Source organism: Neofelis nebulosa, chromosome X (assembly GCF_028018385.1).
Source record: "Neofelis nebulosa isolate mNeoNeb1 chromosome X, mNeoNeb1.pri, whole genome shotgun sequence".
Lineage (NCBI taxonomy): Eukaryota > Metazoa > Chordata > Mammalia > Carnivora > Felidae > Neofelis > Neofelis nebulosa.
Genome location: NC_080800.1, coordinates 98,271,525 through 98,412,058, shown reverse-complemented (window position 1 = coordinate 98,412,058; position 140,534 = coordinate 98,271,525). Strand labels below are relative to the sequence as shown.

The 140,534-nt window shown below is 45.0% G+C and overlaps 6 protein-coding genes and 1 non-coding gene across 11 annotated transcripts; 5 read left to right on the top strand and 2 right to left on the bottom strand.

The window, feature by feature from the left end:
• Positions 1-21,812: 21,812 nt before the first annotated feature.
• Positions 21,813-46,493, top strand: NKAP (NFKB activating protein). Its single transcript, XM_058713849.1, has 9 exons — positions 21,813-22,371; positions 25,159-25,239; positions 36,591-36,661; positions 36,840-36,983; positions 39,082-39,145; positions 40,948-41,057; positions 41,368-41,443; positions 42,559-42,708; positions 46,144-46,493. The coding sequence occupies exons 1-9, from the start codon at positions 21,974-21,976 to the stop codon at positions 46,316-46,318; spliced, it is 1,269 nt and encodes a 422-aa protein (XP_058569832.1). The 5' UTR covers positions 21,813-21,973; the 3' UTR covers positions 46,319-46,493.
• Positions 46,494-49,388: 2,895 nt separating this feature from the next.
• Positions 49,389-68,801, bottom strand: AKAP14 (A-kinase anchoring protein 14). Of its 3 annotated transcripts, XM_058712427.1 has the most exons (6): positions 68,728-68,801; positions 65,988-66,154; positions 65,805-65,896; positions 52,750-52,929; positions 50,237-50,289; positions 49,389-49,602 (listed from the first exon to the last, which is right to left on the bottom strand). In XM_058712427.1, exons 1-6 carry the CDS (start codon positions 68,733-68,735, stop codon positions 49,518-49,520), a joined length of 585 nt encoding a protein of 194 aa, XP_058568410.1. In that variant the 5' UTR covers positions 68,736-68,801; the 3' UTR covers positions 49,389-49,517. The 3 variants fall into 3 exon arrangements, with proteins under 3 accessions (XP_058568410.1, XP_058568409.1, XP_058568411.1); XM_058712426.1 differs by lacking the exon at positions 68,728-68,801 and having other exon boundaries at positions 65,988-66,452; XM_058712428.1 differs by lacking the exons at positions 52,750-52,929; positions 68,728-68,801 and having other exon boundaries at positions 65,988-66,452.
• Positions 68,802-79,784: 10,983 nt separating this feature from the next.
• NDUFA1 (NADH:ubiquinone oxidoreductase subunit A1) lies at positions 79,785-83,932 on the bottom strand. The gene is made up of 3 exons (XM_058712969.1): positions 83,727-83,932; positions 82,664-82,753; positions 79,785-79,919 (listed from the first exon to the last, which is right to left on the bottom strand). The coding sequence occupies exons 1-3, from the start codon at positions 83,826-83,828 to the stop codon at positions 79,899-79,901; spliced, it is 213 nt and encodes a 70-aa protein (XP_058568952.1). The 5' UTR covers positions 83,829-83,932; the 3' UTR covers positions 79,785-79,898.
• Positions 83,933-84,008: 76 nt separating this feature from the next.
• RNF113A (ring finger protein 113A) lies at positions 84,009-85,228 on the top strand. Its single transcript, XM_058712968.1, has one exon. It carries the CDS (start codon positions 84,142-84,144, stop codon positions 85,171-85,173), a length of 1,032 nt encoding a protein of 343 aa, XP_058568951.1. The 5' UTR covers positions 84,009-84,141; the 3' UTR covers positions 85,174-85,228.
• A 10,362-nt stretch (positions 85,229-95,590) lies between these two features.
• On the top strand, positions 95,591-111,477 carry UPF3B (UPF3B regulator of nonsense mediated mRNA decay). 3 transcript variants are annotated; one of them, XM_058712451.1, is made up of 11 exons: positions 95,591-95,987; positions 96,944-97,050; positions 97,216-97,322; positions 100,974-101,072; positions 102,813-102,923; positions 103,930-103,973; positions 104,469-104,651; positions 105,055-105,093; positions 106,970-107,130; positions 107,467-107,829; positions 110,443-110,556. In XM_058712451.1, the coding sequence occupies exons 1-10, from the start codon at positions 95,832-95,834 to the stop codon at positions 107,825-107,827; spliced, it is 1,368 nt and encodes a 455-aa protein (XP_058568434.1). In that variant the 5' UTR covers positions 95,591-95,831; the 3' UTR covers positions 107,828-107,829; positions 110,443-110,556. The 3 variants fall into 3 exon arrangements, with proteins under 3 accessions (XP_058568434.1, XP_058568430.1, XP_058568431.1); XM_058712447.1 differs by having other exon boundaries at positions 95,593-95,987; positions 107,467-107,767; positions 110,443-111,477; XM_058712448.1 differs by lacking the exon at positions 105,055-105,093 and having other exon boundaries at positions 95,595-95,987; positions 107,467-107,767; positions 110,443-111,477.
• A 16,937-nt stretch (positions 111,478-128,414) lies between these two features.
• RPL39 (ribosomal protein L39) lies at positions 128,415-132,234 on the top strand. Its single transcript, XM_058713137.1, has 3 exons — positions 128,415-128,570; positions 130,530-130,633; positions 132,003-132,234. Exons 1-3 carry the CDS (start codon positions 128,568-128,570, stop codon positions 132,049-132,051), a joined length of 156 nt encoding a protein of 51 aa, XP_058569120.1. The 5' UTR covers positions 128,415-128,567; the 3' UTR covers positions 132,052-132,234.
• LOC131503328 (small nucleolar RNA SNORA69) lies at positions 131,472-131,603 on the top strand. Its single transcript, XR_009257418.1, has one exon. It is a non-coding gene; the product is annotated as a small nucleolar RNA SNORA69 (small nucleolar RNA).
• Positions 132,235-140,534: the final 8,300 nt, after the last annotated feature.

Sequence of the window (140,534 nt, the reverse complement as noted above, 5' to 3'; positions counted from 1 at the left end):
CGGCTTAGGAGAAGAAACCTCAGTAGTCTCTGCACCGCAAGGGGCTTTCAAGGTCATCCAGTCCACTCCCTTCATTTCACAGATTTGGGACACAGGCCCAGAACAGTGGAGCAGGCAGCTCAAGAAAGCGCGCAGAGTTCCTCGGCGCCTGGGTGGCCATGCCCTCCCCCGAGACTTAGATCATCCAGCTCTGGGCAGCACACGCCCAGCTCGGGCTCAGGGCCTCAGCGCTTGCCACGTGCATCCTGCCTAGGACTCTTTTCTCCAAAGGGCTGGAGACTCAAAGTTCCCAACTCCCCGCCGAGTCATTTTACTTCTAGGAAAATAGGAAAAGTTACCAACCTCCCCTACAGACATTCAGCCTCCTGGTGCTTACAATTTCGGGCCTTGAGAGAGTGATGCGATTTGTACCCTTTCCACAAAAGGCCGGGTGTGCTTCCATTATAACCGCCCTCATTTCTCCCAGTCTCCTTTCAAAACCAAGTTTGCCAACCTGTGGCGCAACCTGTGAGCAAATGCCAGCTCTGAACGTGTGGTGAACTAACTTTAAAAAATGTTTATTTGTTTATTTTTGAGGGAGGGAGGGGAAGGGCAGAGAGGGAAAGAGAGAATCCCAAGCGGGCTCTACGCTGTCAGCACAGAGCCCGATGCGGGGCTGGAACTCGTGAACCGTGAGATCATGACCTGGGCTGAGGTCGGACGCGTAACCAACTGAGCCATCCAGGAACCCCTAGAAATACAATTTTCAAATGCGTTGAGCTGTAGTCCACCTCCATCCCTTCCACACACAAAGGGTAGGTCTCACGGTGAATGTCTTAATTCCCAACATTTACAGGCCAATATTTTGGATTCTAAAAATACAAAAGGTGCCGCCTGCACGCACTCTTGCTTTTAAAATCAAAGGACACGGGGCGCCAGGCTGGCTCAGTCAGTAGAGCCCGTGACTCTTGATCTCAGGGTCGTGAGTTCAAGCCCCACGTTGGGCATGGAGCCTACTTTAAGAAAAAATAAAAACTATAAAATCAAGGGACACAAGAGACTTAAGTGGTGGCATTCAGGCCTGGGTACATAATTGAGATGCCTCAACCCATCCTAAGCACAGGACCAGACACAATTAGAGCTGCTATGAGAATTGCAGATTCGGAGCTCAACATTCTCATATTCCAGGCCCAAGAATCTTGGTTTAGGGGGGAAAAAAGGAGGCAAGATAAAGACCAAGGAAAAGCCTCTGTCCACTTCTCCCTTGAAGAAGAGAGACAAAGGACGAAACAAATGATGTTTTTAAACAGGAAGTGGAAAAAGAGACTGTGGAGCCCTAGGGGAGGAAGAAATCCACGTCAAAAGCTGGGCCCAGAGCTATTGATGAGGTTTAGGGAGCGGGAGAGTGAGGGAGGCGGGCAGCTCATCACTTCCTCTGGGAGGTAGCCAGTGGGGCACGAGGAGATGGTTCTGGCCAGCTGGGCATAGAGGGGAAAGGAAAAACAGAACTCAGGCCCATATGCAGATGAGTTCCTTCCATCTCCTTCCATAGCCCCCATCACAAGGTCAAGCAACAGAGCTGTCTTTTCTCTTTTTCTCACTTGCCTACCCTCCTTTTAACTCAACCCTGGCCCAGGCACATAACCACAACAGCCCAAGAAATATCCAGAAGGGTCTTATTTCTTCATTTTAAGCAAAAGAAATTTCCAAGAAATTCCAATGAATTCTGTAGGCCCACCCACCACATCAAAACCTCAATTCCAACAGAGACTCAGGCAAAAATATTTCAAGGTGTTAAATTGGTTCTTCTGCTATTTATTTTATGTTTTTCAGGTTTTTTTTAATATAATTTATCGTCAAATTGGCTAACATACAGCGTGTACAGCGTGCTCTTGTTTTGGGGGTAGACTCCCATGGCTCATCGCTTCCATACAACACCCAGTGCTCGTCCCAACAAGTGCCCTCCTCAATGCCCATCACCCATGTTCCCCTCTCCCCCCCCATCCACCCTCAGCTTGTTCTCTGTATTTAACAGTCTCTTATGGTTTGCCTCCCTCCCTCTCTGTTTGTAACTATTTTTCCCCCTTCCCCCGCCCCCATGGTCTTCTGTGAAGTTTCTCAGGATCCACATGTGAGTGAAAACATAGGATATCTGTCCTTCTCTGACTGACTTATTTCACTCAGCGTAATACCTTCCAGTTCCATCCACGTTGCTGCAAATGGCCAGATTTCATTTTTTCTCATTGCCAAGTAGTATTCCATCATATATATAAACCACAGCTTCTTTATCCATTCATCAGTTGCTGGACATTTAGGCTCTTTCCATAATTTGGCTATTGTTGAAAGTGCTGCTATAAATATTGGGGTACATGTGCCCCTGTGCATCAGCACTCCTGTATCCCTTGGGTAAATCCTGGTAGTGCTATTGCTGGGTCGTAGGGTAGCTCTATTTTTAGAGACTTAGACTTCAGGGGTCTCCACGGCCAAACCTGTTCTTCCATTAGATGAATGCATTCTATAGTTTCAAAACGCCACTTAACCTTTAGCTTAAAATAGTGTTCAGTCCGTTTATTCCAGAAACAAGAAAGCTGACCACCATCCTGGTTGAGATGGGGGTGTGAAAGATGAGGAAAGAGAGCTCACCATCATGAGGTGACTGTCTAAGAAGAGCAACCAAATTCAAATTCAAGGCCAGAGAATTGAGGTCCATTAGCCTCAGCCTGCTCCTTGTCACCGTTCCTTCCCCTGACAACCAGGAGAAGACCTTAACCCCTGGGCAATAGACAAGTGATATTTTTGAATAATTCTTGCACGAGATTGAGTCTTCTGCATTTTTTGTTTCCCCCAGTACGGCGAGGTGGTGGTTTACATGTAACAGCAATGAATAATGACAATAATAGCTACAGTTTTCTGCGGGCTTACTGTGTACCAAGTACTGTGCTAAGCAACCTGCGTGAATTACCATTAACCTCTTCTGCAGACGAGGAAACTAGCACAGAGAGAGGCCAAATAACATGCCTAAGATCACACAACTGACAAGCGGCTCCAATGAAATTCACTGAAACAAATATACAATTCACGTTAATAAATTCTTTGAATTTGAGAGAAAAATGTAGTGCATGTTTTCACATTTCTTTTCTTTCTTTTTTTATCTTAGAAACAGAGAATGTGAGTGGGAAAGAGGGGCAGAGGAAGAGAGAGAGAGAGAATCCCAAGTAGGCTCTATGCTCAGCTCGGAGCCCGATGCGGGGCTTGATCCCACGACCCTAGGATCAGGACCTGAGTCAAAATCGAGAGTCGGACACTCAACTGACTGAGCCACCCGGGCCACCGGGTCACCATAACATTTCATTAACCAAAATAACCCCATATGTTAGACATTCTGCTGAATGACAGATTCACATTAATATACCTTTATGCGATATTTCTCGATTAAAAAGCAGATTAAAGCATTAGGTATGAACTAAGTATTTCTCATTTCTTCTTGTTCTTGCACCAGTTAAATGGGTTCTCTTTTCTATGGTTTAAACTACCTTATTTGTTATTCATTCGTTCATCCATTTATTCTCTGTCTTAGGACTTAAGGCAACATATAACGTTAATGATGTATATAATACAATAAGTAAATAAAGTGAAAAGTGGTTATTTTTTTATTTTTTTAATGTTTATTTACTTTTGACAGAGAGAGAGAGAGAGAGCGAGCATGAGCGGGGAAGGGGCACAGAGAGAAGGAGACACAGAATGGGAAGCAGGCTCCAGGCGCTGAGCTGTCAGCACAGAGCCCGACGTGGTGCTCAAACTCACAGACCGGGAGATCATGACCTGAGTGGAAGTTGGACGCTCAACCGACTGAGCCATCCAGGTGCCCCAAAAAGTGGTTATTTTAAAAAAGTGGATTAAGCTGTGATTTTTTCAGAGAAAATGCAAAGTCCCTTTCCCTGTCTGAATGGTAAGCAGTGCGTGAACACACAATATTAATGGAAATATAGAATTCTCACACTTTATTTTTAAATATTTATTTATTTTGAGAGAGAGCACTCATCGGAGGGGCAGAGAGAGAGGGGGAGAATCTCAAGCAGGCTCCGCATGTTAGTGCAGAGCCCGACGTAGGGCTCGATCCCCAAAACTGTGAGATCATGACCAGAGCCAAAATCAAGAGTCAGACGCTCAACCAACTGAGCCACCAGGCACCCCAAACTCTCACACTTTAAAAAGAAAGACAAGGACTTCCAGTTTCCAGTCCAAAATGTAAAGAATAAGGAAGGAGTTCTCATCTTCATAACAAGAAAGAATTGAGGTCATAGGGCAAACTGCTGCCCTGGAAAGTAGGGAGAAGACCGATAAACACAGTTTGCCAGAAGCAGAAGCCTAAGCAGAAACCCACAGTTAGAGCCAATATGAGTTGGAACACAGTAAACTGTAATTGATGAGTTTATTTTATTTTATTTTATTTTATTATTTTATTTTATTTATTATTTTTTAAGTAGGCTGCATACCCAGCATGGAGCCCAACGCAGGGCTTGAGCTGATGACCCTGATATCAAGACCTGAGCTGAGATCAAGAGTTGGACACTTAACTGACTGAGCCACCAGGCGCCCTGTAATTGACAAATTTTAGAAGCTTAGTATGGATTGCCTTAAGAGTTAATACTCTGGCCAGGGAGGGGTTCCGAGGAGCCATCACCGTAAAAATTGGAGAAAACTCCACTTGCTTAAAGCAGGGAGAGGGGAAAACTATTTTGAAACATATCCAGAGCTCTCTGATTTTCTCAACCAAGGCCTACCCTGAAGGGAAACTATTTAACCACAGCCTAAGGGACTTGGGTTTTACCAAAGCCTGGGTGACAGGTGGAAGGGGTGGGTACACCCAACTCTGGCCCCTTCCAGCCTTCCTGTCTCAGTTAGAGGAAAGGGTGGGGAAGCTGAGAAGCCCTTGTGAAGGTCACAGCCCAGGGAGACGGACTCCCTAAAGGACCGAGATCTAATCATAGGACTATAGAACGTTTTTCCTCCCCACAGACTTACCACCAAATGAACAGTGCTCCTGCTTAATAGTGGACTACACCTAAAAGAACTGCAAGCCTCAGACCCTATTTAAGAAGAAGCCTCTAGGAAAACCCAAAGATGACAGCCGAGACAAACACAAGGACACTAGAGGGAATTTTAGCCTCTGACACAGCAAACAGTAAACACATCCTAATTCCTAGCCAGATAAACAGAAAACCTTTTGCACTAAAACACTATCTACTCCAGTTCTTTTACCCAGTACATCACGTCTGGCTTTCAATAAAAAGGTACAAGGCATATGCTAAAAACACAAACCCATATTCTGAAGAGACATAGCATCAGAAGTAGACTCAAATATGGCAGAAATTTTGGAATTATTTGATGTGGAATTTAAAATTACTATGATTTGAGGCATCTGGGTGGCTCGGTCCATTAGGCATCTGACTCTTGATTTCAGCTCAGGTCACGATCTCACAGTTCATGAAATGGAGCCTCGCATCAGGCTCTGCAGTGACAGCACAGAGCCTGCTCGGGATTCTCTCTTCCTCTCTCTCTGCCCCTCCCCCACTACCTCTCTCTCTCTCTCTCTCTCTCAAAATAGATAAACTTCTAAAAATAATAAAATATATCAAAAAATAAAATAATAAAATAACTATGATTAATATGCTAAAGTCTCTCATGAAAAAAGTGGACAATATGCAAGAACATATGAATAATGTAAAAGCCAAGAAATAAAAACTCTAAGAAAGAACCAAAAGGAAATACTAGAAAACAAAAACACTGTGACAGAACTGGAGAGGGCTTTTTTTTTTTTTAAGATTTTAAGTAATGTCTATACCCAACATGGGACTCAAACTCACAACCCTGAAACCAAGAGTCGCACATTCCACCAACTGAGCCAGCCAGGTGCCCCTGAAGAGTGCCTTTGATGGGCTTATCGAGAGACTGTACAAGGCAAGTAAGGATCAATGAGCTGGAAGATATGACAGTAGCAACTTCCCAATATGACAGAAGCTCCCCAATATGACAATAGAGACTTCTGAAAATGAAAAACAGAAAAAAGAATGAAGGAAACCAAACAAAACAGACCACCTAAGAGCCGTAGACAACTGCAAGAGGTGTAACGTGTGTGACGGGAATGCCAGAAGGAGGAGAAAGAAAAAAGAGTGGAGGAAATGTTTAAAGTAAAATTGGCAGATCTCCAATTTAAGTCTTCAATCCATTTTGAGTTTATTTTTGTGTGTGGTGTTAGAAAGTAGTTCAAATTCATTCTTTTGCGTGTCGCTGTCCAGTTTTCCCAACACCGTTTATTGATGGGACTGTCTTTTCCCTAATGTATGTTCTTGCCTCCTTTGGCATAAGTTCATTGACCATATGAGTGTGGATTTCTCTCTGGGCTCTCTGTTCTGTTGCATTGATCTGTGTGTCTGTTTTGATGCCGGTACCATACTTCTCTGATGACTCCAGCTTTGTAGTATATCTTGAAATCTGGAATCGTGATACCTCCGGCTTTGTTTTTCTTTCTCAATATTGCTTTGGCTATTGGGGGTCTTCTGTGGTACCATACAAATTTTAGTATTGTTTTCGTTTTGTGAAAAATGCTGTTGGTATTTTGGTAGGGGTTGCACTAAATCACTATGCTGTACACCTGAGACTAATACAACATTGTGTGTCAACTATACTCAAAAACTCTTTTAAACCTTCAAAAAAAAAAAAAAGTTATACTGGCAGAGATTTGTTCCAAATTAATGGCAGACACCAAACAACAGATCCAGAAAGTTCACAGAACATCAAGCAGGATAAACACCAAAAAAATCTATACTGGGGCATATCATATTCAAACTGTAGAAAATCAAAGGCAAAGAGAAAATCTTGAAAGAAGCCAGATCAAAAAAAAAAATACCTATACAGGAGCAAGGATAAGAATCACATCAGGCTTCTCTTTAGAAAACATGCAAGCAAGAAGATGGTGAAGTGGAAAAAAAATGTTTTTGAGAGAGAGAGAGTACAAGCGAGGAAGAGGTGCACGGGGAGGGAGAGAGCGAATCTTAAGCAGGCTGCACGCTCAGCGTGGAGCCTGATACGGGGCACGATCCCATGACCCTGGGATCATGACCTGAGCTGAAATCAAGAGTCAGATGCTCCATTGACTGAGCTACCCAGGTGCCCTAAGTGAGGTGAAATATTTAAAGTGTTGGAGGAAAAAAATCCATTAACCTAGAATTCTGTATCCATCAAAGTTATCCTTCAAAAGTGTGGAGAAATAAAGACTTTCTTCTCAGACAAATAAAAATTAAGAAAACTTGTCACCAGTATACCTCCTTTGCAAGAAATGTTAACAGGAGCACTTAGAGAGGAGGAAAATTAGAGGAGGAAAATTAGCACTTAGAGAGGAGGAGCACTTAGAGAGGAGGTCACAAACTCAGACTTGTGGGGTACCTGGCTGGCTCAGTTTGGAGAAGCATACGACTCTGGATCTTGGGGTCGTGAGTGCAAGTCCCACATTGGGGGGTAGAGATTACTTAAATAAATAAAAATTTAAAAAAAAGAAATTAAGATTTGCATAAAGAAAGAAAAGGTGTTAGAGAAATAATAAATGAAGGTAAGATGAAACATTTTATTTCTAATATTTGTATGTGATCTAACAGATAACAGTTTGTCCAAAATAATAACAGTAAAAATGTCTTCAGTGATTATAGCATATGGATAAGTGAAATGAATGACAGCAATGTTACAAAAGACAGGAGAGAGGAATTGGGAACACTGTGCATAAGGTATTTGTACTACCAGTAAAATGATATAGTGTTATTTGGAAGTGGACTCAGACTTCTTGTAAATGCATATTGCAAATTCTAGGGCAACCACTAAAAAAATTTTTTTCTAAGTGTTAATGGTATGTTAAGAGAATAGGGAAAATTGAATCATAATAAAAATCTCAATTAAAACCAGAGAAGGCAGAAAAAGAGTGGAAGATAAAATAGAAACCAAGAACAATGACAATGAATACAAAGCAATTACAAAAATGGTAGATACTAATCTGAATATATCAATAACAATTTTAAATGTGAATAGTCTATGGCAATTAAAAGATAGAGACTGTAAGACTGGATTTAAAAAACACAAGAGCCAACTATATGTTGCCAACAAGAAACCTACTTTATTTGTTTTTTTAATGTTTATTTATTTTTGAAAGAGAGAGACAGAGTGTGAGCAGGGGAGGGACACAGAGAGAGGGAGACACAGAATCCGAAGCAGGCTCCAGGCTCTGAACTGTCAGCACAGAGCCCGACACCGGGCTCAAACTCACAAACCGTGAGATCATGACCTGAACCGAAGTCAGACGCTTAACGGACTGAGCCACCCAGGCACCCCAGGAAACCTACTTTACATATAAAGAGAGATAAATTGAAGGTATGGAGGCATTGAAGGTATGGAGAAAGATATACCATGCTAACATTAAGCAAAAGAAAGCTGGAGTACTTCAGACAAAGCACGCTTCAGAACAAGGACAATTATCAGGGATAAAGAGGGCCATTACATAACAGCAAAAGATTCAATTTTCCAGAAGACAGCAAACCTTAATGTGTCAACCCAGTGTCAAAACACATGAGTCAAAATTGACAGAACTACAAGGAGAAATAGACAAATCTACTGTTGTACTTGAGAACTTTAACATCCCCTCTATTACTAATTGACAAATACAGCAGGTAGAAAATCAGTATAATCAAATATAATTGAACTAAGAGCATCATCAATAAACCAGATCTAATTGACCTTTGTAGAATACTTCAACAACAGCAGAATGCACATTGTTTTCAGGCTCACATGAAACATTCACTAAAACAGACTATATTCTGGGCCATAAAACACACTTCTAAATAACACATGGATCAAAGAATAAATCTCAAGAGAATTTGAAAAAATATTTTTATCTAAATAGAAATGGAAATACAACTTATCAAAATTTGGAGATGCATTGGTATCAATGCATAGAGGGACATTTGTCACACTGAATGCATATGTTAGAAAAGAAGAAAAATCTAAAATTAATAATCTAAGTTTCTACCTTAGGAACCTAGAGAAAGAAGAGGAAATTAAATGCAAGTAAGCAGAAAAAAATATTAAAAACTCAGAGCAAAAATCAAAGAAATTGAAAACAAGAAAACAATAGAGAAAATCAATGAAACCAAAAGGTGGTTATTTTGAAAATACTGACAAAAGTGATAAGTATCTGTCCAGGCTAACCAAGAAAAAAAGAGAAGACACAAATTGCTACTATCAGAAATGAAAGGGGGCCATCATGGGGCACCTGGGTGGCTCAGTCAGTTAAGCATCCAACTTCGGCTCAGGTCATGATCTCACAGTTTGTGAGTTCAAGCCCCGTGTTGGGCTCTGTGCTGACAGCTCGGAGCCTGAAGCCTGCTTTTGAGAATTCTTTCTCTCTCAAAAACTTAATAAACATTAAAAAAATTTTTGAAACAAAAAAAAAAGAAAGGGGGCCATCACTTCTGATTCCGCTGACATTAAAAGGATAATAAAAGAATATTATGAACAACTCTATGGTCACAAATTTGATAACTTAGAAGCAATGGACCAATTCTTTGAAATACATAATCTAACAATACTCATAAAAAGAGAAATAGACTATATGAATAGGTCTATATCTATTTTAAAACTGAGCCAATAATTAGTAACCTTCCAAAACAGAAAGCAACAGGCACAAATGAGTTTACTGGGGCATTCTACCAAACATAATAAATGATACAAATTCTCTATAATCTGTTCTAGAAAATAGAAGCAGGGGGAATGCTTTCTAACTCATTCTATGAGATCAGCATCATCCTAATACTAAAACCAGACAATACATTACAAAAAAGGAAAACCAAAGACCCGTATCTCTTAATATAGATGCAAAAACCATCAACCAAATATTGGCAGATCAAATACAACAAGTTATGATAATAATTATATACTATGACCAACTGGGATTCATCTCAGGTACACAAGGCTGGTTCACACTCAAAAGTCAATTAATGTAATCCATCACATCAACAGGCTAAAGGAGAAAAAATGACATGATCTTATCATCAGATGCAGAAAAAAACACTTGACAAGGTCCAGCACCAATTCATGTTAAATACGCTCAGCAAACTAGGAACAAAAAGGAAGTTCCTCAACATGATAAAGGACATCTAGGGGCGCCTGGGTGGCTCAGTCGGTTGAATGGCCGACTTCGGCTCAGGTCATGATCTCACGGTCCGTGAGTTCGAGCCCCGTGTCGGGCTCTGTGCTGACAGCTCAGAGCCCGGAGCCTGTTTCCGATTCTGTGTCTCCCTCTCTCTCTGCCCCTCCCCCGTTCATGCTCTGTCTCTGTCTCAAAAATAAATAAACGTTAAAAAAAAAATTTTAAAAAAAAAGGACATCTATAAAAATGTCTACAGTTATCATACTTAGTGGTGAGAAATTAGATGCTTTCACCTTAAAATCAGGAAGAAAGCAGGGATGTCCCCTGTAACTACTATTATTGAACATCATACTGGTAGGCCTAACTAATGCAATAAGACGAAGTAAAATAAAAGGTATGTAGATGGGGAAGGTAGAAATAAAACTGTCTTTGTTCACAGATGACATGATTGTCTAGGTAGAAATTCCTAGGGGAATCTCCTAGGGGAGCCAGCGGGCTATAGAAAACAGGCTCCATTACTAAAGGGTCTGTGCGTGAACTCAGACCCAGCACAGAGGCAACAGTTTTTTGAAAGGCACCTGGCCCTTACATGAAGGAGATTTATTGACTAATTTTAGGGGGTGTGCTGAGGGGCAGGAATCTGTAGGAACTTTCCTTAGGACAAAAGCACTGTAAGAGAAAATTAAAAAATAAGACAAATGAAAATGAAAATAATAACATTCCAAAATCTTTGGGACACAGCAAAAGCAGCTCTAGGAAGCAAGTTTATAACAATACAAGCCTACATCAAGAAACAAGAAAAATCTGAAATAATCTAACCTTACACCTAAAGGAACTAGAAAAACAACAAAGTCCAAAGTAATAAATATATAATAATAATAATAAGGAATAAATATCAGAGCAGAAATAAATGAAATAGAGACTAAAAAAGCAATACGAAAGGTAGTGAAATTAAGAGCTAGTTCTTTGAAAAGATAAACAAAATTGATAAATCTTTAGCCAGACTCATCAAGAAAAAAGAGAGGGGACTCAAGTGAGTAAAATCAGAAATGAAAGAGAAGTTACAAGTGACACCACAGAATCACAAAGCATCTTAAGGGAGTACTACAAAAAATATATATATGCCAAATGCCAACAAATTGCACAACCTGGAAGAATAATAAATTCCTAGAAGCATACAAACCTCCAAGATTGAATCATGAATAAACAGAAAATCTGAACAGACCACTTACTAGTGATAAAATTGAATCAATAGTCAAAAACTCTCAACAAACAAAAGTCCAGGACCAGATGGCTTCACGGGTAAATTATATTAGACACTTAAAGAGAGTCGACACCTATCCTTCTCAAACTATTTCAGAAACTTGAAGAGGAAAAAATGCTTTCAAATTCATTCCATGAGGCCAAGATTACCCTAATACCAAAACCAGAGATACTACAAAAAGGAAAATTACAGGTTAATATCCCTGATAGACATAGATGCAACAATCCTCAACGATATATTAGCGGATTAAATTCAACGATACATTCAATGGATCATACACCATGATCAAGTGGCGTTTATTCCGGGGATGAAAGGATGGTTTAACATCCTTATCGCAATCAATGAGATACACCACATTAACAAAATGAAGGATAAAAAGGATACGGTCGTCTTCCTCAATTTTTAAGTGTTTATTTTTGAGAGAAAGAGAGCGAGCAGGGGAGGTGCAGAGAGACAGGGACAGAGGATCCAAAGTGGCTCCACGCTGACAGCAGAGAGCCCAGTGCGAGACTCGAACTCACAAACTGAGATCATGGCCTGAGACGAAGTCCTGAGCCAAAGTCTGACGCTCAACCGACTGAGCCACCCGGGCACCCATGATCATCCTAATAAATTAAGAAAAAGCATTTGACAGAATTCAAAATTCAGTTACGACAGAAACTCTCAACAAAGTGAGTATCGAGGGAACGTACCTTAACGTAATAAAGGCCGCGTGTGACATACTCACAGCCAGCACCATACTCAACTGTGAAAAGCCGAGAGCTTAACTCTAAGATCAGGAACAAGACAAGGATGCCCGTTCCCGTTCTTGCCAATTTTATTCAGCATAATACTGGAAGTTCTAGCTGTGGTGATCAACAAAAAAATAAAAATAAAAACATACATAAAAGGCATCCAAATTGGCAAGGAAGAAGAAAAACTGTCACTATTTGCAGGTGACATGACATGCAATATATAGAAAACCCTAGCCTCCACCAAAAAACTATTCGAACTGATGAATGAATTCAGTAAGTTGAAGGATACAAAATTAATAGACACATGTTGCATTTTTCTTTTTTTTAAGCTTATTTTATTTATTTTGAGAGAGAGATAGAGAGAGTGCGCGCAGGGGAAGGGCAAAGACAGAGGGAGAGAGAGAATCCCAAATAGGCTCCACACTGTCAGCACAGAGCCCGACACAGGGCTTGACCTCATGACCTGAGCCGAAACCAAGAGTCAGACCCTTAACCGACTGAGCCACCCAGGCGCCTCTCTGTTGCATTTTTCTACACTAATAACAGTCAGAAAAAGAAATTAAGAAAACAACCCCATACACAATTGCAGCAAAAAGAATAAAATACTTAGGAATAAATTTAAGGAGGTGAAAGACCTGTACTCTGAAAAGTATAAGACATTGATGAAAGAAATTGAAGATGATGCAAATATGTAGAAAAATATACTATGCTCATGGGTTAGAAAAATTAATATTCTTAAAATGTCCATACTACCCAAAGCAATCTGCAGATTCAATGCAATCCCAATCAAAACACCAATGGCATTTTTCACAGAACGGGAACAAATAATCCTAAAACTTGTATGAAATAACATGAGACCCTGAGCAGCCAAAGCAATCTTTAGAAAAAAGAACAAAGCAGAAAGTATTACATTCTCAGATTTCAAACTATACTACAAAGCTGTAATAATCAAAACAGTGTGGTACGGACATAAAAATAGACAGACACATAGATCAGTAGAAGAGAATAGAGAGCCCAGAAATAAACCCACAGTTATATGGCCAATTAATCTCTGCCAAAGGAGGTGAGAATATACAATGGAAAAAAGGCAGCCTCCTAAATAAATGGTATGGGGAACACTGGACAGCTACATGCAAAAGAATGAAACTGGACCGCTCTTTTACACCATACACAAAAATAAACTCAAAATGGATTAAAAACCTAAATGTAAAACCTGAAACCACAAAACTCTTAAAAGAAAACATAGGCAGTGGGGTGCCTGGGTGACTCAGTCAGTTAGGTGTCCAACTTTTGATTTCAGCTCAGGTCACGAGCTCATGGTTCATGAGATCAAGCCTCACGTCAGGCCTTGCGCTGACAGCACGTAGCCTGCTTGGGATTCTCTGTTTCCCTCTGTCTCTCCGCCCCTCCCCCACTTGTGCACGTGCTCTCTCTCTCTCTCTCTCTTAAAATAAATAAACATTAAAAAAAGAAAACTTAGGCAATAAACTCTTGAACGTCAGTCTTAGCAATGTTTTTTGGACTTGTTTTCTCAGGCGAGCGCAAAAAAAGCAAAAATAAATGAATAGGACTACATCAAACTACAAAGCTTTTGCACAGCAAAGGAAGCCATCAACAAAATGAAAAGGAAATGTACTTAATGGAGAAGACGATTGCAAATTATATATCTGATAAGAGGGTTAATATCCAGAATATCTAAGGAACCCATATAACTCAACACCAAAAAACCCCCCACACATAATGATTTAAAAATGGGCAGAGTAGTGGAATAGACATTTTCCCAAAGAAGATACAGAGATGGCCAACAGACACATGAAAAGATACTCAACATCACCAGTTATCAGGGAAACGCAAAGCAAAACCACAGTGAGATGTGACTTTATACCTGTCAGAACGGCTAGAATCAAAAAGATAAGAAATAACAAATATTGGGAAGGATATCGAGAAAAGGGAACCCTGGTGCACTGTTGGTGTGAGTGTAAATTGGTGCAGCCACTATGGAAAACAGTATGGAGGTTCCTCAAAATGTTCAAAATAGAAATACCACACAATCCGGCAATTGCACTCCTGGGTGTTTACCCAAAGAAAACAAAAATACTAATTTGAAAAGAAATATGCACCCCATGTTTACTGTAGCAGTATTTACAATAGCTAAGATATGGAAACAACTCAAGTGTCCATTGATAGATGAGTGGATAAAGAAAATGTGGTAGGGGCTTGGCTGGCTCAGTCGGTAGAGCATGTGACCCTTGATCTCATGGTTGTAAGTGTGAGCCCCATGTTGGGTGTAAAGAATACTTAAAAATAAAATCTTAGAGGGGCGCCTGGGTGGCTCAGTCGGTTGAGCGTCCGACTTCAGCTCAGGTCATGATCTCATGGTTTGTGGGTTCGAGCCCCGCATCGGGCTCTGTGCTGGCAGCTCGGAGCCTGGAGCCTGCTTCGGATTCTGTGTCTCCCTCTCTCTGCCCCTCCCCCACTTGTGCTCTGTCTCTCAAAAATAAATAAATGTAAAAAAATAATAATAAAATCTTGGAAAAAATATGTGATATATCATCCACAAAAAAGAATGGCATCTTACCATTCATTCCCGACAAAATGGATGGACCTAGAGGGTATCATTGTAAGTTAAATAAGTTATCCATAGAAAGACAAATATTAGGGGCACCTGGATGGTTCAGTTGGTTAAGCATATGACTTTGGCTCAGGTCATGATCTCCCAGTTGGTGAGTTCAAGCCCTGCGTCAGACTCTATGCTGACAGCTCAGAGCCTGGAGCCTGCTTCAGATTCTGTGTCTCCCTCTCTCTCTGCCCCTCCTGCTGTGCTCGTGTGCGCGCGCTCTCTCTCTCTCTCTCTCTCTCTCTCTCAAAAATAAATAAATAAATAAACATTTTTTAAAAAGAATGACAAATAGCATATGATTTCACTTATATGTAGACTCTTTTAAAAACCCCAACAAATGAAGAAACAAAACAAAATAGAAATAGACATAAATACAGAGGACAAACTGGTAGTTTCCAGAGGGGAGGGGGATGGGAGAACCGGTAAAATGATGAAGGGGATTAAGAGGTACAAACTTCCAGTTATAAAATAAACAAGTCACAGGATGAAAAGTACAACATAGGGAATACAGTCAATAATATTGTAATAACTTGATATGGTGACAGGCGGTAACTAGACTTTTTAAATTTTTTCTTATTCTTTTAATGTTTATTTTTGAGAGAGAGAGACAGAGAGACAGACCGACAGGGTGCAAGCAGGGGGGAGGGAGAGAGAGAGAGAGAGAGAGAGAGAGAGAGAGAGAGAGAGAGAAAGGGAGACACAGAATTTGAAGCAGGCTCCAGGTTCTGAGCCGTCAGTACAGAGCCTGATGCAGAGCTGCAACTCACGAACTGCAAAATCATGGCCTGAGCTGAAGTCAGATGCTTAACCGACCGAGTCACCCAGGCACCCCTTTAATTTTTTTTTAAATTTTTTAACGTTTATTTATTTTTGAGAGACAGAGTGAGAGTGGGGAAGGTGCAGAGAGAGGGAGACAAAGAATCTGAAGCAGGCTCCAACTTCCGAGATGTTAGCACAGAGCCTGACGTGGGGCTCAAACTCACAAACTGTGAGATCATGACCTGAGCCGAAGTCAGACACTCAACCAACTGAGCCACCCAGGCACCCCAAATTTTTTTTAATGTTTATTTATTTTCGAGAGAGAGAGAGAGCCCACGCATGAGCAGGGGGAAGAGCAGAGAGAAGGAGACAGAAGTTCAGAAGCAGGCTTCACATTGACAGCAGAGAGCCCTATGTGGGGCTCGAACTCACGGAACTGTGAGATCATGACCCTAGCCAGAGGCTTAATCAACTTAGCCACCCACGCACCCCAGTAATTAGACTTCTCATGATGTTCATTTTGTAATGTATGTAAATGTGTAATTACTACGTGGTACACCTGAAACTAATATAATATTGCATGTTGGGGAGCCTGGGTGGCTCAGTTGGTTAAGTGTCCAACTTTGGCTCAGGTCATGATCTCATGGTCTGTAAGTTGGAGCCCCATGTCAGGCTCTGTGCTGACAGCTCAGAGCCTGGAGCCTGCTTCAGATTCTGTGTCTCCCTCTCTCTCTGGCCCTCCCCTGCTCGTTCTCTCTCTCAAAAAATAAATAAACATTAAAAATATATATAATCTTGTATGTCAACTGTACTTTAATTTAAAAAATATTTACTTATGTTGATGGGGAAAAAAAATGTGTGCCCTGCAAAAGACACTGTTAAAGAATGAAAAGACAAACCACAGACTGGGAAGAAAATGTGTGCAAAACACTTATCTGATAAAAGACTTGTGCCCACAATATAGAAAGAGCTCTTAAAACTCAACAATAAGAAAACAAACAATCCAGTTAAAAACTAGGCAAAAGGTTTCAACAGAAACTTCACCAAAGAAGATGTAAAGTTGCTAAATAAGCATATGCAAAGATGCCTAACGTTATGTGTAATTTGGAAACAACAAGATACTGGGGCGCCTGGGTGGCTCAGTCAGTTAAATGTCTGACTCTTGATTTCGGCTCCGGTCATGATCCCACAGTTAGTGAGATTAAGCCCCACTGTGGGCTCTGCACTGACAGCACGGAGCCTGCTTGCAATTCTCTCTCCCTCTCTCTGTGCCCCTCTCCTGTGCACGCTCTCTCTCAAATTAAATAAACTAAAAGCTACAACAACAAGATACACTACACACCTATTAGAATGGCTAAAATCCAAAACACTGACAACAGCAAATGCTGACAAGGATGTGGAGCACCAGGAACCCTCATTCCATGCTGGTGGGAATGCAAAAATGGTTCAGCCACATTGGAAGGCAATTTGGCAGTTTCTTATGAAACTAAACATACTCTTATCATATGATCCAATAATCCCATCCCTAGGCATTCACCCAAGTAGCTTGACAGTATATATCTACACGAAACTTGCATGTGAATGTTTATAGTAGCTTTATTCATAATCATCGACACCTAGAAGCAACCAAGATATCCTTCAACAGGTGAATAGGTAAAGTGTGATACATTGGTACAACAGAATATTATTCAGCAATAAAAAGAAATGAGCTGTCAACCGAGGAAAAGACACAAAGGAAACTTAAGTACATATTGCTAAGTGGAAGAAGCCAGTCTGATTCCAACTATGTGACATTCTGGAAAAGGTACAGCGGTAGGAAAGTGGAAAGATCCGTGGTTTCCCAGGAAGGGGAAACCTTTTTTTTTTTTTAGGAGGAGGGGAAGAGAGCAGGAAAGGAAGGATGAGTAGGTGGAGCACAGGGGATTTTTAGGGAAATGAAACTATTCTGTATATACAGTAGTGGTAGATACAGGACATTAAGCACTTGACAAAGTTGATAGAAAACCCTACACAAAGAGTGAACCCTAATGTAAACAATAGACTTTAATTAAAATGTACCGATGCTGGCTTATCAATTGTAGCAAAGGTACCACACCCAATGCAAAATATAACAGGAACTCTCTGTACTTTCTGCTCAGTTTTTTTGTAAACCTAAAACTGCCCTAAAAAATAAAGCCTATTAATTTTTTTTTTAAAAAAGCAAGACAAGATCAAAACATGAATGCTGCTAACATCTCCATTCATATGAAGCCAATGTTTTCAAGATATGCCTATTATTCTAGGTTTTTGGTTTATTGGTCTGGTTTATCTGATAATAAAGAAGTACTTCATGTAGTGTTGGTTAAATTGTGCAAAACTGTGTTCTCAGGCACTCCTGTTCTTTGTTTGTTTGTTTTTTTAATTCGGTGTTTATTTATTTTTGACAAAAAGAGAGACAGAGCGTTAGCGGGGAAGGGGCAGAGAAAGAGAGAGGGAGACACAGAACCCCAGGCAGGCTCCAGGCTCTGAGCTGTCAGCACAGAGCCCGACGCGGGGCTTGAACCCACGAACAGTGAGATCATGACCTGAGCCGAAGTTGGACGCTTAACTGACTGAGCCACCCAGCCGCCCTTGTTTTTTCATTTCTAAAGCAAAGGAAGGAAGAAGGAAGACCTGGGGAACTGGGGAAAGAGAACGAAGAGGAAGAGAAGAAGAAGGTGGCAGCCTGAGGAAATCAAATGCCACAGTTCCACACTTAACATTCTCTCTTAAAGAAATAGCACATGTGCAGCACGTTTCTCTCTTAATATCATCACAACAAAAGTTTTGTACTTTAAATGCCACAAATAAAGAACATCAGTGAACTGGAGGAAAGCAACGCAAGAGCAGAGGGCTGTATTATCTTTATCTCTGTATTAAACCTTCTTTCCCTTTCCTCCTCTTTCACACATAGGTGTGAATCGACAGTTGTTCGATTTTCTTTGGAATCTGTGACACCACGGGCACTGGCTGCGCTTCGGGATCTGGGTTATTTGCCAAGTTCTGGAACTTCCTTACTCTCCATCCCTCTCAGATACTGACCGCGAGCTTCATCACACTCAGCATTAGCCACTGGCATAGTTGGCCGACATCGTAGTCCCATAGGGACCTAATGGGCAGCAAAGCACTCAAATTCTCCATCCAAGTCACACACTGGGCAGGGCGTCATTCACTCTTCCTTCTCCCTGTCTTGGGCCCGCGTGGGTGCGCGCACACACACCCCAGCAGAATCTTCACCTCAAATATATGCCGGAATGGTCATATCATTCCGTTTCATCCTGTGTTATTTTCAGTCATCAGAACACTCCCACAAGCTCTGGCCACATTTCTACCTGTTGGCAGACACAGCTCCTCTCAGTGAGGTTAAATTAGAAATACTTGTCCATTGGTGGCTCAGTCTTTCCAATGTGAAATTCCTATGGGCTGATCCGAGAGTTGGAGAAATTTTCCATATGTCTAGAGGTCTAATATCAAACCCCTTCCCATAAATGGAGCATCAACTCATCATCAAAGGAGAAACCCTAGTGAGCCACGAGTTTGAGGGACTGGCAAAGCCAGCACTAGAGATCACAAGTCTGTTTGAACCAGGAACAAGAAGTATTTGGGAAGAAAATTATTTGGTGAAAGTATTTAGTTCAAATCTGGGGTTGGCGTAACCATGGTGGCTCACGCCCTCTCCACTTGTGTCTGCCAACTGTCCTCAGCCTTGACACCGCTGCCTGGGGGCTCTCACGCTGGCAGTGGCCTTGTCCCTCAGCATCACCCTGTGCGGCGCAGGGACCTGGAGGAGGCCTGGGGCTCTGCAGCCCACCTCAGTGCTCCCGCAGGTCCCAGTTACGCAAGTGTGCCACCCGCACAGTGATGCACTTTGACGTGGGAGGAAATCAAGGACCGTGTTCTTTACGTCTTGAAACTCTATGGCAAGATTGACCCAGAAAAGCTCTTGGTAAATTCCCACTTTATGAAAGACCTGGGCTTAGACAGTTTGGACAAGTGGAGATTATCATGGTCAGGGAGGATGAATTTGGGTTTGAAATTCCTGATACAGATGCGGAGAAGTTAATGTGTCCACAAGAAACTGTAGATTACATCACAGAGAAGAAGGATGTATATGAATAAAATACTAGACCCCTTTTTTTCACTGAGAGCTCTCAAAGACTCAAAAGATGCTGGCGAGTGTCTGTAAGTGAGAACATGTTTTGGCATGATCGCTGCCTTTGACAGAGTAATTCTTTTTTTTTTTTTAATGTTTACTTTTGAGAGAGAAATGGAAAGTGTGAGTGAGGGAGGGGAAGAGAGAGAGGGAGACAGAGGATCCGAAGCGCTCTCTGTGCTGACAGCAGAGAGCCCGATGTGGGGCTCAAACTCATGAACTCTAAGATCATGACGTGAGCTGAAGTCCCACACTTAACTGACCGAGCCACCTAGGTGCCCCTTATTTTTAATTTTTTTAATGTTTATTTTATTTTTGAGAGAGAGAGAGAGAGAGACAGAGCTTGAGCGGGGGAGGGGCAGAGAGAGAGGGAGACACAGAATCTGAAGCAGGCTCCAGGCTCCCAGCTGTCAACACAGAGCCCAACGAGAGGCTTGAACTCGCGGACTGTGAGATCATGACCTGAGCCGAAGTCAGATGCTTAACAAACTGAGCCACCCATGTGCCTATAGACTTGTATTTAAATTATCTGTTCTGTCCTTTGAAAATAAATCTATACAACAAACAAAACAATTATTTAGTTCAGGTTTTGAGCTCATAACTCCTTTCAAAAACAGATCAGAGATTAAAAACTTTGTTTTGGGGGCGTCTGGATGGCTCAGTCAGTTAATCATCTGACTTCAGCTCAGGTCATGATCCCCTGGCTCACGAGTTCGGGCTGCAGCAGGCTCTCTGCCTGGAGCCTGCTTCAGATCCTGTCTCCCTCTCTCTGCCCCTCCCCCACGCTCGCTCGCGCACTCTCTCTCTCTCTCTAAAATAAACATTAAGAAATTTTTAAAAACCCAAAACTTTGTTTCAGTCTTGCAACTTTTTTTCTTTTTAAGCTTACGTAAGTTTAAGTAATATCTACACCCAACGTGGGACTAGAACTCACGACCCCGAGATCAAGGGTCATATGTTCTTCCGACTGAGCCAGCCGGGCACCCCATAGTGCACCTTCTTTAACAATTATTGGTATAAAAGAGTCCCCCTGACTCCCACTACCTTAATGCCCATTTCCACAACCTAGTGGACTTTCATTTAAAAACAGTATAAAAGGGGCGCCTGGAAGGCTCAGTCCATTAAGCATTCGACTCTTGATTTCAGCTCAGGTCATGATCTCAAGATTGTGCGAGCGAGTCCTGAGTTGGGGTCTGCACTGATAGCACAGAGGCTGCTTGGGATTCTGTCTCCCTCTCTCTGCCCTTCCCCTCTCCCTCTCTCTCTCAAAATAAATAAATAAGCATTAAAAAAAAAACAGTATAAAATGAATCGAAAAAATGACCATTAACCATGTATTGCTGAGCTAGCATATGATGGGACTAGTTTATGGGGCCTGACAAGAAATGGGTTACAAATTCCTTTTGCTGGAGCACATTAGAGGAGATGAATTTCTGGGGACGAAATATGCAGTTTTCTCCAGGCTACAAACTTAACTATAGTGTATCAGGCTCAAGTAATTTTTTTTAAAAAAATGTTTGTTTGTTTATCTATTTAGACAGACAGAGAGAATGGGTGTGGGAGGGGCAGAGGGAGAGAGAGAGAGAGAGAATCCCAACTCAGGACCCGAACCGAAATCACGAGTAGGTGGCTCAACCCACTGAACCACCCGGGCACCCCCATGCTCAAGTTATCAACACAGAATTTGTGCCCTCTAAGCTAACTGGGCAAAATGGGGCTGACATCATAGCTTACCACCAATTTTGATAAACACTCCTTACTTTGTGTGAGATTAGAAAGAAAAAAACGCGTGTGGGGGTGAGTATACTCCTACATGCATGTACATAAACACAAACATATACATATAAAGTCATACTGGGTTTGTTATTCATACGGCTGCTCAGTGGACTGTCTCCTGGGGCCTCTCGCCCTTCCCTTCAAGTATTTCGATTCGAGGCTGAAGAAAGGACAAGGTCTCTAGTCCGGTTTAGATTTGAGCCGCTTCGCCCGGGACCGGAAGGATAGGTGGATCCGGTTGCCCCACCGGCTTCATTATACCTATACACACATCCTGTCCCGACGGCAGAGCCACCTAGGTCGGGGGAAGGGATTTGCCGACGTACCCGGAACTGTTTCCAAGGTTTCCTCACATTCGGTGGTGGCGCGACGGCGGGCTCTGGGATCCGAAGCAACCGAGATCTCCCTTAGCTCGGGAGAGCGCTCCCTTCTCTAGCGGCTGAGGGCACCCGGCGGCTCGGGGAACCCGGCGGCGGCGATGGCTCCGGTGTCGCGTTCGCGCAGCCCGGACGGGGAGGCCTCGGGCTTTGGGGGGAAGCGTCGCAGTTTGTCCAAGAGCCCTAAGCCCAGCAAATCCGCCCGCTCCCCGCGGGGCCGCCGCTCCCGCTCGAGCTCTCGCTCGCACTCTTGCTCTCGGTCTGGGGACCGGAATGGTGTCAGCCATCAGCTAGGTGGCTTCAGCCAAGGGTCCCGAAACCAGTCTTACCGATCCCGCTCGCGGTCACGCTCCCGAGAGCGGCCCTCGGCGCCGCGGGGCAGCCTCTTCACTTCGGCCTCATCGACCGCGTATTATGGCGGCTACTCACGCCCCTACGGGAGCGACAAGCCGTGGCCTAGCCTTCTGGACAAGGAGAGGGAGGAGAGCCTGCGGCAAAAGTGAGTGACACGGGCACGCCTTCTCTTGCGGGAGCCCACCTGCCTCCGGAGTCGGACTTTCGGTTCGCCACCCCCCCGCCCCCTTCTGACTGTCCGCAGTTCGCTCTCTGCCTGCCTGGCGCCCGTTTCCGTCCCTTCTGTCCACCCACCACGACGCCTGTTTTCGCCCTTTTCTTCCCTTCGGTTTTCACCCCTCCCCGCGGCCCCTTCATTCAGCGCCCTGGTGTCTCCTACCTCTGGCTCCTGGCGTGCAGCGCTGCTGTGCAGAGCCTCAGACCTAACGGGATTACAGTATTTACTTGGTTTTGTCATTATTACGTGTAAAGCATGCTTTTTTTTTTTTTCTTTTGTAAATGTTTACTTCTGAGCCAGAGAGAAAGAGAGAGAGCGCGCGCGCGCGCGCGCGAGTGGAGGGAGGGGCAGAGACTGGGAGAAAGAGGACCTGAACGCGGCTCCGTGCGGGCTGACAGCAGGCGGCGGGATGCGTGGGGCTCGAACTCGCGAGCGGAGCCGAAGCCTTAACGGACTGAGCCATCCAGGTGCCCCCGTGGAGCGGGCTTTCATTTGGCACTGGGTTGAGCTCATGGAATAGAACGGCCCCGTTTTGTTGATCACAAAGTTAGCAGAGTGCCTAGCACTTTGTAGGCGCAGAACCATTGCTCGTTGAATGATGGGACGGGTTGGAGGTGATAACGGGATGTGGAAGCGGAAACGTTTGGCGGAGAGGTGGGAAAGCTTTGAGGTCAAAGAGTTTATCTCGGAGAGGAGAAAAACCTCTGAGACTGAGACGATTGCATGTAGGGAAAGTGATCGGCGGAACTGTTGATTAGGCTGCACTGAAAAGGGTCTTGTTAAATGGTTTCTAGTTTGGCCATGAAAAACGGGGTCAGGGCGAAATCAAGTGTCCTCTCAGGAGAGTGAGTATTGGAGAGGGAAAGTGAATCGCTTGAGAAAGAGAAAGGAAAAAAGGTTATAATTATTGCTGTGTAAGTCTTCATAGCTGATGCTTATTGACTGTTAAGTTATGCCAGGCACTATATTAAGTGCTTTACCTGTACTGTGTTGGAAAGGAAATTGAAAAGTTTCACAGGCATTGAGGAGGAGGTTAAGGTTCCGACCGCGGGGAGAGGTCTCCATAAATCTTTTTCTTCCAAGAATGGGAAGTAATAAAGCATTGATGAAGAGGACAGGCTCCAGGATCAGTCTGCCTGAGTTTGAAGCTCTGCTTTATTCTTCTTCTTCTTATTATTATTATTATTATTATTAACTTTGATTATCTTTATAAACAGTGTGCACTTTTATCCACACACATTTTGGGGGTGTTTTTTTTTTTGAATTATTATTGAAGCCCCGTTTTGCTGCTTAATAGTTGTGTGACCTTGAGCACGTTTCTTAACTTCCCTGAGCTTTATTTCTTAACCATTTAAAAAAGGATAAAATTAGTGCCAAGGCTTTTAGAGTTGTTGTAATGATTTAGTGCCTGGAACCTAATAAATAGTCGTTGAGTGTTAGGTCTTAGAGTTTCCTGCGTGGAAGCAGAAACGATAAAAACAGTACTGACTTAGGTTGGAGACCTACCTCTCCAAATTAAATTTGTCAGCAAGTTATCTCCTGGCTGTGTTAGTCAGAAAGCAACCAGCTTCTTACCGGACAACCCTCACCAAAAGATGTCAGAACTTCTTGGATGAAATTTGCATTTGTACACTTAGGAGATGAATAATTTATCTTAAGAGTACAGATGAAGCTGTGGCAGTGGGGATGAGAACTTGACTGTTCCTACAGCGTGTCATTCTTCCCCCTGTATGCGTATATTCCAAGTTGGTTTATATATGACCCTTTAAAATTTTTTTTTAACATTTATTCATTTCTGAGAGACAGAGTGAGCAGAGGAGGAGCAGAGAGAGAGGGAGACACAGAATCCGAAGTAGGCCCCAGGCTCTGAGCTGTCAGCACAGAGCCCGGTGCGGGGTTCAAACTCACTGACCGTGAGATCATGACTGAGCTGAAGTTGGATGCCCAGCCGACTGAGCCACCCATGCGCCCCTAAGTATGACCCTTTTAGGCTGTTTCTTCAAAAGGGAAACCTGAGTCTAATTCTGCATGATTATAATACCTTTTCCCCTGAATAAAGATGTAAAAACTAATATATTCAAGCAATCAAATCAGTTTATTTTGTAAAAGTTTGTTTTTTGTCTTTTTTAACAAATGGAGTCACAAGCAGCTAAACTTTGAGGAATTGAGCCTTAGTTTTTTGGGTTTGTTTGTTTATGAGCAAAACTAAAAGGAACCACAACGTAAAAATTTTTTTCATGTCCTCCAAGAGTAGATGGAGGATATATCCCTTTTCCAAAAAGGAACTAAAGGGAAAATAGAGAAAACAAGCCCCGTATCGCATTGAGGACAGTTTTAGTCAAGTAAAACTTTTCTTTCACTTTCAGAGCTCTCTTTATTTGCTACTTCTAATGCTTCATTTTTATTTTCTTTATTAATTCCTGAGTTTCTGAACATGGGTTTGATTAAATCAAAAGTAGAGACTGCTCTTTACTCTCATAAATGTGTATAAACAAAGAAGTCTGGCCTGGACTCTCAGGCTCTCTATAGTCTGTACCATTTAATAGTACTGTCGAGAACATGAGATCATAAATGTTGAGTTTACACTTAATTTATTAATTTAAAATTTAAAACGTAAAGGGAAAATAGAACTTAACTGGGCCCCTTTGAATTGATTATCGATTTAGGAGACAGTTTGGCCATGGAGTTAATAATTTGTACGCCTGTATCTTCTAGGAGATTAAGTGAGAGAGAGAGGATTGGAGAATTGGGAGCTCCTGAAGTATGGGGACTTTCTCCAAAGAATCCAGAACCAGAGTAAGTGACTTGAAAATATACTTTTAAACTGTAACATTTGTTTAAATCCAGAGACTATTGTAAAAATTTTTGTTAAGTGAAGAACTTGAAGTAAAGCTCACATTTTTCATCTTGTGATTTATGCTATTCTACCCCTTAACATTTAAAAACATTGAACCTACCTAATGATTAAAATATGTTGTTAGTGGATCTTAACTTATTAATTGTTCTTTTTAAATTGTAATTCATGGGGGTGCTAATTTCCTATTCACAGAAGGGCTCAGTATTAAAACAAATGTGTTTATATTATTTTGAATTATTTTTTCTCAGCCTAACAGCAGATTGTATGTCACATGTTAGCCTTACAAAGGGCTTTAAAAAAATTTTTTTTTATCTATTTGTGTATTTATTTATTTATTTTCAAGTTAGTTAGCATACTGTGTAGTCTTGGTTTCAGGAGTAGAACCCAGTGATTCATCACTTACATGTGACACCCAGTGCTCATCCCAACAAGTGCCCTCCTCAATGCCCATCACCCATTTACCCCACCCCCATCAACCCTCAGTTTATTCTCTTCATTTAAGAGCCTCTTATGATTTTCCTCCCTCTCTGTTTTTATCTTACTTTTCTCTCCCTTCCCCTATGATTATCTGTTAAGCTTCTCAAATTCCACTTATGAGTGAAATCATGTGATATCTGTCTTTCTAACTGACTTACTTCGTGTAACATAATACCTTCTAGTTCCATCCATGTTGTTGCAAATGGCAAGATTTCATTCTTTTCCATTGCTAAGTAGTAGTCCATTATATAAATACCACATCTTAATCCATTCATCAGTTGATGGGACATTTGGGCTCTTTCCATAATTTGGCTACTGTTGAAAGTGCCGCTATAAACATTGGGGTGCAAGTGCCCCTTCGATTCAGCACTCCTGTGTCCATTAGATAAATTCCTAGTAGTGCTATTGCTGGGTTGTAGGGTAGTTCTATTTATAATTAAAAAAATCTTTTGAACATTTATTTTTGAGAGACAGAGAGACAGAGTGTGAGTGGGGGCGGGGGGGGACAGAGAGAGAGGGAGACACAGAATCTGAAGCAGGCTCCAGGCTCTGAGCTGTCAGCACAGAGCCCGACGTGGGGCTTGAACCCACGAATCATGAGATCATGACCTGAGCTGAAGTCGGATGCTTAACCTGCTGAGCCACGCAGGCCCCCCTCTATTTGTAATTTTTTAAAGAACCTCCACACTGTTTTTGAAAGTGGCTGCACACCAGTCTGCATTCCCACCAGCAGTGCAAGAGGGTTCCCCTTTCATCACATCCTCACCAGCATCTGTTGTTTCCTGAGTTGTTACTTTTAGCCATTCTGACAGGTGTGAGGTGATATCTCCCTGTGGTTTTGATTTGTATTTCCCTGATGATGAGTGATGTTGAGCATCTTTTCATTTGTCTGTTTGCCATCTGGATGTCTTCTTTGGAAAAATGTCTGTTCATGTCTTCTGCCCGTTTCTTCACTGGATTATTTATTTTTCGGGTGTTGAGTTTGATAAGTTCTTTATAGATTTTAGATACTACCCTTTATCCAGTATGTCATTTGCAAATATCTTCTCCTATTCCATCAGATTGCTTTTTAGTTTAGTTGATTGTCCTTTGCCGAGCAGAAGTTTTTTCTCTTGATGTCCCAGTATTTCATTTTTGCTTTTATTTCCCTTGCCTTCTGTGACATGTCAAGTAAGAAGTTGCTGTGGCTGAGGTCAAAGAGGTGCTGCCTGTTTTCTCCTGTAGGATTTTGATGGTTTTCTGTCTCACATTTAGGTCTTTCATCCGTTTTGAATTTATTTTGGTGTATGGTATAAGAAAAGTGGTCCAGTTTCATTCTTCTGCATGTTGCTGTCCAGTTCTCCCGGCACCATTTACCGAAGAGACTGTCTGTTTCCAGTTGGATACTCTTTTCTGCTTTGCTGTTTATCTGTCCTTCTCTTCTGAATGACAGCCTTGCTGGATGAAGGATTCTTGGCGCATATTTTTCCTGTTCATCACATTGAATATTTCCTGCAACTCCCTTACGACCTGCCAAATCTCCATGGACAGGTCGGCTACTACCCTTATGTGTCTACCCTTGTAGGTTAAGGCCTGTTTGTCCCTAACTGCTTTCAGAATTCTCTAGCTTTGTATTTTGCCAGATTGTCTATGATACGTCATGGTGTTTACCTGTTTTTGTTGATTTTGAAGGGAGTTCTCTGTGCCTCTTGGACTTGGATGCCTGTTCCCTTCCCCAGATTAGGGAAGTTCTCAGTTGTAATTTGTTCAATAAACCTTCTGCCCCTTTCTCTCACTCTTTTTCTTCTGGAACTCCTATGATAAGGATACTGTTTTGTTTTACGGAATCATTTAGCTCTCTAATTCTCCCCTTCATGATCTAGTAATTTCCTTTCCCTCTTTTTTTAGCTTCATCATTTTCTGTAATTTTATCTTCTTTTTCACCTATATTCTCCTCTACTCCTTCCATCCTCCATGTCACTGTATCTGGCTTCTTTTGCATCTCATGTATAGCATTTCTTAATTCATTGTAACTATTTGTTAGGTCTGTGATCTCTGCAGCAAGAGATTCTCTGCTGTCGTCTGTGTTTCAAGCCCAGCTATTAGTCTTAAGACTGTGATTCTAAATTCTTGTTCACGTGTATTTTTTATATATGTTTTGGGCAATTCTCTGGCTGTGATTTCTTCCTGAATTTTCTTTTGAGGAGGATTCTTCTGTTTTGCCATTTTGGCTAAGTTTCTGTCTTTTGCGTGTTTTTAATAGCTCGTTATGTGCAAGAACTACTGTATTAAAAAGGGGGTCATACACTGTCCAGGGCCTGGCATTTCACGAAGTGTTATGGAGTGTGTTGTGTGCACTCTGTTGTGTATTTCGCTGCTCTGTCCCACTGGTCAGTCCTCTGCAAAGCTCCTCCTTGCTTGTAGTGGTGGAATGTTTGGACCTTCCACCAGGTGTGTTTTCATTTGTTCATTGAAGTAACCCTGAAAAAAAAGGAAAGGGGGGGAAGCCTGATCCCATTCAAAAAGAAGAATGAAAAGGGAAAAAAAACAAGCAAAGGAAAAAAACTATAAGGCTAAATCCTGAGAAAGAGAAAGGAAACTAAAGAAGAGATAGAAAAGGTGTAGAAAGAATAGAGTGAAAATGCCGGATTAAACAAACAAAACAAAAAAGTGTGTGTGTGTGTGTGTGTGTGTGTGTGTGTGTGTATAAAATAAGAATTGACCAAAAACAAATCAGAAACTATGAGCCTGATTCCAAAAGAAAAAAAGGAGAGGGTAGAAGGAAAAAAAGAGAAGAAAAGAACAAACAGACAAAAACAAACAAAAAAACAGTCGTCTTGTTGGTGCCTGGGACCAGTGGCTATGATGGCCTGGAAGAGAGGCCCTCTGGTTCACCCAGTGTCAGTGTTCCTCCAGTAGATAAGCAGTCACCAGACACAGAGGGGTGGGGTTTGGTGTAAGCGGGTCTCGCCTCCCCTGGGGGTCATTGTGCTGCTCCCTGAAGCCCCAGCATGTTGGTGTTGGGGAGAAAAATGGTGACACCCCAATCTCTCCTCCCCAGACCCGGTGTCTCGAACCACGCTGTTCAGGCAGCCCTCACAGAGCGGGCGGTCAACTTGTCCTGCTCCACAGTCTCCCGCTCCTCCTAGGCGCTCGGCTGCGATTCAAAACCCGATGTCTTGAAGAATCCCGCGCCGCACGGTCCCTGTTCTGGTGTAGTGCCACTCAGCCCTGCCAGTAAAACGCCTTTGGCTGGCGCCTGCCGGGTCTTTTGCTCTTAGGGAGGCAATAAACCCTCTTCTCACCGTACTCGAGGAAGGGGACTATTCTCTCCCGGTGCGCCCCTGGGATGGCTACAGCGCTTCGGGGCCGGCTCCTTCCCCTCCAGGTGCGTGTACACGGCTCCGGCTTCACTCTGGAAAAAGTCGGGCACTTTTGAAACCTCTGAGTTTCAGCTCCTAAGCCTGTTTGCAAAATAGAAACTGGCACTCGCCGTATTTCTCATTCCCGAGTCCATGGTCCGGAGAGGTTTAACAGCCCCTCTCTCTTTCTCTCCCCTTTGTCTCTCCACAGAAGGGGTTCCCTCCCCTCCATGCCTGTGCCATTTTGTCTCCCCCAATTCACATACACGCACCTTGATCCTGCCAAGCTGTCTCTCTCCACCCATGGAGAGCCTTCTGCCACTCCACAGATTGATTTCCTGGGTGTTCCAAGTGATCTGGCTTCAATACAGCTGTGTTTGAAGGATGAAGAAAATCCCGGTCCCCCTGCTTCTCCCTCAGTGTATTTATTTATTTTTTTAGAGAGAGAGTGAGCAGCGGATGGGCAGAGAGAGGGAGAGAAAGAACCCCAAGCAGGCTCTGCACTGGCTGCGCAGAGCCTGATGTGGGGCTTGAACTCACCATCCAGGAGCTCATGACCTGAGCCGAAATCAAGAGTTGTACACTAAACTTACTGAGTCACCCAGGTGCCCTAAAAGGGATTTTTTTTAATGTTTATTTATTGGGGGGGGGGCAGAGAGAGAGAGAGAGAGAGAGAGAGAGAGAATCCCAAGCAGACCCTGTGCTGTCAGTGCAGAGCCCGCCATGGGGCTCAAACTCCTTTAACTGTGAGTCCAGGACCTGAGCCAAAATCAAGAATTGGATGCTTAACCCACTGAGCCAGCCAAGTGCCCACAAAGAAATTTTTTTTGAGGTACAATTGACAAACAACATGAATGGTGGAGTCTTTAGAGTTTTCTGTATATAATATGTCTTTTGCAAATAGTGACAGTTTTACTTCTTTACCAGTTTGGATGCCTTTTATTTCTTTTTCTTGTCTTCTGGCTAGTACTTCCAGTATTATGTTGAATAAAAGTGGTGAGAGTAGGCATCCTTGTCTTGCTCTTGATCTTAGGGTGAAGCTTTCAGCTTTTTCACTGTCGGGTATGATGTTAGCTGTGGGTTTGTCGTATCTGGCCTTTCTTAATTTGAGGTATATTTTCTCTATATCCACTTTGCTGAGAGTTTGTATCTTATTTGGATGTTGAATTTTGTCAGATGGTGTTTCAGCATCTATTGAAATGATCATACGATTTTTATCCTTTATTTTGTTAATGTGGTATATCCACATTGATTTCTGGATATTGAATTATCCTTGCAATTCTGGAATAATTCCTACTTGAGTGTGGTGTATGATCTTTTTAATGTAGTATAAAGTTTGGTTTCCTAATATTTTGTTGCAGACTTTCGCATCTATATATACCTGCATCAGTGATATTGGCTTCTAATTTTTTTTGTCTGTGGTGTCTTTGGCTTTGGTATCAGGTAATGCTAGCCTTGTAGTAAGTCAGTGAGTGAGTGAGTTTGTTCTTCAGTTTTTTAGAATTAAGAAGGATAGGTATTATCTCATTAAATAACTGGTAGAATTTACCTGTGAAGCCATTTGGTCCTGGAGTTTCTTTTGTTGAAAGTTTTTTTTATTAATGATTCAATTTCATTAGTAGTAATCAGTCTGTATTGTAATCTTCCTCATTTGGACAATTGTTATATTTCTAGAAATTTATCTGTTTCTTCTAGTTTGTTCCATTTGTTGGCATGTAATTGTTCTTAGTAATGTCATGATTATTTTTGTATTTCTGTAGTATTGGTTGTAACTTATCCTCTTTCATTTCTTATCTTATTTATATGGGCACTCCCTTTTCTTCATCTTGAGTCTGGCTAAAGGTTTTATCAATTTTATCTTTTCAAAGAACCAACTCTTAGTTTCAGTGGTATTTTCTATTGTTTTTTGGGGGGTCTGTGTTTCATTTATTTTTACTCTGATCTTTTTTTAAAAAATGCTTATTTATTTATTTTGAGAGAGAGAGAGAGAGCATGCGCACACACGTGTGTGCTTTCACTTGGGGGAGAGGCAGAGAGAGAGAATCCCAAGCAGGCTCTGTGACAGGGCTCAATATCCTGAATCATGAGATCATGACCTGAGCCAAAATCAAGAGTCGGATGTTTAACCGACTGACCTTTATTATTTCCTTCCTTCTACTAACCTTGGGCTTTGTTCTTTTTCTAGTTCCTTTAGGTGTAAGATTAGATTGTTTATTTGATATTTTTCTTGGTTCTTGAGTTGGGCCTGTATCACTATAACCTTCTCTCTTAGAACTCCTTTTGCTGCATCCCATAGATTTTGTACTGTTGAGTTTCCATTTTTAATTTCCTCTTTGATTTCTTCATTGATCCATTGGTTGTTTAATTCCAAGTTGTTTTGCCTTTATGTGTTTGTGTATTTCCAGCCTTTTTTTTTTTAAGTGTATTTATTTTTGAGAGAGAGAGAGAGTGCGCAAGCAAGGGGAGGGGCAGACAGAGGGGAACAGAGGATCTGAAACAGGCTCTGCGCTGACAACAGATTGCCCGATGTGGGGCTCAAACTCATGAACTGCAAGATCATGATCTAAGCTGAAGTCGGACATTTAACCGACGGAGCCACCCTGGTACCCCTCCAGCTTTCTTCTTATAATTGATTTCTAATTTCATACTGTTGTGGTCCGAAAAGATGCTTGATATGATTTCAGTCTTTTTAAAATTATCAAGATTTGTCTTGTGGCCTAACATGGGATCAATCCTGGAGACTGTTCCATGTGCACTTGAAAAGAATCTGTTTTCTGCTGTTTTTGGATAGGATATTCTGTATATATATGTTAAGTCCATGTAGTCTAATGTGTTATTCAAGGCCACTGTTTCCTTATTGATTTTCTGTCTGAATGATTTATCCAGTGATGTAAGCGGGGTGTCAAGGTCCCCTACTATTATTCTGTTACTGTCAGTTTCTCCCTTCACGTCCATTAATACTTGGTTTATGTATTTAGGTGCTTCTATGTTGGGTGCATGGATATTTACAAGTTTTATGTCTTCTTGTCGGATCGATCCCTTTATCATTATGTAATGTCCTTCTTTGTCTCTTTTTATAGAATTTGTTTTCCAGTCTATTTTGTCTGATATAACTATTGCTACCCCAGCTTGTTGTTGTTACCATTTGTGTGGAATATCTTTTTCCATCCCTTCACTTTCAGTCTGTATGTCTCTGAAGTGAGTCTCTTGTAGGCAGCATCTCCTGTTTTTTTAAATCTATTCAGCCACCCTATGTGTTTTAATTGGAGCATTTAATAAATTTACATTTAATGTAATTATTGATAGGTATGGACTTATTGCCATTTTGTTGACTTTCTCCTGATTATTTTTGTAGCTCTTCTCTGTTCCTTTCTTCTCTTGCTCTCTTCCTTTCTTTTTCTCTTGATCTCTTCCCTTGAGATTTGGTGACTTTCCTTAGTGTTATGTTTGTATTCTTTCATTGGTTGTGTATCTGTTTTAGGTATTTGGTCGGTGGTTACCATGAGGTTCATATATAATGTCTTAGGTATATAGTAATCTATTTTAAGTTGATGCCCACTTAAGTTCAAATGCATTCTAAAAGAACTACATCCCCCCCGCAAATTTTTATGTTTTGATATCATATTTTACATCTCATTATTTTGTTTCCATTGACTAATTATTGTAGGTCTAGCTGATTTTACTACTTTTGTCTTTGAACCTTCATACTAGCTATATAGGTGGTTGATCCACTACCTTTAATATATGTTTACCTTTACCAATGAGATTTTTCCTTTCATAATGTTCTTACTTCTAGTTATGATTTTCTGTTCTACTTAAAGAAGTCCCGTTAACATTTCTTGTAAGGCTGGTTTGGTATTGATGAACTCCTTTAGCTTTTGCTTGTCTGGGAAACTCCTTATTTTTCCTTCACTTCTGAGCAAGAACCTTGCTGAGTAGAGTAATCTTGGCTGTAAGTTTTTTCCTTTCAGCACTTTGAATATATCATGCCATTCTCTTCTGATCTATAAAGTTTCTACTGAAACCAGCTTATGGGCTTACGGTTCTTATGGTTCTTTGGTATATAACTGGTTGTTTTCCTTTTGCTACTTTTAAGATTCTCTCTTTATCTCGAACTGTTGACACTGACTATAATGTGTCTTGGTGTAAGTCTCTTTGGATTCATCTTTTCTTTTTTTTAATGTATTAACATTTTTTTTTTTTTTAAATTTTTTTTTTCAACATTTTTTATTTATTTTTGGGACAGAGAGAGACAGAGCATGAACGGGGGAGGGGCAGAGAGAGAGGGAGACACAGAATCGGAAACAGGCTCCAGGCTCCGAGCCATCAGCCCAGAGCCTGACGCGGGGCTCGAACTCACGGACCGCGAGATCGTGACCTGGCTGAAGTCGGACGCTTAACCGACTGCGCCACCCAGGCGCCCCTGCATTTTTTAATGTTTATTTATTTTGAGAGAGAGGGGGGAAGAGGGGCAGAGAGAGAAAATCCCAAGCAGGCTCCATGCCCTCAGCACAGAGCCTGATGCAGGGCTTGAACCCACAAACCATGAGATCATGGCCTGAGCCAAAATCAAGAGTTGGACACTTAACCAACTGAGCCACCCAGGCATCCCTCTTTTTTTTTTTTTTAATGTTTATTTATTTTGAGGGGTGGCAGAGAGAGAGAGAGAGAGAGAGAGAGAGAGAATCCCAAGCAGGCTCCGTGCTGCCAGTGCAGAGCCTGACAGGGGGCTTGATCTCACAACTGTGAAATCAGGACCTGAGCTGATATCAATAGGCGTGGGGCGCCTGGGTAGCTCAGTCGGTGAAGTGTCAGACTCTGGATTTCAGCTCAAGTCATGATCTCATGGTTCATGAGTTCAAGCCCCGCATCAGGCTCTGCACTGACAGCACAGAGTCTGCTTGAGGTTCTCTCTCTCCCCCTTCTGCCCCTCCCCGCTTATGCTGTGTCTATCTCTCTCAAACAAGTAAATAAACTTTAAAAACATGAAGTTTATTTATTTTGATAGAGAGAGAGAAAGAGCAGGAGAGGGGCAGAGAGAGGGAGAGACAGAAACCCAAGCAGACTCCACGCTACCAGCAAGGAACCTGATGTAGGGCTCAGACCCATAAATCGTGAGATTGTGACCTGAGCCGAGATCAAGAATCAGACACCCAACTGACTAAGCTACCCAAGTGCCCCCCAAGGTTTTTGTTTAATGTTTATTTTTGAGGAGGAAGAGGGACAGAGAGAGAGGGGACAGAGGATCCAACAAAGCAGGCTCTATGCTGACAGCAGACAGCCCGATGTAGGGCTTGAACTCGTGAACCGTGTGATCATGACCCAAGCCAAATTCAGACGCTTAACTGACTAAGCCACCTAGGCTCCCCCCAATATTTTATTTTTAAGAAATGTATACACCCAGGGGTACCTGGGTGGCTCAGTCGGTTAAGCATCTGACTTCGGCTCAGGTCATGATCTCGTGGTTCATGAGTTCAAGCCCCACGTCAGGCTCTGTGCTGACAGCTCAGAGCCTGGAGCCTGTTTCAGATTCTGTTTCTCCCTCTCACTCTGCCCCTCCCCCACTCACACTTTGTCTCTGTGTCTCTCAAAAATGAATAAGTGTTTAAAAAATTAAAAAAAGAAAAGAAAAAAGAAATGTTTACACCCAGCATGGGGCTCAAACTTACAATGGCGAGATCAAAACTCTCATGCTCAACCAGCCGAGCCAGCCAGGTGCCCCTAGTTAGTTTTCTTGTATTAAATAGTACCTGGGAGCACCTAGGTGGCTCAGTTGGTTGAGTGTCTGACTTTGGCTCAGATCATGATCTCACAGTTTGTGAGTTCAACCCCCTTGTTGGGCTCGCTGCTGTCAGCGCAGAGTCCACTTCAGATCCTCTGTTCCCCTCTCTCTGCCCCTCTCCTGCTTGCATGTGTGTACTCTCTCTCTCTCTCAAAAATAAAATTAAAATTAAAAAATACAATATCTGAAGGCCTAATTATTTTTTTCCTTATTTTTTTCCCCTTTGGTGCTGTTCATGAGGTTCTTCTTCCCTCTCCTCTATCTGTGTCTACTTTGAGTTGAAACAATGTGCTTGATAGGTAAACTTGTATTCTGTGACAGTGATAGCATTATTATCTGAAACTTGTTCTTATAGATACCTTGGAAAATGGTCAAAGAATATGAACTGAAAGAATGAGTTGGAAAGAACCTTAAAAATAATTTTCCAGGCAATACCTAAATTATTCCAGATGTGATCTTCAGATTAAAAGATTATATGATAGGGGCACCTAGATAGCTCATTTGGTTAAGCATATGACTCTTGAGATTGGCTCAGGTCATGATCTCACAGTTCGTGGGATTGAGCCCCAGGTCAGGCTCTGCACTGACAGTGTGGAGCCTGCTTGGGATCCTCTCTCTCTCTCTCTCTCTCTCTCCCTCTCTCTCTCTCTCTCTCTGCCCCTCCCATGCTCTCATGCTCTCTATATGTCTGTCACTCTCTCAAAATAAATAAACTTTTAAAAAAAATTTTTTTAATGTTTTTTATTTATTTTTGAGACAGAGAGAGACAGAGCATGAGCAAGGGAGGGGCAGAGAGAAAGGGAGACACAGAATCCGAAGCCGGCTCCGGGCTCCGAGCCGTCAGCCCAGAGCCCGACGCAGGGCTCGAACTCATGGAGTGTGAGATCATGACCTGAGCTGAACTCGGACGCTTAACTGACTAAGCCACCCAGGCGCCCCAAATAAAACTTTTTTAAAAAGATTATATGCTATGAAAACTTCTCTTCTAAACTATTATAGAATTTTAATATATTCATTTTCAGAATTGTCTACAATAGAATTAAATCTCTGTATCTTGTAGTGTGTTAGGTTCTAATTGCTCTGGGGAGACAGAACGGTTGCTGTTCTACCATATGTCCTTTATACACTGAGATTAAAATCATGAAGTCTTCCTTTAGCCTTCCTGTCTCTAGTTTTTTCCATCTCTCCTTATGGTTCCATACATTTGCCCTGTGATTTCTTCTGAAAATATATATCGTACATATTGCTTTCAGTTTGAATAGTGTTTTGTAAACTCTAAAGCATTATGCAAATGTAAGTGATTATTATATTATTTTGAATGTGATAGACCCTCAAACTGTACCCTTACCAAGTTATTTCAGTGTTTGCTTTTAATGGTTCTTGGACAATCAGTGTCATCACTGAAAAATTTTTTTTATCTCTTATTTTGACAGAGAGAGAGATAGAGAGTGAGCAGGATAGGGGCAGAGAGGGAGAGAGAGAGAATCTCAAACAGGCTCCCTGTTGTTAGCACAGAGCCCGATGCGGAGTCAAACGCATGAACTGTGAGATCATGACCTGAACCGAAACCAAGAGTCAGACACTTAATGGACTGAGCCACCCAGGCACCCCCAAAAATTTTAATTCCATATTTTTATATTCCTCATTTCATCACTTTTCTGATTCTTATAACTGTCTTCTTTAAATTCAGCTCTGATGAACACACACCAGTAGAGGATGATGAGCCAAAGAAAAGCACTACTTCAGCTTCTACTTCAGAAGGTATTTTTAAAATACAGAGCTTTTTAATTGAGAAGTTGAAAAAAGTGTTTATAAATAGCTGAATATACTTCGCTTTTACTCAAATTGCCTATCATTTGTTCTTTATCAGTATTTCAAATACAATAAAATTGATAATCATAATATTTAGAAGTTAATTTTATGTCCGTGTTTTATATAGAAGAAAAGAAGAAGAAGAAGAAGAGGAAGTCTAGTCATTCAAAAGAAAGGTCCAAGAAAAAGAGAAAGAAAAAATCATCTAAAAGAAAACGCAAGAAGTATTCAGACAGCGACAGTGACTCTGACTCTGAAACGGACTCCAGTGGTAAGAAGGCCGGCATCGCTCTGCAAGCCTGGCTTCACGACTCATTCTACTTAGAATTTATTTCCAAAGAAGGTTCTTAAACGCGGTAACGGCAGCCAAGAGTTGTGGAACGCTCGCTGCCTCCGTGCCAGGCACCCTGCCAAGCGCTCGGTGTTCGTTGTCGCTGCTTGCCCCGCGCGGTAACTGTGGAATGTGTCCTAGAGCCGGGGACGCGGGGCCCAGAGCAGCTGGTAAGCGCGGCACTCAGGGTCGCACAGCTGGGATTCAAGCCCGAGCAGCGTGGCTCCCGACTGGCTGTGTGTGGCTGCACAAGGCGTGTGGCAGCGAACCGGGGCGAGGTTGGGCTGGGAGACGTGTGGCAGCGAGCAAGCCATAGGGCCGCGTCGGCCCCGAGGAGCGGCCCTTGTGTGTCATCCTCACGCTTGGTGGGCACCTCCGTGCCGTTGTCAAAAAGGCACATCATAGGGGCGCTTGGGGGGCTCAGTCGGTTAAGCGTCTGACTTCGGCCCAGGTCATGATCTCGCGGTTCGTGAGTTTGAGCCCCGCGTCGGGCTCTGGGCTGACAGCTCAGAGCCTGGAGCCCGCTTTAGATTCTGTGTCTCCCTCTGTCTGCCCCTCCACTGCTTGCACTCTGTCTCTCGCATTGTCTCAAAAATAAATAAACATTAAAAAATATATATTTAAAAAAAAAAACAAAAAGGCACATCATAAGGGCGCCTGAGTGGCTCAGTCAGTTAAGCATCTGAGTTCGGCTCAGGTCATGATCTCGTGGTTCATGAGTTCAAGCCCCGCGTTGGGCTCTGCGCTAATAGCTCGGAGCCCGGAGCCTGCTTCAGATTCCGTGTCTCCTTCTCTCTCTGCCCCTCCTCCGCTCACACTCCATCTCTCTCTCTCTCTCTGTCTCTCAAATAAATAAAAAGGCACATCATAAAGGACCCTTTCGGGCCAGCAGCTGGTTTATGGAAGACACCCCCTGTGGGGTGGTGCCTCTCAAAAAGCCACCTTTTTGTGCCCTCTCCTGGCTGATGATTGACCAGAGGGTGCCCCCTCTGGGGACACATGACATGAAGGTGTCTTTTCCTCTGATGTCACCTGGGTTTCCTGGCCCCCGTTGTCACTTTTCTTCCTCACTGCTGGAAGAGCAAACTTCCTTAGAGCACAGGTGTGAGCGTGTCTGTCCCCTACTTACAATCCTTCAGTGGCTCTCTGTGGCCTTCAGGGTAAAGTTTGGATCCTGCTGGCTCCCTGTCTAATCACACGTGCCCTGTCACTCTTGCAGCGTCCTCTGTAGCCTGAGATGTGCTTTCCGTCTCCTCAGTAGTCCGTGTTCTTTCTCTCGCTTCTGTTACTTGGTACAGAAGTCCATCTGCCTGCGTGCGGCGTGCCTTCCTCACTTCAACAGAGGGCATGCAGTGCTTTTGTAATAAAACTGACTTTAAAAAGAACTAGCCTGGGGCATCTGGGAGGCTCAGTCGGTTGAGTGTCCGACTTTGGCTCAGGTCATGATCTCGCGGTTTGTGAGTTTGAGCCCCACATTGGGCTCTCTGCTGTCAGTACGGAGCCTGCTTTGGATCCTCTGTCCTCCTCTCTCTGCCCCTCCTCTGCTTGCACTTTTTCTCTCTCAAAAAATAAATAAACGTTAAAAAAAAAAAACTAGCAGGACACCCGGGTGGCTCAGTCGGTTAAGCTTCTGACTTCGGCTCAAGTCATTATCTCACGGTTCGTGGGATTAGTATTTTGACATTTGCTTTAAATATCATCTTTTTTGTTGAGATATTCAAAGTAAAGTAGAAATATCATACTGCCACCCTAAAAATTTCTGTGTACATCTCTAAAAAATGACATTTTCCTACTTATCACCATACTATTATCTCACACAGTGAAGTTAATAATAACACCTCTATCACTGAAGGCTTAGTATGACTTTAATTCCTGTGTCCCTGGTGCCTAGCACATATTTTGATGAGTAGCAATAAATTTTTGAATTGATAAATTTCTCTGTAACAGCAAATAGGGCAGCAATAGGATATTTAATCAAAATTACTAGGGTTTTAGAGTTAAGTTTTTGTTTTTAATTAAAATATGCTTTAATTTGCAGATGAAGATACAAAAAGAAGAGGAAAGAAAGCCAAGAAAAAGGAAAAGAAGAAGAAACACAGATCGTCAGTTTTTCTCTTTAATTTTTATCATGGAAAAGTTAAAATATATATAAAATTACATAAAGTTATAAGTAAATAATGATAAATAAAATAGTATAATGATACCCTGTATAATCATCACCTAGCTGAACAATTTCAACTCTTTGGCAGTCTCCACTGCCCACCCCCCATTATTTCAGAACCAATCCCAGATGTCATTTTGTCCATAATCTAGCATGTTTCTCTAAAAGATAGAGAAAATCATAACTACAGAGCTGTTATCATGCCTAAGAAATTTAGCAATAATTCCTCAATTCTCAGCAGATTTTTATTACAGTGTATTCATATCTGGGTCTAAGTAATGCCCATAGGGGCACCCGGGTGGCTCAGTCGGTTAAGCATCCACCTTCGGCTCAGGTCATGATCTCATAGCTGGTGGGGTAAGCCCCGTGTCGGGCTCTGTGCTGACAGCTCAGAGCCTGGAGCCTGCTTCAGATTCTGTCTCTGTCTCTCTGCTGCTCCCCTGCTCGTGCACTCTCTCTCTCTCTCTCTTTCTCTCAAATAGAAAATAAAAAAATAGAAAATAAATAAATAAATACATGATGCCCATAAATTGTGATTATCGATATGTCTCTTACACCTCTTTAAATCAATTGATTCCCCTTCCATTTTTGTTCTTTCTGTTTACTTTTTTAAAAACCAAATCATTTACCTGTAGAGTTTCCTGTAGTATGGGTTTTGCTGATTGTACTTTTAAGTATTTATTTTGAGAGAGAGAGCACAAACACAAGCCTGGGAGGGAGCAAGAGAATCCCAAGCAGGCTCCAAGCTCAGTTTGGATGGAGCCTGACATGGGGCTTGATCTCACAAACCATGAGATCATGACTTGAGCCGAGATCAAGAGTTGGACACTTGACCAACTGAGCCACCCAGGTGCCCCTGATTCTGTTTTTTAAAATTCTTATTTTTAAAGACTTTATTTTTAACTAATTTCTATAGCCAGTGTGGGGCTCAAACTCACGACCCTGAGATCGAGTCACATGCTCCATTGACTGAGCCAGCCAGACACCCCTGATTATATTTTTAATTGTGTGCTTTGTAACATGTTCTCTGTCCTCTATATTTCATATATTTTGATAGTAAGGTCTAGAGACTTGATAAGGTTCAGATTTGAGTCTTTGGCACACATACTTCATAGGTGGTGCATACTTCATCAGGAGGCAGATAATGTCTGATTGTCTCTTTTTGTCCTATTAATAGCCATGGGTGGTCATTGCGTAGATCCCTTATTTCATTAGGGATTGCAAAGTGGTGATAGTGTAATTCTGGCTTTCTTAGGTAGAATAATTTTATAAGAGAAGTCAACCCTCATCAACTATTTGGTTGCCCTGAAGTACAGTTTGTATAGTAAAGGCAAGATAATTACTTTTTTAAAAAACTTCTTTTGTTTTATGAATTTTCAAAATAATGATTTGGACTTTTTTAGTATCATTATGAACCCAAGGATTCAGACATATCTGACGTATTTTAATCCATTACACTTCAAATTACTGATGCTCAAATTGGTAAGAGCTGGTTTTTAAACCGCTTTATTTGTTATCTTTCTACAACATGAGAGCTGTATTTCATTGTTCCCTTGAGGGATCTTTTTTATGGTGAAACATGATTTGGTTAAATAAGTTAAGATTTTTTAATTAAAATTCTCTAAAAATTTTAATGAGCTGAAAATTTAAATATTTTCATCAGTCTTTCATTGCCTTAAAAAATGAGATTCCCTTTAATGTGGGGCTGTTAATTGTATTTGTATAAAATTATAATCATTACAGGAAGAAATACAAGAAAAAGAAGTCTAAGAAGAATAGAAAAGATTCCAGTGATTCAAGCTCTAAAGATTCCCAAGAAGAGTTTCTGGAGAATCCCTGGAAGGATCGATCAAGTAGGTTCTTCTGGTAGACTTTGACTCAGAACAGATAAAAAACATTAAATTAACATGGGGTGCCTGGATGGCTCAGTCGTGATCTCACATTTGTGAGATCGAACCCCATGTCAGTCGGTCGTGAGATCGAGCCCTGTGTTGGGCTGCTCCGTGCCCAACATGATTAAGATTCTCTCCCTGTCTTTCTACCCCTTCCCTGCTCATGCACACATGCGTTCTCTCTCTCTCCAAAAAAAACAAAAAACAAAAAATACATTAAATTAACTGATTAGTCAAAATGTGAATCTGTTTCTGAACATCTTTCCTGCAGAGCCTGAAGAACCCTCAGACTTAATTGGCCCAGAGGCTCCAAAAACACTTGCCTCTCAGGATGATAAACCTTTGAAGTAAGTGTGTATTTAAAATAACTGAAGTCCCTTCATCAAAGTATGGCCCTAACTTACCTTTCCAACCCTATCACCCTCTACTCCTTTATTTACACCCCAGGTTCCAAGTGAGCGGAACTAAAACTTCCTGCATTTGCTGTGCACTTTTCCACATCATGCCTTGTTTACCTTATGCTTCCCCCAACATACCTTCCCTTTTTTTCCCAGCCCTAGTTTCTTTACTACTTCCAATTTCTTCCTGTCAGAATCCTTACCATCTTTTAAAACCCCTTTCAAAAGGAGGGATCATGTGCTGATTCCCAGTACCTTCCCTCCACAAGTAGATATGATTCCTACCCTTCTTTAACCCTTTCGTCCTCAAAGTATTTTCTGTTTCTTTTGTGTGTTGTTTTATGTGTTCTACCTTGTATTGCAGTTATGTCCTTGTTGGGATGTAAATTCCACAAGAACAGAAATTATTTTTGTATTCTAAGCTTTGAGTTTAATTATTATTTTTTTAATATACCAAATTTATTGTCAAACTGCTTTGCATACAACACCCAGTGCTCATCCCAAAAGGTGCCCTCTTCCATACCCATCACCCACCCTGCCCTCCCTCCCACCCCCCATCAACCCTCAGTTTGTTCTCAGTTTTTAAGAGTCTCTTATGCTTTGGCTCTCTCCGGGATGGTAGTTTTTAAAGTCCCCTCAAATAAAAGTTAATAGATAATAGTTACTGGGTAGCATTATTACTGGTTATAAGCCTAAAAAGTATGTTAATTTGAGATATTTCTCTTTTTTCTCTTTAAAGGGAAAGAAGGGGAAAGGAATTAGCTGGGGGCAGAAGCTGTAAAGGCAGTGCTTATAGACATAAATTGATCCATAATTGTAAACCATGAATCTGTACTCACTCATTTCAGTTCTTTTGTTCTTCCAAAGCATGTCTTTATTTCTGGGTTAGTTATGTAGGTCAGAGTGCAATGTTCACTAATTAAAGTAATTCACATTGGGCTTCCCAGCCTGCTGCTGCCCAGCAACTGTTATTTTTGTGCTGTTTTCTGAGAGATGTGTTTGTGCTCTCTTTAGATGATGAGTTTTTTATAATGAACTTTTCTGAATTCTGAATTACTTTGTAGCTATGGCCATGCACTGTTGCCTGGTGAGGGTGCAGCTATGGCTGAATACGTAAAAGCTGGGAAACGTATCCCAAGAAGAGGTGAAATTGGCTTGACAAGTGAAGAAATTGCATCATTTGAATGCTCGGGTTATGTAATGAGTGGTAGCAGGTAAGTTACTGGCATCGAGGTCAGTTTCCATGATTAGATCTTTTCCTTTCTCACTATCATAATTGTATTTTGGTAATTGATTTTCATTAAGTGATCATTCCTAATGAAAAGTAGAGTATACATTTTGGTTTAATACTGGTTTTATTTGGTTTACATAAACGATTTTGGTTTAATACTGGTTTTATTTGGTTTATATAATACTGGTTTTACTGGTTTATTGGTATAAACATGGTTGTCTAAAGTTGCAACTATGTGTGCAACTCAGCCTCAAAATCAGCTATCTCTCCAACTTCAAAGAATCAGTCTTTCCAGTGTCCTTTCCTAGTCTGTATTTTGGTACAGATAGTTTTGTTTTCTAGAGGATATAGTTAATTCAGTCACTTAACACTGCTCCATGAAGAATGTGGCATTCTGGTAGGAGGAAGTCATTTTCGTGAGACAGTGTTTCCTGTTTTCTGAGTTTGCCTCTAGTTCTCTGTAGAGTCAGAGGATGTGGAGTCTCTGATTCTCTGTGGACTCTGAGAATGAAGAGCAGAAAACGATTATGACAGACATCAGGTTCAGCATAGGGAAATGAAAATAAAATTATGGAAGAAAAAGCAAAGTACGAAGAAGAATGATTCGAGTGAACTAACAGGGCATCAGTACCAAGATAAACCTGAATTTCGGATTTTTAAAAACTTTATAAACTTTTAAAAATAGTTAAATATTTTAAAATAAAGTTGGAGGCAAATATTTGCAGAACACCTGAAGCTACTCCAGAATCTTGGAATTCTGAGGACTAGCACAGTAAGACAGAAAGAAATGAGTCATAAGCATTGGAAAGGAGGATATAACTGTCATTTTTTGTGAATGATATGACTTTTTTTCCATAGAAAATCCTTAAGAATCCAGATGATTCTAAATAATAGGAGGGCTTAATAAATGGTTCAATGTAAGGTTAATACATAAAAATGAATTGCATTCCTATGTACCAGGAAACAATTAGAGAATGTAATTAAATAAAAAGAAACCAACATTATAATAGTAGCAGAGAACATTAAGGATTTAGGAATAAATGTTAACAAAAGACGTCTAAGACATCTATAGAGAAAACTATAAAACATTATTAAGAGACATTAAAGAGGAAGGCATTATATAAAGTTGCCAGTTCTTCCCAAACTGATCTGTAGATTCAGTACAGTTCTAGTCAAAATCACAACAGAGTTTTATGTGAAACTTAATGTTTTATAAGTTAGACTAGAGGGCTGAGAATAGCCCAGTCACCTTTGAAGAAGCAGAACAGGAAGATAAGATGTGCCATCCCAGATATGAGGACTTAAGAAATTTACAGAACTTTAGAAAGCACAGGGGAACAAATGAATTGTTCAGTGGAATAAAATACAGAGCCCAGAGGCAGAGCCATACATGTGTGGAACTTAAGTTATATGAAAGAGATGGTATGTCAAATCATTGGGGAAAGGAAGAACTGTCAGTAAATGGAGCAGGAGAAAAATGGTTATCCATTTGGAAAAAGATGAAAGTAGAACCCTGCATCATCACCATATTTAAAAATGAGTGCAGGGGCGCCTGGGTGGCGCAGTCGGTTAAGCGTCCGACTTCAGCCAGGTCACGATCTCGCGGTCCGTGAGTTCGAGCCCCGCGTCAGGCTCTGGGCTGATGGCTCGGAGCCTGGAGCCTGCTTCCAATTCTGTGTCTCCCTCTCTCTCTGCCCCTCCCCCGTTCATGCTCTGTCTCTCTCTGTCCCAAAAATAAATTAAAAAAAAAAAAAAAAAATGAGTGCAGGGGCGCCTGGGTGGCTCAGTTTGCTGAGCGTCCGACTCTTGCTTTCAGCTCAGGTCATGATCTCACAGTTTGCGGGATGTAGCCCCGTGTCAGCTTTGTGCTGACAGCATGGAGCATGCTTGGGGTTCTCTCTTACCCTCCCTCCCTATGTCTCTCTCTCTCTCTCTCTCTCTCTCTCTCTCTCTCTCTCTCTCAAAAATAAATAAATAAACTTTAAAAAAAGTGCAGCTAGATAAAGGACTTAAATGTCAAAACAACTTAACACTTAGTGTAAAATATGAGTAGATATGTAGTAGATCTTGGGGTGGGAAAGTGCTTCTTAAACATAAAATAAAATAGTGATAAATTTGCCTAGGTTAAAAGTAACAACTTTTGTTCATCAAAAGACATGACTTAAGGAAAAAGGCAAGTTTCAAGCTGGGACAAGATCTTAGAACTGATAGTATTGAGAATATTTAAATACCTATAAACAACCCAAAAGAAAAATGGGAAAATGACACAAACAAGCATTTGTTAGAAGAAGAAAAATATATGGCTTACACATACATAAAAAGATGTTCGTTATCATTGGAAACAGACATCAAGAACATACCGAAATACCATTTTACATCTATTTGATAGACGAAAGTTCAAAGTTCTAACAATACCAAGCATTGGAGAAGATGTGGATCTACAGGATCTCTTAAATATTGCTAGTGGTAATATAAATTGGTACCACCACTTTGGAAAAGTCTCCTATCATCTTGGGAAGTTGAACATTCATATACTTTGTGACCTGACAACTCTATTCCTAGATACCCAAGAGAACATCTTTCCCACGTACTAGGAGACGGGTACATAGATGTTTTATAGCATTGTTCACATAGCACTTTGTGTTCCAAATAAACTCACTGTACCCTGAGCGACCTTGAATACATTGTCATCTCCTTGTCTTTCCATCCATGGTTCTCCCCTTTTCCTTACTCAGTTTTCTCTACTTTTCTAGACATAGCTCAAGCCTGATCGCAAACCGATTGTGTAGGGTTGGTTTACATATACATAAAAGAGTTTCTTGAAGTTTTCTCTCTAAGCAAGGAGACCTTTTGAAGACGATAAAATAGTTTCCCTCAGCCCCGGCCCCCCATGTTCCTTATTTGGCCCTTGTGCTAAATCCCTTCTTTTCTTTGAGCTGCTACTGGATTCTAAGGAAGTTATTAAATCCACTCGCGAAATTCCTCAAATTCTATTGTAGTATTAGACCTGGTTCTTTTGATTGTGTGATAAATTAGAACCCTGAGGAAGTTCCACCTGATCGATGACAAGTTAAATCTTTCTTCTGTCTTACTGTCAGTTCCCCAAAGGTAAATTCCACATATCACATAGGAAGTTTAATAGTTTGCTAGTCTTGGTTGTTTTTACGCCCTTAGTATTTGAAGTTGATAACCTTCGTGATGTTGACAGAGCATCAGATCATTATTTGAATACTGCAAATGAATCAAAGGACACATCGGCAGATAAAATGAATGATCTTTTGAATATCCGACCCATGACCAAAACAATTTCTGTCGGTCAGTTTTTTAACTAGGCCTCTCTGTATTAAGACAGGATTAGTGGGGAAGTACTATAAGAATAATTACTGAGAAATTAAGCCAAAAATAAAATTATCTCCAGGCATCGCCGAATGGAGGCCGTGCGACTGCGGAAAGAGAACCAGATCTATAGTGCTGATGAGAAGAGAGCCCTGGCGTCCTTTAACCAAGAAGAGAGGCGAAAGAGAGAAAACAAGATTCTGGCCAGTTTTCGAGAGATGGTATACCGAAAAACTAAAGGGAAAGATGACAAATAAGGATTTTCTGATTGTTCAGCAGACATTTTTAACAACAAAAAAAAGTCTGGGTTCCACATATACATACAAAAAGATTATTATGATCTGAAAAATGAAAAAGCTTTACAGTGCTACTGTGCCTTCTATTTAATTCTTGTAGTCCTTCAATAAAAAGCTGCTTATTGATATAATTTTAGCAAGATCTTTGGGTTATTTTTGGATTGACCGTAATAACTTTCTGATTTAAAAATCCAAATTACGAATGAGATCATACTGTATTCGGGGAGGTGGCATTGAGAGGAAGTGTCAATAAGACAAGAAACTTAACTCTCACACCATGGGCCAGTGCTACTCTTAGCTCTACATCGTGCCCACCCTCCACCCTTACCCCTACCCCCACTCCAACTGAACTTGTGGGAAATTAATCATTTCTCTCTGTTGAATGTGTTATAAATGGTCTTGATAGAAACATACGGGAGGCCACTTGTGTTAATAAGATGAAGGCATTGCTGAAAAGAGGAAACCTGGAATTCGAAAATTGACCTGTATAATACATAGTCCGCCCTGGAAATAATGTATTTTGTTTTCAGTCCCTACCTCTCTATCCCCAAATCCAACAAACAAGCCAAAAAGCAAACTAACCCACAGACGTACTGAGTTGAAGACGTGAACATTAGTGTTTTAAATTCTTAAAGGTTTACTTAAAAATGGTTCTTCCGAGGGGCGCCTGGGTGGCGCAGTCGGTTAAGCGTCCGACTTCAGCCAGGTCACGATCTCACGGCCCGTGAGTTCGAGCCCCGCGTCAGGCCCTGGGCTGATGGCTCGGAGCCTGGAGCCTGTTTCCGATTCTGTGTCTCCCTCTCTCTCTCTGCCCCTCCCCCGTTCATGCTCTGTCTCTCTCTGTCCCAAAAATAAATAAAAAGCGTTGAAAAAAAAAAAAATTAAAAAAAAAAAAATGGTTCTTCCGAGTATAAAATGTTAGGAAGTCTACTGTTGTGCCAGTGTGAGTACATTATTTCCATCTAAGTTGTGCTTAGGTCATTATTTGAATACTGGAAATGAATGGGAGTCCACTGCAGTTAGGAGTTTCATAGGAAAAAATTTAACGAAGTATTGTTTTTAACATCGTTGTTTCGTAAGGATGAAGCTAAAATGATAGTAAACGTATTTTAAGTCTGTCCTTTGTGTAATAAGCATATTTTATTTTAAACATTGTTAAACCTTTCAGTTTATTTTTTACATCTGTCATTCAGTTTAACTTTGTATATAGAACTCCTCACTTTATCACTTTTTATGGCTACTGTTGACTTTTAAGTTTGGGAGAAATGGAAAATTCTGGGACTAGTTCATGATCTTTTTCTTCCGTTATTTTGTTCAGTTTGAGTTGTTAGGTCACAAGAGTGAAGGGGAAAGGGGACAAGGGAAGTTTTGGCTGTTTTTGTTAAGTTTGTTTTGAGCTGTGTTGTTACGTGTCTAGGATAAATCTAAATTACCTGGGGGATGGGGAAGTTCTAACTCTGAGCTTATAAAATGCCCTTTCTCCTTGTAATAGTTGAAAGTGTTTTTTTCCAAAGTTTTAAAATAAGGCAGTCGTATTTCAAAGTATAGATAAAAAGTTTTACTATCTAACATATATTCTAGGAAAGTGTCTACCTTTAACCCACAGCTAAACCATTTGGCGTGTAGCAACGTTTATGACCCCTGAATCTGAAGTGATTTCTGTTTATCGTTGTTGCCGCTGCCTAACCTAGTAAATCTCTTCCTTCCAAAAGACAAAAGGAAACTAAGTTTCCAAATTTATGAGTTGTAATCCATTTACTTCCTGTGTGATAAAACCGAAATTTATAATCCCTACTCAAGAATTTTGTTCTCTAAGAACATTATTTTTTATTACTGGTTCCTAGAGACTGAATGAGTTGACACTCTTATTTTCAGTAGGCAAGGTAGTTTAAATGCAACAGCTCTGATCTAGGATTATTGTGGATTTTGATTGGATTCTCCTGTCTCCTCCACAGACTAGATAGTCAACAAATGCTTGTTGACTAAATGAAAAAAATATACTAATGTATTTCAGAACTTTTCATTTCTTTCACCAGGGGTTTGTTCAGGAAAGATCTACCAAAGAACAGCTTCAGTAGCATGTTCTTTGGGGAAGAGGAGGGAAGAAGAAAAGGGCTAAAAGTATTTTATTTTGAGCTCATGAGAGTTACTGCTTCAAACTGTGCTTAGTCATCTGAGCCATAAATCAAATAGGAGGGGTGTTGTGTTTGAAATTTATGTTTTATTCTTCAGGGAGACTTATCTAGTTTTCCACCTCCTTGCCTGTTGTTCTGATCAGATCTTCCCTCCTTTTGTATCTGTTGCACAAATGTAAGAGTTACAAAAAGAAGAAAAATATTACCCACAGTCTTACCACATCAATTGCCTTTAGTATTCTGTGTTCCCTTCCAGTGCTTATCTACGTAAATACGTATTCTGACGTACTTGTAAGTAATCACCTGTCATGCTATCTTGTCTTTGGTGTTTTAAAACTTTACAGCCAGGTAAGACGGCCTCATAGGGATGGTAAGAACAAGTGATGATCTGGTGTTAGGCTGGGAAGAAGACAAAGTAAGGGTGGCTATCGAACATTCCCTGTTTTATTGCCTCCTGTCCTCAGGCCACCCTGTTGCCGTCACGGTTGTGATGCTGTATTGCGGTAGGCGGCATGCCCGGTTTCAGAGTTTCCGAATGTATTATTTAACTTACTCACAGTAAGTGAAGGAAGGGGTCTGTGAGTAGGGAAATATTATGAGCTGTAGAAATACCACCACTTTTCTTTTCCCCAGTTATGCCCATAAAGAGGTATGTGTGCACTAGAGAATTGGTCTCATATGGGGGAACAAGCAGCCAAGTGTCCATCTCAGTTTAGTCTGACAGGTGAATTTTACAAATCTCTAAACTTGGCTTCTATACCTGTTAAGACTAAGTGATACAGGTAGTGATGGGAAAAACCATTTAGAAAATGGAAAACAACTTACTGGTTACTCTGCTAATGTGATGGAAGTTGCCAAATGGAAAATGAATGAATGCAAAAAAAAAAAAAATACAGTTGGATTGTTTGCCAAAAGTTTATTATTCAATAAACATTCTGTGGTTTGATGTGCAGTATCGTATTTTTAATACATTGTGATTAGAAATCCAATCCTAAAACATTCTATAGGAATTAGACACCATTGAATTAGAAGGCAATTGACTCCATTAAAATACTTTTGGCCTCAATAATGTCCCTCAGCCATTTTTCTCGAAAGCGAGTCATTCCTGGTCTGCAGAGGAAGAAAAACAAACATACTAAAACCTTTTAAAATAAAACAAAACATTGAGACAGGGATTCCCTGTTTATTCTGTTACATTCCTAGTAAGCAAAAAGTCTTTTGGGGGTGGGAGTGAAGGTTGTCTCTATTCCATAGACCCAATCAATAAAAGCATTGAGTTGATATGGAAAGATTCTTTAAAAGAGGTCCTGTACAAATTAAAGATTATTATATAGGACTTAACTTCCATGTGATTGTGAAGTTTCCCATAGAAACAACAGGCATGACCCACTTTGTTCCCACCCTGCTTCAGCAACTAGTCCTCAAGTTTCTAATTACTGAAAACGAAGCCATTAAAAAAGTTTTTCTAGAACAAGGGCAGAATCCTACTTTTAGCCCGTCGTAATGGGGTAGGTGGTTCAAAGAAGAAAAGTAACCATTACATGAGTTATCTGTGGCTATGGGCCTGCTAAGTTCCTGGGGTGTGATGACCTTTTCCCACCACCTTTTTAAAAATAAGTGTCTAGGGGCGCCTAGGTGGCTCAGTCGGTAGAGCATGCGACTCTTGATCTCGAGATGTTGAGTTCTAGCCTCGTTGGGGGTAGAGATTATGAGAAAAAAAAAAAAGCCTCCAACTGTTCGTTACCTGTGGACTAACGAATGGCCCTCAAAGATGTAAGAGACCTCAATGGGCATATGCTAAGAGAGAAAAGGGCAACTGTTAGCCTAGACCAATCATACCAACTCGTAATTCCTTCCATCCCTACCCTTGTCCATATATGTATACTCTTAAGTTTCTAGAATTTACCCTCCTTATCGGGATGTCTATCGGTTCTTTGTCACTTCAAATCTCTGTTCCCCAAAAGATCTTTTTGGCAACAAATAACCTAAAGAATCTCCATAAAAATTGAAAACAAGTCAGGACAGGCTTGTGTTCTTCATGAGTAGTCATTTACCTTCTTTACATGTTCCACTTTACTCAGCTGGCCGTATTTCCCTCTTAGGAATGGAGTAAGAACGAAGTAATATAGGTAAACAAGTTTGAAAACGTTTTTAAAGCCACATAAAAATGTAGGGTGTAGGGGCACCTGGGTGGCGCAGTCGGTTAAGCGTCCGACTTCAGCCAGGTCACGATCTCGCGGTCCGTGAGTTCGAGCCCCGCGTCAGGCTCTGGGCTGACGGCTCGGAGCCTGGAGCCTGTTTCCGATTCTGTGTCTCCCTCTCTCTCTGCCCCTCCCCCGTTCATGCTCTGTCTCTCTCTGTCCCAAAAATAAATTAAAAAAAAAAAAAATGTAGGGTGTAAAATTGTCTCAGGGGCCCCCACCCATTCTCCCTTCCAAAATTATACTTGGAATTCTAATCAAGAGCCCTTCTCCTAAGCACTCAGTGCATGGGCACTGATCATGGTCTTACCTCCACCAGCCTTCCTTTCCAATCTCCAACCTTGCCACTTAGCAAGACAGCTGATGGCAGGATATATGACCAGGGGAAGGGAGAGCTCCACCTACTTTACCTTTTTACATTACTGCAGGTTCAAATAGGTAAGTTTGTACTAGGCTGGGATAAACATAAGACATAGTTGGCTCACTGTGTAGCCATATATAAAGCTCGAGGGTCAGACGAAGCCTCAGATGACTTCTGTGAAAGGATGGAAGACAAGGGGAGAAATGACATTTTTATGTGTGCTGTGTTCCGGGCATTAGTCTCGGTACCGGCCCTGCTCCTCTGATGACCCGAGCCCTAGATTCATGGGTGTTATTTTAACTCCTTTCACGCTAGCTATCAATATTTCATATTCATCGTCTACATGGTGGCTACAGGCAGTCATTCCTTCAAGTATTTACTGAGTGCCTACTGTTTGCCAGGCCTCGTTTTACAGCAAGACAAACATTCCTGCCTTTGTGGAACTCACATTCTGGGAGGGGGAGCAGGCCATAACAAGATAAGCAATTACGTAGACTATCAGAAGGTAATAAAGTGTTACAAAGTGTGGTCTAGGAGGTGAGAGCAGGATATGCACGTACCAAGGGGAGAGCGGTCCCGTCGGAGGGAACAGCAAATGCAGAGGCGCAGAGGTGGGACTATACCTGGATTGGTAAAGAATAGCAAGATCACAGTAGCTAGAGGAGAGTAACTGAGGGAGGAGGAGGAGGAGAGGGAAAACAGCAGAAATAACAAGGGACTAGGTCACGCAAGGCCTTGTAGGCCCCCAATACTCAAATTGTGCTCTGTGGGCCTGTGGCATCAGCACCGCCTAGGATCTTGTTAGTAATCTCCGGCCCTACCCCAGACCTGCTGGATCGGAACCTTCTTTCGACAAGATCCCCCGTTAATTTGCATGTGCTTGGAAGTTTGAGAAACACAGTGTAAACAGAGGAGTGACGTAAATTCATTTCACAAGGCTCACTCTGGCGGCCGCTGGGTTGAAAAGGCACACGACGAGGGCAAGGGTGGAAGCAGAGAGACCAGTTAGAAGGCCATTGAAATAATCTTGGTAAGAGTCGATGGGGTCTTGCACCAAGGTGGTAAAAGTGGAGTGGTAAGAAATTGTTGGCCTCAGGACCTGTTTCTGGTGATAGGGCCAACAGGACTTCCTAGTGCGTTGCATCAGGGGTGCGAAAGTCAAAGGTGATGCCAAGGATGTGGGCCGTGAAGCGAGATGAGATGTCTGCAGGTAGGTCAGGTTGGGAAGGGAAAATGGCAAGTTCGGTTTGGGATGCAAGAAGTGAGATGTGGATTAAACAGTGGCAGAGGTCCGGGCTGGAGATACAAATTTGGGAATCGTAAGCAGAGGTGGCATCTGGAGCCCGGAGACCACAAGGTCCCCAAGGAAATGAGTCTAGAGGAGAGGCTCGAGGCCAGGAGAGACTGAGAAGGAATGGTCGCTGAGGCGGGCGCAAGGCCAGGATAGTATGGTGTTCTAGCAGCCAAATGGAACACTTCCTGAAGAAGGGAGCACGCAGCCGGGGCAGGTGCTACAGATTGGCCAAAAGCAAGATGAGGACAGAAGGAGCCGTTGAGAACTAGTTTGTAAAACCATTAAGTTGTACCGAAAAGAAAAAAAAAAAACAAAGAGGTCATCGATGACCTTGACAAGAGAGGTCTCTGTTCTCATTGGAGTCTCATCGACGTGAACAGGGCAGAAAAGGAAGAGCTTACCGGAGGTTTGTTTTTGGTGATCTTGACGGTGAAGTAGGCAGAGGCGGAGACTTGTAGCATGGGTCTCACGGCGGTCGGGATGCTCCAGCGCACACAGTAGAGGTAGTAGTAGCTGTGAACCACGTCTTTCCTCTCTGTGAACTGTGTGTGGTGCACCCAGCGTTCTTGATACTCCCAAGTCTGCTTCACGGGAAAAAGAGCACTCAGAACGAAAAGCACGCTTCTATGCAAGTCCTCTAGGCAAAGGCAGCGCACAACAGTAGGGGGTCACAGCCCCGCTTCTGTCATCCGTTCTTAACATTGTCTGTTAAGACTCACACCGGAGTCAACTCCACACGGGAGGAGGGAAACAGGGAAGCGGACACGAAATGAGTCAATAACGCGACATCGCCTAAGAGCGGGCTCTGGAACACAGGCACACGCTCAGATGCGTAGGTGTACGTGCCCGCCACACACGGCGTGGGCACTGACCGTCCAGACCCTGGCTTGGGAGGCAAGTTTGGCTCCTTGGAGAATAATTAGAAAGTGGTTCGAACATGTGTTCTGCCCACTCCGCGTAAAGGTATGACTAGAGGGTAATGAGGCCGCAAGGCGCCTGGGTGGCTCCGTCGGTTAAGCCTCCGACTCTTGATTTGGGCTCAGGTCGTGATCTTACGTTCGTGAGATCGAACCCCCGAATCAGGCTCCACGCTAGGCATGGAGTCTCTTAGGATTCTCTCTCTCCCTCTCCCTCGGCCCCTCCCCGGCTCTCAGTCTCTCTGTCTCTCAAAAAGAAAACCAAACTGTAATGAGGCTGATTTCACAAGCTGTTTCTGAAAAGCAGACTCGCCTCACGGCAGCCATCGGTGGTATAGAAAGTGAGTTCAGAAGAGGAACGGGTCAGGCACGAGGATCATCCGACCCCTCAGATCCCTATCAACCCCCTCGGAGATGTTTCTGTCCCCAAGCATGCATCTTACTAGCGCCTCGGGCCCACAGAAGTCATAACGCAGCCCTGCTTCGCTGTACGGGGCCTCGAATGCTATTGGTATTCGACAAGTTCAATTCAACTGAGTCCCCTTGGCGTGGCCATTGGGGCACAGGAAGCTTCCAAATCAAAATTTAAAAAAATTTTAAAAAGATCCTGAATTAAGATGAAGGTCCACAGAAGGAAGGGAGTGAGACAGTTTAACAGTCTCAGTGATGTGAGGAGGGACAGTAGGAGGCTGATGGCAAAACGATTTCTGGCGCTCCTTTAAAAAAAAAAAAAAGCAGGCGGGAGGGGGGGGGGGTCGGCTTACTTTATTTTAGACTTAGACCCAGCCGATTGTTTCAGTCAGCCAGACAAGAGCACCAGGTACTAGATTCCTTGAGATCAGGGACTGTGTTTTACACAGATTATCGTTCCTCTTAATGAAGGGGCCCGACAGGTCACCCTTTGTGGCCCCACTGGAGCGATGCCTTTCTTTCCAACCTTTCTATGTTATTCTATGTTATTCTATTTCTTCAGCCCTGATGTTTCCGCTGGCACACAAAGACTTTGTACCATCGGAAGGTCCCTAGACCTCATTTAAGGAGGCCCCTTTGCAGATGAGCATATTGGGGCCTAGAAACGGGAAGGGACGGCCCACAACAGCGGGGACTGGGACCCGGGGCTCCCAAGCAGCCGGCCCAGTGCTCTCACCACCCGACCAGACGTCTCAATTCTAAGATTTTCTTCCCCTCCGTGTGGCGTCGCAGTGGTTGGTCTTGTTTTCTTTTCTTTTCCCTTTTGTGAACTCAGGCAGCCTTAGACGCATTAAATTTTTTTTTAATTTTTTTTTGAGAGAAAGAGACACAGAGTGAGCAGGGGAGGGGCAGAGAGAGAGAGACAGACAGACAGACAGACAGACAGAATCCGAAGCAGGCTCCAGGCTCCGAGCTGTCAGCACAGAGCCCGACGCGGGGCTCGAATTCGCAAACCGTGAGGTCATGACCTGAGCCGAAGTCGGATGCTCAACCGACTGAGCCTCCCAGGCGCCCCAGCCTTAGACACATTAAATTCAGCCATCTCCATCAGGCCAATCTCTTCCCATTTTTATCAGGGTTCAGGCAGCTGATTTTGTGTAGCTCCAGTGAGTGTGTGTTGTCCTTGTATTTTGTAATTTTTACATAACGTTGCTTCATATACTCGCTTCCAGGGAACAATATCTCGTTGTGCTACTCTACCATGGATGGCTTAGCCAATTACATATTATTGGACACTCAAAATCAACAGGCACCCGGAAGTATATGCACAAAACTGTTATCAACGGTAAGTGACCTCTGAGGGAGTAGAACTGGGTATTGTGGGGGCGGAAGGGGAACCTTCATTTTCTACTCTGTCCTTTTGCTCACTGGGGCTTTTTTATAATGACGTCTTATTTTTATTATAACAATAATTTTTAACTGTACGTTAGGCATTGGGGATTTTCCAACTCTTATTTGTTGTTTTTTTTTTAATGGTTTTTATTTTTTTCCAACTTTTCTCTTAGAAAGAACTTATTTGTAATATTCCTGTTTCCAGATTGTGTTTCTTCAAAGAATAAACTACTTGTGCTCATTGGCAATGTAGGAGTATACCTGTTCCCTCCCCAAAACACACAAGACTTCGGATACCAGGTTTAACCATTCTTATTCACGTTGCAGTACCTTAAAATCCTTTGAATTTGCATTTTTCACTCATAGTAAAACTCTGCATTATTTCTGTCATCAGAAAGAACTGTTCTTGCTATCTGGTAGCAAAAATGTACCAGACCTGTGATCCAGAACTTTAGTTTGCTGCTTAATCAGAAAAACCTTGGGCAAATTGTCCAACCTGTCTGAGCCTCAGGGTTTCTCATCCGCAAAATGGGCACATTGATGTACCTACATACAGATTTGTTGTGGGGATTAGATGAGATCGTGCACGTGACGTGCTTAGCAGTGCTTGGCATGTGGTAACGCGCAGCAAACGGTAACTACTAATTTGCCATCCCCTGGTGTCTGGTGGATTCTGGGAAATCTGCGGTAAGCTTGAGAAAGCTCCTCATCAGAAATAGCTGACACTTAGGGGCGCCTGGGTGGCTCCAGTCGGTTAAGCATCCAACTTCAGCTGAGGTCATGATCTCGCGGTTCATGGGTTCGAGCCCCGCGTCGGGTTCTGTGCTGGCAGCTCAGAGCCTGGAGCCTGCTTCGGATTTTGTGTCTCCCACCCCTGTCTCTCGGCCCCTCTCTGCTCGTGGTCTGTCTGTCTGTCTCTCTCTCAAAAATAAATAAACATTAACAAAAAAGAAATATCTGACACTTAGACGGGAGACTCTACTTGTAGGACTCATTTCATTAGCAGGGTTGGGAACAAGGTGATTTTATGTCAGTAGCTATATAGGGCTTTCAGCTTTTTAGTCACCTTCTACTTTTCCTTTTTTAATTTAAAAAGCATTTTTTAATGTTTATTTATTTTTGAGAGCGAGTGCAAGTAGGGGAGGGGCAGAGAGAGGGGGAGACAGAGACACAGGTCTCCAACTCACGAATCATGAGATCGTGACCTGAGCCAGTCGGATGTTCAACCGACTGGGCCACCCAGGCGCCCCATCACCTTCTACTTTCTAATTGTCTTATCTTCATAACGGTCCTACAAAGTAGGTAAGCTCTTCATCTGTGAACAAATAATGGTATGGAGAGAAGAAATCTGTTCATGTAGTCAACATCTCTGCGTACCTGACCTTTCTAGGGGCTGAGGGCAGAGAAAGGGACAAAAGCCTCTCCTTCATGGACCATATATGATCCAGAGGTAGAAGAAAAGCAAAGAGTGAATAAGTAAAATCTAGTGTCTTAGGTAGAGCTGAATGCTAAGCGGAAAAGTAAATCAGAGAAGGAGAAAGGGTTGTAATTTTAACGTTTTTTTTTTTTTAATTTATTTATTTTTGAGACAGAGAGAGACAGAGCATGAACGGGGGAGGGGCAGAGAGAGAGGGAGACACAGAATCGGAAGCAGGCTCCAGGCTCCGAGCCATCAGCCCAGAGCCCGACGCGGGGCTCGAACCCACGGACCGCGAGATCGTGACCTGAGCTGAAGTCGGCCGCTTAACCGACTGAGCCACCCAGGCGCCCCGAAAGGGTTGTAATTTTAGATGAGATGGCCAGGAAAGGCCTCGGTGAGCAGGTGGCATCTTTTTTAAATTGAACTATAGTTGCCATTCAGTCTTATATTAGTTCCAGGCATAAAACATGGTAATTGAACATTTATAGACATTATAAAATGATCACGGTGGGTCTGTCCCCATCCAAAGTTACTACAATATCAATGACTGTATTTTCTCTGCCATGCTTTTTTTCTTCCCCGTGACTAGTTTATTTGATAACTGGAAACTTGTCCCTCTTAATCCCTTTCACCTGTTTCACCCAAATCATACCCCTCTCCCCTCTGAAATCCTATGTTATTTGCCTTTGACTTACTTCATTTAGCATAATACGCTCTCAGTCCATCCATGTTGGCACAGGTGGCAAGATTTCAGTTTTATTTATGGCTGAATAATATTCCATTGTATATACATACCACATCTTTGTTATCCACTCATCTATTGATGGGCACTTAAGTTGCGTCCACATCTCGGCTGTGGTGAAGAATGCTGCCATGAACAGAGGGTGCGTGTATCTTTCCACGTTCATGCTTTTGTTCTCTTCGGATACATAAGCAGAACTGGAATTGCCGGATCATACAGTGTTTCTATTTTAAATTGTTTGAGGAACCTCCGTCCTGTTTTCCATAATGGCTGCCCCAACTTACATGCCCGCCAACAGTGCCCCGGGGGTTCTTCTTTCTCCTCATTCTCACCAACATTTGTTATTTCTTGTTTTTGTGATACCAGCCACTCTGACTGGCGTGAGGTGGCATCTCGCTGTGGTTATGATTCGCATTTCCCCGATCAGTGATGTTGAGCATCTTTTCACGTGTCTCTTGGCCGTCTGTATGTCTTCTTTGGAAAATTTCCATTCAGGCCCTCTGCCCGTTTTTTAAGTGGATTGTCGTTTTGGTATTGAGTCACAGGAGTTCTTTATATATTTTGGATAGTAACCCTTTACCAGACATATCACGTGTAAAATATCTTCTCGCATTCAGTAGGTTGCCTTTCATTTTGCTGGCTTCCTTCACTGTGTGAAAGTTTTTTAGTTTGATGTAGTTGCAATTGTTTATCTTTGGTTTTGTTCCCCTTGCCTGAGGAGACAGACCCGGAAAAATATTGCTGAGGCTGATGTCCAAGAGTTTATTTCCTGTGCTTTCTTCTGGGGGTTTTATGGCTTCAGGTCTCATATTTAGGTCTTTAATCCATTTTGACTTTATTTTCATGTCTGGTGTTAGAAAGGGGTCCAGTTTCCTTCTTTTGCAGGTCGCTGTCCACTTTTCTCAACACCTTTTATTAAAGAGACTGTCTTTTCCCCATTGGACGGACATTCTTATCTCCTTTGGCATAGATTCATTGACCATCTAAGTGTAGGTTTATTTCTGGACTCTGTTCTGTTCCACTGATCTATGTGTCTGTTTTTGTGCCAGTACCATACTGTTTTGACTACTGTAGCTTCGTAGTATAGTTCGAAATCTGGGAGCATACTACTTCCTGCTTTGGTCTTCTTTCCCAAGATTACTGTAACCAATCGGGGTTTTATGTTGTTCCATATAAATGTTAGGATTATTTGTTCTAAAATATTAAAAATGCCATTGGTATTTTTATTGGGATTGTATTGAATTCTGTACATTGCTTTGGGTAGTTTGGACTTTTTTTTTAAGTTTACTTACTTATTTAGAGAGAGTGTGTGTGTAAGTGTGGGAGAGGCAGAGAGAGAGGGGGAGAGAGAGAGAGAACCCCAAGCAGGCTCTGCACCACCGGCGCAGAGCCCGACGCGAGGCTCGAACCCATGAACCACGAGATCATGACCTGAGCTGAAGTCTGATGCGTAACCGACTAAGCCACCCCCGGCACCCCAGTAGGGTGGACATTTTAACAATATTAATTCTTCCAATCCATGAGCATGGTATATTTTTCCATGTAGTTGTCATCTTCAGTTTCTTTCATCATTGTCTTCTAGTTTTTAGAGTATATGTCTTTCAACCCCCTGGTTAAATTTATTTTATTCTTTTTGATGCAATTATATGTGGGATTGCTTTTTCAGTTTCTCTTTCTGATAGTTTGTTTTAGTGTATAGACAGATTGCTATATATTTTGTATCCTGCAATTTCACTGAATTCATTTATTAATTCTAATAGTTTTTTGGTGGAGTTTTTAGGGTTTTCTATATATAGTATCATGTCACCTGTAAATCATGACAGTTTTACTTCTTCTTTACTAATTTTGATGCCTTTTATTTCTTTTTCTTGTAACATTGCTGCAGCTAGGCCTTGCACTATATGTTGAATAAAAGTGGCGAGAGTAGGGGCACCTGGGTGGCTCAGTCGGTCAAGTGTCCAACTTCTGCTTAGGTCACGATCTCGTGGTTCGCGAGTTCGAGCCCCGCATTGGGCTTGCTGCTGTCAGCACAGAGCCCACTTTGGATCCTCTGTCCCCTTGTCTCTCTCTCTGCCCCTACCTGGTTGCTCTCTCTCTCTCTCAAAAGTAAACATTTAAGGGGTGCCTGGGTGGCTCAGTCAATTAAGCATCCAACTCTTGATTTCAGCTCAGGTAATGATATCATGGTTCATGAGTTTGAGCCCCACATCTGTGCTGTGAGCGCAGAGCCTACTTGGGATTCTCTTTCTCCGCCCCCTCCCCCTCTCTGCCTCTCCCCTGCTCTCTCACTTTTTCTCTCAAAAATAAATTTTAAAATGAGCATTTAAAAAAAAAAGTGATGGGGCACCTGGGTGGCTCAGTCGGTTAAGCGGCTGACATCGGCTCAGCTCATGATCTCACAGCTCATGAGTTCAAGCCCTGTGTCAGGCTCCGTGCTGACAGCTCAGAGCCTGGAGCCTGCTTCAGATTCTGTGTGTCCCTCTCGCTTTGCACTTCCCTCACTCACACTCTCTCTCAAAAAACAAATAAACATTAAAAAAATTTCTTTTAAGTGGCAAGAGTAGACATTCTAGTCTTGTTCCTGATCTTAGAGGGAAAGCTTTCAGCCTTTCATTCTTGAGCATGATGTTAGCTCTGGGTTTGTCATATCTGGCCTCTCTTATGTGCTGGTATGTTTCCTCTGTGCCCACTTTGTTGAGCTTTTTTATCATATTTGGATGTTGAATTGTGTCAAATGCTTTTTCTGCATTTACTGAGGTGGTCATATGATTTTTATCCTTTATTTTTTTAACACGGTGTATAACATTGATTAATTTGTGGATATTAAATTATCCCTGCATCTTTGGAATAAATCCTACTTGATCATGGTATATGATCCTTTTAAGGTATTGTTGAATTCAGTTTATTAATATATCGTTGAGGATGTTTTCATCTATGTTCATCAGGGATATTGACCTGGAATTTTCTTTTGTGTAGTGTCTGTCTGGTTTTGGTATAAGGGTAATGCTGGTCTTAGTGATTTGGAAGCCTTCCTTCTTTAATGTTTTGGAATAGTTTGAGGAGGATAGGTATCAACTCTTTGAAATGTTTGGTGAAATTCACATGTGAAGCCATCTAGTCCCAGACTTTTGTTTGTTGGAAATTTTTTGAGTACTGATTTGATTTCATTATTAGCAATTTGTTTTTCAGATTTTCCTTTTCTTCTTCTTTAAAAAAAATTAAGTTTACTTATTAATTTATCTTGAGAGAGAGAAAGCAAGAGTCAGGGAGGGCAGAGAGGGAGGGAGGGAGGGAGAGAGAGAGAATCCCAAGCAGGCCCCACACTGTCAGCACGGAGCCTGACACAGGGCTCAAATCCATGAACCGTGAGATCATGACCTGAGCCGAGGTTGGATGCTTAACTGACTGAGCCACCCAGGTGCCCCCATTTCTTCTTGATTCCAGTCTTGGAAGATTGTTTCTAGGAATTTATCCATTTTTTCTAGGTTGTTTAAAATGTTTGCGAGAAATAATTTTTCACAGTAGTGTCTTATAATCATTTGTATTTCTGTGGTGTCATTTGTAACTTTCATTGATCATATTCTTCCTTCCAGTCCTCTCTCGTTTTTTCTTGATGAGTCTTACTAAAAGTTTTCCAATTTTATCTTTTCAAAGAACCAGCTCTTAGTTTCATTGACCTTTTCTAATGTCTTCTTTTAAGTTTCGGTTTCATTTTTCTCTCTGATACTTATTATTTCCTTTCTTCTACTAATTTTGGGCTTTGTTCTTTTTCTCATTCCTTTAGGTGTAAGATTAAATTGTTTATTTGAGATTTTCTTATCTCTTGAGTTGGGCCTGTATCACTGTAAACCTCCCTCTTAGAACTGCTTCTGCTGCATTGCATCAATTTTTTACTGTTGTGTTTCCATTTCTATCTGTCTCAAGGTATATTTTTATTTCCTCTTTTTGAGTTCTTTGTTCACCCACTGGTTGTTTAGTATCACGTTTAGCCTCCAGGTGTTTGTGTTTTTTTTCTAGTTTTCTTCTCGTAACTGGGTTCTATTTTCATACCATTGTGGTAAGAAAAGATGCTTGATATGATTTCAGTCTTCTTAAGTTTATTGAGACTTGTTTTCTGGCCTAACATGTGATCTGTCCTGGAGAATGTTCCATGTCCATTTGAAAAGAATGTGTGTTCTGTTTTTGGATGGAATGTTCTGTTAAGTCCATCTGGTCTAATGCGTCATTCAAAGTCACTGTTTCCGTATTTTCTGTGGTGTCTTACTGTCAATTTCTCCCTTTATATTTGTCAGTATTTTCTTTACACGTTTAGGTGTTTCTGTGTTGGGTGCATAGATATTTACAAGTGTTATATCTTCTTGTTGGATCGATCCCTTTATCATTATGTAATGTCCTTCTTTGTCTCTTGTTATAGGCTGTGTTTTAAAGACTACTTTATCTGGCGTAAGTATTGCTACCCCAGTTTTCCTCCCCCCCCCCCCATGTGTTTGGAATCTCTTTTCCCATTCCTTCCCTTTCAGCCTGTATGTGTCTTGAGGTCTGAAAGTGAGTCTCTTATAGGCAGCATATAGGTGGGTTTTGGTTTTTTATCCATTCGATCACCCTGTGTCTTATGATTGAAACATTTAGTCTGTTTACAGTGAAAGTACTGCTGGGCATGTACTTATTATTTTGTTAATTGTTTTCAGGTTGTTCTTGTAGTTCTTCCCTGTTCCTTCTCTTGCTCTCTTCCCTTGTGATTTGGTGACTTTCTTTAGCGTTCAGTTTGGATTCCTGGATCTTTCATGTGTCTAGCATAGGTTCTTGGATTGTGGTTACCATTAGGTTTATATACAACACATGATATACATATATATATATATATATGTATGTGTGTATGTATATATATATAGGCATATTTTAAGTTGACAGTCACTTAATTTTGAACACATTCTAAAAGCGCTTACGTTTTTACTCCCTCCTATTTTATGTAGACATCATATTTTACATCTTTTTGTGTACCACCTTAACTAATTATTGTAGCTATAATTGATCTTACTACTTTTGTCTTTTAACCTTCATACTAGCTTTATAAGTGATTGGTCTCCTACCTTTACTATATGTTTGCTTTTACCAGTGAAATTTTTTCTTTCTTAATTTTCTCACTTCTAGTTCTAGCCTTTTCTTTTCTACTTAAACCAGTCCCTCTAACATTTTTTGTGAGGCTGGTTTAGTGGTGATGAACTCTTTTAACTTTTATCTAGGAGCTCTTTATCTCTCCTTCAATTCTGAATGATGACCTTGCTGGGTAGAGTATTCTTGGTTGTAGGTTTTTCCTTTCAGCACTTTGAATGTATTGTGCCGCTCCCTTCTGGCCTGCAAACTCTGCTGAAAAAGCAGCCGATCGATCGCCTTCTGGGGGTCCTCTTATACGTAACTATTTGTATTCTCTTGCTGCTTTTAAGATTCTGTCTTTATCTTTAATTTTTGCCATTTTAATTATTATGTGTCTTGATGTAGACCTCCTTCGGTTCCTCTTATCTGGAGGTCTCCGTCTCTGTGCCCCCTGGACCTGGATGTCTGTTTCTTTCCCCAGGCTAGGGAAGCTTTTAGCAATTATGTCTTCAAATAGGTTTTCTGCCCCTTTCTCTCCTTTTTTTTCTGGGACCCCTATAATGCAAATGTTAGGATGCCTGACGTTGTTCCAGTGGTACCTTATCCTACCCTCATTTCTTAAGAATTCCTTTTTGGTTTTGCTGTTCAGCTTGGATGATTTCCACTACCCTGGCTTCCAGATCACTGATTTGTTTTTCTGCGTCTCCTAATCTGCTGTTGATCCCATCTTGTGTATTTTTTATTTCAGTTATTGTATTCTTCAGCTCTGATTTATTTTAAGTTTGTTTATATTGAGAGAGAGAGCATGAGCAGGGGAGGGGCAGAGAGAGAGAGAAAATTCCAAGCAGGCTCCGTGCTGTCCGCACAGAGCCGGACACGGGGCTTGATCCCACAAGCCGTGAGATCATGACCTGAGCCGAAATCAAGAGCGGGACACTTAACTGACTGAGCCACCCAGGCACCCCATTAAGCTTCAATTCTAAAAACTATTTTCTATCTCTGCGTTGAAGTTCTCACGGAGTTCATTCATTCTTCTCCCAACTCTTGTGAGCACCTTTATGACCATTACTGTGAACTCTTTATCAGGTAAATTGCTTATCTCTGTTTTCTTTGAGGTCTTTTTCTGTGCTTTCGTCTTGTTCTTTTGTTTGGAACATATTCCTCCGTCTCCTCATTTTGTCTGATTCCGTGTGTTCGTCTCTATGTATCAGGTACGTCAGCTCCGTCTCCTGCTCTTGAAAGTAGTGGCCTTATGTAGAAGGGCCCTGTGGGGCCCAGTAGTGTAATCGCCCCTCGTCACCAGAATGACAGACACTCCAGGGGGGTGTCCCACGTGTGGGCTGTGTGCACGGTCCTGTTGTGACTCAGCTGTGACTGCTGTGGAGGCGCTGGTGAGCGGGGCTGGCCCTCGGCCCTGCTGGCTGCCAGGCCTGGTAGTGACTATTGTGAGTGTGCTAGTGGATGGGGCTAGGCACCCCCTCCCCAGGGCACGAGTTGCTTTGGAGGGGACACCGATCTTGGCCAGTGCTCCCCACCCGGTGTGGCAGGGTGGTAATTGCTTTGGGGGGCTGCTGGTCCCGCGTGAGGCTGCCTGCCACTTGTGGTGGGGCAGGAGCCGCTTTAGAGGGGCGGCTGCCAGGGCCTGTCTGCCAGGGCGGGGTCAGCAGTGCTAGCAAGGTAGATAGAGAGTGGCAGAACTCGTACCCGCCCATATTTTCATTCCCGGAGGAAGTTCCTACAGATCCCCGCCCCTCTGGCACATAACCCTAGAATTAGTCGATAAAGGTTCACCTATAGCCCAGGCACCACTCAAATCACCGCCTCTGTGCTTGGTCTTAGGGTGATTGTGTATGGGCCCTTTAAGAGCAGAGTCTTGGTTTCCTACAACACTCTGGCTCTCCCACAGTTAAGCAGCCCCATTGATTTTCAAAGCTCCTGGGATTAAACCCTGCTGATTTTCAGGGCCAGATGTTATGGGACCTCATCTTCCTGGTGCAGATCTCCAGGGTGGATAGTGGTGCCCAATGTGGGGCTTGAACACCCCCCCCCGCCCCCCCCCAGGCCAGGGAGGACCTGCACGCCTGTGCTGTCCCTCCCATTTGTGGGTTTAGTTCCCGACTTTGCCTCTGTCCCTGCTACCCTTCTTCATATGGCTTTTTCTTTATATATTTAGCTGCGGAAGAGCTCTTCTACTAGTCCTCAGGTCGTTCTCAGAGTGAGCGAAGAGAGGTAAGACATGCACCATGAGTATAGGTCGCAGGGGAGAGGGTTCCGGGCAGAGAGCACTGCAAGTGCAAAGGCCCTGGGGTGGGAGCATGCGTGGCAGTTGAACGGCAGTTGAAGGGAAGGAGACGGGTGTGGCTGGAGTGGGAAAGGTGAAAGGACAGTAGGTCATAGGTGATGAGTCTGAGCAATAAGTTGGGAGGGAGAAGGGGACTCAGATCCCATCAAGCTCTCTAGGCCATTGTCAGGACTGTGTTTGCCTTTCACTCAGAATGACCGGTGGCATTTTGGGGGGAAGTGTTTCTCCCTGCTCTGTGTCCCATTCCAGCCCGATTCACAAACCCCGGGTTCAGTAGGCAGAGGCTTTTGCCCAACTCCAAATGGAGACGTTCTCCAGAGCAAGAAGGTCCAAGAGTAAGTAGTACTTTGCACCACACGTCATCACTGTGCTCTAAATACCCCTTGTCATTGGAAGGGTGAGTTGTGCCTGCTGGGACATAAGAGGGTGTGGAGCCACCTCGTTTCCACCTGACCAGGCCTTCCTGGGGCCTAGGAAACTGCCCTTGGGGGCTGTAGGCTCAGATGGAGCCGGCCAGAGGAACAGAGACAGTGGGGAGTCTCCTTCGAGGGCTGGGGAGCTTGCCTCCATCTATTTCGACTTGTCTCTCTTCTGAGAAAATACAGTGAGTAGGGATCTCAAGCCATTTTTTATTCCACCCTGCCAGTTAGGCAAAGCAGCCCAGGGCCTTCTCTCCAAAGCTGCCAGGATAAGCCACACGAACGGTTCAGAGCCAGGCACAGGCGGAAAAGAAAAAGGAATTCACAGGCAGGTACATCATAGCGTGCGGGCAGTATGTTCCCAAAGTAAATCTAAAAGTTCCATCGGCAGCCCCTTTGTTAACGAGGCGATTTCTAAGGTTGGTGACGGAGAACTCCTGTTTTGGAAGAGCAGCTCCCTCCTTAGGTCACTAGGCCCCCATTTAGAGCACCAGCATGGGAAAATTGCTTAACTGGGAGTATCAGACTCTCCTGGTCGGAAATGTAAGGTTAGGACGATAAAAACAGGGCAATACGATTGTGCCTTTCACCTTCAAAGACTATCCCATGTTGGTTTTGGAACCCAGATGGGGACAGTGCTTATGTATTTAGCGACCTTTGAGATCATCTAGGGGTCCTGGATTTCAAGCTTTTCATAAAACACTCCTTTTCCTTGTTCTTTGCCCTCGTATGCCAACCTGGAGTGGTCAACTAACTTACCAAAACAAACTTCTCAATTTGTCTACGGCCTTTCTCTGCTGTGAATTCACCATGGGTGAGCCACTGGATGTTCTTGATGGGGTTTTTAGTTTCTGCAAAATAAAGGGGAGAGTCTGTCAGTTGCCTGGTAGTGTGCCATTGTAGGATGAGACATTCCTCCAAATAGCCAAACAGGATTACTACCTTCCACAAACTTAATAGCAGCAGCAATGGCACGCTTAACTATCTCCAGAGCTAGTTCATTCACATTGCTGCTGTCTTCTGTGTCCGTCTTCTGGCGCCTGGAACTTTCAGTCACATCCGTTTTCTCCTGGATTGTGACTCTTTTAGTCCCAACCATTTTCTTTTGCCTGCAAAAAAGGAACTCAAGAAGATACCTTTTACGCATGTGCGCATGAACCCACTCCTCTAAATATGGACCATCACGTGAAGAATAACAAGACATAGGAAAAGGTTGTTGCCTCTAGGGGGCAACAGGGACTTAAGGCTCAGGATAGGACCCTGAATAAGGCATTGTGGTTTATCCTTTGTGCCTGGCTTCAGAGATCTATTTTTCCTGAAAACCAAGGATTTTCAGATTCCCATAATCATGAACACCTTCATCAGGACGTAGTAAAGGGGCTCCTGGGTGGCTCAGTCGACTAAGTGTCTGACTCTTGATGTCGGCTCAGGTTATGATCTCACGGTTTCTTGAGTTCGAGCCCCATGTTGGGCTTTGCACTGACCCTGCGGAGCCTGCTTGGGATTCTCTCTCTCCCTCTCTGTCTCTGCCCTCTCCCCGCCCCCTGCTCACATTCTGTCTCTCTCAAAACAAATAAACTTTAAAAAATTGTATATATATATATATATATATATATATATATATATGTAGTAGAATGAGTCCTAACTTCTTTGGAGTTCTAACAATATTGATTTCTAGTTGAGTCTCAATCCCTACTTAGGTGACTCAGGGCATGTGGCTCTTTAAAGTGAATTAGGGGCTCTTGGGTGGCTCAGTTGGTTAAGCGTCTGGCTCTTGAGTTCTGCTCGGCTTCTGATCTCCTGATCGTGAGATCGAGCCCCATGTCAGACTCTGAGCTGGGTGTGGAGCCTGCTTGAGATTCTCTCTCTCCCTCTCTCTGCCCGCCCCCCACCGTCAAAATAAATAAACATTAAAAAAATGAAGTGAATTAAAGTCATTAGAGGCAATATAGCCTAGGAGGGGTGGATTTTCAGTTTTTTCTCTTGGATTTTCCAGGTGTACGAATTATACCATCCATCAGGAACTATCATTTTTTACCATCTTTTTTTCCTGACACGTATACCTCTCCTAAGTATTCGCTTTGGTTAACACTACCAGACAAATGTTAAGTGAAAGCAGAGACAATGTGCATCCTTCTTTTGCGTCTGACTTCAGGGGGCGTGCTTTCTGCTGCTACATCACAAAGTATGTTGCTGGTTTATGGCTGGAGATTTATCACATCAAGAAATTATGGGGCGCCTGGGTGGCTCAGTCGGTTGAGCGTCCGACTTCGGCTCAGGTCATGATCTCACGGTCCATGAGTTCGAGCCCCGCGTCGGGCTCTGTGCTGACAGCTCGGAGCCTGGAGCCTGTTTCAGATTCTGTGTCTCCCTCTCTCTGACCCTCCCCCGTTCATGCTCTCTCTCTGTCTCAAAAATAAATAAACGTTAAAAAAAAATTAAAAAAAAAAAAAAAAAAAAAGAAATTATGTTTGCTCCTGTCTTTGTACAATGTTTGTCATAGATGATCGCTAAAATTCTCCATATGTCTTTAACATCCGTGGAGATTGTGAAAGTTATAGTTATTAGGCCTGCGAACAAGGCTTCCTCACAGCGCTAGGAACTTCTGCACATTTTCCGTCTTTTTCACATCTTTTCTTCTCTGTCTTCCCTGGCTACCACTTAAGTCTCTTCAGTTATGAGAAATCAGTTCTAGCACAGTTAAACATCCCTGCAGGCAGTCCTTACGTGGCGGGGTGCTGCGTAAACGTGGATCTCTCCAGGGGCCCCTGGGTGGCTCAGTCGGTAAAGTGTCTGACTTCGGCTCAGGTCATGATTTCACGGTTCATGAGTTCGAGCCCCGCGTCAGGCTTTGTGCTGACGGGCTCAGAGCCTGGAGCCCGCTTCGGATTCTGTGTCCCTTTTTCTCTGCCCCTCTCCTTCTCACTCGCTCGCTCTCTCTCTCTCTCTCAAATATAAACATTTTTAAAAAATTTGTTTTAATTTAAAAAAAGTAGATCTCTCTCTCTCCCTTTATTTTTCTATAAATAGCAACTCCCAATTTTGGGTGTTTAATGTACGTTTCGTTTAACTCACCCCCGGCCCCATGACATTGTGCACTGGCCGCCTTTCATTTGCCCCTTTCAGATCCACTCCTCCCCGTGCACCCTGCTCTCTGCCTTGGAAGGCTGACCTCACTGGACTGCATCCGTGGGCTCTCCCATGTCCTCTGGCTTCCAGGAGATTCTGCACAATGTGGAGACCAGGATGAGAGAGGAGAGTGCGGGCAAGTTATATATTCCCAGGGTAGCTGTCTCACTTCTCAGTCCCGGAAAGGAGTTTATCCTCACCTCCCCCCACCCAGCCCAGTGGGTCCGCCATTCTAGCCCCGGGGAGCTGCACTTGCCCTTGTCTCCCTAGTTCTGCCCACGCCTTTGTAAACACTCCCTCTACTTAACCCTTCTCTACCTGCCCTACTTTTAGTATGCCAAGTTTCCTGCTGGGACCCTGAGTCATAAAGAGAGAGACTCTCGTTACCACATGAAAAGAAGAAGGCCAAGTTCACACCCAGACTATCTGGCTCCACAGTCCGAGAGAGTGAGAGTGAGAGTGAGAGTGAGAGTGAGAGCGAGAGCGAGAGCGCTTAGCCACCCGGCTCTCCTCCCTCCAGGATTCACAAAGGGTTGTGGGGCCCTGTTCTCACATTTCCATCTGAAGTCCAGAATGGGCTCAGTTGCTTTGTGTGGGCCTCTTTCAAGAAGGGTCACTCTTTGTTCCCTTTCTCGGTGTCATCGTTGGTTCCGGGGTGTGGCGGGTGCTGCGTGGGGCAGCCCGGTTGCTGTGGCCATCAGCCCAGGAATGGATTGAGCGGCCTTTTAAACATTCAGTAATAATGCTGACTCCTGTGCATTTGAGTCTTCACATTAGCATTTGGAGCTCCGTTTGCATCTGCCTCGGTGCCCTGTTGCTGCATCCAGCGGGTGGACAAGGCCGTGTGCTGGGGGAACGGAGTCTCCCCAGGCTGTCCGTCCCAGAGTGAGGAGAGACTGGAGGCTGGCAGACGAGGGGATCTGAAGGCCCTTAACCCTGGGGAACTGGCTCTCCCCAGCCTAAGGGCTGTGCCAATGCGGCCACAGCAATTTGCTATAAACTCCGCAGTTAAAGACAACAATGGAGTTTTTTGGTAAACCGGTAAATTTAATCTGTTAATGCTTACGTATTTATTTTTGAGAGAGAGAGAGACAGGGAGACAGAATCCCGAGCAGGGTGTGCACTGTCAGCACAGAGCCCGATGTGGGGCTCGAACTCCCAAACCGCGAGGTCATGATCTGAGCCACAACCAAAAGTTGGACACTTAACCGACTGAGCCACCCAGGAGCCCCTGGGCACAAATCATTCTTAAGCATCCCTCCCACTGGCCTGTCCTCGTTCTTTCTCCCCCCTTCCCTTCCTAACGAGAGGTCAGATGCGCAAGCGTGGGTGAAAAGGGCCAGGGTGTGGTCAAGTCTGGGGTCTGGGTGATGACTGGGGATGCCCCATTGCAAGGCCCTCCCACCCTTAACAACAGCAGGTACCTGAGTGACCATATCCTTGTTTGGAACAGTACTGGCCAAGGAAGCCTCAGAAAGAGATTCCCAGCTGCTTTTCCCCTGGGTTCCCGGGCAGAATGTTTACAAATGCTGCCAGGGCAACACCAGTTTCCACCAATGAGAAACAATTTCTGGCTGTTTCTGTTAGTGAAGGAGGGGGACAGTCGGTCACGCAACAGCATGACCTCCAGAGCAGGCCCACACAGTAGAATCCGTGCCCAGTACTTCTTACAGGGCTGTGCCAGGAGGAACAGCGACGATAAGCCTCACGGCTGGTAACTACAGGGGTCCTTTTTATGTGCCAGCTGCTGTGCAAAGGGGCCCTGGATGTGTGAAGTCTTTTATTTCTCTCAACAACCCATAAGGCAAGTGTTAATATTTTCATTACAGGGGAACAGACTGAGGCACAGAGAGGGTTCAACCCAGTGCTGCCTGACTACACTGACTGAGTTCCTTATGTCTTCTTTTATGTATTTATTTTGAAAGAGAGAGAGAGCGAGCGGGGGAGGGGCAGAGAAACGGGGGAGAGAGGATCCCAAGCAGGGGCCACACTGTCAGCACAGAGCCCAATGTGGGGCTCGAACCCACGAACTGTGAGATCATGACCTGAGCTGAAGTCGGACACCTAACCGACTGAGCCACCCGGGTGCCTTCTTACTTCTTTATACCCAAATTCTGAGGTGGTGACCTCCCTTGTGTGCTTGATTGTTTTCAAAGATGCCCTTTATGAATCCAGGATGAGCTTCTGCCATAATGGTTATCAGCATAGACCCAGGAGCAATTGACGTAACATTTCTTAGTTTTCTCATCGACAAAATGCCTATGGAGTAAGGTTTTTTATGGGGATCAAATGAGACAATTCATGTAAAGACCGAAAACAGTGGGGCTCCTGGGTAGCTCAGTTGGTTGAGCATCTGAGTCTTAATTTCTTTTTTTTTTTTTAATGTTATTTACTTTTGAGAGAGAGAGAGAGCATGAGCAGAGGAGGGGCAGAGAGAGATGGAGACACAGAATCCGAAGCAGGCTCCAGGCCCTGGGCCATCAGCACAGAATCCGACATGGGGCTCGAACCCACGAACCATGAGATCATGACCTGAACCGAAGTCCGACTATTAATTTCGGCTCAGGTTGTGATCTCACGGTTCGTGACTTCAAGCCCCACATCGGGCTCTGCACAGTGCAGAGCCTGCTTGGAATTCTCTCCCCTCCCCCCCCTCCCCCCCCCCCCCCCCCCCCCCCCCCCCGCTTCCCTGCTTGCTCTCTCTCAAAATAAATAAATAAACTTAAAAAAAAAAAAGACTGAAAACAGTGCCTGGTGCATCATTAGCTGTCTTTACGATGGTTAGATACTATTTCTAGCATTATTATTGATAGCGGTAGTAGTAGAAAATGTTTTTTTATGCGGTGAAATCAAAAGTCGTTGACCCTACGTTAGGACCCAGTTTTATTAGTTTGATTGATCTGGGAAGTCCCTCTGTCTCACAACCCCTGCTTTTAACCACTGTGCTTTGTGTATGAAGTGCTTGGCTCCCCGCCCCTCGGACAATCCGTCTCAATCGCAGTAAAGAAAGGAAGGTGATTCGCCGAGTGTCCCCTCCTCACCCAGGATGAAACGCTCAGCTCACTGCCCGGAAGCCGGCACACACATCGAGGTCCCACGCACGGAGCCTGCCCCCAAGATAGTGCGGGAGGTAGAGCCACGGGACTGGGGAGGGACGAGGGGGTAGGTACTGTGGCTTACAGGGACTCAGACTCTGATCCTGATCGCAGACAAAGGGTTTCATGTCCCAGGTCTGCCACGTACTGGCTGTGTGACTTTAGGTAGGTTGTTTCACCTCTCTGAGCCTCATGTGTGCAATGGGAATCTTTTTTTTTTTTTTAATGTTTTTATTTATTTTTGAGACAGAGAGAGACAGAGCACGAGCAGGGGAGGGGCAGAGAGAGAGGGGGACACAGAATCCGAAGCAGGCTCCGGGCTCGGAGCGGTCAGCACAGAGCCCGACGCGGGGCTCGAACTCACGAACCGTGAGATCACGACCTGAGCCGAAGTCGATGCTTCACTGACTGGGAAGCCACCCGGGCGCCCCAGGCGACTGGCTCTTGATTTCGGCTCCTGTCATGATCTCACAGTTTGTGAGATGAAGCCGCGCATCGGGCTCTGTGCTGACCGAGTGGAGCCTGCTTGGGATTTTCTCTCTCCCTCTCTCTGCTCCCCCTCCCCCACTCTCTCTCTCTCTCTCTCTCTCAAAATAAAGAAGTAAAAACATTAAAAACATAAAATAAAACAAGAAGAAAAGGCACACCGAAAGTGCGCAACAGGCAGTAGGTAGCACCGTCGTGACAGCGGAGGCAGAGGAGTGGAGGAGTCCGAGTCCAGTGCTCCCCCATCGCTGGGCGAATTTGCCTGGGACAAATGAGTGTGTTGAGCTCTCGCCGTTTAGGCCCAAGGCCCAGCAGCCAAGCCAGGAAGGGATTTGCGTGACACCGTCGCTGGTGAGCACGCGGGCTCCGGAGCAAAAACACTCCCGGTGCTGATGACCGGCCTCGGTGCCACTCGCTGGTCTGACTCCCATGCGGCCCGCCAGACCAACTGCCGTGAACCTTCGAGGGCCACGATGGGCCCGGATCCACGGCAGCCGCGTTCCCAAAGGGCAGAGCTCCGGCCTCCTTTGTGTCAAGGTTTCGTGGCCAAAGGCAGCAGGGCCTTTCCTAAGAAGCGGGGGGGGGGGGGGGGGGGGGGGGGGGGGTTGCTGGTGAGAGGCCTGCGATGACTGCGGTGAGAACCCAGCCCAGGAGGCCGGGTGCTGGGATCCTTCACGGCCCGGAGCAGAAGGACAGGCGGCCAGGTGACAAGAAACTCCTTTTTTTTTTTTTTAATTGTTATTATTTTTTTTAACGTTTATTTATTTTTGAGACAGAGAGAGACAGAGCATGAACAGAGGAGGGGCAGAGAGAGAGGGAGACACAGAATCTGAAACAGGCTCCAGGCTCTGAGCTGTCAGGGCTCTGAGCTGTCAGCACAGAGCCCGACGCGGGGCTCGAACTCACAGACCGCGAGATCATGACCTGAGCCGAAGTCGGCCGCTTAACCGACTGAGCCACCCAGGTGCCCCGACGAGAAGCTCCTTGTAGGCAAAACGCTTTCATGGGGGAGGCCGGGAGAGAAGGCACCTCCTTGAAGTGGGAGCTTGAACTCCGTGGGCCAGGACTTGACCTCCTCCCCCAGTCAAGCCCCTGACCTAAGCCACAGATTCCGGCCCGGGCTCTCCAGATTGGACTCGGGCAGTGCCGGCGACAGGTTCTCCCAAACGCCGGATGCTTTCGCTCTCCCTGGCGCAGGTGTGTGTGGCCCGGAGACGGAGGCAGAGGAGCCAGCGGGACGGTGGAGGACGAGCCCAGCCCAGCCCAGCCCCTGGTTCCCCAGGAAGCAGATGGATGCGGCGGACCGGGAAGCCCCAAGTCCACACCTTGCTGCCCCCACCCCACCTCTCCACGGGCCTCCCCTCACCTAGCCCTGCCTCCTCGGAGCCCCCAAGCCCTGGTTCCCGGCTCGGACACCAGCGTGCGGTCCAGTGACGCGCCTGTGTTCACCTGAGAGCACGCGGAGCCCATGCCCACAGACGTGCCGCCTCAGAAGCCCACGGGGCTCTTCCAGAACGCGCCGAGGGCGCCTTCTTGGCCGCCGGAAGGCCAGTCCGCAGTGAGTGGGTGTTGCATCCCCTTCCGTGGAGACCAAGGGGCAGAGCTTGTTGGACAGGCGTCGCCCTGTCCATCTGGGCGTCCCGAGGCTGCCTCACGGGACACAGCACCAGCGGAGAGGGAGGTAGGCACCTCACTGGCCCTGCGTGTGGGAAGTGGGGGTGAATTTGTACCAAGGATATGGTGCTCCCGAGAGAGAGTTGCTCTGGAGACCCCAGGTCTCTGTTAGCTTCTCCCCGAGTTGAGCACAGGGTGGGGAGAGGCCTCCGGGGGGAGGTGGGTGACATCAGAGCACAGGGAAGAGAGGCCAGAGCTCAAGTCGGGGGCCCGCTCCGAGGGAGTCCACACCGTGGGCCCCGAATTGGATTCTTCCCTCTGTCCCTGCAGTCATTTTCGTTCCTGCTCAGTCTCTGCCCTCCCCTCCGCTAATACCCTCACGCTCACCTCGTCACCCTCTGCCTCATTTATCCTCTTATCTGTGAAGCACGGGCGGCAGGCACTGGGGGCGCGTGACGGGGAGCAGAAGACAAGGCCACCACCCTCGGCGCGCTGACGGTCTAGTTGGGAAGATAAGGCAGGCCCACGCGAGAAGAGAACCGGGGGGGCGCCTGGGTGGCTCAGTCGGTTAAGCGTCCGACTTCGGATGGGGTCACGATCTCGCGGTCCGTGGGGTCAGGCCGCACATCAGGCTTTCTGCTGTCAGCACGGAGCCTGCTTCGTATCCTCTGTCCCCCTCTCTCTGCTCTGCCCTCACTTGCACTCTCTCTCCCTTAAAATAAATACATTTTTAAAAAGAGAGACAACTAGGGGCGCCTGGGGGGCGCAGTCGGTTGAGCGTCCGACTTCAGCCAGGTCACGATCTCGCGGTCCGTGAGTTCGAGCCCCGCGTCGGGCTCTGGGCCGATGGCTCGGAGCCTGGAGCCTGTTTCCGCTTCTGTGTCTCCCTCTCTCTCTGCCCCTCCCCCGTTCATGCTCTGTCTCTCTCTGTCCCAAAAAAAAAAAAAAAAAAAAAAAGTTGAAAAAAAAATTTAAAAAAATAAATAAAAAGAGAGACAACTAGTAAGTCAAATGTGGCAGGGCACGTTGGGTTTGGGCAGCTTCTAAGCCAGTATGGCTCTATGACCTTCTTGCTCCGAGTCTAAAAGGCCACCAGACTGTCCCAGGAAGGGGCAGGAGGAGGTAGGAGGCCCAGGGCCTTTCCCCAGCTGAGGCCCATCCCCTAACATTAAAGGTCAGGGACCCTGAGCACTGTGCTGCCCAGTGACCTCTCAGAACGTTCCAGCCATCCTGAGCACACAGGTCTGCCATTGAGCGAGTGCCTCACTGAACAGTGCCTTGCTCAGAACAAAAGCACTGTGGCAGAGCGGTTTCTGGATCGCTGGACTTTTTTTTTTTTTAAGTTTATTTATTTATTTTGAGAAAGAGCATGAGCAGGGGGGAACAGAGAGAGGGAGAGAGAATCTCAAGCAGGCTCTGCCCTGCCAGTGCAGAGCCCGATGTGGGGCTCGAACCCACGACCCTGAAATCATGACCTGAGCCGAAATCAAGAGTCGGACACTTAACTGACAGCCATCCAGGCACCCCTCGGATCGCTGGACTTTTTGACGGTGATGCCCTGATTCTCATCCACGGTCGTAAGTACGGTGGGCCGCTCTTACAGGCCCTGGATACAAATTCCAAGGTTGCTGTAGAGACCTGACCCACCCCGCCCCAAAGACAGCGCTCTTTAAAAAAAAAAATTTTTTTAATGTTGTATTTATTTTTGAGACAGAGAGAGACACAGCATGAGCAGGGGAGGGGCAGAGAGACTGAGACACAGAATCCGAAGCACAGAGCCCAACGCGGGGCTCGAACTCACGAGCCATGAGATCATGACCTGAGCCGAAGTCGGACGCTCAACCGACTGAGCCACCCAGGCGCCCCAAGATGGGGCTCTTACAGGTAAGAGAGGGCAGTGGGCTTCTAGGGGGCTACCCTGTTTTCGGGCCTTTAGAAACACAAGGTATTAGGCCCAGAAGGCAAAATCTTATCTTCCTGTCTTCTGGGACTGAAGAACATCTGCCAAGAAACAGGACAACAGAGGAAACAAAATGTATCCCAACTAATAAAGCACGGAACAGTTACAGGGCCTTTTCTTCCCAGTTGCATGGGTTTACACAAGTAAGATCGGCTGGCCCTTTTCTCAAGCCGTGCCCAGAAAAGCACAATTAGGGCTGTAATCACGAATGAAGATTTGTGGAAATCCCCAAAGCAGTGATTTGGCTCTTTGTTGCAAAAGGGCCTTTGCGGGTGGGGAAGTGTATTCCAGCCAACAGCATCGGACACCGAGGGCACACAGATATTCCAGGGAGACCCTTAGCAATTAGAGTGTGCAAACACAGCCCTGGATTTCTTCACAGAAATTTCCTTCTCTTGTCTTTGAGCAACAGTGCACCCAAAACGTGAAGGTTCTAAGAGCATGGTGAACCCCAGCGCAGTATGCCCGCGGGCTGTGCATGAGTTAAGGGGAGGAGAGGGGCATTCCACAAGCACACTCAGACCCCAGCCAAGAAGCTGAGAGCCAGACTCTGGGTATCTGACGTCCACATCGACATAACCTGGGAAGAAAAAGCTCTGTAACTGTTCCTTGTGTCCTGTGTCTCACAAAAGGCTGGTATAAAAATTTGTGTTCTCGGGTCACAGAAGTATCAGCACGAGAGGAAATCTTGGAAAAGCAAGTGGTGCTCAGCGCTCAGCCCCCACCCCCTACCTTCATCCAGAAGCTTCCTGTCGAGGACGGCCGGCTTCAATCCGAGCCACTCGTCACCTTCCCTTGGAAGGGAGCGAGTGGCAGCTGCTGAGAGGGGTAAGCCAGCACTTGGTTCTCACGGTGGCGGTGGCGTTAAGTCGGTTCTCCTCTCTGCTTTCAGAAAATACCTTCAGAGCGATCAGTGTCTTTGTTGAGCTTTGTAAGGCCTGTCGTCTTTGCAGTGCTCTGGATAGACCTTAGTTGCGATCCCTCATTCTAAGAGGGAACCCCCAGACCGCTCCCTGCACTTGGTTACACGCTGGGCCTCAGGGGCCCCCCGACGCCACACTTGGGAGACTTTGGGGGACCTAGGGGTGGACTGGCCAGCCACTCGAGGGGTGCGTGCAGTGCCGGCAACTATCCCTTCCGCATGTGCTGTGGGTGCAAACCATTTCACGGACACGACTTCGTGGCAGTCTCATATCCGCAGGGACGTGTGCGGGGCACATACTATCCTCACGTGAGAGATGGGAGACCTGAGGCTCAGAGCAGTGAAGTGACTTGCGTAAGGTCACACAGCCGACAGGCGGCGGGGCCGCCTGACACATCAGCCCTCCCGGCGCTGAGGCTCCACGGCACACGTCAGCCCTTCGGAAAAGGAGCCGTCCTGGGTCGGGCGTCCTGTGCATCCTAGAAGGTTTAGAAGCACTGCTGGCCTCGTTCCACTAGGTGTCAGCAGCGCCCCAGGAAAAGTAAACTTTCCGCGGCGGGGGCGGGGCTGAAGCACGGCTTTCTGTCCCTCGGTCTGCAGCGCGGCCACGCAGGAATGGGCCCGTCACCATCTCACTCCTGCTTCCCGCCCTGCAGGGGCTCCCAGCTGCCCCAGGAAGCGAGTCTGACAGCCTGAAGGAGGCAGACCAGGCCCCTCGGGTTCTGGGCGCTGCCGGCCTCTCCAGTCCCTCTTTCCCCCCCTCCTTCCCGCCCCACGCTCCGCTCCAGGGCACAACCGCTCATAGCTCTTTCCCACACGGCCGTGCCAGTCTGTGCGCCCACGCTCATGCCCTTTCTCTGCGTGCCGTGCCCTCCCCCTCGCTTGCTTAGCTCGCAAATCCTACCCAACCTTCAAGACGTGCCTAGCAGCGTAGGCATCGCCCGGAAACTTACCCTAAGCCCGTGGCCTTTCCCTCCCCCCTCCTCAAGCCCCACCTCCGTGCTCCCGCACCTTCTGCAGCTTCCGTTCCGAGCACGCCTCACCCCATCCTGTCATCAACTGCCCTTCACGCTACTGGGAGCTCCTGAAGGGCGAGGCTGTGCTGAGTCTGAGGCACAGTGCCTGGCAGGCAGCATTTACTCAGCGGCGTTTACAGACGCGAACCCCCGAGAACAGATGAAAGCACGCTGGGTTGGGAGAACACCAGGAGTCTGCTCCCACTCGCGCCCCAGCTAAGTGATTGCTTCCCGCCCCTGAGCCTCTGTTTCCTCCTCTGAGGAACGGGAGTTTGGACGAAATGTCTAAGGGTCCTTAGAAATTGGGTTGCTGGGGCGCCTGGGTGGCTGTCGGCTAAGCGTCCTGAGCCGCGCATCCGGCTCTGCGCTGACAGCGCAAAGCCTGCTTGGGGTTCTCTCTCTGCCCCTCCCCTGCCCGCGCCTGCGCAGAGCTCTGTCTCAAAAAAAAAAAAAAGGAATTGGACTGCTGATTCTAGAAGGTTTTCTCATAAATGTTCCACTTAAAAATGCTTCCCAAAGGGCAGGATCATCCTCTTCCTCCCCTTCTGAACGTGTAGGACCTTTAACCTTTTTCAAAGTCTTTTCCTATCGACTGTTATTTGACCCTAGAAATAACTACAGCAGCCTGGCAGACGTAATTTCAAGCAAGAACAATTCTTCCAAACAAGTGACGTAAAGGTAAACTGTGTGTCAGCTGTTACGCGCTTACCGACGTTGTGTTTGTATGTATGCGCACACAGAGACCCTCCAGGGTGGTGTGTCGATGGGGAGGGGCTGGGCAGGGCGTTGGAACAAGTCTTTTCACTGAATACCTTATATTGTTAGATGTTTGAGCTGTGTGACTACAGTATTTAAAAAATTAAAGATAGTGAATAAAACCAAATGAATGGCGTCATTTCCCGAGCATCATTTCAACCTGAAGAGCAGGTGGCTATGGACCAGGGGTGGGAGAGGGGTCAGTGCCCTGACCACCTGTCAGAGCTGCTGGAAGAAAACACTTCTGGCTAATTGCACCTGCAAAGAATCGAGGGAGACGCAGGCTACCAAACGACTGTCATCTTCTAACTTCGGTGTTTTCACCTGGTTCACTCCCTGGCCGCAGACTATAATGATGAAGTGAAATTTCATTGGCAGGTGCCAGAAAAGAGGGAGGTGAAGGATTCAGACCCTCGTGCTGAACCTGACCGACTGATTTCTACCTGTCATTTTGTGGCCCTGCACTGAACAGCCCCGAATCCATCTAAGCAGATACCCTTAGTGGATGATCCCCACCTTGAGGCACAGTAGACAGAACAGACCTAAAAATCCAGAGACTTAGCGATGGATTTAGTAATGCTGTCAAGGTCTTCTACATCCCCATCCTTACTCCCTGCCTCTTCCGTCCCAGAGACGGTTTTCATGACAGTCAACAAAGTGAGGCCTGTGTGGTGCTACATGCGGACTAGAGGTTGCATGAAGTGTGTCATCGGGGCCGTGGTTTTCCTTGAACAGTTTCTCATCCCCGGGCAGCACAATAGAGAATAACGCTCGAAGCATGAACACCGCCACCTGCTTCCTCCGTAAGCCCTGCCCGGCGGCAGGAGTTCAATGGAAAGCGCACAGTGCGACAGCGGGACAGGTCATGTCAGACGTTAAGATGGAGAAGAGAACAGGTCCTGTTGCCGCCTTGGGGGTTGATCTACACACACATCTACGCACACGGGGCAGCACCATGTCTCTAGGGGTTACAGCTTTTCAGATTATCTGCTTACCTTTAGTGCTGAGCGTGCCAGTGTTTCTTTCAAGCAGTCAGTGTACTCATTTTAATAGAACGACGAGTCTTGCCGCTGCTCCCACTAAGACAACAATCGGCGCTTGAGTGAATCCTGTGTCAGATGCAGAGTGCATGGAAGTTCAGGGTGCAAGCTCAGCTTTAAAAACATCCTACCTGGGGGCGCCTGGCCGGCTCTGTAGGAAGAGCGTGCGACCCTTGATCTCAGGGTTCTGAGCTCAAGCCCCATGTCGGGTGCAGAGATCACTAAACACTTTAAACTTCATATAAAAGCATTCTACCTGGAACTTAACACAATAGGAACCACCCAGAAAAGGAACTAGAAAGGAACTATATTTTACTAGCAACCGCTGAAGGAATGAGGTCTTTGTTAATGTATTCCTATCTACTCCAATAGTAACAACTACCGTTTATGACACATTAGGCACTGACAGGTGCTTGGTGTACATTACATCTATCATTTTAAGCCTCAGCTGCCTTCTACTTTTTTAAGAGGAAAAATCTTCTTTTAAGTTTATTTTGAGAGAGAGAGAGACAGAGCGAGCAGAGGAGGGACAGAGAAAGAGAGAATCCCAAGCAGGCTCTGTGCTGTCAGCGCAGAGCCTGACATGGGACTCAATCTCATGAACTGTGAGATCACGGACTGAGCCACCCAACGCCCCTAGTTTTTTTTTAAGTGATAAAGCTACACTGGGTAGATTGCTTGAGATTGTTTAGTACTATTAAAAAAAAAAGTAGACAAAGCCTTTGATTTTGCTTTTTTGTTTTTATTATGTACTACATTGATAGACTGCATAACCTTCTAGAAAGGGCAGATGAGCATAACTGAGTTAATCTTCATCGGTCAGGAAAAGGCTTCTTTAATCAATATTTTCCAAACCCTGAAAAACAGTATAAAAAGGAAAATGTGAGAATTCTGTTCCCACCAAAGATGTGCATGTACTGGCATACATCAGAGATCTTGAAGGTTTGGTTCCGGACCACGTCAGTAAAGTCAGTCAAATAAATTTTTTGGTTGCCCGGTGCATAGAAAAATTATGTTCACCCTATACTGTAGTCTCTTAACTGTGCAATGGCATTAGGTCTAAAAACACAGTGTACAAACCTTAATTTTAAAGTACTTTAGTGCTAAAAAATGTTTTCTTAAAAATAAAGAGTACTTTAGTGCTAAAAAATGCAACCATCACCTGACTTTTCAGTGAGTCGTAAGCACTGATCACAGATCACTGTAACAAATATATTCATAATAAGTTTGAAATATTTCAAAAATTACCAACATGTGATACAGAGACACGAACTGAGCAGATGCTGTTGGAAAAATGGCGCTGACGGACTTGCTCGATGCAGGACCGCCCAACCCTTCAATTTGTAACAAAGCACAGTACTGTATCGATAAGTGCAATAAAATGAGGTATGCCTGTACCCTTGCTTCCAGCGTCCCCAAATGGCATTTTATTAAAGAAAGTACTTGCACATCCCTTATTTCTCTAACTGCAACAATAAAGCGAACTGAATTTTATAATCACTAAAGTAAAAAGAGTAAGCTATAAGGATGTCTGGTTTTCATTTTCTGACAGCAGCAAACATATCACTTTATATGAAAAGACCCCCCCCCCCGCCCCCAACCCGCCCCATCAGAACTAAAGTCAAGCAACTATTTACCATCTGGATCCTTCAGAGAGTCAGAGGACAGGAAGGTAAAACCATTAAAAAAAAAAATAACAGCCAACGTGAGGAAAATACTGTCAACCTCATTCTACTTTTTTACACATGGACAAACGGAGGCTGCTTAAAAGTCTCTTGCTTAAGTCAGTAAGAAAGTGACAGAGCCAGAACTCAAGGTCAGGGACCCCCCACCTCCAGAACTCTTGCTCTGTAAGCAAGACACTGTTTATTCAGAAGACCCACTCTTTCTTACTTAGCTCACAACCAAAAACCTCAGGAACCATAGAGTAAAAGATTAATCAGCGATGACATTTCTTCCAAGTGTTAAAATAACACAGCCCAGGTATTTTGTTTACTATTGCGGGAAGAATCACCTTGCGAGAAATTAAAACTGCATGGCCCAGGGAGCCACCCTGTAGAAATTCTAATTAGGAATCTTCATTTTATCTCCTACGCCAACTGATCGTGATGGTTATTGGTCCGTGCTTTGAGAAATACCGCTTTAGTTGAGTAGAGATCGATCGTCACATTCATTACATTAGATTCTCAAACAGCACTATATTGACAGGCTAGCTTGAGTCCTTAGAGTGTTATTTATAGTCACCGACCCTGTTTTCTCATCTATAAAATGAAACTCATATTAACCTAGGTTGACGGTGAAGAATAAATGAGCCAGGAGAGAATATTAAAAAGTAACTACAATTTTTTAAAAGAATAATGGGAGATGAACTCCTACAAGATGTAGGAATATACTATTAGGTTTATCACATTAAAATGCTATTGCTTGGCCATTTTGTATCTACAAAAAACTGCAATTCCATAGGATTCAATCAAATTTAAAATTAGAGTAATTCTTTAACCTATGGCATTGGGGGCAGGAACTGGCAAACTAATGGAGTACTAATGGAAAAGTGTATTTGTGAAACAGGACCATGTGTATATGGAAATTTAGTTTATTAGAATGGTATTTCAAATTAAAAAATGGACTGTTTAGGGCACCTGGGTGGCTCAGTCAGTTAAGCGTCTGACTTCAGCTCAGGTCATGATGTCACAGGTTTGTGAGTTCGAGCCCAGTGTCTGGCTCTGTGCTGACAGCTCAGAGCCTGGAGCCTGTTTTGGATTCTGTGTCTCCCTCTCTCTCTCTGCCCCTCCCCTGCTCATGCTCTATCTCTGTCTCAAAAAAAAATGTTAAAAAAAAAATGGACTGTTCTACAAATGGACAATTGTGACAACTGGCTATCCCTTGGAAAAAAGTACAGTTAAAATCTGATTTCACATTATACCCCCAAATGACCTGTAGATGGGTCAAAGCACTAAATGTAAATATATATATATATATATTTTTTTTGGAGGAATTTTTAAAATATATAAATAATCTTAGGTAGGAGAATCATTTGTGAGCCAAAATCCAGAATGACAAAATATGATAAACTGAACACCAAAATTAAAACCTATGTGATGAAAAACATCATAAAACGAAGAAGCCAGACTTGGGAAAAGATCTACCACATATGCAACAGACAAAAGATTAATAGTCATTACATGTAAATAACATATATGTGTAGGTGCGTGTATGAAAAGAACAAGCAGGGGCGCCTGGGTGGCATAGTCGGTTAAGCGTCTGACTTCAGCCAGGTCACGATCTCGCGGTCCGTGAGTTCGAGCCCCGCGTCAGGCTCTGGGCTGATGGCTCGGAGCCTGGAGCCTGTTTCCGATTCTGTGTCTCCCTCTCTCTCTGCCCCTCCCCTGTTCATGCTCTGTCTCTCTCTGTCCCAAAAATAAATAAAAAACGTTGAAAAAAAAATTAAAAAAAAAAAAGAAAGAAAAGAACAAGCAAAGGGCACAGGCAGACAATCCACAGAATAAAAAACACAAAGGAAATTAGCACCGTAAGACATTTGGCAAAACATTACTAGAACCCATCTCAACTGACACATGGCTAGCGTCAGAGCTATCTTACCTTTGACACATAGTAACGATTAACTCCAGAGATGCGCCTGTCTCTTTGCATCAAACTCCACTGATACCGATAATAGGCAACCCTTTTTTCCTACAATTAAAAGAAAGTATTATTGCACAATGTTTATGAAAATGAATGACCCAAGAGAGGGCTATTGGAAGTTATAAGTGACATTCTAGAAAAGAAATCATCACTGAAACAAAAACCAAATCGATATTAAGACCGGATCCTAAATAAAATCGGATCATTAAACTTCATAATTAAGATGGTAACCATGAGTTCTTACCCTTTGTATTTTAACCAGCATCTGGTTTTTTTCCTCTTTCCTTCTTCCCCTCGCCCCGCCCCCACCCCCTGCTTTTTTTTTTTTTTTTTTTTTTTAAGACACCTGACTACTCGTTTCCTTTTGGGACCCTAATGAGAGGAAACAACAGCGGCAGATCACACGTGAAGAAAAGTCACAAAACCAGAAAGCAAACACATTTATACCCTGCACTCTAGAGATAACGTGAACGAGTAGAAGGAGAAGAAAATTACAACCCTGATGTGAAAAGCAAGATCTTGCGGTAAATACCTAGAGGCTTGCGGGGGGAAAGGTGGGGGATAAAAAAATGTCAAGGGAAAAACCTAACTACGGGTAGGGAGGTAAAAAACCGTGAAGCTACCAGGATGTGGATGCGAGAAACTAAAAAAAAAAAAAAAAAAACACAAAGAAAAAACCATCCAGCAAGAAAGATCAGAGATCCGAGGAAGTGGAGGCAAGACTAGACTGACGCCCAGGAGTTCGGACCTACCTTCTAATCTACCTTTCCAGCCCCCCCGAACCCACTCTGCCCTCTAGCCCACTCTTCGCACGACAACTAGCTGCTTCTTGCTAGAGGAGGATGTGGTTTCCGTCGGGTTTCGTTCCGCAAGCCTCCGCTTGCAGGCAACACTAAGAAAGAGGAGGGCCGCCCCTGGTGTTCCCCAGCCCAGAGAGGCTCCGCGCCCCAACGGCCTCCCGCGGCCCGTTTTGTAACGCCAGTCCGCGGAGTCAGCCGTCGCGCCGGAGAGGCCGCCTTACCTTGCCCCCGTTACAGAACCTGTGGATGTGCGCAGTGGCTATGCCGGGGATGACCAAGCACACGGCCATGACGCCGAGGCCGGGCAGAATCTCGAACCACATCGCGCCGCGGCTGCCAGGACCGAGCCCCTCCTTCCCGGCCCCCGAAAGGTGACCCGGCCTCGGACCCTTCCCGGTAGGCTCCGCGGCAAGCTGCGAGCGGGGCGGGGCCGCACACGCCTCCGGAGGAAACGACGGAGGCCGACGGGGCTCAGGGGTGGCGCGCGCTCGCCCCGTCGCCCCCTAGCGCTCCCGCAGTCGGCTTTGGGCCGCCCGGTTGGCTCCGACTGGCGGCCGGGCGCGCGACGTACGATGACGTGAAGAGGCCCCGCGCGGCCGAGCACGCCATAGCCGTTCCGGAGCTCGGGACTCTAAAATGGCAGAGCAACTTTCGCCGGGAAAGACCACGGACCAGGTGTGCACCTTCCTCTTCAAAAAGCCCGGTGCACGAAAAGGGGCTGCGGGCCGCAGAAAGCGCCCGGTCTGCGACAAGGAGTCCGGAGACAGCAGCGGCAGCAGCGACGAAGGCAACACAGTGGTTCGCCCGGAAAAGAAGCGGGCGATCCACAACCCGATGATACAGAAGACTCGTGGCAGTGGTAAACAGAAGGAGGCTTACGGCGACTTGAGCAGCGAGGAGGAGGCGACCGAGCCCGAGAGCCTTGGCGTGGTGTACAAGTCCACCCGCTCGGCCAAGCCTGTGGGACCAGAGGATATGGGCGCGACTGCGGTCTACGAGCTAGACACAGAGAAGGAGCGTGACGCGCAAGCCATCTTTGAGCGCAGCCAGAAGATCCAGGAGGAGCTGAGGGGCAAGGAAGATGACAAGATCTATCGGGGGATCAATAATTATCAGAAATACATGAAGCCCAAGGATACGTCTATGGGCAATGCTTCCTCCGGGATGGTGAGGAAGGGCCCCATCCGAGCTCCCGAGCATCTACGCGCCACCGTGCGCTGGGATTACCAGCCCGACATTTGCAAAGACTACAAGGAGACTGGCTTTTGCGGCTTCGGAGACAGCTGCAAGTTCCTCCATGACCGTTCAGATTACAAGCATGGGTGGCAGATCGAACGTGAGCTTGATGAGGGTCGCTATGGCGTCTATGAGGATGAAAACTATGAAGTGGGAAGCGATGATGAGGAAATACCATTCAAGTGTTTCATCTGTCGCCAGACCTTCCAGAATCCAGTTGTCACCAAGTGCAGGCATTATTTCTGTGAGAGCTGTGCGCTGCAGCATTTCCGCACCACCCCTCGCTGCTATGTCTGTGACCAGCAGACCAATGGCGTCTTCAATCCAGCGAAAGAATTGATTGCTAAGTTGGAGAAGCACCGAGCTGCGGAAGTGGGTGGTGCTTCCGATTTCCCAGAAGACCCCGATGAGAGTCCAAACCCCATCACTTAGTTTTCCTATTATTCTCATACCTCAAAATAAATACTTTTGTTGTTTTGGAAAGCGTCATTCGCCGTGTCCTTCCTTTCTAGGGAAAGTGAGTGGAAGAGGCGGGTGGTGAAGTAGGTTCCTGGATGGATGGCTTGTAAAAGCCTCGAGGTAGGTACAATCTGGATTTTTGCCTGGTATAAATGCTGCCTGGGTGTAACATAACTTTTCAGAACCCTTTGGCATGAATTCCGGGGAGGAGAGAAGTTGGATAGAAGAGCTAGAAGTTGCTAGAACTAATCAAAGCTGTGATGAAAGCAAGAACTGAACCTATCGTGTCACGTTTCTGTATCACTTAATAGTTTACAAAAGTACCTTCCATGCATTATCTCTGTTGGGAGCCTGTACTGCTTCAAAACCTGCCCCAGTCAAGGTGTGTGTTTGGGGGGTGGGGGGTGAGTGGGAGGATCGGGTGGGCGAGCTGCTAGCTAGCAGCAGGGTTCGTGTTTGGGAAATGGTCCTTGCTGTCTTTAAAGCACCGTAGGTGACCCTGCTTCCACGAACGATTGAAATGGCCTATGCTGCGCTGTCCAGTATGGTAGCCACTAGCTTCATGTGGCAGCTGAGGACCTGAAGTGTGGCAAGTTAGCCACTATATTGGACACTGCAGCGCTAGACCCAACTTGTAAACCAAGTTCACAGGGCAGAAACCCAGCATTTTATAATCCATTGTCTGAAACCGTGTCCTCACAGACTGTAACGGAGCTGATCACAGTCATCTACGTACCTGTCTTCCCAACCAGTCTGTAAAGTCTTCAGTGACAAGCCCAGTGCTTGGCATGTAATAAACAATAAACCCAGAGACGCTTGAAAAGGGATATTGGGGCCAAAGCCTTGAATCCAGGCCAAGGAGCTTTGACCACATTCTGTAGGTAATGAGACAGCAGAGGTTTGGGGAAGGGAACACAATCAGACTTTTTTTTCCCCCAATGTTTATTTTTGAGAGGGAGAGAGAGAGCAAGTAGGGGAGGGGCAGAGAGAGAGGGAGACACGGAACCCAGAGCAGGCTCCGGGCTCCGAGCTGCCAGCACAGAGCCCCGATGTGGGGCTTGAACTCATGAACTGCGAGATCACGACCTGAGCCAAAGTCGGAACCTTAACCAGCTGAGCCACCCAGGTGCCCCCAGGCTTTTTGTTTTTCTTTTAATGTTACTGGGGCCACAGGCTGTTGGATAGATTGCAGGAAGATGGAAGACACGAGGCAGGGAGGCCAGTTAGACCAAATGATGAATACATTTTTACTGATTAGTATTTGTGCTGATCCCAGGAAAGAGATGCAATAATTAATTGTGGGTTAGAGTTTTTAAATTCACATTCATTAATCCATTTAAATATATTCTTTGAGGGGCGCCTGGGTGGCTCAGCCAGTTGAGTGTCCGACTTCAGCTCAGGTCATGATCTCATGGTCCATGAGTTCGAGCCCCTCGTCAGGCTCTGTGCTGACAGCTCAGAGCCTGGAGCCTGCTTCAGATTCTGTGTCTCCCTCTCTCTCTGCCCCTCCCCTGCTCATGCTCTGCCTCAAAAATAAATAAAAACATTAAAAAAATTTTTTAATAAAATAAAAAATAAAAAAATAAATATATTCTTTGAGCGGCAACTGTGTCAGGCACTATGTTTGCGATAGGGGATATTAGCAAACAAGATAGACACAACCCCTGTCTTCACGGAGCTGGACATCAAACAGTGGCAGGTGTGATAAGCAGGAGGGAAAAAGTGCACTGGGTCGATTTCTCAGGATTAACCCAATCCCAGCCTCGGAGTTCAGAAGCATCGTTTTACTTTCTACAAAGTGATACATTCTATAAGAGAATGGATAAAGTCCAGTGGGGATACGTCATAACCTATTGGGAAAGGGTTTAAGAAAGGATGGACAGAGGAAACAGCACTCAAGGGATGAGACAAAGAAGCAGCCAAATAGGAAACAGGACGCTGTGGGGACACAGATGGAGAAATAGAAGCAAACACTGTCGGGGTGCCTGGGTGGCTCAGTCGTTTGGGCATCTGGCTTCGGCTCAGGTCATGATCTCAGGGCCCATGGGTTCGAGCCCTGTGCTGACAGCTCAGAGCCTGGAGACTGCTTTAGATTCTCTGTGTCACTCTCTCTCTCTGCCCCTCCCCCGCTCAAGCTCTGTCTCGGTCTCTCTCAAAAATAAATAAACATTAAAAAAAAAAAACTAAAAAAAAAAAGCGAACACTGTCATGGAAGGCAAAGGAAGAGAGTGAAGTGTCGTGAAAGATACATGGTGATGAGGAGCAAAAGAATTATAAAAATGTTTCTTTCTTTTTTCTTTTTTTTTTTTTTTTTTTTTTTACCCTTCCTGAGAATTGATATTCAGGAAGTTAAGCTGATGGAAAGGGTCCAGGAGAAAAAGATGAAAGAGAAAGAATGCTGCCGAAGACTAAGCTCTAGAACTGACCAGGGATGAGATTGAAGGCACAGATCAAGTTAGTCTGAAACGGGAACCCTCTCGCACTGTTGCTGGGAATGCAAACCGGTGCAGCCACTCTGGAAAACAGTGTGGAGGGTCCTCAAAAAATTAAAAATAGATCTACCCTATGACCCAGCAATAGCACTGCTAGGAATTTACCCAAGGGATACAGGAGTGCTGACGCAGAGGGGCACGTGTACCCCAATGTTTACAGCAGCACTCTCAACAATAGCCGAATTATGGAAAGAGCCTAAATGTCCATCAACCGATGAATGGATAAAGAAATTGTGGTTTATATACACAATGGAATACTACTTGGCAATGAGAAAGAACGAAATATGGCCTTTTGTCACAACGTGGATGGAAGTGGAGAGTCTTATGCTAAGTGAAATAAGCCATACAGAGAAAGACAGATACCATATGTTTTCACTCTTACGTGGATCCTGAGAAACTTAACAGAAGACCATGGGGGAGGGGAAGGGAAAAAAAAGGGAGGGAGCCAAACCATAAGAGACTCTTAAAAACTGAGAACAATCTGAGGGTTGATGGGGGGTGGGAGGGAGAGAAGGGTGGGTGATGGGCATGGAGGAGGGCACCTGTTGGGATGAGCACTGCGTGTTGCATGGAAACCAAGTTGACAAATTATATTAAAAAAAAAAGTCTTTTTTTAATGTTTATTTATTTATTTTGAGAGAGGAAGACAGAGCATGTGAGTGGAGGACAGGCAGAGAGAGAGACAGAGAGAGAGAGAGAGAGAGAGAGAGAGAGAGAGAGACTCCAAGCAGGCTTACCGCTGTCAGCACAGAGCCTGAAGCAACGTGGGGCTCCATTCTGCCAACCGTTGAGATTGTGATCCGAGCAGAAATCAAGAGTTAGACGCTCAACTGACTGAGTCACCCAGGCTCCCTAAGAAGTTGGTCTTAAAGTGCTGAGAGAAAGAATAGGAGAAAGACATTTGTCTACTACTCCACATATTGTTTAATACCTGCCTCTGAATCTTAAGAATATACAAGATACATGCAAATGAGCATTAATCTTAGGATCCACAACATCCAGCATTTTCTTAAAAGGGACCATAACCACAAAAGCACACGCATCAATAGTGTACTCAAAATATCTTTCATATTTACCAGTTTATGATTACATTTTAAAAGTCAGAACTAGTTTTTATCACCTTTAATTAAATGGTGCAACTTCATTTCATAGGTGGAAATTAAACATTTGTTCTTTCAAATATTTTTATTTATTTTTAATTTTAATTTTAATTTTTTTAAAATTTACATCCAAATTAGTCAGCATATAGTGCAACAATGATTTCAGGAGTAGATTCCTTAGTGCCCCTGACCCATTTAGCCCATCCCCCCCACACCCCCTCCAGCAGCCCTCAGTTTGTTCTCCATATTTAAGAGTCTCTTCTGTTTTGTCCCCCTCCCTGTTTTTATATTATTTTTGTTTCCCTTCCCTTATATTCATCTTTTTTGTCTCTTAAAGTCCTCATATGAGTGAAGTCATATGGTTGTTGTCTTTCTCTGACTAATTTCACTTCGCATAATACCCTCCAGTTCCATCTACGTAGTTGCAAAGGGCAAGGTTTCATTCTTTCTGATTGCTGAGTAATGCTCCATTGCATATTACATGCCACATCTTCTTTATCCATTTATCCATCGATGGTCATTTGGGCTCTTTCCATACTTGGCTATTGTCGATAGTGCTGCTATAAACATGGGGGTGCATGTGCCCCTTCGAAACAGCACCCCTGTATCCCGTGGATAAATGCCTAGTAGTGCGATTGCTGGGTCGTAGGGTAGGTCTATTTTTAGTTTTTTGAGGACCCTCCATACTGTTTTCCAGAGCGGCTGCACCAGTTTGCATTCCCACCAGCAGTGCAACAGCATCCCTCTTTCTCCGCATCCTTGCCAACATCTGTCGTTGCCTGAGTTGTTAATGTTAGCCATCCTGACAGGTGTAAGGTGGTATCTCATTGTGGTTTTGATTTGTATTTCCCTGATTCTGAGTAATGTGGAGCATGTTTCCATGTGTCAGTTGGCCATCTGGATGTCTTCTTTGGAGAAGTGTCTATTCATGTCTTTTGCTCATTTCTTCACAGGATTCTTTGTATTTTTGGTGTTGAGTTGGATAAATTCTTTATAGATTTTGGATACTAACCCTTTATCTGATATGTTGTTTGCAAATATCTTCTCCCATTAGGTCGGTTGCCTTTTAGTTTTGCTGATCGTGTTTATTTTTTTTAACTTTTATTTATTTTTGAGGGAGAGACAGTGTGCACAGAGGGAGACAGAGAATCTGAAACAGGCTCCATGCTATCAGTGCAAAGCCCGATGTGGGGCTCGAACCCACGAACTGTGAGATCATGACCAGAGCCAAAGTAGGACACTCAATCGACTGAGCCACCCAGGTGCCCCACAAATAGTTTTTTAAAGTATGTAGGGGGGGAGGGGAAAGCAAGCATGTGAGCAGAGATAAGATTGCTCTAAAGAAGCTAACCTAGTCTGAGAAGTCAGAGGAGGCTGCCCTAGGAAATGACCCTCAAACTGAGACCTAAAAGGGGAGCGGGAGAGAGTATCCCAGGCAGAGGGATAAGTACACACTGAAGACCTGAAGTGAGCGACTGGCTTGGGCTAAGAATACAAAGCAGTCCAGCACGGCTGCAGGAAAGAGGTAATCAGGGGCCAAAGAGCAGACACCTTGCGAGTCACGTTAAGGACTCTGGACTTTATCTGAATGGCAAAGGGATGCCATCAAAGGGTTTTAAAAAAGAAAGTGAAGGGGCACCTGGGTGGCTCAGTCAGCTGAGTGTCCGACTCTTGATTTCGGCTCAGGTCAGGATCTAGCTCATGGTCGTGGGATCCAGCCTCCATGTCTGGCTCCGAGCTGAGCATGGAACCTGCTTGGGATTCTCTCTCCCTCTCTCTCTGCGCGTCCCCCACTTGTATGCATGTGCACGTGCTCTCTCAAAATAAATAAACATAAAAAAAAGAAAGTGAGATGATCAGATTTGAATTTTTTTGAGAGAGAGAGAGCATGAATGTGAGCAGGACAAAGTGAGAGAGATTTTTTTTTAACGTTTATTTTTGAGAGAGAAAGAGTGGAAATGGGGGAGAGGAGAGAGAAAGGGTGACAGAGGATCCCAAGCAGGTTCTGTGCTGACAGCAGAGAGCCTGATGTGGGGCTCGAACTCACGAACCGAACCGTGAGATCATTACCTGAGCTGAAGGCTTAACCAACTGAGCCACCCAGGCACCCCCCGATTTGAATTTTTAAAAAGAGAATTCTGCAGTGTGGAGAATGGATTCAAGGAACCAGACAGGAGACACGGAGACCACTTAGGAGGCTGGAGCACTAGTCCAGGTGACACGATGGTGGACTGGACTAGACTGGAGGCTGTGGACATGCATTTAATAAGTAGTTTTTGAGCATCCACTATATGCCAGGCATTGATTTAAGCAATAGAGACACAGCCATAACAAAAGTGCACAAGTCGGGGATGCGCCTCTTGATCTTGGGTTATGAGTTCGAGCCCCACGTTGCATGTAGAGAATACTTTGAAAAAAAAAAAAAGTGGTGCTCAGTCGGTTAAGCGTCTGACTCTTCATCTCGGCTCAGGTCATGATCTCACAGTTTATGAGATCGAGCCCCGTGTCCAGCTCTGCACTGGCAGTGCGGAGCCTGCTTGGGATTCTATTTCTCCCTCTCTCTGCCCGCCCCCCCGCCACCGACTCTCTCTCAAAATAAATAAACTTTAAAAAAACTAAAAAAAAGAAAGATGCACATACAGAAAAGCACATAAAACACAACTTTGCAGAACAAGTAATTACATAGGAACACCCGCATAACCACGACCCTGGTCAAGGAATACAAAACTGAGAACACTCAAGGAGCCTCAGTGCACCCTCTTCAGATCACACCCCTCCACCCATAGAGGTTACACAGAGGTAACCCCCTGTGCTGACTTTTACGGTAATCGGTCCTTTGCTTTTTCCCGTCGACCCAGCCTTCCTGTTTAGCTATTTCTCTCTCCTTCCCTCTCGCCAAACCAAGAAAAACCGCACACTCAATGTCCTTCCTTTCTCATCTCCCATTTATTCTTTCTTTGTAACAGCTTTGGTGAGATACAGCTCATATCTCAGTACGAATATATTCATAGTCACCATTTAAAAGCATATACTCCAGGGGCGCCTGGGTGGCTCAGTCGGTTAAGCGGCCGACTTCGGCTCAGGTCACGATCTCGCGGTCCGTGAGTTCGAGCCCCGCGTTGGGCTCTGTGCTGACAGCTCAGAGCCTGGAGCCTGTTTCAGATTCTGTGTCTCCCTCTCTCTGACCCTCCCCTGTTCATGCTCTGTCTCTCTCTGTCTCAAAAATAAATAAACGTTAAAAAAAAATTTTAAAGTATATACTCCAGTGGCTTTTAGCAAATTCACAAGGTTGTGCAACCATCCCCACTAATTCAAGAACATTTTTGTAACATACAGAATTGTTGGATCACTATATTGTACACCTGAAACTAATTGAACACTGTACATTAATTCTACTAGAATTTTTTTAGGGGAACATTTTCAACACCCCAAAAAGAAACCCATAAACACTAGCGGTCGCTCTCCGCTATTCCCCCTCGTGCCCCACACCTCACTGGCAACCACTCAACTTTCTGTCTCTATACATTACCCCTTTCTGGACATTTCGTATCCATGGAATCATATAATATGTGGTATTGTGTTACTGCCTGCTTTCAGTAAGCATGTTTTCAAAGTTGATCCATGCTGTAACACGTATCAGTACTTTTCTCAATATGGCTGAATACTACTCCATTGTGTGGACATACTACATTTTGTGTATTCATTCATCAGTTGATGGACATTTGGGCTCTTTCCACATTTTGGCTATTACGAATAATGATGCCATGAACATTCATTTTTGTGTGGACACAGGTTTCCATTTCTCTGGAGGAGATACCTAGGAGTGGAAATGCTAAGTCATGTGGTAATTTTGTTTAAACTTTTTTTTAATTGAAGTGAAATTCACATAAAATTAACCAGTTTACAGTGAACAATCCAGGAGCACCTGGGTGGCTCAGTCGGTTAAGTGTCCGACTTCGGCTCAGGTCATGATCTCGTGGTTTGTGAGTTCAAGCCCCATGTCGGGCTCTGTGCTGACAGCTAGGAGCCTGGAGCCTGCTTTGGATTCTGTGTCTCCCTCTCTCTCTGCCCCTCCCCCGCTTGCTCTCTCTCTCTCTCTCTCTCTCTCTCTCTCTCTTTCTCAAAAATGAATAAACATTAACATTTTTTTTAAACTTAATCTGAAATAATTAAGATAGGGGGCGCCTGGATGACTCCGTCAGTTAAGCATCCGACTCTTGATTTTGACTCAGGTCATGATCTCACAGTTTGTGGGTTCGAGCCCGACATCTAGCTCTGCACTGGTGATGAACTTTTGGGGTGATTGGGGGGTTTGTGGGGTCTGGATCCAACGGCCAAGAAAGAATTCCTGAAGACGTCTTTGGTGTAAAAAGGTGATTTTGTTAAAGCACGGGGACAGGACCCATGGGCAGGCAGAGCGGCACTGTAAGTGTGTGTGTGGGGGGGGTTACTGGTTTATGGAGTGGGGGGAGAGGGAGTTTGCAAAGAGACTTTCACATGCTAAAGATTTACTGGAGGCCTAGCTATCGTCAAGCTAAAGTTGTCTTTCCCTCTAGCAAAGCACTCAACGTTAAGACATTTGGGAGTTCCTGGACTTCAGGCTATGATGGGACTGCCTTTTTCTGGTAAATTGGTGGAGGCTCTTATCAGTTTAACCATTTGTTTTTGTCCTTTCCTGTTTGGGGGTAGCCTGGAGTGTCCAAGGAATATCACACATGTCCCACCTGGGGGTGGGGGGGGGTGCTGTTAGCCCGCACTTTGTCCTCCGCTCGCCCCACGCTCCCTCAGAAGAGGTCTAAGGAGTGAGCCCTGGAACACCCAAGTCTGACAGCTGACATCCAGCCGGTGGTTTCAAGGTAGCGAGCACTCCAAAACACAGGCAGGCTCCAAGATGTAAATGCACAGCTAAGCAGTAGGTCAGAGGCAGATACTTAATACTCGGCTTGTAAGAACAGGCAGGTGCTGGAGACAGGAGTGAGTCACAGATCTCAAATACAGGGCAACAGTCTTGTCAAGAGGAAATAGGCATAGGCCTGGCAATAGAGGTTGAGAAAAACATAAGGACAGAGTCAGGGCAATATATTTTAGACGTTGGCAAAGATGGGACCTTGGCCCTGAACCAGCTTTCTGCCTTGGGCTTCTACTGCATCCTTGATTCCTGGCCCCTGTGGGTGTTTGTGTATCTTTCTAGCTTATCATTTTCCCTTCTCTCCCATTTCTCCTCCTTTTTCCTTAATTGCACATAACATACAAATAATATATTCAATTGATTCTGACTTTTTTTTCACATTTTAACACCTCTGAAATCAGATGAATCGTGTCATAGTTTAATTGGCAGCATTTTTTTCCTTCTTGGTATATAAAATAATGATGGTCTTGGGGGCGCCTGGGCGGCTCAGTCGGTTAAGCATCCGACTTCAGCTCAGGTCACGATCTCACAGTTTGTGAGTTCGAGCCCCGCATCGGGCTTTGTGCTGACAGCTCGGAGCCTGGAGCCTGCTTCGGATTCTGTCTGTCTGTCTGTCTCTCTCTCTCTCTGCCCCTCCCCCACTTGTGTTCTGTCTCTGTCTCTCAAAAATAAATAAAAATGTAAAAAAAAAATAATGGTGGTCTTAGAGTCAATGGTATCTTTGGTTTCATGAAATACAATTGCTCTCTCATTTAGGGAGCATTTCAAATTTTTCAAATTTTGCATTTTTTTTCAAATTTTGCATTTTTTTCAAATTTTGCATTTTTTTTTAAATTTGGAGGGGGCTGAACTTTATTGAAGTTTAACTTACTGAAAATAATATCCGCCAATTTTAAGTGTACAATTAAACGAGTTTACACAAATGCGTGCAGTCATGTAACCATCAGCACAATCATGATAAAGAGCATTTTCATCACTCCAAAATGTTTCCTGGGGTCTCTCTGTGGTCAATTCTTTCTCCCTACCCCTATCCCCAAGCAATCATTGATCTGCCATCTAGCACTATAGTTTTACCTTTCCTAAAATTTCCGATAAATGAGATTGTACAGCCTGTACTCTCTTTGCGTCTGGGTCTTTTCACTCAGCATAATCATTCTGCGATTCATTCATGTTGACAGACGTTATCAGTTCATTTTCACTGTTGAGTATTATTTCACTCTGTGGATGTGCCACATTTTGTTTGCTCGTTCGCCAGTTGGCAGACATTTGGATCGTCTCCAGTTTGGGGCTATTATAAAAAGCGAATAATTGACCTTTTTCAAAGCGGGAGAAAGCGTAATCCCATGTAAAGCAAGTGGGTTTTATTTTATTTTCTCTTCATGAAGCATGAGAGAATTCTTTTACTTAAAAAAGGATAAGGGAAACAAATCTCATACATTTTGGTCATATTAGTCCTTTAAATACCAGTGAACGGTGAGTGTTCATTAAGTATCTGTGAATCCTAATCAGGGTAAGGAAAGGAAATGCCAAAGTTGCTCAGAGTACACTTTAGAATGAATGATAGAAAATACAAGTCTAAAAAAAGAAAACACAAGTCGCTCCCCCAGTGAGATAAACTTTGGATAACATTGGGCTACTGGAGGAAAACGAAGCCTGCAGAACCTATCTTTTGACCTGAAAAACACTAAACTTTCGAGAGTCAAGATTCCACTTACTTACAGATAGGAATACTGACCCATCTGTGGCTCCAGACGCCTGGCTAGGAGGAGCTAGCTGCGTTGTATGCCGGGATTTGTAGTCCTCGAAAGAGTCGTTCTAGCCAAGATGGCGGAGTTGCTAATGACGTGCGAAGAGCGGCCCCGAGGGAGTCTGGGCCACCAGGGGATTGGGCTGTGCGGACCTTCCGCCGGCGGGAAGTTAAGACCAGGTGCTAAGACCTTTCTATCAAAGGAAGCCTGGCGCCCTGAAGTCTCGCGAGATCCTGGCCGGGCCCAATGGAACGCGGGGCCTGGTTTATCACTAGGGGCGTTTGTTGGGGGCGGAGCTAGACGGGAGTGGGCCGGGCGTCGTAGGTGCCCGGCGTAGCGGCGTTTAGGCCGAGCTGCGGTTCTCAGGAGCGAAGCCGTGGCCATGAAGGAGGAGAAGGATCACAGGCCTAAAGAGAAACGAGTAACCCTGTTGACTCCCCCGGGGGCCACGGGCAGCAGCGGTGGAGCTTCGGGGGACAGCGCCAAAGGGGAAGATAAGCAGGATCGAAATAAGGAGAAGAAGGAGGCGCTGAGCAAGGTGCCTGGCCGGCTGTTGGCCCGGGAGAGGGCGGGACGGGTCCGCCACCCGCGAGGATGGTTGGGAGTGGGGCCGCCCTCTTTCCCCTCCCAGTCTGCCCCTCTGTTTCTTTACCTGAGTGAAAATCGCGTCACCTAGTCTTCATCCACTCGCCCGAGATCGAGGGAGCCCCTGTCGGCCAAGCCCCGGGGTACGAGTGAGGGAAAAGGGAGGGATTCCTAGATGAGAAGGTGGAAATCCGAGCTGTGAGAAGAGTGCAAGAGGGATCGATAGTAAAGAGAATGAGGAATTAGAAGGTTAATGGGGGTGGGGGTGGGGGGGTGGATTGTTAAATAGTGAAGGGGCCATCGGGGGTGGGAGTAGTTTGTGACCAGAGTAGTAATGGAGGCGAGTTGAGCGGGAGTGGGGGGATTCATGGTCGGGGGGGGGGGGGGGGGCGAGGCGGGTTCATCTTATTTTGGGAGCAGTAAGGAACTTTTGGTATTCCTTAGCGTTTTGAATTCTCTATGCTGAATGCGGAAGGATTCTGTTTTAGGATATGTTGGCTGTGGTAAGAGGATCATAAGTCAAATGTTCATGGTACCCACAAAAGACCAGGATTGGCCTATTAATTTCTTGTTACTACATCTGTCGAAAAATGGGTGATAGAAAATGATGCAAAAACCTGGTAAACGGCTGGGTTCTGTTTAACAGAACCTAAGATTTTCCTTGCTCTCTGCTGTTCTTATTTCAAGAGTTTGTAATAAAAACCAAACAAACAAACAAAAAAAACCAAAAACAAAACGTTAGTCAAGATTAGTCTTGACTAATTCTGAACATTAGAATAATTTTCTACTGGGTTTTTAATATGTGAGCTCATCCTTTAAAGACCAACTTTTTTTCAGGGATGGTGATTCTTTCAGGTATGACAGGAAATGGATTTGTACTAATTTCATTTTCCTTGTTCGTTTCTTAAGGTGGTCATTCGGAGATTACCTCCCACTTTGACCAAGGAGCAGCTTCAGGAACATCTTCAGCCTATGCCGGAGCATGATTATTTTGAGTTTTTTTCTAATGATACTAGGTAAAATGAATAAATAAAAGAGGGCGGGGGTAAATGAAAATTTTTCTTTCATTCTTTTTTACCCTACTGTTTCCATTTGATTTTTGAGCCTGTCTCTTTAATATATGCATACTTGTAATTCAGACACCTGCAAGCACATTTACATAATTGCTTTCCTCTCTGCAGTCTGTATCCTCATATGTATGCCAGAGCATACATCAACTTTAAAAACCAAGAGGACATTATTTTGTTCAGGGATCGCTTTGATGGTTATGTATTCCTTGACAATAAAGGTGAGTCCTTGTAACTGAAGGGGAGTTTCTTTGTCATTTGTATGTTTAAGACAATGTGTGTATCACAGTGTTTTCTCAGTGCCTTCATAGCTTTTCTAAAACTCGGTGATAAAATGTGCAGCCTCTAAAGAGTTTTACACATTTACTAAGCTTATTGCAGTCTTATAAATAGATGTGTGACTTTTCACAGCCCTTGGATATTTTTATTAACCTGTTATTTCTGTAGTTTGACCGACTGAATGAAATTGCCACTGTTTTCTCTTCCTGTGGCCAATTTTTTTCGCCCTGGATTAGGCGATCTGTTGTTCTATTTACCAGCTTCAGCAGCAATACTGATAAACGGCTCTTTAAACTTGTACAACAAATTTTAAATATTTACTTGTCATCTCACTTCAAGGACCAACATTGATTGATTTAGGTTAAATCCTTTAAGCCAGTAATTCCCAGTTGGGAACACTGTTCAACGTTCCGATTCGTATTTGTGCTTAAAACATCCAACTTCATGATCTCCCACTTTGTATCCAGGATTCTATAGGGAAGAAAAACTTCTGCCTTAACTCTCTTTATTATCTGCCACTTGCAACATTGTAGCTAGAGGATATCCAAGCTGCTATTTCCCACTTCCTTTTTTGTCTTGTAACTATTATAGGCAAGCAAAGTATCTTTTTGTTGGACCGTTTTTCAGTATTACTTCAGAGTTGGTAAAAATGAAATCTTTGTGAGGGAACATGCCAGGAAAAGTTGAAGGATTTCCACTGTGTTTCACCAGATTTTATTAATCCCCGTGCCCCCACAGACCCCTGAAACCACTACTTCTCCACTCCCAACTTTATTCCACTAGATAGCAATGTTTTCCTGGAAACCTGAGTTATGTTTAACTTTTTTCCTCTCTTTTTTTATCCCTTATATTTAAACAAGGGATGAATTTTTCCAGTTTATTTTTTAATGTCTCGTTCATCTACTCATTAATACTTTTCACACTGTGTCCTTGCCTCCCAACGCTTAGACAACCCATTGTCTTTAAACTTACAGAATTTTCCTTTTTTTTCATTTCTGTATAAGTCAGTCTGTTACACTGCCATGAAATTAATGTTTTTGAAAATAGTGATTTAAGACAGCAGTTATGGGGGGCGGGGGGGGGAGTCCAAATTCTATAGCCTGGTAGTCAGGGTCCTTCATAGGCTGGCCTCACTTCTGGGGTTTTTGTTTGTTTTTTTGATTTTTCAGCCTCTCTTCCACAATTCCTTCTGCTTTAGTCTGATTTATTTATTCCTTCTCAAATATATCAGTTAATAAACTAATCTGATTCTGTATTCAGTAGGATTTCCAAAATCATGCTTCCTCCCTGACTTCTTTGTGATGCCCTCTGGTCATTTCTATTTATTATATTCTGGCTTATGTCTACATGCCAATGATAGTATTTTATACCCTTTATGACATCATTCTATAACAGGGGTCTGGTGTATTTTCTTTTTCCAGCAGTCACTTGGGTATTTTTTTACTGAGATACAATTCACATACCATAAAATTCCATGGTTTTTAGTATATTCACAAAGTTGTACAACCATCACCACGATGTAATTCCAGAATGTTTTTATTACTCCAAAAAGAATCCTATAACCATTAGTCATCTCCCCTCCTTCCTCCTGTAGATATTTCCTAGAAACAGATTTATACAATATGTAGCCTTTGTGACTGCTTCTTTTACTTAACATGTTTGCAAGGTTCATCCATGTTGTAGCCTATAATCATTACCTCATTCCTTTTTTTTCATACACATTTTTTAAAAATTGTGGTAAAATATACAAAATTTACCATCTTAACCATTTGAATTCTACAGTTCAGTTGAGTACATTCACACTGTGCAACCAATTCCTAGAACCTGTTTATCTTGCAGGACTGGAACTCTATACCCATTAAACAATAAATCCCCATTTCTTCCTCCCCCCCAGCCTCTGGCAACTATCATTCTACCTCTATGAGCCATCATTCTGTCTCCATAAAGTTGGCCATTCTAGGTACCTCATATGAGTGGAACCACATAGTGTCTGACTTTCTGTGATTGGCTTGTTTATTTAGCATAATGTTCTCAAGGTTGAGCCATGTAGGGTGGGTCAGAAACTCCTTTTTAAGCCTAAGTAATATTCCATTGTATGTAAATACTACATTTTGCTTAACCATTTCTCCGTTGGAGGACATTTGGGTTGCTCCCACCTTTTGGCTATTGCGAATAATGCTCCCATGAACGTGGGTGTACAAATATCTACGCAAGTCTCTGCTTTCGCTTCTTTTGAATATATACCTGAAGGTGGAGTTGCTGGGTCATATGGTAATTCTAGTTTTAATTTTTTGGAGGAGCCACCATATTGTTTTCCATAACAACCGCACCATTTTGTGTTCCTACCAGTAATGCACGAGGGTTCTAATTTCTTCATGTCTTTGTCAACACTTGTTAGTCTCTGTGGTTTTGTTTTTTTTTTCTTTAGTAGCTACCTTTCTAATAGGTGTGAGGTGATCGCTCATTGTGGTTTTGATTTGCATTTCCCTAATGATCAGTGAGGTAATATTTTAATCTTTTCATATGCTTGTTAGGCATTTATATATCACCTCTGTAGAAATGTCTATTCAAGTCCTTTGAACATTTTTCAATTGGGTTTTTTGTTGCTGGGGAGTTGTAGGAGTTATTTATATATTTTGTATATATTGACCCCTTATCAGATGTATGATTTACAAATATTTTCTCCCATCCTGTGGGTTGCCTTTGTACTCTAACTTGTCCCTTAGATAAACAAAAGTTTTTAATTTTGATGTAGTTCAGTTATCGATTTTTCACTTTTATTGACTGTGCTTTTGCTGTCTCCTGGCATATTTTTTATAACAGCTTTATTGAGCTATAATTCATATGCCATAAAAGTCACCCTCTTAAAGTGTACAGTTCAGTGGGTTTTAGTATATTCACAGAGTTGTGCAGCCATCACCACAATCTGATCTTAGAATACATTTCGCTCTCCAAAGAGAAACCCCGTATTCATTAGCTCTCACTCTCCATTCTCCCCCAACTATGCCCCAGCTCTAGGTGGCCACTAATCTTCTTTGTATCTCTACAGATTTGCCTATTCTAGAGATTCCTGATGCATTTTAAAAAATATTTTTAAATGTTTCTTTTTTGAGAGAGCATGAGTGGGGAAGGAGCAGAATCCAAAGCAGGCTCCAGGCTCCAAGCTGTCGGCACAGAGCCCAATGCAGGGCCTGAACTCACGAACTGTGAGATCATGACCTGATCCAAAGTCGGACACTGAACCGACTGAGCCACCCAGGCGCCCCTCTGATGTATGTTTTAAATGAACATTGATTTATAGATTTTTTCCCCCTCATATCAAAATATCACACTTTAAAAGTTGAAGTTAAATGATTATTTTACTTCCCTGCCATATCTTTTCGTTATGTTATCAGTGTGAAATTGGGGCTCCTTTGGTAACATACTGATTTTAGTTGTGCCCATGTGATTTGTGCCCTTGTGATTTATTCCCATTGAGGGGCCCTATTCAGTTGACTGCTGTCAAAGGAGGCCTAGAGAATGGTGGGTTGACTCTTGTATCCACTTTTGGCTTTTTTGTTGTTATAGCAAGTGTGGTATTTTTTTCTAAACAGGTCAGGAATATCCTGCCATAGTAGAATTTGCACCTTTTCAAAAAGCTGCAAAAAAGAAGACTAAGAAAAGAGATACCAAAGTTGGGACTATCGATGATGGTACAGTATAGCTCTAGTTATGTAATGCTATTGCCCTGGGTTTTTTAAAAAAATGACTACCTTTGTGGGAATTAATTGGATTCCAGTCTTTTAAATAGGAAAACACACAGAATAAAGTTTGTGAGAAATGTAAGTCACTGGTGAAAGCTTTGCTTAATTGTCGGAATAGAAGTGGGTTTCCTGTAGAGTTCCCACTCTTTGGCTGGTGCCATCTCATTCCTTCACCATCAAGCGATATAGCATTGACTGTCGAGCGGTAAATTACCTTTGGTTTGTTGACTGGAAGACAATGGTGAAAAATCAGATGTATCAAAGTACAACTCTTGGAGGTCTCAATGTATTTTAGGATGATGATTATTTATTTATTTATATATTTTTTAACGTTTATTTTTATTTTTGAGAGACAGAGAGAGACAGCATGAGTGGGAGAGGGGCAGAGAGGGACAGAGACCCAGAATCTGAAGCAGGCTCCAGGCTCTGAGCTGACAGCACAGAGCCCGACATGGGGCTCGAACCCACGAGCCGTGAGATCATGACCTGAGCCGAAGCCGGACGCTCAACCGACTGAGCCACCCAGGCGCCCCTTATTTATTTCTTTTGGTTTCCATTTTTATAGAGAGGGAAGGTTTATCATTGAGAGCTGGGATGGAAAGTTTTCTGTACTTGAGGAACATAACCTAAAGTAGTGGAAGTGGCTAGTCCTATTTTCCTAGGCTTTGAATATGCAGTTAACTGCACACATAGTAATTACATTGAACTGGAATACGGGAACTGAAAAACTGGAATAATTGCCACGTAAGGTAAACTGGATCCAGATTTTGAGCTCTGTGTAATGTTATGTTGGATATGGACTTAGCTGTAACATTTTATATCTGATATTTTGGAATCCTCTAGTTTGATTTCCATTACTTATTATTATAGTGGGTATTATAAAGAAAACAGAAAAGATTCAACACACAGCTAGTGACTGATTATATCATAGATTCGGATCTGGAAGACTAGATCAAGTGACATGCCCCACAGCGCACAGAAACTCCAAATACCAGCAATGGGATGACGCCAATGTGTTACCCTTTCTGATGTCAGATGCGTCGAGAAGACTCCAGGAATCATCAGCTCCAGTGCAACATCTAGGACATCCCCCCTCAATATGTTGGGTTTACTTAATGTGTATTTATTTTTGAGAGACACAGAGCACGAGCAGGGGAGGGGCAGAGACAGAGAGGGAGACAACAGAATCTGAAACAGGCTCTGAGCTGTCAGCACAGAGCCCGATGTGGGGCTCGAACTCGGGAACGGTGAGGTCGTGACCTGAGCCGAAGCCAGCCGCTTAACCGACTGAGCCACCCAGGCACCCCGTGTTGGGTTTACTTAAAGTGAGGGATGCCCATACAGGAATTGCTTACGTGCCATCTGTAATACTGTGAAGGTCCCATAACGACAACTTGCAGTTCTCACGTAAGTGTGAGTCTGGATTAGGTGGACAGTGACTTTTAAAAGCAAACTACTTAACATGCCTGGAGGTTCTGTTACAACGTGTGGTGTCTGCTTATCCCTGACTTGATGTCGTACCAGACTCCCTTAGTGAGTATAGGGAATAGGCCAATAAAGAGAGTAATAGGCCAATAAAGCCCTAAATGGTCTAGTGGGTATGTTTAGGTTTATTTTTAATCTTCCATGATGTAGAAAGTTTTTTTTTAAAGTCTGCTATATTTTCTGTTTACCGAAACAATTATTTAGATCCAGAATATAGGAAATTTTTGGAAAGTTATGCTGCAGATAATGAGAAAATGACATCTACTCCAGAGACACTGCTAGAGGAAATAGAAGCAAAAAATAGAGAATTAATAGGTAAGTGGGCAACAGGAATTAAGGGCAACGGCTTTTTCATCAGAAGACCTGACTCCTACTTCTGTCACTTGCTAGCTGTGTGACCAGGGGGAAGGCCCTAACTTCTCTGAGCCTCTGTGCTATAAAGTGCAGACGATAATACCTGCCTCACAGGATTATGTAAATGCATTGATAAGATGGGAAAAATGCTCCGTGACCTATTTTAATGCCACATAAATATAAGCAGAAAAAGTTTGAAGACTCATGGGACGTTTTGACGTCGGCAAGCCTTTGAAGATCAATTGGTATTTTCTGGTACCAAGCAGCTCCCATTCCCGAAAAACATGTGAACTGCAAATATCAAAAAATGAAGTCAGTTACTGCCAAATTGAAAACTCCTTGAGAAATTCTAGTTTGGACGTTGGCCCTAGCAGTAAATTGTCACTCCTCTCTCAGCTCCAAACATAAGCATAGCCCCTGACCCACGATTTCCACTCCTAGGAATTTATCCAAAGGAAGTAGGCTTTCAAAAATGCTAACTACAAGGCTAGATAGCATTGTTCAGGATATTGGAAATTAAATTATTTTTCTAAAATGGATCTCATTAATGGATGCAGAGTCTAAGCCCATCTCTGATAATTTCCTTAGAATAAATTCCTGGAAGTGGAATTATGGGGACAAAAAGATGAGATATTTTTAGCGCCTTCCCCCAGTTTCTTCCCAGTTGAACAAATTTATATTGCCGTCTGAAACAAGAGACTACCCTTTGCACTTAATTCTCACTGACACTGGGAATTAGTCTGTTAAAAAAACTGCTTGAATTTGGATTTCTTCACTTTTGAAAAAAGTATTTCAAACCTTCAGAATTGAAGTAAACTACCGTAAAACTCTTTTCTGATAATGTACTCGTGAACTGTTTTAAGGGGTATAGTTTTCCCACCTTGGGTGGTTGGCAGGGAATGTCAGAAAATGGAATCCTTTCTAGGGGTTGATAAGTATTATTAATAATCTGTTTACATTTATGTAGCTAAAAAGACAACCCCACTTTTGAGCTTCCTGAAAAACAAGCAGGTAAACCTTTTGTTTTTATAGTTCTCTCGATACTTTATATTTTCACTCGTTCGTAGTCCATAAGCATACAAGCATTGAATTGGGATCCTAGTGGAGAAACAGCTACCTTTTCTACCGTGATTCTTTGAAAGATGCGGCTCATTGGCCTCACCCTCAGGCCCTCTCCTTCGTGTTGTTGGGCCAAGGATGCGCTCTGCAAACCCAGAGAGTCTTTAGCTTATTCCAGAGACACTCCCTTGGTTTTCTAAAAGCCTCTGGAAATACGGCATGTAGGCAACAGTGGGGAGACTCTGATACTGGCAGGCCCTGGTCTTTGTTCTCAGATTCTCATTGGGGTGGCGAGGGGGTTAAAGAGGTAGAAAGTAGGTAGCAGCCACTTTGTAGAAAGTAGGAAGGAAAGACAATCCCGTCTAGTGGGTGCCCGCCATAACTTTTGGATTAGGTTTTTGGCGATGATTACTTTGTTGGAAGGCTTATGTGGATGTTTCTTTCCAGAGAATGAGAGAAGAAAAAAGAGAAGAAAGAAGGAGGCGAGAAATAGAAAGAAAAAGGCAAAGAGAAGAAGAGAGGAGGAAGTGGAAGGAAGAAGAAAAACGAAAAAGGAAAGATATAGAAAAGCTAAAGAAGATAGACAGAGTTCCAGAAAGGGACAAATTAAAGGACGAACCAAAGATAAAGGTATGAAAATGATGTGAACTGACTGCATGTTGCTAAAAATTGCATGTACTTCTTTAGATATGCATGCATCTTGTGCTGTTGTAAACATAATTTTTTTAAATTTGTTTTTGTCTTTGTGGGGGGGGGGGAGGAGGTGAACCAATAGAAATCCTTCCTATGATGCGAATGGTATTGTTTTTAAAAATTCAAGATAATCTAAAAGAATTAAGTAATTTACATGATATTTTTTCATGAAGATCTGTTATTTTTGTCACAGAAAATGTTCAATGTTTGGATTATTATTCTCAGTTCTTCATAAGTAAGGGCTTAGGGCTGGCTGGCATGAATTACGGGTTTTATTCAGCTTTTCCTTCATATTTGATACATGAAGTTGCCTCATCTGTTTGTTTTCCACTGTCTTCAGGTACACAGGTTTCTGTTACAAGCTGTGAATCAGAAAAATGTAAGGACCCAAGTACATGATACAGAGCACCTAGTATCATGTCACACACACAGGTCTTAGTTCATAATAAGTCCTTTTGGTGGTGGTGGTAGTGATACCTGTAGAAAACTCCTTCCAACTGACTTGAGTCTTCTTGAAATCTGAGCCATTTTCAATTCCTACCTTAGAAGGAAGCCCCAATGACTTCCTGCTGCTCCGCTGGGTACCCGGAAGCTTTAACAATCTACGGCTAGAGGACAACCATGCCTAAATCGCTCTTTCTTTCCATATGCCTCTCCTAACGGGCTGCCTTGTGGGAGTATTAGGGATAAATATAGCCTGTGTTACACGCTTCCCTTTCACATGATTCTCCCCGTTACCGTCTCTCATCTGCCTGGGGATCTGGGAGCAGCTGATTGTGATGAACGCATCGCACCTAGGAAGAGGCGAGCTTGTAGAAAGCTCCCAGCCTTACCGCTTCCCTTCTGAGGGCATGGCTGAGGCAGCTCTTGCTTCCAGCAAACTTCCTGGGGAAGTACTGCCTAGTCCTTCGGAGAAAGGGAAAATCTCACAGAGATGGTGGCAGGGTCTCCTCCTCTTACCTCCTCAAAATGAAGCAGTTTATGGCCAGAGCGTGTTCCCCCAAGTCTCTCCTGGGCTCGTTACAGGCGAAAAGGAGCTTGGGCCGCAGGGTGGGGAGATTCCCATCTTAATTCTTTCTAGCGATCTCTCTCTCTCTGTCTGCCGTGGCACAAGTGACCTGACTTGCTGTTCCTATCAGCAAGGCAGAAGGTTGAGCCAGCCATACTAGAAACTTTCACGATTGTTCTTAATAGAGTAATGAACATCCTGGCTTCTAACAAAGATGTTCATTAGAAAAAATAAGAACACTTCCAATGAAACCTGCACGTGGTATCCTCACTACATCGATGCTCCGTAGCGTCCAGTTTCGACTGGCCATTTGCCGTGGCTACGTGCTGCAGGCCTTCATGCTCAAGTCTTTCTTGTGGTGCTTTGCCTCTTGCTTGCTGACTCGTGTGATGCCTTCACCCTGAGATGAACCTTTGTATGATGCCTTCGCTCTGAGACTCGAAATTCTTCTATTCTGCCTAAGAATCACTCTGAATATCCAACACTTGGGGATATTCTAGAGAGGTTTGTGGCAGCGATGGGAGAAAGAGACTGTTTTGTTAGCAATTTGGACGTCATAAGGCACGTTTATTTTGGAACTGCGTTTTGTCATATATATGCGTGTCATATATATGCATGTGTATGTATATATATGTGACATTGAGCAGAGTTCCTACTCCGTAGAGACAGAACCTCACCGTTCTGTGAGGCCTTTGGATTTTTAAATCAAATGATGAAAATTATGTTTGATCGTACCATCATAAGTGTGTTATTCTCAGGCTCAAGGCAGAATTATTCTTGCAATGGATCCCTCCTTTGGTGACAAAGGTATCGGTCACTCCAAGCACGACAGGCAAACGGCTGTCCAACATTACTGTCCAACAGTAATGATCTGCCCGGCATCTTCGATTTGTGGCCTATTTTCCCATCAAGCTACATCAGTATGCTAGCTGGCTACAGAAGGCATACTTGGAAGTGTGCACTGTTTCACTAAAAGGTTGACCCATTTCAAGCCAAAGGAGTCTTGATCCTATTGCCACAAGTGATTAAACCACCTGGAGTGGATAACACTTTCCACGTTCATAGCATCCTTTTAGTCAATTACTGCTCTCCGTGCACTAGTTCTTAACCTGGAAGTTTAAGAGTAGCTGCAGAAAAAGGCCTCCTATAGCCTAAATTTAAAACACTTGAAATATTGTTTTCTCGGGTAGAATCAGAAGAGAATGTCCTACCCTTGAAAATAAGAATACATTTGTTCTCTTTAAAGCTACTCAAGAAGCCAGAAAAGGGAGATGAAAAAGAATTAGACAAAAGAGAAAAAGCCAAGAAACTAGACAAAGAGAATCTGAACGATGAAAGAGCCAGCGGGCAAAGTTGTACACTGCCCAAGCGCTCTGACGGCGAGCCTAAAGACGAAAAGCCTAAGAGGTCAGTGGCGGAGGGCTCCTTGGGACACTCCGTTTTCAGCCTGTTTCAACGTGCCAGTTTTACCGCTGTGTCCTGGCTGGTGCCCGAAGGGGGGCGGGAGTACAGGGGATGAGGAGGAAAGGTTTCAGATATTCTAGCATCTTAGTCTGTCTGGGCGAACGAACCTTTGGGTTTTGTTACTGGTTTTCAAAACGCTCGCGTTTTTTCACCCTGCTCCAAAAGCACAAGGTCACCTGTCGTGGCCGCGTCCTAACCGGAGCGCCTCCGTGCACGGGAGCAGGCCACAGGGAGCAGGCGGCGTTTGGAGGTGCCATCTGAGATCTGTTCCCCACGCAGGCCCGAAGACGAGGGCGGCCGAGACTACCGGGAGCGGGAGCGGGAGCGGGACTACGAGCGGGACCAAGAGCGCCTCCTGCGGGAGAGGGAGAGGCTGAAGCGGCAGGAAGAGGAGCGCCGCAGGCAGAAGGAGCGTTATGAGAAGGAGAAGGCTTTTAAGAGGAAGGAAGAGGAAATGAAAAAAGAGAAAGAAGCGGTTCGGGACAAAGGAAAGAAGCCGGAAAGTACCGAATCCGTAGGCAGCTCCGAAAAAACTGAAAAGAAAGAGGAAGTGGTTAAGAGAGATCGCATAAGAAACAAGGTGGTGCTTTTTGTTCTGTTTGTTTCCATGAGGACTTTTGCTCTCCTCTCGCACGTGTAGAGGCGAGGGCCAGCTCGCTGTGTGTGGCAGACTTTTTACAGGGGATCTTTAACTGTCTGCAACCTTTTTTCGGTCTCGGTGCGGTCCTTTGATTAACTTCTTGTAGGCATTTCAGACACACACAACAGTAGAACAGAGAAGAACAAGACACACGCTTCAGCAGTTACCGGCTCCCGGCCAGGCTTTCTACTCTACCCCATCCCTGCCCCTACTGATGCTTGTCAAGCAGATCTTAGACACAGAATTTCTTCTTTAAATACGTCGATATTAGAGACAGAGATTCTTTTTCTTCATAGAACCCCGGTAGCATTTTCACACCAACCCCACCCCCCCCCCCAACACACACTAGTAAGTCCTCAGCGCCCTACCTACTGCGTTTTTCCCACTCGCCTCATTAGTAACTTCTTGGTAGGCTCCAAGCAAGGTCCACCAATTGTATTGTGTCCTTAGGTCTCTTTTAACCTAAACCCCCCTCCTTCTGTTTTCCTGCCCTTTATTTGCTGCAGAAACCACTTTGTCCTGTGGAACTCTCAGCTCTAAATGGTCTATCTTCTACGTTTCCTTGAAAACTGGTAGTTCTATCTTGAAAAACAGGGGTCGGCCGATTTTTTTTCTGTAAAGGGCCAGATGGTAAGCACTGTAGGCCTTGTGGGCCATATGGTCTCTATCACAACCACTAAGCTCCGTAGGAAAGCAGGTATAGAGAATATGAAAAGAGTGAGTACGGCTGTGTGCCACACTCTGTTCATGAAAACAGGCGGCTCCTCACCCACAGGCCTGAATATATTCAGGCTCAATTTTTGGCGAGAACACTTCATAGATGGAGGGGCGCCTGGCTGGCTCGGTCGGTAGAGCACGCGACTCTTGATCTCGGGGTTGTGGGTTCGAGCCCCGTGTTGCATATAGAGGTTACTTAAAAATAAGATAATTTAAAAAAAAAAAAAAAAAGAATACTTCATAGACGGGTGTTGTGTACTTCCTATTGTATGATGTCAGGAAACGTGATGCCCGGGCGCCCCATTAGTGTAATGCTATGATCAATCAATAGCAATTGCATTGTGGTTATGGAATAGGATGTCCTTGTTCTTAGGGTATACAAGCTGAAATATTTAGGGATGAAGGGTCATGATGTGTGCAACTTACTTTCAAATGGAAAACAATGCGTACTAGAGGCTGAAAAAGCACGTGACAAAACGTTCATAATTGCGAACCCAGGAGAAGGGTACTAGGTGTTCACTATGCAGGTTTTGCAACATTTCTATAGATTTAAAATTTCTCAGGGTGAAAAAGTTGAACAAACAACCAATCAGTAGGTTCAGGTATTGTAAGCCTGACCCATGTATTCTAAACATTTTTGGCCTGAAATTCAGTTTATCCAGGAAAGGCAAGATAGACACTTGATCCTTTCCCTTTATGCACCGGCATTCAGAGTAATGAGTTGGGGTCCCAGCAACTTCTAGGTCATCGTGAGTTTTGCCTTGTCATAAGAACTTGTGGATTTAGAAATATTTGATGGATTTCAACTTGCTTTTATCAGTTATCATCCTTGTTGACGTTTAAATTGTCCCATCTTTGCACAGCGGGAGCCCCATCATCCGTTTCTTCAAATACTGTGCAGGAGTCTTTATCTGTTTTAACATCTCATCTTATAAAAATATTGAGACATTTTGCTGGAATTATTCAGTTGAGACTAATGCTTTAAGGCTAGCTTTCAGACACCAGGGAGAAAGGGTAAGGAAGGCTCATGTAATCTTTTTGTTGAGTTCTAAAAAGGACCTATACATCTAAGTTTTCCAGGATCACACTATCATAAACCACACGCATGACTTGAACCGAGAGGTACATGATGACTTTGTTGAGGCTTATTAGGAATTGGAGATCGAAAGAGCCACCTAGAGAGTCTCAAGCTGGGGTGTTAAACTGTCATACGTGAATTAAGAAATAGCCATGCTTTGTGGCAAGTTGCATGGGATATAAGCTCGTAATTTCAGGGGGGTCTTCACTAAGACTTTGCATTGTTTTTTTTTAAGGTTTTTATTTATTTGAGAGAGAGAGAGAGAGAGAGAGAGAATATCCCAAGCAGACTGTGTGCTGATAGCCTGTCTACCGTGGGTCTAGAACTCACGAACTGTGAGATCAGGACCTGAGCCGAAATCCAGTCAGACACCTAACCGACTGAGCCACGCAGGCGCCCCAAGGCTTTGCCTTCTTCATTTTGGTTTTCCTCCTAAAACTTTGCTATGTGGTAGCGAATGTTAAAGTCCATTTACAGATGAGGAGGAGAGATAGGCAATGGCTGAGGTTTCTAAGTAAAGAAAATTCAAGCTAATTCAGCTCATCTTGAGATGGTTATAAAAATTAGACTTATCGGAAACTTACCCTCAGCGTACACAATAATACTTAATAAACGGTTGCTTTTCTTTGGAGAGAGGGGAAAGGAGGCGGGAGGTTAAAAGCAAGTTAACCATCAACACTGTCGTGTCCTGTGCCCTCACGTTTCTGGTCTCGTAGGGGTTGTTTTCGGGGTACATACCAACCTATAATTCGTGACTCCGAAGACCCCCTGGGAATGTCTGGCGGCGATGTCGTGACATTAACGTTTCATTTTACTTCAGGATCGCCCGGCAATGCAGCTTTACCAGCCAGGAGCTCGAAGCCGAAACCGACTCTGTCCGCCTGATGACGGCACCAAGTCTGGAGATGCGGCGCTAGAAAAGAAGCAGGAAAGTGGTATTAGCCATAGGAAAGAAGGAGGAGAGGAGTGATAAGTCCAAACGGCCTTAGGTGTCCTGACTGTCTAGGCAGCCAAAGAGCATGTATTAAGCAATCCAGAAGTGCCTTCAGGGCAAAGGAATAGAGACAGAGGAAGGGATCACTGGGCTGGTGAGGTACACTGCAGAGGAGTATGTTCTTTTTTTTTTTTTTTTCTTTTTTTTTTTGCGTCCGAGCAGGAGCCCGGTTGCAGGTTCAGGTTGGAAATACAATTTCACTTTCTTATGCAGTTCCTACAAAGTCATTTTAAAGTGTCAAAGATGAGGGAGGGGCCACGCAGTGCGGTTTGCAGGCAGGAAATGTCCAGTGAGGAGTTAATTAGGTGCGACACGAGGAGAGTCAAAAAAGACAGCTCGTTCTGTAATCAAAGGTTTTGGTCAAACCCTGGATTGAACTTTTCTGAATCCGAGTGGAACAGAGTCACTGTGAAGTCTTGTTCAGATCTAATTACATTCATTGTTGGTGATAACTGTTGACCGTGTAGCGTAGACGCAACGAGCATGTAATTGTAGTACAAGGACAGTGAAGGGTATAACACGTTTGCGCCTGTGCAAAAACTTAATTATGTCGTGTCTATATCCTGGGTCCTGAAGTTTTGGGATTAGTTGTAGTTTTTTATTTGCTTATGTGAGCTTAGCGCCAAGAATATTTTTAAACCTCTCCTTTTTGCCTTTAGCGATTTTGATATTAATGAGTAAAATTTAACCTGTGTTCGGTTCTTGACAATCCAGTCTTTGTTTTATCTTAGGTCCGATGATCTGAGGGCAGACCCTCTCCAGGAAGGAAACTGCACCAATTTCTGTTCCTGTCAAATAGCTACTTTTAGTCCTAGCTTGTTTTGCATTGATGTCAATAAATACCAATATCACTCAAGTATGCAGCTAAGTGGGTTTTTTTTTTATTACCTTTACTAACTAGCTATTAATTTGGAGAGATGAGGCTTTTGATACTGAACTCACCTCTCGGGAATTTTGAAGGGGGACGAGCGATATTCGCTTCTGCCTTCGCCAGCGTTAGGCCTTTGTTTTGCCCACCGAGATCAAGTCATGGTTCACTACTCTTGTTCCTCAAGAACCGGAATGTCCGGACGGCATCCTGCCAGCCTCCCCTAAGGTGGCGTCGCTCTGCCGTTACCGAAGTCACCGCTTCATGTTTTCCTCGGCTTTGAGAAAGTTTCCCAAGAAGCAGGGAAAGAGGAGGAGCCATCAAAGGTTCCCGGAAGGGAATGCTCCTCAACTGGGAGACAGCACCCAAATACGGGCAGGGAGACCGTCAGAGAGAGTGGCTGCCGCTGTTCCGTGCCGCGTGGCGGTGATGGAAGTCAAGAAAGGTGCTCGTTGCGCTTGGCGGTATTGAGGTCACCGGTGAACTGATGGGGGCAGAAACCATGTTATAGTGAGGGGTGAGTGGCGTGTAGGAAATAGAGATGGGGGCAGCTGGATAAATGGACCTTGGAGCTCAGAGAAGAGATTTGGGCTGGAGATACAGGTTTGGAATTCATTTTTTTTTTTTTTTAATTATTTTTTTTTTAACATTTATTTATTTTTGAGACAGAGAGCATGAACAGGGGAGGGTCAGAGAAAGAGGGAGACACAGAATCCGAAACAGGCTCCAGGCTCTGAGCGGTCAGCACAGAGCCCGACGCGGGGCTCGAACCCACGGACCGCGAGATCATGACCTGAGCTGAAGTCGGACGCTTAACCGACTGAGCCACCCGGGGGCCCCGGAATTCATCTGTTTTTAGGTGATCGCTGAAGCCATGGGTCTAGATTTAGTCACTTAGGGTGAGACGGTAAAGAAAGAACAAGCGGACCTAGGGCCCAGCCTTGAAGAACGCGAAGGTGACAGGGAAGGAAAAGTATCTACATGGGGCGCCTGGGTGGCTCAGTCAGGGAAGCATCTGACTTCGGTTCAGGCCATGATCTCACGGTTTGTGGGTTCGAGCCCCGCGTCGGGCTCTGTGCTGACAGCTCGGAGCCTGGAGCCTGCTTCAGATTCTGTGTCTCCCTCGCTCTCTGCTCCTCCCCGGCTCGCTCCCAAAAATAAACAAACATTAAAAAAATGTTTAAGGGAAAAAAAAGTATCTACATGGGGCGTGGGTGGCTCACTCGGTTGAGCGTCGAACTTCGGCTCAGGCCAGGATCTCACAGTTTGTGAGTTCGGGCCCCGCGTTGGGCTCTCTGCTGTCAGTGCAGAGCCTGCTTGGGGTTCCCTGTGCCCCTCGCCAATCTCTGCCCCTCCCCCGTGCTCTCTCTCACACAAGTAGAAAATAAACATTAAAAATATCTACAAAGACAGAAAAGGAGTAGCCAGAGAGTAGGTGAAAAACCAGAAGACTCTGGTATTACCTAACCCAAGAGAAAAGAGTGAAGAAGGAGAGGGAAGTGGCCATTAGGGTTGGATGCTGCTGGAAGGTCAAGCGTGATGCCTGAAAAAAGGCCACGGGATTCAGTGACCCACGAATCACTGATGACCTGGAATTACAGGGAACGGAAGCCAGACTAGGTTGAGAATGGAAACCGCATAGAGGGAAGTTTGGCAGTGAAAAAATGGAGATAGGTAAATGGTGTGGATGAAGGGTTATCTTATTTTATTATTATTATTTTTAAGTAGGCTCTGATGCCCAGCGTGGAGCCCATCGCAGGGCTTGAGCTCACAACCCTGGGGTCAAGACCTAAGCTGGGATCCAGAGTCGGACGCTTAACCGCCTGAGTCACCCAGGCGCCCCAATGGAGGATTATTTTAATTTTTTTTTTTAATTTTTTTTTTTAAATTTTTTTTATTTTTGGGACAGAGAGAGACAGAGTATGAACGGGGGAGGGGCAGAGAGAGAGGGAGACACAGAATCGGAAACAGGCTCCAGGCTCCGAGCCATCGGCCCAGAGCCCGACGCGGGGCTCGAACTCACGAACCGCGAGATCGTGACCTGGCTGAAGTCGGACGCTTAACCGACTGCGCCACCCAGGCGCCCCTGGAGGATTATTTTAAATATGAGAACTCCTAAAGCATGTTTAGAAGCCACAAGGAAAGTCCCGAGAAAGAGGATGAAGACCCAGGGGGGAGTGAACATCAATAGTGCAGGTTTCCTGAGAAAGCAGGTGAAAACGGGGCGGCAGTGGTACAGCTGGCTTTAGGAGGAGCGATGCTCCGTGGCCATCGGCCATCAGTCCTGAGTCACATCGCTTGCCTCCTGACCCAGCCTGGGGCCGGTTGCCAGGCCTCTGGAGACTGTTTTCACATCAGCACCTCCCTCTTTTGTTCCACTTGCCTTGCCAGTCCGACTTGGTAAACCACACTTCCCTACGCCCCTTAAATTTCTTCCCATACGTAGTCATTTTTGCCAACATTTACTAATCACTGACTGTGTGCCAGGCCCCGGGGGTCAAGGACTCGAGTCCTTGTCCTTGAGAGACCATGGTCCAGTGGTAGGAGGAAACAGCTAGAAATGACCAGAGCACGGCTGCCGAGTGTTGCTGGAGAAAACCCCTAAACCAGATCAACAGGTGAGACGACAGGAGGGCCCTCCCTCCTGCCAATAATCTGCTTTTCAAATCCATCTTGACTTCCTTTTCCACAGCGCACCTCGCTTTCTCTAGTTGGCCCCCCTGCTCTCGTGTCAGGAGGAAGGAGGCGAGGACACTTCCTTCTAACTCATAATTTCATGTTCCTCATGAAAACAAACTGCTGCAAGAAGAGAAAAGTAAGCATCCATTCCACTTTTGCCTACTTCCGACAAAGGTTTCGTTTGTTTGGAAATAACGACGGGATGGGGACCGCTCACACATCTAAACGTTCATTGAACACCTGCGGGCTTGCCACCAAGATGATGGTAGTGAACAAGGTCCCTGCCCTCATGATATCTACAGCCATTGGGAGTTTGCTGCTCTGGTGGAGAGAAGTGATACTAAGGGAAGTAGGCAGGAAAAATTGAAGGGGTGAGGGCAGTGGGAATAGGTATCTCCAGGGCAGTGACAAATGGGTGGCTTTGGGCATTCATGCCCTCGGAATCGGGAACCGCACCCCCCTTTCCCCAGCACGCATACACAAGGTAGTCCTGAGGGAGTAACTTAACTCTGCTCATAAATGAAAATCTAACTCTCTGTGGTATTCACAGATGCTATCTTTAATTCCACAGGAGAAAGGTTAATAGGAGTTTTGTAGCCTTTTGTTGGTGTACAGAAACTCTGCTGGGGCGCCTGGGTGGTTCAGTCGGTTGAGCATCGGACTTCGGCTCAGGTCATGATCTCACAGTTCGTGAGTTCGAGCCCCGCGTCGGGCTCTGTGCTGACGGCTCAGAGCCTGGAGCCCGCTACGGATCCCGTGTCTCCCTCTCTCTCTGTCCCTTCCCCCGCTCGCACTCAGTGTCTCTCTTTCTCAAAAATAAACATTAAAAAAAAAAAAAAGTAAGTGACAAGTGGGGGCGCCTGGGTGTCTCAGTCGGTTAAGCATCTGACTCTTGATTTTGGCTCAGGTCATGATCTCACAGTTCGTGACTTTGAGCTTGAGCCCTGCATCAGGCTCCGCACTGTCAGTGCAGAGCCTGGCCTGGGATTCTCTCTCCTCCGTCTCTCTCTCTCTGCCCCCCTCTCTCTCTTCTCTGCCCCTCCCCCACTTGCTCACACGCTCTCTCTCAAACTTAAAAAAAATTACAGTTTCTTTAAAAAAAAAGTGACAGGTGCCTGACAGAAATAATACATCAGGGAAAGGTAATATGATGTTCACAGTTGGGGGTTGAAAGTCCTAAATGAGAAGGTGACTTCTGAGTAGACTTGAGAAGGACACGAGGTAGAAGCCTCCAAAAGAAAAAGCATGTGAAAAGGCCCCGGGGCAGGAGCATGCCTGGCCTGCTCAGGAATGGCAAAGAGGCCCCATAATGGCTGGGGTAGAGTGAGCAAGGCGGGGGGGCAGCCAAAACGGATGGAGTGAAGTCAGAGAGCTCACAGGGGCAAGATCTTACAGGTCATAGTTAGGACTTGGGCTTTTCTTCCAGATGTTATAGGAACCACCACACAGTTTTGAGCAGAGGTGTGATATAATCTGACTTACTATTTTAAAATAAAAGGATCACTCTGGCTGCTGTGTTGAAGACAGACCAAAACAGAGGAAAGAAGGGCAAAGAGACCTTAAGCTGTCACAGTAATCTAGTAGAGAAATGACAGTTACCTGGACCAGGATGGCAGCAGCAGTAGTCAGAAGTGATCACATTCTGAGCATATTTGGTAGGTAGAGCCCACAGAATTTGCTGACGGACCAAGTGTGGGGCGTGAGAGAAGCAAAGATTGTCTAAGCACCCGGGAGGATGAGGAAAGGATTGAGATGGAGAAAACTGCAGGAAAAAGTGTGTGTGTGTGTGTGTGTGTGTGTGTGTGTGCGTGTGTGTGTGCGGTGGTGCAGGGGGCTATCAGTTTCGGACGTGTGAAGCCATGGGATTAAGATCGCCACGGGAGTAAGTATAGACGGAAGAGAAGAGATTCAAGGAGTGAAGTCTGGAGCCCTCAGGCATTTAGACACGCGACAAAGAACCAGAAAAAGAGGGTCTGAACGAGGAAGAAAACCAAGCAAGCGTACTGTCCTGGGAGCCAAGCGAACCGAGTATTTCAAGGAGGAGTCAACTCAGACAAATGTTGCTGATGGGTCAAATCAGACCATACCGGAGACATTAACCTAGGATTTGGCAACAGAGAAGTCACGAGTGATCTTCAGAACAGGTGAAAACCTGATTGGAGGGGCGCCTGGGTGGCTCAGTCGGTCGAGCGTCCGACTCTTGATTTCAGCTTCACGCCAAGTGCTGATTTCACGGCTTCGTGGGTTTGAGCCAGGCATCGGGCTCTCTCTGCTGGCAGCGCAGAGTCTGCTTGGGATTCTCTCTCTTTCCCTCTCTCTCTCTCTCTCCCCCTCGCTCTCTGCTCCTCCCCCACTCGGTACAGTCTCTGTCAAAATAAAGAAACTACTCAAAAAAACAAAACCAGGATCACTCTGGCTGCTGTACCGAGAAGTGACTGGAGGGGGTAAGGTCAAAAGAAGGCAGAAGAGTTAGGAGGCTTTTGTCATGACTCAGGTGGGGGATGGTGGTATCTTGGGCCAGGCTGGGGGCCGCGGGGGCGCGTGGATTCTAGCTGGAGAAGAGAGCTGTTGAAGATGTTGTTCTAGATGTTGAGGAGAGCACGAACAGGGCTTGCTGGCAGATTAGAACAGAGGGGTAAGAGAAGAAGAGTCAAGGGTGGATCTCTATAGACCATGCCTTTTAAAAATGCAGAATTATTCTCCTCAAGAAGTTGCAGATTGCTGGCCTCCAGGATGAAGCTCAGACTCCCGGGCCTGCCCCGGGAAGCCCGGGACACCTGCTCGGGGTCTCTGCCCCTTTGCACACACAGAGTTCCCTCTTCCTGGAAAGCCCTCCCTCCGTCCCCTTCTCTGCCCCGTCCTATTCCTTCATCAGGATTGCCCTCGAGCAGCCCCTTCTCTGAAGGCCTTTCCGTGGCCTTCCACTGCCCAGGCTGGGGGCACTCCCAGCATCCCACGCATCCCTCCCAGCACGTGGGCCACGCCCTGCCGCCAAGGACAGTGCCCTCGATTCCACTACAGCACACGGTGCGGGCCTTCGGCTTTATTCCGCTTCCTCCACCGCGTTACTCCCTGCAGAGGGCTGGTGAGCCCCGGTTCCCCCCCCCACTCCAACCCACCTGCTGTGCGCCCTGCCCATCTCCTTCTCTCCCCCCTCACTGGCTCTCTCTCCTACCTACCAGGCTGCTTTTGTCCTAGGAAGGCAGGGGTGGGGGTTATTCGAACAAATATATGAATATCTGAAATGACATAAAAGTGAAAATATTCAGATATTTCCCAAAGACACAATGGAAATTACCTACGGGGTAAACGTAGCCTAGGGAGTCGGGAGGGGACGGGGGGCTCAAACTCCCCAACGGTGAGATCATGACCTGAGCCGAAGTTGGATGTTCAACCGACTGAGCCACCCAGGTGCCCCTCATTCATAGTTTTGTCTGTAGACCCATATAAATGTGTTTTTAACTTTACGCCGAAATATAACACCCATACAGAAAACCATGTAATCCCGAAGGGTACAGCTAGATGCATTTTCACAAAGTGAACACACCCATACAAACAGCACCCAGATCCAGAAAAAGAGTATGATCAGCGTCCCCTGCCCCCAAAGATAGCCACTGTCCTGACTTCACATGGCACAGATTCCGTTCTCCTGGTTTTGGTCTTTACGTAAATGGAATCACACAGAAAGTGTGCTCTTGTCTGGCTTCATTTGTACCACATTTTTGTGGATGTTGATGAGATCATCCGTGCCATGGTGGTTTTGTCATAGTTTGTTTATTTCCACTGCTGGATAGGAGCAGTTTGCAAATGTTTTGGTCTTAAGCCTCCTTAAGACCACTTACCTCATGGACCTCTGTGTATGTAGATAGATATATACTGTATTAGAAAGTAAAACAGGAATTTTTTGAGAGAGAGAGAGAGAGAGAGGGCACAAGTGAGCAAGGGGCAGAGAGAGAGACAGAATCCCAGGAGGGGCAGAGAGAGGGAGAGAGAGAGAGAAGCAGGGCTCACCCGATGTGATGAGGGCCTCGTGCTCACCCAAAGTTGGGCTCGAGCTCAGCAGATGTGGGACTTGAACTTACGAACTGTGAGATCGTGACCTGAGCTGAAGTCAGATGCTTAATGACTGAGCCACCCAGGTGCCCTAAAACAGGAATATAAAAAACACACAAGCACACATTCTATTGTCTGTCAGAGCAAGGAGGTCATTCTAGTTACATAGCCTCTTGAAAACTCCACACTACGCTCATGAGAGCACGAGAGTAAAAGAAGCAAGTGATGTCTTTGTATTAGAAAAGTCATGTTGAGGGGCACCTGGGTGGCTCAGTCAGTTAAGCGTCTGACTCTGGCTCAGGTCATGATCTCGCGGTTCGTGAGTTTGAGCCCCGCGTCGGGCTCTGTGCCGACAGCTCAGAGCCTGGAGCCTGCTTCACATTCTGTGTCTCCCTCTGTCTCTGATCCTCCCCCCATTCATGCTCTGCCTCTGTCTCAAAAATAAATAAACGTTAAAAAAATTAAAAAAAAAAAAGTCATGTTGACCTCACAGACCCTCTGAAAGGGTCTAAATGACCTCCCCCAGAGTTCCACGGATCACACTTTGAGAACTGCTGCTGTATTGCCGCCCTTGGGAAACATGCGGTGCATCTGCTCACGTGGCGATAGATTAGGACAGCTTCCAGCGTGGGGCTCTCAAATAATTCTGCTACAAGCAATCTAGTACCTACCTCTGCAGGCACATTTGTTCCCCTTTCCGTCGGGGAAACGCCTAGGACAGGAAATGTAGGGTTAGATAGGAGGGAGCCACGTAAAATATTTACATAATTTAAAAACTAGGGGCGCCTGGGTGGCTCAGTCGGTTGAGCTTCCGACTTCGGCTCAGGTCACGATTTCACAGCTCAGGAGTTCGAGCCCCGCGTCGGGCTCTGTGCTGACAGCTTGGGGCCCGGAGCCTGCTTCTGATTCTATGTCTCCCTCTCTCTCTGCCCCTAACCCACTCGCATTCTGTCTCTGTCTCTCTCAGAAATAAATAAGCATTAAAAAAAAAGAACTAAATTTACAAAAAACATTCTCTTTTCGTGTCTTTCTTGTCCAGGGAAGCTCCTCTCCTGATGCCCTTCGGCCTGCCCCCGCATGCCCGCCGAGCCCCCCACACTGTCCACTATACCTGCATCTCCGTGCATTGTTACTCTCTCTTCTTCCCACCTTCTTCTCCATGATCTACCAAAACCCACCAACTCTTGAGCTCACCACTCTCTCGCGTGGCCCTTCTTTGTCTCCTTCCCTTCACACCCAAATGTCCTCAGAGCATCTCCTCCCTTCAAGGCCTGCCCCACCTCACCACTCACCCACTCTATTCCCTTCTTGCCACCTTCCTCACGTCCCATCTATACTGCCCAACTTTCACGGGCACCAAGGAGCACCATGATGGCCAATCCCGGAGCCTCTTCGCAGCCCCTGTCCTTTCGGACACCTGTGGGACCCAGCTCGGTGGCATTCTGGTCCCTGAAATGTGCCTCCGGCAAATCTGGCTCCGTCCAATCAGAATGTACCGCACCTCGGCTCTTGTCTCTTGTGGCTGGCGGCGTGCGGCTCCTTCTGGCTGGAAAGCCCTCCTCCCCGTCTCCCCATGTCCTGATCCCACCCGTATTAGTCTGCCAGGGCTGCCGTAACAGAATGCCAGACTGGGTGGCTCAAACGACAGAAATTTGTCACAGTTCCGGAGGCTAGAAGTCCAAGGTCACGATGATCAGGGCATCGGTGGGTTTGGTGTCTCCTGAGGCCTCTCTGGGGCACCTGGAGAGGGGGGGGGCTCAGTCGGTTAAGCGTCCAACTCTTCTTGGTTTTCCGCTCAGGTCCTGATCTCACAGTTTGTGAGCTGATGCCCCGAGGGGAGCTCTGCACTGACAGGGCGGACCCTGCTTGGGATTCTTGTCTCTCCCTCTCTCTACCCCTCCCCAGCTCACGCTAGCCCTCTCTCAAAATAAATAAACTAAACAATTTTTTTCTAAATCTCCTGAGGCCTCTGATTGGTTTGCAGTTGGCCGGCCAGCTTCCATCGTGTTCTCACATGGCCTTTGAGGGTCTCTGGTGTCTCTTGGTGTATCCCAAAGGACACCAGTCAGATTGCTTTAGGGCCCACACCAGCAAGCCTCGTTTTAAGTTAATCACCACCATAAAGGCCCTGCCTCCAAAGAGTCATGTTGTGAAATACTGGGGTTAGGGCTTTCACATAGGAATTTTAGGTGAACGCAATTCAGCCCATAACACCACCACTCAACTTCTAAGGCTGGATTTAGATGCCATCTCCTCCCCTTAGCTGGCAATCAGCACCCCTTCAATATTAAAAAAAAAAAAAAAAATTTATGTTTATTTTTATCTGAGAGACAGAGACAAAGCGTGAGCAGGGGAGGGGCGGACGGAGAAGGAGACACAGAATCCAAAGCAGCTCCAGGCTCCGAGCTGTCAGCACAGAGCCCGACGCGGGGCTTGAACTCACAAACCGTGAGATCACGCCCTGAGCCGAAGTCGGACACCCAATCGACTGAGCCACCCAGGCGCCCCTCCCCTTCAATCTTCTTGTAACAGTTTATTTGCTTCCTAGCACTCTCTGCCCTGTTACCATACAAGGGAATGAAAGTAATAATGTCTGCTGTTTACTGAGCTCGGGGGCTATTATGTGCCAGGTAGACATTAACTCAGGCCTTACTGTGCGCGTAACGTGTTACCAGCGACTCTGAATCCTCACCGCGGCGCTGCGAGTTAAGCAATGTTATTTACCCCCATTTTACAGAAGAGGGAACTGAGGCACAGACATGCCGAGTTACGTATCCAACGTCATGTAGCTAGTACGTTGCACTGGTGGGTGTCCAAACTCAGCTGGCCCTGGCTTCAGAGTCTGTCAGCACTGCACTTGGGGCCTTTTCAGTTCGACAGGTACCCAGGCCTACTCTGTGTCAGGCTTCGTTCTTGGTGCGGGGAGGGGGGGGGGGTACAGGAGGGAAGAGATGCGACCAAAAAACCCTGCCCTTGTGGAGGCTTGTGGTAATGGTACGGTTCTAGATTTTACTGCGGCGGTAGGTCCATGAAGTTACACATGTGATAAAGCTATATAGAACTAGACGCACACACACACACACACACACACACGCACGCGCGCGCGAAGTTACACATGTGATAAAGCTATAGAACTGCACACACACAGATGAGTGCACATCTAGCGAGTGACATCTAAGCTCTTTGGATTGTTCCAATGTCAATTTCCTGGTTTTGATATTATAGCAATGCAAGACGATAATGCTAGAGGCTGAGTGAAGGGTGCACAGGATCTCTCTGTAGATTTTTGTGCGTTCTTGTGAATCCCTGAGTCTTTCAAAATAAAGAGTTAAAAAAAAAAAAACTCCCTGCCCTCATTGAGCTTATGTGGAACTAGGACGATAAAGAAATACGTGCCGTGACATACTAGATGGTGATAAGTGTTATCATGAAAAGCGGGGAATGGGGATCCGGAGCGTTGGGGAATGAATGGTCTCTCGTGAGTGGAGACATTTGAGCCTTGACTTGCAGGAGGTGTGGAAAGCAGCCGTGGGGTACCTGGGGGAATGGAGTCCCAGGGCGGGAGAACACCTGGTGTAAGGCCATGAAGGGAACTGTGTCTGACGTGTTTAAGGAAGAGCAAGGAGGTCAGTGAGGCTTTAGCAAAGTAAGTGAGAGGGAGGACAGCACGAGGCTGGGTGAGAGAACTAATGTCCGACCAACTGGGTAGGGCCTTTGAGGCCACTGCAAATTCCTGTGCTTGCTTTCTTTTTTTTTTTTTAATTGTGTATTTATTTATTTTGAGAGAGAGAGAGAGAGAGAGAGAGAGGGCAAGGGTGGGGCAGAGAGAAGGAGAGACAGAATCCCAAGCAGGCCCAGTGCCATCAGCGCACAGCCCAACGCAGGGTTTGATCTCATGAACTGCGAGACCATGACCTGAGCTCAGATCAAGCGTTGGATGCTTAACCGACTGCGCCACCCAAGTGCCCCCGTACTTTCTTTTATGAGGAGAGGGATGGGGAGCCATTGGAGCGCGCTGAGCGGAGGAGCGCCATGATCTGCCTGAGGTCTTGAAAGGGTCGCTCTGGCTGCTGTAGGGAAGCCAGCAAGCGGGCAGAGCAGCGAGGAGCCTTAAATTAATCTAGGTGAGAGAGGGTGGCTCAGACCCGGGCAGAGGTGATGAGAAGTCCTCGGATTCTGGATAAATGTCAAAGTCAAGCGGACCAGATTTGCTGACAAACCAGATGCGGGATGCGAAAGGGATGGGTGGAAGATAGATTTTGGCCGAAGCAGCAGAAGAATGGAGTGCCATTTGCGGTGATGGGGAGGACTTTGAGTGAGCCAGTTAGGGGTGAAAAGGTCAGGAGTTTTGTTGGAGACGTACTAAGTTTAAGGCATCTATGAGACATCCAAGTGGATGCCAAGAAGGTGATCGGAGCTCAGGAGAGATCCAGGCTGGAGATACATGTTTGGGTGTCATCACCCAAGAGAGTATTTAGAGCTATGATATTGGATGAAATCGCCAAAGGAGGGAGTGTATATAGAAAAGAGAAGAGGTCCAAGGGCGCCTGGGTGGCTCAGTCGGTTAGGTATCCGACTCTTGGTTTCAGCTCAGGTCACGATCTCACGGGTTTGTGAGTTCGAGCCCCACAGGGGGCTCTGTGCTGACAGCTCGGAGCCTGCTTGGGATTCTGTCTCCCTCTCTTCTCTACCCTTCCCCTCCTCTTGCTGTCTCTCTCAAAGTAAATAAATAAACTTAAAAAAAAATTAAAAAAAAAAAAAAGAGGAGGTCCAAAACCGAACCTCGGGGCTCTCCAATGTTAAAAAGGAATTGAGGTAAGGAAGAATCAGCAAAAGAAACTCAGAAGGGGTAGCGTGCGAGGAAGAATCAAAACCAGCTAGAACAAAGATTGCGCTCTAAAGCTGTTAAGAATTAAAAAGATGGTTGACCCCTCTCGGTACCTGCCCCCCGTGGCCCTGTGGGTGTGCAGGCCAGGGGCGGCCCCAAAGAGTAGGAGGCGGAGGGGGAGCAGGTGGGAAGGTCTGAGTGGCGATGGCACACTCCCCGGGAGAATCGGGATGGGCAGGAGACCGCAAGGATACGCCCAGGAGCTGTGGCATCCAAAGAGGAGCAAGCAGTAAAAAAAAAAAAATCTCAACATGGAAAATGCCAACCAAGAAAATAAAACAAAAGGATGCAATGGAGCAAGTTGCCAATAAAGGAGAGTCCTTGACTCTCCCTTTGGAAGCTGGTATATATCGTGTGCCTAGAGGAAACTGCAGGTGATTCCACGTTCGGCAGCCCATGCTGCAGTCTAGGTGGGGCACGATGGAGGCTTGCAGAGCCACAGGCAAGGGTGACAGAAGAGAATATGGCGGGGCGCCTGGGTGGCTCGGTCGGTTAAGTGTGGGACTCTTGGTTTCGGCTGAGGTCATGATCTCCCGGTTTTCTGGGTTCGAGCGCTGCCTTGGGCTCTGTGCTGACAGTGCAGAGCCTGCTTCGGATTCTCTGTCTCCCTCTCTCTCTGGCATCCCAGTTTATTTATTTTGAGAGAAAGAGAGTGAGCGAGTGGAGAAGGGGCAGAGAGAGAGAGAGAGGGAGAGACAGAATCCCAAGCAGGCTCCACACTGTCGGCGCAGAGCCCAATGTGGGCCTTGAACTCACAAACTGTGAGATCATAACCTAAGCTGAAATCAAGAGCCCGATGCTTAACCAATTGAGCCACCCAGGTGCCCCACTGTCTCTGTCAAAATAAATAAATAAACTTAAAAAAAAAGAGAGAATATGGAAAGGATTGGGGAGGAGGTGAGACAGCTGAGGGAAAAGCAATCCGGTCATGGTCTGAGGACGGTTAGCACTTGACCCTGCGACCGTGACCATCAGGATGAGTTTTGCCTCATATCTTGAATCCTGTTTTCCCTGAAGTTGACAGGAAGACATACCTGCTTCCTCAACTTACATGTTCTCAATGTACCTTTGTTATAAACCTTTTGGTGTTCCATGTCTCTTGTGGGTCTCCTGTTACCAGCTTCTAACTGAATGTTATATTTTGACCCAATCTGTAGGATTGTGTCAGCAGGGGAGTTTTACCCTATTGTACAGCAAGATGCTCATCATACATTGTGAAGTTAATAAAGCAGTTTAAAGAGGCAAAAAAAAAAAAAAAGATTTGTGTAAGCTCTCAGCACCGTGTCAATCGCACCCTCAACCTAGGGTAAATGGTAGCTATAATGATGATAATGATGGTGATTCAGCAACTAAAGGCTTATTTGCTGCTCCTCTGGGCCACCAAAAACAAAATACTGGCTCTCAAATAAATAATAAAAATCCAGGTTAAGAAGCCTGAGGTCTCACTTCAGTTAAACATAAAATTATCTGGATGAGGGTCTGAATTTAAAAACTGGATGGGATTAAAGTAACCAAAGTTTTACTGTTAAAAAAAATGGTTATTAGGGGCACCTGGGTGGCTCAGTCGATTAAGTGGCTGACTCTTGATTTCGGCTCAGGGCATGATCTCACAGTCCGTGAGATCTATCCCTGCCCTGCATTGGGCTCCCCGCTGAACTTGGAGCCTGCTTGGGATTCTCTCTATCCTTCTCTCTGCCCCTCCCCTCCTCTCATGTGTGTGTGTGTGTGTGTGTGTGTGTGTGTGTGTGTGTGTGTGCACTCTCTCAAAGTAAAATGTTTATTTATTTTGAGAGAGAGCATGAATGGGAGAGGGGCAGAGAGAGAGAGAGAGAGAGAGAGAGAGAGAGAGAGAATATGAAGCAGGCTCCAGGCTCTGAGCTGCCAGCACAGAGCCTGATGCAGGACTTGAACCCACAGACCTCAAGATCATGACCTAAGCTGAAATCGGTCGCCCAACCGAGCCACCCAGGTGCCCCAAAATAAATAAACATTTTAAAAAATGGTTATTAAATTTGGCTCAAACTTCCTATTGTTTGTGTATTTCCTCTCTAGACCTAAGCCACCAGCATCCAGTTGCTCAAGACAGAAACCTGGACCAAGTCCTGTTAATGTCACAATCATCTCTTGATTTTATTTCTTCTTATTCAACATCCCCGGGGACTACTTTACTTTGGGCCATTTCTTTTTTTAAGATTTCATTTTTAAGTAATCTCCACACCCAATGTTGGGGCTCGAACTCACAACCCCAAGATCAAGAGTCACATGCTCTACGGACTGAGCCAGCCAGGCCCCCCCGGGCCAGTTTCTTGCCCAGACTATTTCCAAATTCTCTCCCATCTAGTTTGTTCTACCATCTGTCACTGTACTCCAATATAGGGATTCCTAACTATTTCTGTGCTGTGGAGTCCTTTGGCAGTCAGATGAAGTTTATTTTCAGAATGTTTTTAATTGCATAAGACAGAGTACATAGGATTACAAAGAAAAGCAACTACACTGTAATAGTTATCAAAATATTTTCTAAAAGAAATGTGTGCTGTAATAACATATGAGCTTCTTTTTAATTGTTTATTTATTTATTTATTTATTTATTTATTTATTTATTGAGAGAGAGAGAGAGAGAGAGAGAGAGAGAACCATCGGCGTAAGGGCAGAGAGAGAGCAAGTGAGGGAATCCCAAGCAGGCTCCCCATTGTCTGCACAGAGCCTGACTCAGGACTAGATCCCACGAACCCCGAGATCATGACCTGAGCCAAAATCAAGAGTTGGATGCTTAAGTGACTTGAGTCACCCAGGCTCCCCATTTTTTAATAATTTTATTAAAAAAATTTTTTAATGTTTATTTTTGAGAGAGAGCATGCGCATGCACACACACACACACACACACGCGCGCGCGCGCGGTGGGGAGGGGCAGAGAGAGGGAGACACAGAACTCAGAGCAGACTCCAGGCTCTATGCTGTCAGCCCTTAGCCCGACACAGGGCTTGAACTCACAAACTGTGAGATCATGACCTGAGCTGAAGTTGGATGCTTAACCGACTGGGCCACCCAGGTGCCCCTAAAGTTTATCTATTTATTTTGAAAGAAGGAGAGAGAGAGAGAGAGAGAGAGAGAGAGAGAGAGAGAGAGAGAGAGAATGAGCAGGGAAGGGGAAGAGAGAGAGAGAGAGAGAGAGAGAAAGAGAGAATCCCAGGCAGGCTCCGCAATGTCAGTGCAGAGCCTGATGCGGGGCTCAATCCCACCCTGAGCCAAGGTCAAGAGTCAGTGCTTAACCGACTGAGCCACCCAAGTGCCCCGGACATATAGGCTTCTTAACACAGTTCCACTTATGGGCCTAATAACTATAGTTTACCCTTGAACAACGCAGGAGTTAGGGGTGCTGACCCTATGCAGTGTAAAATCTACGTGTAACTTTTGACTCCCCAAAAACTTAATAGCCTACTGCTGACCAGAAGCCTTACTGATAACACAAACTGTTGATTTACACATATTCCATATGTTATATGTATTATATACTATATCCTTATGATAAAGTATGCTAGAGAAAAGTTTATTAAGAAAATCACCAAAGAAAATATTTATAGTACTGTATGGGGCGCCTGGGTGGCTCAGTCGGTTAAGCGTCCAACTTCAGCTCAGGCCATGATCTCGCGTTCCGTGAGTTCGAGCCCCGCATCAGGCTCTGGGCTGATGGCTCGGAGCCTGGAGCCCGTTTCCGAGTCTGTGTCTCCCTCTCTCTCTGCCCCTCCCCCGTTCATGCTCTGTCTCTCTCTGTCCCAAAAATAAAAAATAAAAAAATAAAAAAATAAAACGTTGAAAAAGAAAATATTTATAGTACTGTATCCATCAAAAAAAATCCACATATAAGTGGACCCAGGCAGTTCAAGTCCACGTTGTTGAAGGGCCAACTGTACTATAATTCCAAACAAGTGATGAATGTGTAAATGGTATTTCAAGACATCTGCATCAAATGAAATGTGACATGAAACCATCTTTGATTTCTACTGGTGACAAAGTCATAGGTACTGTTGACGCGACTATATTATGTTGCCTACCTTTGTAAAGAAAGTGCTAAATTTCAGACAGTTTGATAAAAACAAGTTGTGATTTTTTTTCCCATCCAAGTTCATGTATACTGCGAACTCTATAAATGGACCATTTGTGGACCCCAGGTTAAAAACCCTTACCTTAATCTACCGGTGCAAAATGGCCTGAAGTGACTGCAAAGATACACAGAGGATTTTGTTTTTATTTTATTTCATTTTAGAGAGACACAGAGAGCGCACAAGCAGCGGGGAGGGGGCAGAGGGAATCTTAAGCAGGTTCCATGCTCAGCGCACAGCCCAAGTGGGGCTCAATCCCACGACCTCGGGATCAGGACCTGAGGCTAAATTAAGAGTGTGACAGTCATCCGACTGAGCCACACAGGCGTCCCAAAAGTTTGTTTTTATTTTTTTTAATGTTTTTTTTTTAAATTTATTTTTGAGACAGAGAGACACAGAGCGTGAGCAGGGGAGGGGCAGAGAGAGAGGAAGACACAGAATCCGAAGCAGGCTCCAGGCTTTGAGCTGTCAGCACGGAGCCTGACGCGGGGCTAGAACTCATGGACTGTGAGATCATGACCTGAGCTGAAGTCGGACGCTCAACCGACTGAGCCACCCAGGCGCCCTCAAAAGTTTCTGTTTTTAAATGTGGAGAAGAAAAACATGGAATCGGGGATCATCAACATCCAAAACGCATGTCATTAATTCCTATGCATTTTGCAAAGCGGGCTAAAAGTCCGTCTGGGATTCCTAGCAGCCAAGGAAAAGGTTATCTCGAAATTTCTCAGCTTAGACCTTGATTAGCAGCAACCTCTTGCCTAGACCTCCCGGACCCACCCAGTGCAGCCCTCGCCACCCTCCCTTGCTTTCTCCAACATCACCATCCCTTCCCGTCCAGCACGGCCCAGCCAGCCAGCTCGAAACCATGCTAGAGGTCGAGATAAGACCGAGATGCGCACCGCCAGGCCACCCCGGCGGAGGTTAACCCTCGGCGCTCTGCTTCCTAAACCCAGGACCGAAGTCCCTTGCACTCGGACGTGACGTATCCCCCACCCGCCCTTGGAGTTAGCCCCGCCCACTCTGCTCTTTCTGCCCTCGGAAGGGCTACCACTTCGGCTTTTACCACGGCCTGTGCGCCTCACCCACGAAGCAGGGTGCCCTGCTCCCGAGGGCCCCACTTACGGAAGTGGCGTAAAACGAATTCCATTTCGCACGGACAAGCGCGATTTGCCGAGTTCCCACGAGAGCGCGCACGCGCACGCGTGCGGGGCTGAGGCAGAAAGGGCGGCCAGAGACGGCCATCGGCCAATGGCAGCAGCTTCCAAGCTCCGCCTCCGGCAACGTCTTCTAAATACGTCTTTCCGCCCGCTTCCTTCTTTTCCTTCTTCGCCATCCTTTCGTGCGCCGCTGGTCGTTTCTCGCCATGGTAAGTTTATCCGTAACCATCGGCCCCGGGGTGCTTTCGCGAGACTTGAGGCTTCCGCGATCTCGCAGGCACCGTACGCTGTATCGAGGTGCTGGGGCCTTTTAAAGGCTTTTTCTAGAGAAGGCCGAGTTTGGCCAGGGCTCCAGCTACAGGCCTGGCGGGAAACTACCAAGTGATGGAGAACCTACGCGAGGGGGGGGGGGCGCTTTGTGCTCCAGGCCGCTGCCCAGGCTAGCAGGGGTTCCCCCTGCCCTTCGCCCTTCTGGAGCGAACTGTGATTCTGGGACAGAGAGAGAAGTCGGGGGGATCCACTCCAGAAACCGTGGCCCGACCTTGGGGCACGTGGGACGTGCCAGGCATCGAGAAGGCAATGTGGTCAGCTGGCTTAAGGAAACTTTTTAAGTTGGCTGCCGGCTGCATACCAAACTAGGCGCTTACAGGACTTTTAATTCTTTGTTCGAGGATTTAAGTATCTCCCCCGTGGAAGCACCTGGAAGAAGCGGTGCTCTAGTGTGAATCTATATGCCATTAGGGCGTTCAACCTAAAATGCCAACTGAGGACAATTATGGTCGTGGATTTTAACCAGTGATAGGTTTCTTAGAACATAAAATTGCCTTCTGCTTCTAGGTGTGGAGAGAGAGGATCGGTAACTGGTTGTTTTAGTTGACAGAAAATTTACAACTGCTACCGTGAGCTGGGAGAGAGGAGTGTAGTCCTTGCCTTCTTTGTAATGGCCCCTGTTATTATCCAAGGGTGTGTTGGACCACGTTGGCCAGACGCAAGACTACCACTCCTGCCATTTCCAGATTGTTCTGCATTCTGACGGGGGGGGGGGGGGGGTTGGGGTTGGACTTAGATGCCAAGTACTTAAAGCCAAAAACGCAATGAGAAATTGGGAAAGTCATCCTTGAAAATTATGTGTTAAGTACAGTTAGAATTAATACCAAAATGGTCAGTGGGTTAGAATAGATTTATTGACGGTCGAGGACTTTGTGTATATCTTAATTACTCTTGGTATGACCCTTGAAATTAGGTACCTTTTGTACATAGTGCACTGAGACTAGTTGGCTTGCAAGTGACAGATTGTTCTGGGTGACCAAAAGCTTGTGTCCTTGGGGCCCCTGGATAACTCAGTGGGTTGGGCGGCCAGCTACAGCTCAGGTCATGATCTCGTGGTCTGTGAGTTCGAGCCCCATGTCGGGCTCTGTGCTGAGAGCTGGGAGCCTGGAGCCTGCTCCCGATTCTGTGTCCCTCTCTCTCTGCCCCTTCCCTGCTTGTTCTCTGTCTCTCTCTCAAAAATAATAATAAACAATAAAAAATTTTTTTAAAAAAAAGCTTGTGTTCTTTTGTGAAAACCAAGTTCCTCAGCCATCCCCAGTGGTCCTCTGGGTCCTGGGTGACAGCAGGGAAGAGTGGAAGGCACCCTAGCCTTGGAGCATAGATGACCTGAGCTTGAATCCCAGGTCTGCACATTAATACTCTGATTTGGGGTAGGTTACTTACTTTTCTGACTCTTGGTGATTTTTATTTGAACAGTGGGAATTATATATCTGCCTCTAGAAATTGTAAGAAGCAGCACAAAGGGCGTGATGGATGGGTTTAGCATTGAGAAGGTTGTTTTTGGTATAGATAAAGCATTCAAATGTTTGTGGATTGAGGGAGTTCCTGACTTTGAATCTTTTGAGCAAGCTCTGGTGTTGCTGTCTAAATTGATTACCTTTTTGGGGCGCCTGGGTGGCTCAGTCGGTTAAGTGTCTGACTTGACTTCGGCTCAGGTCATGATCTCGCGGTTCCTGAGTTTGAGCCCCGCGTCGGGCTCTGTGCTGACAGCTCGGAACCTGGAGGCTGCTTCGGATTCTGTGTCTTTCTGTCTCCCCCTGCCATGCTCATGCTCTGCCTCTCTCAAAAATAAATAAAATATTTTGAAAAAATTTTAATTGGTTCCCTTTTCTTCCCAGTCTTCTCACAAGACTTTCAGGATCAAGCGATTCCTGGCCAAGAAACAAAAGCAGAATCGTCCCATTCCCCAGTGGATTCGGATGAAAACTGGTAATAAAATCAGGTAAGGACCCCCCCCACACACACACACCCCGCCCTGTAATCACCTGCGTCTTTTGTGGGGTTGTTGTTTTGTTTTAATGTGCTTCCTCTGTGTTTCTGGACAGAAACCCAGCCCACCTCTGGGATTAAGGGCAGACACTCCAATATTTAATTTCCTGTTGTCTTTAGCCTGACCCAGAACGTAAAGTGGAAGGCTGTCTTGTTGCTCGCCTAGTCCATCTTTGAGGTGTTTATCTTTTCTAAAAGATCGGAAGATTGCCCTCTACTGCAGAAGTAGTTGAATTGATGGTTTTGGAAAAAAGGTGGAATTGCTAGAATTGCGACAGAAGGCCTCTGGGGTCATCTAGGCTAACAGGCAAAGCAGGCTCCATGCCCTCTGTGCAGAGAGAGAGGGAGAGAGGGAATCCCAAGCAGGTTCGACACTGTCAGTGTGGAGCCCAATGCGGGGCTTGAACTCAGGAACCGGGAGGTCATGACCTGAGCCAAAATCAAGAGTCACTTAACCAACTGAGCCACCCAGGCGCTGCCCTCATACAACACTGAGAAAAGAGCATTGAGCCTCTTGGCGAAGTGGTTACTTGGGCAGGTCAGCCCTTCTACAAGCTTGCTGCAGTTCCGTTGAGAACATTGGACATCCATAGTAAAGCCCTTTTTTAATGGATTGACATGAACATCGGTTTCTCTGTCCTATCCCCACCTGGTGGTGGGGCCTGCTGTTACGGGTTATTGTGAGGAGTGAAAGAAATGTATATTTCAGAGTATACACTTGGCGCAGAGAACTGGCACAATTGAAGGATTTTTCTCTTCCCTCAGCTGCCTTGCAACTTTTAAAGTGTGTTAAAGCAGGTTGCAATTACAGTGCTTCGTTTTGTGGAAGTACTGACATTATCCTGCTGAAAGAAAAACAGTGTTGATCATTTTTGATTTTGCCTCTCTAAGGGTAAAATCAGGACAGATTGACATGGACAATTCTGAGGAGCTTTCACTCTGCACGTCACTTGCTTTGATACTGAAATGATTGGGGGTGTTAATCTATTGGAAAGATTCTGCAGATGCTGTTTTGATGTTTTGAAAGACGGGAGGTTCGAAAATAAAGATGTCTGGGTCTCCCCAGGGATGTTGAATCACAGGTAGGTGTGCGTACTCTTGGCAGGGGAAAGAACTTCCCCACTAGTCCAGTCTCAAGAACCAGTGTGTTTTCTTGGCCTGGAATCCTTTGGAGAGGCAAAAATTTGATGTGACCAGTTCTTAAACACATCCAGCAAGTCACTTTTTACTCTCCAAAGAGCTCCAAACGTGTTAAGGGAAGGAAAACTGGGAGCCTGTTGAAGTCAGACTGCCTTTGTAACCCGCAGTTTCCTTCTTTGCAGATACAACTCCAAGAGGCGGCATTGGAGAAGAACGAAGCTGGGTCTGTAAGGGTTCGAACGTGAGATGGCACACGTTTATGCCGCCTGAAAGTCATACGTTTCTATTCCATCACCTCCCTGCTGCCTGACCAGTAGATCTGTTTTATCAGGAAATTGACTTTTCTCTGTTACGATGCTTCTTCTGCTCCTGTAGGTTGGTTCAGTAATAAACATGTGAGACCTTTTGGTTGAACTGCTGTTGTGTTCTGATTTGTGAAGGACTGACTTCCTCCTCCTGTCAGATCTCCCATAGCGCTGTCCAGTAGAACTTTGTGCAGTGATAGAAATGTCCTTTGACTACTGAGTATTGGAAGACGTGTGGCTAGTTTGAGTGAAGAGCTGATTTTTTTTTTTCAATGTGTAAATTGTTTTTGAGAGAGGGAGGGTGACACGGAATGTGAACCAGGCTCCAGGCTCCGAGCTGTCGGCACAGAGCCCGACGCGGGGCTCGAACCCCACAGATCGCAAGACGGTGACCCGGGCTGAAGTCGGACGCTTCACCAACTGAGCTACCCAGGCGCCCCAGGAACTAATGTTTAAATTTTTATTTAATTGTAATTGAAAAACTCCATGTGGCTAATGGCTCTTACGCCTTATGGGAAGTGAATGTTTGAGGTAGCACATTCTTTTTTTTAAGTAGGTTTCATGCCTGGCGCGGAGCCCAACACAGGGCCCAAACTCGGGACTCTCGGATCAAGAATGGAACTTAAACTGACTGAGCCACTCAGGTGCCCAAGCACATTCTTAAATAGCATCTTTATATACTATTCTCTAATGCCAGTCGTCAATACAAGTAGGAATCATCTGAACCAGGGGTTATCAGACTGGTCTGCCTGGTTTTGTTTGGCCTGTGAACTAAATTTCTGTATTTTTAAATTGTTGAACGAAATCAAAAGACTGTTTTGACACACTAAAATTCAGATTTACTGGGCCTTTATGTGCCAGGCACTGTTCTAGATACTTGGGGTCAGTTGATAGACAGGTGTGGGTGTAGGTTAGGCTACACCCTAGGGGCCAATATGGAAGCCAGAGCAAAGGTCTGGAAAACGTGGGAAGGAACAAAGGGTCCCTAATTACCTGTGGGATGTAGGTGAAACTACAGCGAGGGAAAGGGGAGTCAAGTTTGGTGGCGACCCCATATGGGGTTTGTAGGGACCCTGTGCTGGATATAGCAGAGAGCAAGTGGCCAGGGATGGCCTGGCACAGGGGTCCCTAACCCAGAACCACACTAAGAGGTTCAGATGGTCATAATCCTGAAGGACCACCGTTAATTGGAAATCAGAAGAGTGGGCTACAGAATACCAATTAACCAACCTAGGAACCTGGGAGCTGCTGCTGTGGGGACAACAGGGGGTTTGTCTTGTTTTTAAATTTATTTTGAGGGGCGCCTGGGTGGCGCAGTCGGTTAAGCGTCCGACTTCAGCCAGGTCACGATCTCGCGGTCCGTGAGTTCGAGCCCCACGTCGGGCTCTGGGCTGATGGCTCGGAGCCTGGAGCCTGTTTCCGATTCTGTGTCTCCCTCTCTCTCTGCCCCTCCCCCGTTCATGCTCTGTCTCTCTCTGTCCCAAAAATAAATAAAAAATGTTGAAAAAAAAAAAATTTAAATTTATTTTGAGAGAGAGAGCGTGTGAGCAGGAGAGGGGCAGAGAGAGAGAGCGGGAGACAATCCAAAGCAGGCCCTGCAAGGCACCGTGTGCACAGCCCGATGCAGGGCTCGAACCCCGGAAACCACGAGATCGTGACCTGAGCCGAAATCGAGAGTCAGACACTTAACGAAATGAGCCACCCAGGCACCCTGGTAGCAGTGGTAACCTAAAAAATGTTACACGGATCCAAAGCAGTGGGGCTCGATATAATTGGCAGTCCTGTGCCCGGAATTTTCAACTTGGAGTATTAAAAACACCTCAGCCTCGGGCCGGCCGGGTGGCTCCGTCTGTTAAGTGTCCGACTCTGGATGGAGCCCTGTGTTGGGCTCCATGCTGACAGTGCAGAACCTCTTGGGATTCTCTCACCCTCTCTGTTCCTCCCCTGCTCACATACACACTCGAATATTTAAAAAAAAAACAACCTCAGCCTCACTGTTCAGAGTAGGTTGGGACACCGCTAAGGTGCCACTAATGGACCTTAAACAGGTGTCAGAAATGAAAGGTAGAATGACATGGGCACCAAAGATGATTGGTTGTACATAAGGGGCTAACTTTTTTCTTTCCCTAAGGAGTTACTTTTGAGCCTGGGAGTTGGGCACAGGTCCTGGTTCCATTGGCCCCTCACTAGCCCTAGCTCGTTCGGTTGCCAGTATTTGTTTGCCCATCTGTGAAGGACTAGATCAGTGCTCCCTGAAGGGGGAATTATGGGAGCTCTGAGACCTTCAAGATCTACATTTACAAACTCCCAGAAGTGTGGCATTAGAGGTCAGCTGTTGAAAGACATGGGGTCAACCCTGAGCTGACACTGCCCGCCTCTTGACGTCCTGCTGAGAAGCAGGCATTTGGGGGGGGGGGGAGTCTGCTGAGTTGGGATTCAAATCCCACTCTTCGTTTGCCAGCTGTAAGCCTCCGGGTCTTCATCTGTGAGGTGGGGCCAGTGGGAGCTCCCTCAGGGGGCTGTGAGGATCATGTACCTACAGCACTTGGTTTGGTGCCTGACCAGGAAAACAAGGAATGGGGAGTGAGCAGGAGTCGAGGGGTGTGGATCCCTCCCCAGCAGACATGAGCTATGTGCTGGATAAAGCTAAAGACAGATAGTGGGGAGGGACAGGTCGTCCAGGGAGAGGTCAGGCACAGCTGTCAATGTTCGCGCTCAGTGTCCGCCTCTAGACAGATGTTGGTTCCCTTCCAATCCCGGGATTCTAATTGCGAGTGCCTTAACCACCTCGAGGGCTCGGAGAGGAGGCAGGGCAGTGTGAGAGTTAAAATCCTGGGCCTTGCAGTCAGGCGTCGGTTGAGTCCCAGCTCCAACCTGACCCAACTGTGGAAACTCGATCTTTAGGACTTTAGGAGACTCCCCCCCCCCCCCGCCCCAAGTCCTACCTACCTTGGGGTTTGTAAGGATCGATAATGTCTATAAAGGGTCGGTTCTACCAGGTGTTCCCCCATCGTACAGATTTTAAAAGGTTATACAACTCTTCTGCTAATAGCAACTGACATTTTGAGTGCTTACCATGCCAGGGAGCCGCCCTTAGGAATGGCCACGAGGACCCGACGGAACAGAGTGAAATATTAAGCATTCACACTTCCCCCATCCTGTTCTGTTCCAGAGAAGTCAACATCAAACCACCGCCCAGGCAAAAACACTGGTGGGTGTTTGGGGCACCAGAGGCAAGCATAACCTGCAGGACTACTGCAGTCAAGACTATACGGGGCGCCTGGGGGGCTCCGTCGGTTAAGCGTCCGACTTTGGCTCAGGTCACGATCCCGCGATTCATGGGTTCGAGCCCCGCATCGGGCTCTGTGCTGACAGCTGTCAGGAAACAAGATGATCGACATCCCAGAAGCCCCTCCTTGGGCCCCCTTCCAGTCACTACTGCCCCCAGATGTAACCACTGTCCTAACGTCTAACAGCATAGATTAGTCTTGCCTATTTTTGCATTTTATAGGAATGGAATAATTAACTTTGCACTTACTGTGTCTAATTTCTTTTGTTCACTCACCATCATAGGAGATTTTGTTGTTATGTGCAGCTGTAGAGGATTCATTTTCATTGCTATGTAACGTATTGACCTTAAAACTGTCAGGGGCGCCCGGGTGGCTCTGTCGGTTAAGCGTCTGACTTCAGCTCAGGTCACGTCACGGTTTGTGAGTTTGGGCCCTGTGTCTTGCTCTGTGCTGACGGCTCAGAACCTGGAGCCTGCTTTGGATTCTGTGTCTCCATCTCTCTCTGCCCCTCCCCATTTCATGCTCTGTCTCTCTCTCCAAAGTAAACAAACATTAAAAAAATCTTTTTAAATAAATAAACACTAAAAAAATAAATAAATAAAACTGTCAGTGGGGCGTCTGGGTGTCTCAGTTGGTTAAGCGTCTGACTTTGGCTCAGGTCATGATCTCGTGGTTCATGATTTTGAGCCCTGCATCAGGCTCTGTGCTGACAGTTCAGACCCTGGAGCCTGCTTCACATTCTGCGTTTCCCTCTCTTTCTGCCCCTCCCTCACTCACGCTCTCTCTGTCTCTCTCTCAAAAATAAATAATCAATCAATCAATCAATCAATCAATAAATCTGTCAGTTGGGCATCTGGGTGGCTCGGTCGGTTAAGCATCCGACTCTTGGTTTTGGCTCAGGTCATGATCTCATGGTTCATGGGTTCAGGCCCCGCCCTGGGCTCTGTGCTGACAATGCAGAGCCTGCTTGGGATTCTCTCTATCTCCCTCTCTCTATGCCCCTCCCCTGCTTATGTGCACGCTCTCTCTCTCTCAAAATAAATAAACTTAAAAATAAAATAAAATAAAACTGTCAGTTATTTAACCAGCAAAAATGGATTTTTTTCAGGAATAGCGGAGAACTGCACGTCGGGACACGTGAACCGAGGCACAAAAGCAAACAAAGGAGGTGAATGCTTTAGTTGGAAGGTGCTGTTACAAATAAAAAGTCCATGGGAGTAAACTGGGAGTTCGAAATATGGTGGCTTTTCATTGGCTGAGTTGTGGCCGTCACCGGGCTGTTATGAGGCAAGGAGAAAATCCTTCCTCCTCCTAGGGTAGTAAAGTATAGGCTTCTAACTGGGGTCTTTTCCTGTTGGGGTCTGCAATTGACCATGGATGGTAGGGCATGGGCGCTCCCCCTTCTGGCCTCCTGTCTCCGTTTTAAATGAGCTTTCCTTTTGATGAATTTTCACAAGCGTTCCAGTGTGTGAATAGACCACGGTTTATTTCCCCATTTTACTCTTGATAGGCATTTGGATAGTTTCAGGTTTGGGGCCTTTAGCGAACTGCTATGAACGTCTTTGTACATACCTTTCGTTGGACATGTGTATGCATCTCACTACAAGTGATTTAGTTTTCATTTTCTATTTCTCGGGATGTATAAACATAACAAAAATGGTTTTTTTAATTTTTTTAATGTCTATTTTTGAGAGAGAGAGAAAGCAGAGTGTGAGGAGGGGCAGGGAGGGGCAGAGAGAGGGAGACACAGAACTTGAAGCAGGCTCCAGGCTCTGAGCTGTCAGCACAGAGCCTGATGCGGGGCTGGAACCCACGAACCGTGAGATCGTGACCTGAGCCAAAGTCAGACACTTAACTGATTGAGCCACCCAGGTGCCCCAGAAAGCAAATTTTTTTAAAGAACAGGAAAAGAAAACTTTTTCAGGGTTTAGAAGGGAACCACTCATATATGCTGCTTTTTTTTCTTTCAAGTGGGGACTTTAATATAATCCTTCAACGATGTCTCATGGAATCCAACGGCAGGAGACACCCAGGCTTCAAGAACCAGAACCAGGGTCTTAAAAGCCATTAAGAAGCCAGGCAGGCTGTTCTCCCTCTGGGGCCTTTCTTTCAGCTTCTTCCTGCCTGCCTGCCTTCCTTCCTTCCTTCCTTTTTTTAAGTTTATTTGTTTATTTTGAAAGAGTACAAGCGGAGGAGAGCCAGAGAGAGAGCGAATCCCAAGCAGGCTCCGAACTGACAAAGTGGAGCCCGACGTGGAGCTTGAACCCACAAACCGTGAGATCATGACCTGAGCCGAAACCAAGAGCCAGACGCTTAACCCACTGAGCCACCCAGGTGCCCCTCTCAGCTTCTTTCTGAACGTCACTGTACTCTCGTCCTTCTGGGCAGACCTGTTTCCTCTGCTTCTCTTCGAGCAAAGCCGAACCTGGCGTCCACTTGGTCCCAGAGAGAAATGGGTGGGAATCTCTGAATCCCCACAGCAAGATCATGAGATGGTGAGCCTGACTGGCCCAGTCAAGAATCAGTCGCCTAACGGGGCGCCTGGGTGGCTCAGTCGGTTAAGCGTCCGACTTCGGCTCAGGTCACGATCTCGCGGTCCGTGAGTTCGAGCCCCGCGTCAGGCTCTGGGCTGATGGCTCAGAGCCTGGAGCCTGTTTCCGATTCTGTGACTCCTTCTCTCTCTGCCCCTCCCCCGTTCATGCTCTGTCTCTCTCTGTCTCAAAAAAAAATAAATAAATGTTAAAAAAAAAATTAAAAAAAAAAAAAAGAATCAGTCGCCTATCGCTGGAGGGCAGGGTCCTGTGCAAGCATGACTGCCCTGTGGATGGACTAGTGCCCAGAAAGAACAGTGTGGACTGAGCTGACGCCTCCGAAGCGCACGGACTCCAGTGGAGCTCTAAGGTGGGAACGAGAGACCTGCACCCTAGGGCTGCTGTTGCTTCAAGGAACCTCTTACGTATCTGGGCCTTTGTCCTCTTCTGTTCGCTTCTCTTCATCCAGTGCTCTCTACAGTTCTTTATGTCGAGTCTTAAGTTTGCTTTTCTGCGGGTATTTCCAGAAGCTTCCACGAACGTGGAGATGTGGGAAAGATGACGTGTCAAGTAAACAAGAGAGAATCCTGAAATAAACTAGACAAACTTACGAGCTGTGGGATTTGAAAAAGACATACCCTTTTGACCTTAGACCAAATTCGTGGTTTGGGCTACAAGGCCAGTTAGGCATTCAAGCTAGAAAAAAAATGTTACTCCTCTTTAGAGACTGAGGAACGAGTCCCATGTTCTTTTTTTTTTTTTTTTTTTTTTTTTTACTGTTTATTAATTTTTAAGAGACAGAGAGAGAGTGGGGGAGGAGCAGAAAGAGAGGGAGGCTCTAGGCTCTGAGCTGTCAGCACAGAGCCCGAGGCGGGGCTCGAACCCACAAACTGTGAGATCATGACCTGAGCCGAGGTCAGCCGCTTAACAGACTGAGCCACCCAGGCGTTCCAAGCCCCCTGTTCTTATCTGGAGCTACTTGTTCTGGAGGAAGCCCTTGGAGCTGCCTACAGCCTGGCATGCGTCTGAGTTCTCCAAGACATGTATTTTGATGGGTTCCGAACAGCACATGATAGATGCAACTTGTTTGATTGCTATCAATTCATTATTGTGGTTGTGTTTGAAAACATTTTAAGGGGCGCCTGTGTGGCGCAGTCGGTTAAGCGTCCGACTTCAGCCAGGTCACGATCTCGCGGTCCGTGAGTTCGAGCCCCGCGTCGGGCTCTGGGCCGATGGCTCGGAGCCTGGAGCCTGTTTCCGATTCTGTGTCTCCCTCTCTCTCTGCCCCTCCCCCGTTCATGCTCTGTCTCTCTCTGTCCCAAAAATAAATAAAAAAACGTTGAAAGAAAAAAAAAAGAAAACATTTTAAAAATCCAGTAACCATAGGGGAACTGTGTGCAGAGCACACAGGAACTCTCTGTGATAGTCTTGCAGCTTTTCCGTAAATCTAAAACTATTTGAAAATAAAACGAGTTTAAAAACAGAATGAAATAACCAACCAAACACCTAAACCTAAGGGTGAAATTAATTAACCATGCATTTTAGGGGTGCCTGGCTGGGTCAGTCAGTAGAGCAGGCGACTCCTGATCTCAGGGTTGTGAATTCGAGCCCCATGTTGGGTGTAGAGATTACTTTAGAAAAAAAAATTTTTTAAAGCACGCATTTTAAAATGTGGTGCTTACAGAAGTATGCCGATAGGAAAGTGAGCTCCTGGTACGTTTACAAATCACCAAAAGCTATTGAGTTCCACTGATGATGTGTACATCATAAACACCTATCTTTTTTTTTAATATCTTTACATTTATTTATTTTTGAGGGAGGAAGAGAGAGAGAGATGCAGAGAGAGAGAGGGGGACGAGAACCCGAAGCAGGTTCTGCACTGACAGCAGAGAGCCCGATGCAGGGCTTGAACTCACGAACCGTGAGATCACGACCTGAACCGAAGTTGGATTCTTAACCAACTGTAAGATCGTGACCTGAGCCCAAGTAGAATGCTTAACCAACTGAGCCACCCAGGCGCCCCTATAAGCACCTATCTTAAGGTTGTGTCTACACAGATTGGCTCCCCATTGGTTGACAGAGAAAATGTACTATTTGTAGCCTGTCCATTCTTAGTACAACCCTCTGTATAGGTGCTTTGGTTAATCGTGTGGGGGTAGCAGAAGAATACGGAAAGCTCATGGAGCTTTGGAGCTGGCCAGGTCTGGGTTTACATCTTTTACCATTCACTAACTAGCTGGGTGACTTTAGGGGAGTTACTTAACCTCCCTGGGTATGTGTGAAATGGGGGTTAATAATACTGTGCTACAACATGGATGGAACTGGAGAGTGTGATGCTAAGTGAAATAAGCCATACAGAGAAAGACAGATGCCATATGGTTTCACTCTTATGTGGATCCTGAGAAACTTAACAGAAGACCATGGGGGAGGGGAAGGAAAAAAAAAAAAAAAGGTTAGAGTGGAAGAGAGCCAAAGCATAAGAGACTCTTAAAAACTGAGAACAAACTGAGGGTTGATGGGGGGTGGGAGGGAGGGGCGGGTGGGTGATGGGTATGGAGGAGGGCACCTGTTGGGATGAGCCCTGGGTG

Excerpts from the sequence above, each read along its gene's own strand:
- NKAP (XM_058713849.1), top strand. The coding sequence starts at position 21,974 with ATGGCTCCGGTGTCGCGTTCGCGCAGCCCGGACGGGGAGGCCTCGGGC. Across the intron at positions 25,240-36,590 it reads CCAAAGAATCCAGAACCAGA|CTCTGATGAACACACACCAG; the intron begins GTAAGTGACTTG and ends CTTTAAATTCAG. Across the intron at positions 36,662-36,839 it reads TTCAGCTTCTACTTCAGAAG|AAGAAAAGAAGAAGAAGAAG; the intron begins GTATTTTTAAAA and ends TGTTTTATATAG.
- AKAP14 (XM_058712426.1), bottom strand. The coding sequence starts at position 66,249 with ATGTCTTGTTATTCTTCACGTGATGGTCCATATTTAGAGGAGTGGGTT. Across the intron at positions 65,897-65,987 it reads TGCTATTAAGTTTGTGGAAG|AAACTAAAAACCCCATCAAG; the intron begins GTAGTAATCCTG and ends TTTATTTTGCAG. Across the intron at positions 52,930-65,804 it reads AAATTGAGAAGTTTGTTTTG|ACTTGGGAGTATCAAGAACG; the intron begins GTAAGTTAGTTG and ends CCCGTGAAGCAG.
- NDUFA1 (XM_058712969.1), bottom strand. The coding sequence starts at position 83,828 with ATGTGGTTCGAGATTCTGCCCGGCCTCGGCGTCATGGCCGTGTGCTTG. Across the intron at positions 82,754-83,726 it reads GGTTCTGTAACGGGGGCAAG|GAAAAAAGGGTTGCCTATTA; the intron begins GTAAGGCGGCCT and ends TTTTAATTGTAG. Across the intron at positions 79,920-82,663 it reads ATCGTTACTATGTGTCAAAG|GGTTTGGAAAATATTGATTA; the intron begins GTAAGATAGCTC and ends ACTGTTTTTCAG.
- RNF113A (XM_058712968.1), top strand. The coding sequence starts at position 84,142 with ATGGCAGAGCAACTTTCGCCGGGAAAGACCACGGACCAGGTGTGCACC.
- UPF3B (XM_058712447.1), top strand. The coding sequence starts at position 95,832 with ATGAAGGAGGAGAAGGATCACAGGCCTAAAGAGAAACGAGTAACCCTG. Across the intron at positions 104,652-105,054 it reads AGGACGAACCAAAGATAAAG|GTACACAGGTTTCTGTTACA; the intron begins GTATGAAAATGA and ends CACTGTCTTCAG. Across the intron at positions 105,094-106,969 it reads AAGCTGTGAATCAGAAAAAT|CTACTCAAGAAGCCAGAAAA; the intron begins GTAAGGACCCAA and ends TTCTCTTTAAAG.
- RPL39 (XM_058713137.1), top strand. Across the intron at positions 130,634-132,002 it reads AAAACTGGTAATAAAATCAG|ATACAACTCCAAGAGGCGGC; the intron begins GTAAGGACCCCC and ends CCTTCTTTGCAG.